This window comes from Hibiscus syriacus, unplaced genomic scaffold, assembly GCF_006381635.1.
Source record: "Hibiscus syriacus cultivar Baekdansim isolate YM2019G1 unplaced genomic scaffold, ASM638163v2 tig00110596_pilon, whole genome shotgun sequence".
In the NCBI taxonomy this organism is placed as follows: Eukaryota; Viridiplantae; Streptophyta; class Magnoliopsida; order Malvales; family Malvaceae; genus Hibiscus; species Hibiscus syriacus.
The window spans coordinates 271,408-374,283 of NW_024062794.1; the positions used below are offsets into that span (position 1 = coordinate 271,408).

Below are 102,876 nucleotides of genomic sequence, written 5' to 3' on the forward strand. Positions count from 1 at the left end.
ATTATCACTGTTAACGGTGTCATCAAACACTGTCTATCTATCGTTGAATACTCATCCACTCATCGCTAGACCATGTTGTCAATCGTCCTTTGTTGTCGCCCCAAAAATATCTCATGTTGCTGTATAAAAATGGGGGCTGCACAGGGTGCTAGTGTGCAAAAATGGTTGCAGCAAGCCCATGTTCCTTTCCTTTTTTGATTAAAATACTCATATCGTTGCTTTAAAAGAATGGGTCGATAGTTAAGGGATGATCGATAATGGGTGGGTGGATGTTCAGGTGTGATGATAACAGTAACAATGGACTTTGAAATTAAGGATTTCTTTTAAAAAAATTAATTTTTTAAGGAAATTAATATTTTAAAAATAATATTTTAAAAATATTTTTCAATAAAAAAATAAAAAATGTATAAATACGTGACATGTCACTTTTTGAGTGATTGATAGAATTCTTTTAATGACCGTGACGGAATAGACCTTATAATGATAACTTTGAAAATGTTAGGTACCTTACTTTCGCTAAGAAAAAAAACTTTAGACACTTAAAGTGAACAAAAAGGATAGTTTAAGTATTTATTTTTTAGAATAAATCACGTATTTAGTCACCAATTATTTTCGCGGTTCTATTTTTATCACCAACTATTTTTTCTTCAAAATCATACCTAAAATTACATTTTCATTACGTTTTGCTCACTTAACTTAAAAAGTTAACGATGAATGTTGACGTGTCACCATAAGAAAATATCATGTCATTATTTAAAAATAAAAAATATCACATCAATAATTTTTTTTATTTTTTAACTACTGGTGAACAAAACATAACAAAATATAATTTTAAGTATAATTTTGAAAAAAAAACAGGTGATCAAAATGGAATTGTAGAAAGAGTTAGTAACTAAATATGTATTTTATCCTATTTTTAATTAGGCCGCTGTATTACGTGCAAGAAAGTTCCAGGCTTCTTAAACTAAAAGGGATAATTTAAGGGTGAAGTATAAAAATGATCCTCAAACCATAAAGTAAAATAGTCCTCAATTATAGGCACTGTTTTGTTGAGTCACCGGACTATTAAAAGTTAAAAAATGATCATTCAACTATTCATATGTTTCAAATTCATCTTTTTATGTTAAAAAATTTGCAATCGTTTGAATTGGACGTTATCATATTAATTAGGATATGATAAAATCTTATTTAAGAATATTAAACGACTATAAAATTCAAATGATTATGAGATTAAATTTTATCATATCTCAGTCATCATATTAATATTCAGTTCATACAACCATTTTTTTAAATGAAAAATGATGAATTTAAAACATCTGAGTGGTTGAGTAATCATTTTATAATTTTTAAAAATCAAGTTGACCATTTATAATTTTTAATAGTCTACACCACTCTATAATTGAGACCATTTATATAATTTACCCTAATTTATAGTTCCCAATTTTGGCATTTGGTAACCGGTTGACGGTAGAATTAGCTGGTGACTTGTAAATGGCAATAACGTAAGAACTCTTCCCTTTGTTGTTTCCCAGTCCCTGTAGTTAGGTCCTATTTTGATTCGCCGACCGCCCAACCCACAGCGGAAGTGAACCAGAGAGGAGACGATGAATGGAAACGGCAGGAGGCAAAGAATTTCAGTGGAAGAAGATGACAAGGGTTTTATTTGGAAACTTCCGCAGCTTAAACTCAAGGACGTCGGTAAGGTTGGTCCTGCTTTCGGACTCGGTGCTGGCTGCGGTCTCGGCTTTGGTGCCGGCCTCATTGGAGGTATTTCATTACTAATCATATTCATTTTTAACCATCTTCTCTTCTTGAATTTCTTTTCCCAACTTCAGAGATGAAATGACCATTTACATGATTAGCAATATAGACATGCTTTTTATTCATTGATTTCAATATATTTTCTTTATAATTGAAAAAAAAATTGTTGAATAAGCGAATAATTACATAGATGCTAGTCTCACTTTGTGCTTTGGAAGATTGAAGACCACTGGCCTACTGGCTACTGCTAAATTCTCTTTAATTTGTCAATGACCATGTTTTTTTTTTGTGCTTCTTATTTTGGGATTGCATGGACCTAAGGCTGCAGTTATTTATTAATTTTCTTCAATTTTAAAATAGTTCCATTCAGTTTACATATGCAGATCTACTCTTAGCTTTGCTAAGTGTTGAATGGTTTTTTTGTCACCAGGCGCTGGCTTTGGTCCTGGAATTCCTGGCTTGCAATTTGGCTTTGGTTTTGGTGCTGGTTGCGGGGTTGGTTTAGGATTTGGCTATGGTGTCGGTAGGGGTGTCGCTCATGATGAGAACCGTACATATTCCAATGTTAAAAGCTTATTTGGCTACCAGCATCCTCCTTTGCAGTGAGTATTTATATTTATATTTGTTTCTGCTTTATTCTGGTAAGTTCTTTATGTCTGTAGAAATAATAGAATTGACTTCAATGAAGCTTTTGCTTGTATTTTAAATGCATGTTTTGCTGATGGGAAATAGTTACCTTTGTTACCCTACTTTCTGGCATAGCAAGTTATTATTAATTTATAAATTTATCATCCCTTTTGGTGAAGAAAGTTTTTGGATTTCTAGGTGTATGTGGATTAAAGTTCTTAAAACAGGTTATTGGGGTCTGGATATAAAAAGATGAAGTAAACAAAACTTATCTTTGGGAGGATGGTGTGAAGATAAATTGTTTGGAAATTGGAACCCTATTAATGAGATGAGTGGTTATTTATAAGAGAGGGAGAGATAGAGATGAGTCACAAAATTGGAATTCTCCTCAGAAAAAGGATTGCACAGTTTGTCTCAAGAAGGTGATCATTCCCCCCCCCCCCAATTTTATTAAGTTCATGAAACCGGATGATTTGTAAATAATTCTCTCCTTTTGAAGAAATGGGGACAACCACATAGCTATCTGGAAACTCAAGATAGTAAAGTCCATTGTTTTCCTTAGAACTTCTCATTCTTCTTCCTCATAAAAAAATTAGCTGACCCTTATTCCCATATGTAATGGGGTAAGGGGGAGGTAGGATAGTAGGCTGCCCCCAACGCCAGGTTGAGAGCAGCTTCCGTGAGAGACCTCCAATTTATGAAATGTCCTCCGTGGGACTCGATCCCACGACCTCAAGGTTAAGAACCTTGCGCTCTACCAACTGAGCTGGATGGTCATTTCATTGTTCAGGATATAAGGTTGATAGACTATTTCAGGACATGCAACACATTGTTCAGGATTTAAGGATTGTCTGATGTGAATGTCTTCCTGCTCGGGTACTGTTATTTAGGAAACACCTGTTACAGTAATATTTTTAATTTCTAGGACGTGGGTTGTAAGTTGAAATAGTATGAGATTAGTAAGTCATGTGGTTGGTTGCTCCGGAGTGTATGATCCAAGAGCTGAGTGAGGACCCATGCCCTAAGAGCACATGGAGAAGGAAACTTGAGAGTGCTAATTAACATGCACTTATAATTTTGATTTTTTATTTTCTTCTTTTTGAGTTATGGAGGAATTTCAGCCGATTAATATTCTCTCTACTACATGGAGTAATCTGATTAGTAAGACTACTGATGGTATTGGCTTGAGTAGAGTGTGTTTGTCCTTTTTGTTGCCCCTTTGGATTAAGAGTTCTATGGTTCACATGAAGATTCCAGCAACATTTTGTTGTGTGACCTGACATCTTGTAGCGGTCACGCTTTAAATTCCTTTATATTCATCTTCTTGAATTATGTTTAATGCTGTCCACACTTCAATAGATTTTCTTGAAACTGGTTCATTTGTATCAATTGTGAGCAACACCTGATTGTTTCAACTGGTTGGTGTTCAACATCGAACTCAACTCCTCCCCTGTTTTGTAATGCTTCATAAGGCATCAAGATCAACATTTTCCTCATTACACTTTGAGCATCTCAATGATTGTAGAACTGGGTTGCAATGTTAAAATGTATAGTAATCAGTGCTGCTTGCATTTTGCTTTTACTTGGACAGTGTCAAGTAATCAGTAACAAATCTCTACTTGTTTTGTCTGTATGTTGTAATGAGAAGGGATGAAATTAGTGGCCTAATCGATGAGCTTGTGATTAATACCAAGAAGGTAGCTATAGCAGCTACTAGGGAAATCGAGAAGTGGAGAAGATGATTGAACTTGTAGGATGGATGGCTCATTTGTGAATGTTGTTGAATAGGAAAGGACTCTTATTTTGTTGTATAGTGTTGCATGAAAACCTCTACGGAGATGTATACTGATTATTATATGTTTAAGTTGTGTTCATGTTGCACGAACCAAATGACGTTAAGGAATTGTTGTTATTCCTTGAGGTGCCGAGTTTGTGCATCATGTATTTAAATAGATACTACTTTGTATTCATCCCAAACTAATAATATATATATGTGTGTGTGTGTGTGTTTATACCAAGTTTTCCCGGGACAAAAATATGATGTCATGTGGTGGTGTCGCGCCAAGTAGGATTCAGCAAAAGTCAATTCAATGGTCTCAATCTATGTTTAAGGCGATTTTGTAGGCTGTTAAAATTTGATTATGCTGAATTTTGAAATGTCCAGGTATGTTGGATATCGATATTATGCTCTCTAAATGTCCAAAATATGTAGTTTTAAGAGCTTCAGGAGCCTTAAAATTCATACGATTCATCCTTGGTACAACCTTCATAAACATAGTTTAAACCTGAAATATGGCTTGCAATTCCATTCAAAACTTCAAAGTCATACATGGTCAAAGATTTAACATATCCTGTTCTAAAGAGACCTTTTACTATGGTCCATGCACACTTAGCATTTATATGCATTTTTGCACTATGATCGCTTGAAACATGTTAATATGCTAAGCTATACATGTCATATTATCAAGTCAAACAAAATTAGTATATCACCTTTGTGACCCGGTGTACGAATACCAATACCTTTTCGTTAATACAGTTATGTTTACTGATTTATGAGGTGGTAATTAGGGGTGCACAAAAAATCCGAATATCCGATTTTACGAAAAAAATATTCGAAACCGGATTTGGGAAAAACCGGTTTTTTTTTAACCGGTTTTTTTTTAACCGGTTTGGAGAAAAAAACCTAGACCGGTTTTTTTACCGAATAAAAAACAGGTTTGAAAAAAACCGGTTAAAAAACCGGTTTTTATCCGAAAAAAAACCGGTCTGGGTTTAAAAAACTAGCTGCTAATATAGCCGTTGGGGGGGATTTTGTGACCGTTTTTGACCGTTTTTTTCTTTAAAAAATTACCATTTTACCACCCTAAACATGTATAAATAGGTTGGGGATGTATTTGGTTGATTACAAATTTCTCAAATCTTATTACACAACACTTAAACATCTCTCAAATCTTATTTTTGTAATTTTTTGTTCATCATGAGTAACACGGCTGAATCTTCCGTCGGGGGAAACCTTGAAGTCGTGAGAGTGATCGAACACACTCGAAACAAAGACATTTGGGATCACTACGATTTATGTGAGATGTCAAATGGCTCGAGGAGGGCGCGTTGTAAACTTTGTCTAAAGTTTCTTGCATTGGAAGGAAACACAACGTTGAAGAACCATTTGACAAAATCATGCAAGGCACTTCGCTCAAGATCGGATCCTAGTCAATCGAATCTTACACCGCAAGGTGGTGTTTTTGTTTACGACAACGAAAAATTACGAGAAGCGTTTACAAAGTTCGTGATTACAAAAGCATTGTCGTTCGACCACTTTGATGATGAAGATTTCACGACAACAATTCAACAACTAATGCAACCACGTTATACTCAAGTAAGTCGTACTACCCTTAGAAGAGATGCTATAAAAATGTGGCGTACGGCGAGGGAAAAAATGATTTTAGGATTCCAAGAACACCGTTATGGTGTGTCGCTTACATGTGACGTTTGGAGTTCCCCTCATAATACCGGAAATTCTTTTTTAGCCGTTACGTCACATTGGTTAGATCAAGATAATTGGCAAATTATGAAAAGAACAATCGCGTTTGAATTATTCGGTGAGCCGCATACCGGTGCTAATTTATTTACACTTTTAAAAAGGGTAATTTGTCTTTATAAATTAGAAAATAAAGTTTTTTCTATATCCTTTGATAATGCATCGAATAATACAAACGCGGTTCCAAGATTGAAAATATTACTTTCACCGATTTTAGACGGTGCGTTTTTTTCATACCCGTTGCGTTGCACACATAATTAATTTATCCGTGCAAGCCGGTTTGGAGGTTATTGAGTCGATTAGATTAGAATTTAAAACAATGATAAAATCGGTTCTTTGTAACAACAACAAAAGACTAAATGATTATAAACGATTTTGTAAGTCCGTTAATAAAAAAGCTTTGGGTCCTAATTTGGATTGTCCAACTCGTTGGAACTCAACTTGGATGATGATGCATACTGCCTTAAGGCAAAGGGAAACATTGCAAACATTTCACGATCGGCTTTTCGAGAGGGGTCATGTCCCAAACATTTATCCGGATTCGAGTAGGGAAACTATAGCCAAAATAACCGATTTGCTTGAGGTTTTTAAAAATGCAACAACTTTTTTATCCGGTGTTTATTACCCTACTAGCTCGTTGGTTCTTAATCAAAATATTTTTGTTGGTTACCAGACTAAATGACTTTGAATTTGAAACCGAAGTTTTTCAAGAAATTGGCTTTGCAATGAAGGAAAAACTTTTAAAATATTTTAAGGAGATTCCCCCCATTTTTACTTGTGCCGCCGCTTTAAACCCAACGTTAAATGTTGGTGGGGTTGAAACACTAATTGAACAAATTGCGTTTGCTTTTAATCTAACCGGTGATGAACCCAACTTTGTCCAAAACCAAATAAATTATTTTAACAAATGTTTTCGAGACATGTTTGCAATTTATTTAACTAAATACGGATCAAGTAGTGTAATACACGATCAAATGAGAATGAATGCGGAATCATCTAGTAGACGTCCAAGTAACATAAATTTGAATCTTTTTAACACTCTTGTAAATTCCCAATCCAAGCGATCACGTACTACCACCCCAAGTAGCGAGTTGGAAAATTACATGTCATGCGATTTTCTATTAAAAATGACATTTGAAGAGTTTGAAAGTTTGGATATTTTGGCTTGGTGGAAAGAAAAGGAAGCACAATTTCCGATTCTAGCCGCCATGGCCCGTGATTTACTAACCGTCCAAGCTTATACGGTAGCTTCGGAATCCGCTTTTTCTGTTAGTGGCAGGGTTATATCGCAACGGAGATCAAGACTAAGTCCCGAGTCGGTGGAAGTATGCATTTGTTTAAAGGATTATTTAGATGGAGCGGCTCGTAAGCAACATATCACCACCCTAGAAGATGCAATTGATGCCGATTTGGAAGCAAACTTACACATTGAAGAAGTCGAACTTGGAATATCCCCTCCAAACGAAGAAGGCGAAGATGATGAAGAAGAGATGTCAATGTAGTTTATTTTATAACTTTATTTCAATTATCGTAAACTTTGTTTCAATTATCGAACTTGAAGTTTTTAAGTATTTGAATTTATCGAACTTGGAAGTTTTTAAGTATTTGAATTTATCAAACTTGGAAGTATTTAAGTATTTCAATTATGTTGAGTTAATTAAGTATTTCAATTAAGTATTTGAATTTATCGAACTTGAGGTTTGATGCTTTCTCTTTGATTCTCTCTTGATTCTAGTTGCTTGATGTTTCTTGTCTTTGATCAATGGCTTCTAAGCTTGCTTAAATACACCTTGAATCACTTCTGAACGTTAGTGATAATTAATGAAGATAATATAGCCGTTTAAGTGTGAAAACATTTAATAAAAATGCTAGGAGCTTGGGGGAATCGGTACCCTCTCATAGGGAATCGGTTTCCTCTCATAGGGAATCGGTTCCCTAAGTGTAAAATTCAAATATTTCGACCGTTGAATAGGGGGGAATCGGTACCCCCTATGGGGGAATCGGTTCCCTCCGAGCATTCTGGAAATCTCGGAGCCAAACCATTCAGTGAGGAATCGGTACCCCCTTGGGGGGGAATCGGTTCCCTATGAGCAATCTGGAATATTAAAATCGGTTTTTTTATAATCGGTTTTTTAAAAAAACCGGTTTTTTTAAAACCGAAACCGGTTACACCGGTTAGGATATCCGGCCCTCCAAACCGGTTAGAAACCGAACCGGTTATTTTATAAACCGGTTTTTTTTTCTATGGGAAAAAACCGGATCGGATTGAAATCCGACAAATGTGCACATCTAGTGGTAAGTGAAATCCAGCTGCCATAGTAAATAAAGATAAATATTCAGCTTCTATTGTCGTCGTGATCTAATCCCCTAATTTTACTAGCGCAATGTTTACTCAAGACCCTCTTGAAAGTTTACCCTCACCCTTAACTTCTATTATCATCGTGATTTGGTGAAAAACAAACTGGTCTACATATGACCACGGGCCATCAGTCCATGTCTGTCTTCTTGGAGTATCGAGCGTACCACCTTTGGGGGTGTTTGGAAGATTCTACCAGTGAAGTCATCTCTTTGTGCTAGCTTTGCCATGTTGTCTGCTAACTTGTTCACTTCCCGACGAACGAACGAGAATGTTACCGACCAATTCTCCCCCATTAGTTCCCATATGTGTTGCATTATCGCCGGTGATGCTAATCCTTGTTGCCTCGGGGATAACATCTTGAATGCCTCGTTACTATCAAGCTCGACTGCTACCTTCCTTGCTCCTATTCTTCTGGCATGCAGAAGTCCTTTGAACAACCCCCATAACTTGGCTTCTACTACTGAGCATATTCTGATGACTTTCGAGAAACAAATTATCCAGTCGCCATTGCTATCCCTAAGGAGGTCTTTCGCCCCGTCCGTATTAACTTTAACGCAATCCTCTGGTGGAGCTTCCCATCGTTTTATCCTTTGTGTGATCCCAGTGTTCCTTATTTTGGCTCTAATGCCTTCCTGTTTCATTCTTCTTCCCTGCTTGAGGATTGGTTCCTTTGCTTCCAAATGATCCAAAGTAACGAAGCAAATAGCAGATCCCAGTTCTTGTCGAAGTAATTTGGTTTTTCTAGGTTAGTTACTATCCATTCGTTTGTGTTGGACCCCCAATTTTACTAGCACAGTGCTTATCTTATCTAGTTTTGTTTTCTTCACCGCAACACTGTCACTACCACTACCCTTAGTCATCGTATAAAAGTCGGATAGAAAATGAAATCAGTGAAAGCTTACCTTATAAGGGGGTCAAAGCTGGGCAATCGAAATCGAAGGAGGAGACTACAACATTTGAAAATATAGGACCAAATCAATTTTTTTTTCGTTAAACACCTTTTCCATAATGCCCTACTCGAAAACTAGTACAACTAACCCTTGGGGCCTAATATACGCGGTCATCAATCACGTTACTATATAACGTGACATATACTAGAGGGACAATTGTTGTATTTCTTCTAGTGGCTTGGTAGATCTATAAATATTTTTTAAGATGAACACAAGATACATATATATTAAAAAGAAATTTTTTTGTGAGGTGAACATAAATAAAATTTTGAAGTGAAAACTATCGTATAAATTAAAATAATTCATCTCAATAAAAGTTTCTCCGGTTAAATCATAAATTATCAATAAAACCTCTTATTTTCTATCGTCTAAATCATCATAGACTGTGCATATATGTTATTCGTCAACCTGTATTAGTATATTGGAGTAGATATTTGTCGGGTGGTGCTAAATTAATAACGAATATAAATTTTTAATCAATCGCTCGACAATAGAAACAAAAACTACATATAATTTACGTTGACTCACCGAAACTTTTGTTTGCATTCGTAAAGTTGAAAATTAAATAACCGATTTGATTTATTGACCAAAAAAGTAATCGATTTTAATTAATTAAATAAATTTCCACAACTATTTAAGCATCAAATCAATGAGAATATCAGGCGGCAGGCCGGCAGTTTTATTTTATTTGATTAAGCAGTTATTATTATTTTTTAAAATAATTCTCGAGTTTTAAATTAAAAACTATATTACTAATATATCAAATAATAATTTATTAATTTAAAGATAGTTTTCATTTAAAATTTGATTTACAAAAAATATATAAATAAATTTGAGGTAAATTTCGTATTTTGTCACCCGATTATTTCTTTTCAAAATCTTACTTAAAGTTAAATTTTAGTTTTGTTTTGGTCACACATTAAAAATTAAACAGAACTGTTGACATAATATTATTTTTTCAATGATAATGTGATATTAACTTATGGCGACACATCAACATCACTGTTAATTTTTTAATTGTGGGTGACCAAAACATAATTTTAAGTATGATTTTATAAAAAAATAGTTTGATAACCAAAACGGAACGGTGTGAATATTTAAATGATTAAACATGGTGTTTACTCATAAATTTATACACAAAAATAAGGGTAAAGTACATAAATGGTTCCTCGATTATAAGACACTACTTTGTTGAGTCTCATGCTATTAAAATTTACAAAATAGTTCCCAACTGCAGACATTGTTTGTTGAGTTCATTGACTATTAAAAGATACAAAATGGTCAACTAAGTATTTATATGTTTCGAATTCATCGTTTTTTTGTTAAAAAGTTAATGGTCGTATGAGCTAGACCTAAACTTGTTAACTGGTATATGATAAAATATGATCTCAAAATCGTTTGAGTTATATTTTGTGGATCGATTCTTAATTTACATTATGCCGCTGAGCCAATACTTAAAAGCAACAATGGTGTCACTAGACATCATTAAAATATGATTTTATCACATCCTAGTCAACATGTTAACTTTCAGCTTAGATGAACATTAATCTTTTAACAAAAAGGGTGAGTTTGAAATATATGAATAATTGAATAATCATTTTGTAACTTTTAATACTAAAAACTTAACAAAATACCATGATATATAGTTGGATGACCATTTTATAATTTTTAATACTTGATATACTCAACAAAATAATACCCGATGGACATTTGTATACTTTCCCGGGAAAAATAATATAGCAAAATACTAACCCATAAATTAGTTGCATTTTTATGTCTCCGCAGCCGTACGTAACCCATTATGTTTGTAAAAACAAGTATATATATAATGCTCAACCAACATTACTAACTATAGTGAATTGAACCCAGCTTAATATTTACTAATAATTTCCAGACTGCAAATACATGTCGAAGAATGCAAGTTCCACAATCCAAGCCGTGCCTTGGACACAGCGGTTCTATCGGTCCATGCTCGGCTTCGGCGTCAGCTTCTCTCGCCGCTCCGATGGCACCATCAACCGCGCTGCATCCTGAACCTATTCGACCTCAAAGCTCCTCTCTCCAAAAAGCCCCGCGACGGCGTCAAAACGACCGACACCGTCGTCGACGCCGCTCGAAACCTCTACTTCCGCCTCTTTGTTCCTTCTGTGGATCGAGACGCCAACATGCCGGTCATCATCTACTTCCACGGTGGAGGCTTCGCGTATATGCAAGTGAATTCCATAGCCTGCGACGACCTATGTCGAAGACTTTGTAAGAAAACCGGGGCAGTCATTATTTCCGTCAACTACCGGTTAACCCCGGAGCATAAATATCCATGTCAATACGACGATGGATTCGACATCGTGAAGTTCATCGACGACAATGCGAATACCGACTTGGGGAATCTAAATCTTCCCTCGTACGCAAACTTAAAGCAGTGTTTCATCGCCGGGGACAGTGCAGTCGGCAACTTGGCACACCACGTGGCGGTGAAAGCGTGCGAGTACGAGTTAAGAAACGTGGAGTTGAAAGGGCTAATGACAATACAACCGTTCTTTGGTGGGGAAGAAAGAACGGATTCCTAGACCAGATTTGCCGACGGGCCGGTGCTAACGGTGAAAGGTTCGGACCGGTTGTGGAAGATGTTTTTGCCGGAAGAGTCGGACCTGGACCATCCGGCTTGCAATGTGTTCGGGCCGAAATCGGGTGATAATATATCGAGGTTGGAGTTTCCGGCAACGATGGTGGTGGTCGGAGGGGTTGATCCGTTGCATGATTGGCAAATAAGGTACTACGAGGGATTGAAGAAGTGTGGGAAAGAAGCGTATTTGATTGAGTATCCCAATGCTTTTCACTCTTTCTATGGTCTCCCAGAATTAGAAGACACAGCTTTGGTAATGGAGGAATTAAAAAATTTCGTTAGGAAATCAATTAAGGAGTTATGAGCTTTTTTTCTAAGAAAATGTCAATTAGATGATAAAATGTAATGATAAATTATATATTTAAATTTCTAAATTATTACTTTTATTTTAATTTGATATTTAAATTTTATTTATTTACAAAATCATATTTAACATCTAGTTTAGATTTTATTTTATAATGATTTTGTTTTTTTTTTTCAATTAAAAGTAATGTCCCATATTTAATAAAATATGTATTTTACTTAAAGCTCCAAACTTCAATATAAATGCAAGGACTCTAACGACTGAGGCGGGTAACTGGTAATAGAGCACAGCAAGAGAGAACAAGATTTCCTAGAAATAAAAGATGAAAGCAATGATATGTATTGATTTTCTTTCTCCAGTAATATTTACAGCATTTACCGTACATGTTCCCTTGGCTCAAGCCTGTTGTCCAACACAATTCTCAGATAGCTACAAAAAATTTACACCGTAGCATCTATTCACATTTTACCATATTATCCGATCAGTTTTGAGTTAAGCATTACCTGTAGCAGATACTAGCTCTTTTTCATTTTTGAGTTATCCGATCAGGCACAAAGATCCAGCATGTATTCTTCTCCACAGGCACATTTAATCGGAAGAGAAATTCCCTGTAAAACGTGGACGCGCACCTATTCATTATCTTGCAAGGCCAAGGAAGGAAAAAAAATGGTCTTTGAGACTTTTAAGATGGATATATTTTGACTTAAAAAGGCCGAGTTGGAATCATCAATTTTCTTAAGGCCACTTCGTGAAACCGAAAGCATGATTTGAAAGACATAATGCCAAAAAAATGCAATTAATGTTTGAATAAATAGTTAATTTATCTCCTATTCCTTTTGTTGAACATTTTGGCCTCCAATGTTTCATTTTTGAACAGAGAGACTCCATTGTGAATAAAAACTGTTAGTCAATAAACCATTGACGCTCCAAAATAAGAACATTTTCCCTTAAAATAAAATGTTTAGGGCCAAAATGCTCCAAGAAAAAAAGTAAGGGCTAAAGTGACTATTTTGTCAAACGCTAAGGGCCTTTTACCCTAAAATGAAATATTGGGAAAAAATGCTCTAAAAAATAGGGGCCAAAGTGAATATTTAATCAAACGTTAGCATTTTTTTTCATTATGCCAATTTGAAACATATAGCTACCTTTATTTGTTCAACCTGGTTTCGCAGTGAGGAAAGATACTCGGTTTCTCCGTCTTTATCTGATAGAAGCGCTTTGTATTCTTCTTCAAGTGTCAGTATACTTATTTCCCACAGCTCCGGCTATAGTTACAAACAAACTTTATAAGGATACAAAGAAAACTGTCCCAGATGTCTAAGATAATATTTTACTCAAACGGTTTAAATATGGACTTTCATTCACCCTTTAAAATATTTGAATACAGAAAAGTATCAACTACATAAAATAAATACTATACATAAAAGCATCAAGCATGCACCCATTTCATATCATATTTATTTTGTATCATATAAGTGAAAGTCTGAAAATGGTTACCATCAAGTGGTTGATATCAAACTTGTTTCAGAGGGTGAATCCATGCTACTCAATCAACCATTTTCCAGTATAACTTTCATGCTTGTAAACAAGCATACAGTTGCATGCACGAATTTCAGTAAGCAATTCACCTTAAAATGGTTTGCTCCACGCTTTGTTTGCTCAATAGACTCCTTAATCTGAAAACGGAAAACCTTAAAAGTGTTACCTTCTTTGGTATTTCTTTCTATTTGCATTTTTCTTTTTATTTAAACCTCCTTTCAACAGGGTGAGGAAGAGGCTAACATGATGCTAAACAGGCCAAACAGTAGGAAAACTACATAAAATAGAACAATCAGAAATTCAGAATTGTAAACAACGCACCTAAGGCTAAAACTAAACTTCCTTTGTAATTACATAAAGCAAACTACGATGTATTTTAGACAGATGAAAAAAACTGCTTTCCTCCGTGATGAAATATCTTAAATATAACTCATTCAGTTTAGTAAAAAGGAACTGATTCCTGTATTCCTGCAGTGTTCTTGTATTTTCCTCTCCCAATCATGGTTAAGGTGTTATATATTTATATAAATTTCGTGCTAATATTTATGTTATCTAGATTTTTGACACATTCCTGCATTTTTTTCATGTTACGTTAATTTTTCATGTCACATCATATTTTTTCCATCATGTATTCAAGTGATGTAATCGTATCCAAGGCTCCATGGAATTAGCATGTACATAATCAATGGGAAAAGGAAAAAGAGAAGTGAGAAGGTGATTCTGATTTGAATCCTAATTAAATAAAAATGCAAATAAATTGAAATCCAGCCATAAAAGATATTTTTTCCTTCCCCCCCCCCCTTAATATTAGGAAACAAAAGAATCAATTGATGAAGATTAAGACCATCCAGTGGAACAGCCGTTAAGTTTCTTTACTAACCTTGCAATTATCTCTCACAAGTTTTGCTTTCATTTGTACAATCCCATCTAGCTTGGCTTTTGCTAAGTCCAACTTGACAATCAGGTCATTCCCTGCTTCATTGTCCTGATTCAGAGGAATAGTTAGAACAAACCAACCCGTTAAATCTCAGTTGTTGGTGTAAAGGTATTTACCTTATTGTTGGTGAGCATACAGTATCCAACATTAAGATTATCTGCAAGGTAAACCCAAAACGGTATGAAATAATTGACATTTGACACGGTATAAAGATCAATTTTACAAATCACCAAAATTTCTTGTAGAATATAGCAGTTTGGTTAAAGTAAATACTTAGCATCCTATTTAAGACATTATTAAGTCAGACATTCATGAATTTTCATATAGGTTTTATATAATGCGAAATTGAAGTGAAATTTTGTATCATTGACAAACTCTTTAAGTTTTGATTACCGCTTTCGTCCTTTCTATAAATCTCGTATAAATTCATCATAGAGGAATAATGAACTGTCCTGAAGCCATGTGGTCTTGATAAAGAAAAGAAATCCTTAAAAAATAAGGTAATGTTCTAGAGCATCCAAAAGTAATGAGAAATCTAAACGGTACTTCCTGAATATCGTCATTTGACAACAGCTCTTTCTGGTGTGACTATGCTAATCAGAGCAAGATCTTCTGCCAACCATGTGGCACCTAGTTGCCTAGATTGAGTCTAATGATATATAGAACAAACTATGCATTGTGGATAATATGCCACCAATTGAATTCTAGAAGGGTGCAAGCCATCAAAGATAGCAGGAAAGAAACCACTCATAATAGGAGATCAAAGAGAAAGGTGCAAATAAGAAAAACAAAAAAGTATTTTTAAAAGAAAACTTGAAAGCATAACCTACATAAGAGTGGAAAAGACAAAAAGATATTCTCAAAAAATATATGGATACAAGTTTTGAAGCCAAACCTTCAGATTCAGTCATTTTCTCATCAAGTTTGTTGTTGACCTGAAGATGCTAATTATTAGAATTTAATAATGATAAAAATTGATTTAAAAAAATTAAAAGTGACTCAAAACTCGGGTAAGCATAAATATGTCAAGAATTAGAAAGATAAAGCCTTAGCAACCTGTCTGGAGCAGATCTTTAAGATGTTCCTTTCAGATGGAAAAATCAGGCAAAAAGACAAAATGATAAATGAGCAGCTTAGGGGATCAATAAAGGTTCATTTATAATTAGAAAGATAAAGCCTTAGCAACCTGTCTGGAGCAGATCTTTAAGATGTTCCTTTCAGATGGAAAAATCAGGCAAAAAGACAAAATGATAAATGAGCAGCTTAGGGTATCAATAAAGGTTGATTTATAATTAGGGTAATTCTTGAATATTGCACATGCATAAGGCTCTCTTTTCCATTCTCAAAAGCAAAAATAGGAATTTATTAACCAAAACGGCTAAAAAAATTAAACTAATTTCATGTGGGTCACCTAGCACAAACGAACTGAACTTTTACATGTTTTTTCATATTAAATATGTGCATTCAAACATTGTATATAATATACATGCTTAGGGAGTGCCCAAGACCAGAAGTGATACAAACTATACAAAACCTGAGAAAACCAATCTATGTTGTCAAGATTTACAGCAAATGATATCATGTTATCTTACTTATTCAGACGTGTTGGACTCAACAATATTAGTCAAAAGCTCAAAAAGTTTGTACACGATTAAAAAGAGCAGAGTAGACCAGCTCTGTTATTCAAGAATTATGTCTTTTTCCTATACTGCCTGTCCCTTTTCTGCTTCCTTTCTTAATTGATTCTTATTACTAAACAAAGGAAAGCATAGAAGATTAGAGAGTACCAAATCATGCTCTTCCATTTGTCTTCCTTTCTGAGATTTGACCCACTCCTACGCGCAAATGAAGAGGATATCATCAACTGCGTGTTGAAAAGCTGAGCGCGAAACTCAGAAACCTAGAAGTGGAGTATGGAACTCAAACCTGTTGTTGCTGCAATTTGGAGGAAAAATCCGCGACCACCTTGGAGTAGTAAGCACTGTTATCATAATAAAGAAGATTGGGATTCATCAAAGTTGTGCAATGAACCAGTCAAGTCCAATCACTCAAAGTATGAAGAATAAACAAATCAAGCACATAAAAGAATGTGAATATATGCAATCAATATGATTCAGCCTAAAACCTATATCCGAAGGCACATATGATATAGAGACTACCCTTCCATATGACATCAGAAGACTATAACATCCTAAATCAAGAACTGCAGCTATCCATTAAAAAAATACATGGTCCATTGACATTAATATCAGTCAAACAGCTTTGTCCAATCCATAGCACAAACAAAACTAAGTACTGTGAGTTCCATCATTGTGATGCCCTCATATGTTGATCAACATGTTGATACATGTGACCTTTTTTCCAGAATAAAGGACAAACAACCCACAATTTAAACATAAAAGATAGCATGCTGATCAACAAGCTATGCATCATAGTAAGAGTTTTAAGACATTTTTTAATTTTCATAGTCATTATAAAACACGGTGTTTATTAAATTGCCATAAGGTCACTTTGTATTACCTCTTTTCTATTAGTTTGGAAGATAAGCTAATTTTTTCCTGTTGAATAAGCTCCAGTGTCTGTATGTAAGTCAGAGACAAAAACGATAAGCAAAATGCTGACCAAAAACATAATGGCAATAGGATACCTAATCACAGTAGCAAAAACAAATGTTAACATCTCAAATATGTAGCCAACATACAGATTTGGGTACAAAGTTAAAGTTCGACATGCATATTGTTCTGGTAAGATCAGAGTTGTATTGGCGGTTCGAAGTTTGAGCCTGCTCTCATTGGGCCAGCATCTTACAACATGGGTGCTCTCGAATTAATCACTTAAAAGATTGTTTCCTTCTTTATTTAAAAGTAAAAACAGATATACAGATTGTCAATCAGAACATAATCCATAACAAAGTAGAGCAATGAGTTTGTTATGGAGGTAGCTAGAACATCAAGACGGATATCTATTTCTCTATTAATATCTAAATTTGAATATGCTCCATTGTTATAGAATCCAAATCGCTTATCATCCACATTAAATACAGGTCGGAGATCTATTAATATTCAAACCCACATTATCCATTACCATCCCATATAGACTGAATATTTTGGTTTATTGTCTGTAGCTTCTATTCTAGCTATGAATTTTGCTTTCTTGTTCATAGCAAAGTTCAAAATTGATGACCACATGAGACATCACTCATATAATGAAAGAGAGATTGGGAAATAACCTGGGTAAGTGTGGATGAATCAGAATCTAAAGAGGCTATTTTTCTCTGTTTCTCAATTATCAGCGAACACAGTTGACCCTTTGCTGTCAACATCTTCTCAATGTCTTCCGTAAGTTGTTTTTTTGTGGATTTTGCTGCAAATTAGAGACAGATGAGAAAATATATCAAAATTTGAGATTAAAATCAATGTAACAACAAATTCAAAACTGAACATTGGACTATTTGAATTCAAAAGTAGACAAAATATATTCAAAAGCATGTTATCTATCATTTCACTTGTATTTTCTTATCTTTCTTTTATGCATATGATAATATATTCGTAGCAGTATAAAATGAAATTAGGATTAATATTTTAATCAAGTAATTAGATCTAGCAATATAATCCACAATGAACAGAATAAGGCGGTTGTCAATATATAGCTAACTCTTATTTTTTTATTATTAAAAATAATTAAATATTTTAACTTACTTAAAAATCAATTCAATGCGTATGATTACGAAGATCAAATCAAATAAATACAAATGTCTAAAAAATTACAAACTGTGTATAAAACTAATTTCATCTATATATATGAAATGGAACGAAAGCGGGTTCAAGGTATTCTATATTCCGGCGATTCGATTATCAGAAAATACAAAAATGAAATTACCAGAAAGGATATCGTTTTGCAAGGTTTGAATGGTAGTAAACTGGATCTGCTCTTCAGCTGAAATGTTGGCGGCTTGATCCTCCACATCTGCCATTTCATTTCCAAAGATTAGCATTATTTCGTAGAAATTAAGAAGCAAACTGGATAGCCAACTATCAAAGAAAAAGAACCGTTGATCTGAGAGCGGAGAGTTTTCATGTACTGCAAATACTCTTCCATTTTCGGTTGCGGCTTTGAGTGCCTTCTGAGTATATTTGGGGGGAAATAAAACTAACAGCTTCTGCAGAGTGCCTTCTGAGTCGACGCCAAGACCTCTTCACAATGCCAGAAATCTTTATACTTTAGCTTCGTCAGTTCAAATCCGAAAATTTGCGCCCAAACTGTTTCAATAAATACATTAAAAATATAAAAAATTCTATTAAAATGACATAACAATTTGAAATATAAAAAATTTCCTCAGTAAACCAAATTATATTGTTTTACTAAATTATTTTTTATTTTGATAGTTAGTTGTTAAATAACATAAACAACTGAAAATATAATTTTTCTTATTAATATATCATTATTTTTTTAACGATGAATGATTAAAATAAAAATACATATAATAATAATGATAATTTTATTAAAAAAATATTTAATGACTAAAATAAAAATAATAATAATTTAAGAATTAATGATATAATTTATCCTAAATTTAAAATGTTAAATTCTGTTATTAATATTTGTATAGTACGAAGATGAGAGATTTAATCCATGTATTTGACATATTTAATTTTTATGCTCTTAAAAGTTTGAAACTACAGTCCAAATTTAAGTTTAAAATTATTAAATTAATTTCTATTATTAGTCATATATTATAAATCAGATATAAACTTAATTTATATTATTTAATTTAATTATTTTTCATTTTATTATTTAGTTATATTATTTTATGTAGCATTTGAGTCCCAATAAAGGAAAAAATCATATGGGTCATATTATTCATATAACTTTTGGCGCTGCTTTTCAGGTGCAGGTGGCTATGCGGGAGTGGTCGTCATTGGTCGGGTCGAATTGGGTGCTGTCCAGTGCTCCTATTTTACCGTAACTGGTGTTTTCACTGGCTTGCTGGAAAGGGCTGTAGCTCGCTTTGCAGTTTGGTTTAAAGTCTATAATTGTCGAAAGCGATGGGCGGCCGGACTGTGATCATCGATAGGTTGTGGTCACAAAGCCCCGATGGTTTGGTTATGCCATCTTTTATTGAGGAATCTAGAATTTTTTTTATAGATTGAAGCAATATAAACATAATAAAAAATTTATCTAAATTAATTCATATATACTTTTAATTTCAAAATATAATAGCAATTATATATACATTAATTAAATCTAGAAAAAATATATTAATTGGACCAATATAATTTTCTTAACATAATTCATTCATATCTTTTATCTAGGATAAACTAACTATTTGGTCACCCACTTATTACTTAATTTATATTTTGATCACTCAACTATTATTTTTGAAAATCATATATAACCTTACATTTTGGTTCTATTTTGATCATGTATTGTTAAAAAATTAAAAATGATGTTAACATGACATTTTTTAAACTATTTTTCAATCCTAACGTGACATTATCTTATGAAGATATGTCAACATCATCGTTATTTTTTTTAAAGATAAGTGACCAAAACGTAACATTGAGTGTGATTTAAAATTTAAAATAGTTAGACAACCAAAAAAAAACTAAATAATAATTATGTGACTAAATAAGTAATTTACCCTTTTTGATTGGGGTGGGTCATGGCATAGGTAGGCTAGGCCTAAATACAACCATGTTTGTAAGTTATCAATATCATTAATAAAAATAAGTAGAGTGATTAAAATATGAGTAATTTAAAAGTTAAGTGATTAAGTTAAAAAAAATTATTGACCAAAATGGAAGTGGGAAGATACTTGAGTGAAGAATGATATAATTTACTTATAAAATATCATGAACAACAATTCTGTTAAATTTTAACATCGGATACTAAAATAAAACATAAACTAAAAGTTAGATATAATTTTTAAAAAATAATTATCAAAATGGGAAGAAGAAATAATTTAGTCACTAAACGCCTAGAACAAAGTAATTAATGATTATCTTTTCTTTCGTTTGACCTAAAAGGAATATGCAGCCTTCACATCCATGAGTATCGTGAATGCAAGAAAACAAAACAAAACAAAAGGTAGTGATTCTAAGACTGCAAATTCCACGCCAACAGGAAATAAGAAGCCAAATTATTGGTCAATTTTTGCAGTGGCTTCTCAAATCTCAACCCTTAATGTCCGTGTCAATGTCTTCCACTTTCACCAACATTCCATTATAATTATGGATGAATGCTATTTTTTTAATTTTTATTATAAAAGGCCCGAAACTTTATCGTTTTATTTACGATCATTAATTTTTTTAATTATTTTTATTTGTATTAAGGTTTTTAATAAGGTGTCTGTGTCAGATACATTATCAATGTTATAAATTTATATGTTGATATTATAAAAATAAATAAACCCTTAATTTGTAGAGAATATAAAAGAGAAAAAGGTAATGATGAGAAACAAAATATGGTCAATAAACACTGCACATAATTTGCTTGAATGGGCTAAATAATCAACAAATTATGCAGACGATGTGATTTGTGAGCACTGCTATAGATAAACTCATATATGGCTTTAGGCTTAGTGCAGCACAATATTATTAATGCCCAATCACATCACATTTTCCAGAAATTATATTTCCTACCGTTCATGAATTCTGAAACCAGCTGCATGGCTACATAAAACAACGTGCGCTTCATTAATATTTTTAATTATACTATCCATTTTACCGTCTAAAAGTGATTTTAAAATAAATTTTTCTAAAAGTTAAAAGAATTATTATTGTATTTAGAGGTCACGAGTTCAAACACTAACGGTTTTAAGGGTGATTGAGTGTTCATTGTCAAATAGTTGAGAATAATTAGAACATATACTACTTTGTAATCACATTTAGCTTAATAAAAATAAATAAAATAAAATAAAATTTTCTCAATAGTAATGACTTCAATACTCAAACTGCAGTTGGCTGATTAATAAACACAATTAGAAAGTATACAAAGTATCTTGGAAGATTTGTATCCACTGTTCAGCTCGTGATTCTTAAACAAAATGTTTAGCAAATAAAAGGATATGCTTGAACTACGGATCTTAGAATTCCAAGTCAAACATATAAAACACTAGATCAGAATAACGCGTTAGCATTATTGATAAAGTGGTGTTCACACTGCAAGTCAATCCCATGCAATGTGAAATGTGCAACTTGCAACCTCAGCTATGGCGATCCCTCTATATAAAGGATCTTCTCTAGGGCATGTTCTGTATCTCTCAATTTTCTTTCCAAAACAATCCATCTAAGATATTTGAGGGAGGGAAAATGTGTTGGATTCAAATGATTACCACTATTTTTCTGCTATCTGCAATGATGCTTGGGGGATCCAATGCTCAACTTAGTGCCACTTTCTATGCCAAAACCTGCCCAAATGTGTCCACTATTGTTCGCACTGTGCTGCAGCAAGCCCAACAAAATGACATTTGGATATTCCCCAAGATCGTTCGCCTTCACTTTCATGATTGTTTCGTTAACGTACCAACAACTTTTGTCCCATTATATATAACTCATTGATATACATATATAGTCTTTAAAATAAGTGTACGTATGCATGCAGGGTTGCGATGCCTCACTATTGCTGAATGGTACAAACAGTGAAAAAACTGCCACCCCAAACCTTTCCACCGATGGATACGCTGTTGTCGACGATATCAAAACAGCGTTAGAGAAAGCTTGCCCTCGTGTTGTCTCGTGTGCCGATATTTTGGCCCTTGCTGCTCAAATTTCTGTTTCCTTGGTATATATATTTCTATTATTATCAATTCAAATCGTTTGTATTCCATGTTAGAACTATAACAATGTTAAAGAGTATATATGTTTTGGTTGCAGGGTGGAGGTCCATCATGGAAAGTCCCACTCGGAAGACGGGATAGTCCGTCGGCACACCTCGAAGGAATCGGAGGCATCCCATCTGCACACGATAGTCTTGTCAACATTGCAGCCAGATTCAAGAGCGTGGGACTTGATTCTACTGATCTTGTCGCTTTGTCCGGTAATTAACCAATAAGTCTTATTTTCAAACACCTACTTAGCTAGTATGCTTCCACCAATGAAATCACATGAGAATCCAATCTTTCACAGGTGTCCACACATTTGGAAGGGCTCGATGTGCTGCTTTCATGGACCGCCTCTACAATTTCAATAACGTATCCGGGAAAATCGACCCGACCCTCAACGTTACATACGCAAAGGCACTTCAGCAACGATGTCCTAAAGGCGGAGATGTCACCAGTTTGATCGATCTTGACGAACAAACTTCCCTTACCTTTGACAACAAGTACTTTTTGAACCTCCAAAACCGTCGGGGACTCCTTCAATCCGATCAAGAGCTGTTCTCAACTAACGGGGCTGAGACTGTGACCATTGTCAACAGATTCGCAAGCAGTCAAAAACAGTTCTTCGATAGCTTTGCTAAGGCCATGATAAAGATGGGGAACATAAGCCCGTTGACAGGTAGCAATGGACAGATCAGGCTTGATTGCAGAAAGATCAACTAGGACGAACATATGGTTCTCCATATGTAATAAATGGAGTTAAATTAAGTTTTAAACTTTGCTTGTGTGTTTTTACTTTATTATAGTGATGGATGTTTGTTTCCTCGTTCTGATCTATGTTTTGCCTTTGCCTGGTAATTGTAGTAGAATGTATCCAAGGAACACAGTCCTATCAAGTTTTGGAATAATAATGGCAAAAGTTTAGTTCATTATTAATCCCCTTAGTATATATTTTAACTTTTAATAAATTCACTCATCATTAATCGACAATGAAAAGCATCTCTATCTTTCCGCTTCAAGTTGAACTTGTTTAGAGCGACGACAGCCATCTGAATTTTTGATCGGACTGGAAAAGGTGTCATCGTTTTTACTCTCCATAAAAGTTCAGATGACAGCAACCTGCTCGATATCGCCATTACCTGCTCCATATGAAGTATCATTAAGTTCAGATGACATCAACCTGCTCGTGAATTTTTAGAATTATCAGTTGTGCATGTTTCCGTTTGGGTACTTCCGATCGAGCGGGCAAAAGAAGAACCACTCCGGATTTCGAGTCTTTATAGCATACAAGTTGGACAAATCCAAAACCTCGTATTTATAGATATTTATTCGTGCAGAGAAAAAAAAAGCGTGGTATAATAGGGAAGTTTAAGGAGCGACAGTCTAATCTAATGTTGAAAGCGGAAACTTTGGACGCAACTGAAAATGTGATAAAAATCATAATATTTTGGGTCAGGCATAACTTAAAATGTTATATTTTTACTGACATTTTCGTTTGACAACAAAAAATATTACATTATTCGTAACATTTTAAGTTCAATAAAAAAATGTTAGTAAAAATAAAACATTTTAGGTTGCGCTCAACCTAAAGTATTATGATTTTATCATATTTTCAGCGTCCTAAAATCACTGTTTTTTTTACCTTAAATTAAGCTACCGAAAAGTAGAACTATCCTGGTATAATTGGAAGGAAGTCCTAGATAAAAGGGTCATTGACGCAATATAGAAGTTTGAGTAAAGGGAATAAATAATCAAGGCATGCAGGGACGAATCTAACATTTCATGTTAGAGGATGAACATATAAAATTTTAGGAACGTAAAAATATATTTTTAATAATACAAAAAATATCTAAAATATATAAAAATTTAAAAATTTTAAGAATAACGACCGCCTCCTCTAGGTCCATCCCGAAGGCATGCACGATAATGAGGAACGGTGGTCCATTATTTTTGGGTGCATTCGCTTGTGTTTATCTCATACATATTGCATTACAGCTTAAGTTGGTTGGTAGTTGACTTTGGAATAAAACCTTCAACATGGGACAAAAGATTACTCCCTTTCCTCACCTCCTTCAATTTTCTGAACCCTTTTAATGTAATTAAAAATTGGTATAGTTCAACACTTTTTTAATACAATTTGATTATTTTAATATTGAAATTGTCATTTATTTTCATAACATATTATTGATTATGCCAAATTCTCGTCCGTCTTTGATATATGTTAGACTAATAATGGAATATAAAAATGCAATTCAGTTTTAAATAAAATATCATTCAATTTATTTAAAATTGGAAACGGTTAGACCCAAAAAATAAACTTGATCAAATAAAGAATTATTCGTTGTAATGGTTAGAATTTTCAAGTTAACGTATGAGAGTCGACATGAAATAATTTTAAATCGACTTAGAAACGTAATTGAACTCTTGAAACAAGATAGAAATCTTTGGGAGAAAATTTAGCCCATTTAGACCTAGAAAAGAAAAGGGAAATTGAAAAGAGATTAAAGGTTGGGGATCAACTGGATAAATAGCCAATTTAAGAAAATCAAGTTGATTTTCTTTCTTGATTTGGTGAGGTTAGCCGTGGGTTAGAGGGAAGGGAAAATAAAGCTTTTCACCCACCCTTTTCTCTTTATCTTTTTTTCGTCTTCTTATTCTTTTCCCATGAAATTAAAGGATTCATTTGACACTTGTTAGAGCAATTCCATCTTAAAGAAAGTGTAAAATATTTTTATAAAACTATGGGCGTCAAAATGAGAACAATATCACTCATTTTTTAAGAATGAGCTTGGGAGGGTACACAAACTAGAAAGGGCTTAGGCTTTAAGGTCGATTTAAGAATGTTTAGAACATATTTTTGTTTTTAAATTCGTCCTTAATGTTATCTCATTATTATAAATGATTAAAATCTCTCATACTTGTGATTTGATTAGTGAAAAAAAAAACTTCTAATGCTAGAGAAATTGAATTAGGAGCATTCATTTAATGTTTTGAGCTAAGGTAGTGTACTATTAATTTTATTGTGTGTTATGACGCTCATAAATAGGATGTTTTGGGTATTGTATATATATTGCATGTTGAAGAGACTTAACTGATATACATGCTTGATGGCTAAATTGATGATTATATTGATAAATATAGATGTAATAATATTATATAAGCCCATAGCACCCCCAAACTTTAAAATAATCATAACAGTCAAAAACAATTTAATAAAACTCAAACCCTAAAACCTCATACAGCATTAAACCACTAATCTAAATTTAAAATCAAAATAATATATTTCAAACATGATTAAAAGAATATATCTTATCTCATGTGACTCAAATAAATAATATTTTAATATATAATCTTTAAAATGTGGCATATTTATAAATAATTAAAAAAAATGATATTTTGGTTCATAAAACTTATTTTAAAATGTGACACGAACCAATTTAACTTAGTGGTTAAAGAAATATTTTCTTAGAAGTTATATGTTCGAGCACCAGTGACGACAAAAGTGATTGAACGTTCATTGTCAAATGATTAAAAGTATTTAGAACAAATATTATTTTGTGATCACCTTAGCTTAGAAAAAAAAATACTTTAACCTAATAAAAGAGCAATTAAAAGTAATTTTGATAGCGGGTATAAACTCACTGTGAGCAAGAGGCCGAGCAGATTACCATCACTCCATCCACCAACACCAAGATGTTGAACCAATGGCGTTCTTTGCTCTCCCGGTTCTTGTTTTTGTTTTTGAAAAGCTTACATTCGAAAACCTTATTTAGTTTGTTTTACTTGAAGATTTACGGTACTATATATATGTTAGCTTATTAAGTTGACAAATAATTTATGCTACAGCAATGCTGGTCAAGTAAGCAAGAAGTTATATATTAAAGCACTTGATGGTGGTAACAGCTACATGGTTTCTTTGAGTAAGTACTCCCTCTCTAATTAGTTTCTTTGTTTTCAACACTATTGTTGCTCTCTCTCAAGCAACATTGTAGCTTTTTTGTGGCTTTTTATTTATTTATTTTCTTCTAAAAGCTGGACATTACTTCCAAACTATTTGCAAGAAACAGTGCCATTACTGTAAAGAACAGATTTTGTAGCCGGTAATTTAGGAGTCTTTCATCATCATTGGTATTGCACATAGTGAAAAGTTGGTATTTTGATGAGATTAGATTGAACTTGGAGAGATCTCAGTCCCTAGATCACCAACCTTGGATTATATGGTCAGAAACTTGGGATGCCTCCAAGGGGCAAAATGAGATTTATGTAAAACCTACTGTTAAGTGACTAAGTCCAGTGATTGTAGTGAACCAGTTGATTGATTTCTATTGCAGGTCAAGTATAGATATTCATAATTTCTTGATTTATTTTTGTTTTGCCATGTCATATTGTTTCTTGACACATTCATTGTATAGAGATTGTGCTGGTTTTGCAATGTTGCACAGTTTGCGTTGCCCCACATCATCGGATGGGATTGGTTGATGAATCAGTCGCATAAATTCATCGAGGGGAGTCCTCCGAAGGTGAACCCGAAGCAGCATCTTGATTTGGAGTGGGATAGATGAAGTGCAAGTATAAGCTATATAAAAGGTATTTGGCACTGCTTCCACATAGCATGCGAACAAGGACATGCTGGACTAGATTTTGTCTTCCTCTGTTGGAACCTGTGTAATATTTGATTTTACTTGTGATGGGGCAGTGATATCTGTTATGTTTATACATGAACTAGATTTGACATATATATGCATCTTGTTACAACAAACATGGACCGACTTGTGTAGTTTCGATTTTATTATTATTGTTCCTTAAAGAGAGGTTGAGCAACAACTAGTCCATTACTTTTATAACAAATGATTTAAGAGAACACACATAAACCAGAGATGGACCAAAGGGGATGGAGGGTTGATAGAGACAGTAGCCTCCCTAAAAATTTCAAATTATCAGAGTCGGCTCTTAGGGGGATATTTTATTTCAAATTATTATCAGGTCCGGCTCTTAGGAGGAATATTTTATTTCAAATTATTATCAGGGCCACCTCGTAAGGGAACACCTTGAGCAGTTGCTCAGGGCCTCCAATTTTTATATTTATAATCGGGTCTCTAATATTTCTCAATATCATAAAATTTTTAATTTTTGACTTTATTCTCTAGTATTTCTTATTAATCCATTCAAGTTTGAATTAAATCATTTTTTCCTTTTTCAAATATCATTCTTCAATTTATCAAATATTCTTTAACTTTAAGTTCTTTTCAATCTCAATCTAATGATAAAATAATACATCATTTTTAACTTTTTATTCAAAATCAAGCTCTTTATTATATCCACATTCAATTTTTATTTATTTATTCTCTCTTAGTTGTATTTAAGCAATTTTTTTTATCAGAATAATGAAAATTACGTGTTTGACAATATTTAATCATTTTTATAATTTATTAATATAACATTAAATTAATTATTCAAAGTAATGGAATATACATTAATACTATAGGGGTTTATTTTTGAGTTTTTGCTTGGAGTTCATTCTCCTAATATAAAATGTTGCGTCCTCCTTACAGAAACAATGTGCCTAAGTTTCATTGTGCTTCCAACAATCTTTTATCTGAAAAAGGCAGCTGACAAAACAATCTTTTATCTTTGAATGAATTAAGCTTACAATAATTAGGTATACATTATGGTAATGGTGAATGACGGTCCATATTCTTTACCATAGAATTAAATTGCAAAATATCAAAACATCCATCCCTCCGGTGCTTCTAATCATGAATGGTGGTCTTTTTGCTCAGGAGCGCTGCTGAACTTGGGGACAAGGAACTTGAAGATCGGCAAAAACATAAGGTAGAGTGTCCCCAAAATAATGGGTGCAGCAACAAACCATCCTAATAACTGCACCCACCAATCATTTCAATTCATTTGTTTAATAAAATTACACAATGCCCATCTTTCATCACCATTAAACAAATCATATTGCCATAATAAACAAACTAAAATTATACAAATGTGGACTTAATTAAACTACTATAAATTAATTAGGCACACAAAACATGATTTGTAATAAGAGTTTCATTTTCTTTTCTACTCTAGTATACTGTATATGGCCCAAATTAAAGTATTTATCGTCGGCAACAACAACTGACCAATCTATTATCACAGGTGTTCTTCTGAGGAGATTGAACCTCTGGTTATATGATAAATAATTACTACGATATAAAAGAAAATTTATTCAGAAAAAAAGTAAAACATTTATATATAAAGTAAAAAAAAAAGAGGAGAGAAGAGAGACTTACAGCACGAGCAATACTAAAGAGGAGTTCAGAGGAAGCTTGGCCTGTAATTACTTTGTTTAAAGCATCTGATGTTAATTCAAAAGGCTCTCCCCCCGTCAGTGCTTCACCAAACCTCAGGAACGGCACCATTAGGCTACGCAATAATTACAAAAATATCATCATAATTCCGTATTATTTATTTATTTAATCAATTAAATAAATTGCATATTTTTTTTAAAAAAATAAAGAGTACCTCAATTCCATAGGAGTAGCAAGGAAGTTAGCAAGCATGACTGCTGGAGCATTGGCCAATGATCCCAACACCGCTATCGCCATCCCACACAGCAACACCGTTACCCCTGCAATTGCCATTTCATTCATTTTCTTCACTTAGATATATATATATGGAATAAAAGAAGAAGAAAAAATATTACCACATATTGGAAATACCCCCAAAGTAAATCCCAAAGCTATAGAGAAGGCCAATTGCTTGGGTTCTGCTCCCCTGCAATTGCATTTCATATGTATAAACCTGTTTTTCTTATACCTATAATAAATTAATAAATAAATAAATAATGGAAGAAGAAAAAAGAAATTACTTTTTGAGGATTTGGACCATAGGATCCACGATCTTTTGATTCAACCAACCCTTCACTTTCCCTGACATTCTTATTTCAATTCAATTCAAACAATTTGTCTGCAGATTTTGATTTGCAACTCTTTTCTCTTATATTTATATTTAAATAATGTGGAATAAAACTATAAATAGATTCATCCGGCTACTTCGGATCTATTTTTTTTAATTATTAAAATGATTAAATAAACTTTGGAACTTGAGGATGTAATTTAAGCATTTGAGACTAATTAACGTATTATAATCGAAGCAGAAAACAGTGGTTAAAAGCTTATATTTTATTTAAGGTTGAGCAAATAATGCAAAATAAATAGCTTGATCCAACAGCTTTGTGTATATTATTATATATGTCAAATGCTTGAAGCAAAACAGAAAACTGCAAGCAGGCATATAAGGTCCTTATAGAGAGAGCATAAAAATACATATAATTTTCACGAACTTTTCTAATAATATCTCATTTGATAATGATATTCCTCGGCATATCTTTTTTTCTTCTCTTTCGGAGCAGGTTTGGAAGGGAAGAAACAAATTTGGTTTTGCTGGTAATGGAAGATACATATCGATATCACCTTATATATATATAATCATTAATTTTATTAAAAAGATAAATATTTAAAATTATAATGAAGGTTTATCATTGTAGTCATAAATTAAACATATAATTAAGACATTTTCTTATAACAATTAACACAATATACTGATCACTTGAGATCATACAATAATCATATAAGGAAAATGTTAAAAACCTAGCTAAAAACTTCCACAAAAGATATATATGAAAAAAAAATCACAGAAGGGATTAAACTATTTAAAGATCACCGATAAATCGCAAATCAAAATCGAGTAATGTGAGAAAACTATTTACGAAAGCAAATCGCGTATCGAAATCCAATATGATGGTCCAAAGTAAGAAAACCAATAAGATAACAAATAAACGTCATCTTATCAACCGAGATGATGTTAAATCTATCATTAAAAAAAATAAACAAAAATAACGATCAAACGACCGATAACGTGTCAAAAGGAATTTAATTATAGATTACATGAACTTTGTACACTTCACATAATTATTCTTTTCAACCACATTGTGATAAAATTTAATTTGTTTAACTCTATATATTTTTTTTTGAAAACGACTATATTTATAGAATATGCTTGATACAATAATTTTGGAATTATATGAAATAAAATTATATTAGGGTTCAGAATGAAAATATAATTATTTTCATTCCTTGGTCTCAAATTGTAAATGCTCTTGTAGCTTACTTTTGGCCTGTAAAAGCAATTGGATGTTTGACCGTTGTCTTCCCGCGTGCTTATGATTTGTAACCTCCGTTTTCTCTCCGTTCCCATAAATTCCCTCCGTTCCGTTTCTACCACTACTGACATTCCAGCTCATACCTGCAAATATGTATGGTAATTCTCGTGGTTATGTTTAAAGCATGAGCCTAATTTAGTCATTTCTTTCCTTCCCTCAAAATAATACAAGTGCAGCTAGGCGGACATAATAATTCAGTATTTATTTTTCCCCATCTTCAGCAGTGGCGCGTCGAAGACACTTAGCTATGTCAATGAAGATTTTTGTGGTTTCAAGTATTTAAATCTCTCATTTGAAATGAATTTTTTTTTGTTAGTTCGATTCAAGTTTCAATTTTTGATTTTGATTCAAATTTTAAAATTTTAAATTCACGAGCTTTTGAATTGAATTAAATTTTAATTTTTTATTTTTAATTCAAGCTAAACTTTATAATTATAAGCTCACAAATTTTCAAATTAAATTGAGCTAAGTAATACTTAAATTAGACTCGTCTAGTTTCGTATCATTACTTAATTAACTCAAATTAAACAATTAAAATAAATACTTGATTCAAAATTTCTTTTAATTGCATCATGGAATGTGAAAAAGAGGCGCGTGAGAGGAGGAAATAGACTAAAGAAGCAGTGGAGTCAGGTGTGTTGTATAATTCGTGTCCGTATCATGAGACAGATAGAGTGTGTGTTCCCTCTTCTTCTTTTTATTTTCGCCTTTAACTTTTGCTTTCTCTTCCTTCCCTCCATTTCTCTTTCATTTCATTTTTTCCACCTTAAAAGACACACCACCAAACTCACATTCCCATTCATTCCAAATCTAGAAATTATCCATCACGTCCCTTAGATCTATATTCTCTTCTTCTTTCGGGTTCTGAAACTAAAGATCATAAGTTGCTCTTGGTTTCATAATTTTCAGAGACAAACAAAAAATGACTGGGCAATTCGGTGATACCACTTTCACTAAGGTGTTCGTTGGAGGGCTGGCTTGGGAAACCCAGAAAGATACAATGAAGAAGTACTTTGAGCAATTCGGCGATATCTTGGAGGCCGTCGTCATCACCGATAAAGCCACTGGCAGATCTAAAGGCTATGGATTTGTACGCTTAATCTCTTAATTCTTCATAGTGTTATTTCTTTTATCAGTAGATCCTTCGAGTAAAATGGAAGATCTTGTGAGTGATTTGTGATGGGTTTTATGTTAAATAGAAATTTGACCATTTTTGTTTGGTTTTACATATTTATTAACATAGGTGACGTTTCGTGAACCGGAAGCAGCCATGAGAGCTTGCGTTGATGCTGCCCCGGTGATCGATGGGAGAAGGGCTAACTGCAATCTGGGTTGCTTGGGTGTTCAAAGATCCAAACCTTCTACTCCAAAGCATGGTGAGTACTTGCTTTCCCTACCTTTTTTTCTTTGAGATTCGTCTGTGGTTTAGTATTAATGAATTTAGGGTTTGGAGTAAGGATTAATGATAAATATATGAGTTTATATTTAGTATTATCTGTAAAAACTTGATCTTCAGTACCCTAGAAAATATTCTGTTTCCAGTAAATAGAACAAAAAATAAAAATAAAAAGTCGGTAAGAGATACATAAAAGCGATAAATTATAGTATGAAAATGTGATTGTGGTGTTTGTTGCCAATGCGATTATAGTTTTACAATAGTAGACATTACATATCACATAACAGTTATTTGACAATTTTGCCAAAAAAATACCTAAAATATTATTAAATACCAAAATAATATTCTTTTGTCAATATTTACTGATCTAACACTCGTTAGTACTACGTGTATATAAGATGCTTTCAACATAACGGACTTTGCATAGGTAATATACCAAAAGAATATTCTTAAAAAAAATGCTAAAATAGAGATTGGTGCAGGAGGAAGGAATTCGAGGGGAATGAAATGTCTGCCGACAGCAACAACGTTTTCTTCGGCAGCAACCTTCCCATCTCATTATTATGCCGTCCAACCAGGATTTCCTTTTAATGTCTATGGGTATGCCTTTTCTTTTATTGTTGAAAAATTAAAAATAAATACAGACAAATTATTATTATTTTTAATCACATTATTATTATTTCTTCAACTATGACTTTCCTAACTGTTTTTCCCTTTTACACTCTTACAGCTACTCTCCATGCTCGCCTGATTATTCCAATTACCCCACGGTTTGTACACCATGATTTACTTGTTTATACACATTCCTAGTTTACATCACTAGAGACCACATGTATAGAGAAATATGCATCATAGTGCTATTTGTCATGGTTCAGAACTACTATAATGTGTACGGAGGGGCCGCTGGCCAATATCCAGTGTATGGTGGTGGCTTGATGAGCGGTACCGGAGCAGCTTTCTACCCTTATCTTTTCGGAGAAGGAATGGCCGGCACTGTTTGCCCTTCCGGCCAAGGATACAATATCCATTTTCCACATCACCTGTTTCACTACTCAACCGGGAGCTATCCACAGCATTTTGGTGCACCGGTGGCTCTTGCACCTACTCCACCCTTGCAATAAGGTTCGTATTGTGCTACTAAAACCCCACACTTCCTGAAATAAACAGTATCTGCTATACTATCTTAAAGTTTAAGAATTAGGGTTGTGTTTTTATCATGTATATTTGCTCTGCAACAGGTGTGACAATGGCTCTTCATCCCAGAAGATTCATTCCAATCTGCTCTAAAGTTTCAACCTTGGGCCTAACCATGGTTTTCCTTTTCTCCGTCTATTTCTATCTAACTCTAATCACCTCCAAAAAATGGAGAATCATGCATGTTTTTTTCAATTGCATCTTTTTATCAACAATGGTTTGTTGAAGACAAGCAAAGCATTTTTTTTATCTAAATGCCAACTTCTGCTAATTGGATCAGCAAAGTTGAGAAAACTTTTTGCACCATTAGCCCATGGAAAGGCTAATTAAAACAGATTACTTTTTCTTCTAACCTTTAGCCTAGGCAAGGCTAATAAACAGAAAAATGGTGTGCAAAATTTGTAAATTCAGCAACAAAAAGCAAGCCACTCATTTTCAATTTTTTTAAATGGCTAATCACCTCTTGAAAATGAGGCAGTTTTAGCAACAAGGTTTTTTGTGTGTGCATTGACATCTAGTTTTTAGGGTTTAAAAACTAGGACCATGTGGTCATATATTTTTTAAAATGCTTTTGTTCTTAATGTAATAATATATCTAAAACAATCACCATCTTCCCTAAGGCAAAGGGAAGATCATGTTTACGTAAAAAAAAAACTAACCCTGGCTTGTTTATTTTGTAAATTCATCAACGTAGCTTGTTTTTTCTCTAATATTTTCATCATGATAAGAACTCCATGAATGGATGTGGAGGTCAAAGCATTTGCATGTAACCCTATAGGAGATATTTTGGTTTCTTGGGGTTCTTCTCTTCTAACGTACCAATCGACAACCATGGTTAGTAACTTGGGTGATCCTCAACACAGGCTCCCTCTAGAACTGTCACTAGGAACTTGTTGCTGTATATTTATCTATGGTATGGAACTGATTCCTTCTCCATCCAAGGTGGATGATTGAGAATGGATGATGCTACTTATTATTGTATTTGCTTTAATTTTCAGACTTTTATGTCCACTGCTACTAATGTTGTACTTTGATCATTGAACTATAATGTACTGAAGTTGATTTTTTTTTAAATTATGGTATTTAGTATTTAAGCTAAAACTGCAACTAGTTTGGTATGCAAAACAAATTTTCTTTTGAATCCTCTCTTTTTTTTCTAGAAGATAAATTTAATAAGCATCTATGTTTTGGACCCCCAACACAAATAGCTCAATTGGTATCATCTCTCTCAATTAAGAGCTTGTAATAATTTAAGGTTATGGGGTCTAGTGCTTGTTATTCTCGATATGACCTATGTGAGTACTTTTGAAGCACTGATATGCCAGGTGAGATATGTCTTGTGAAATCGTGGCTCTCGACTTAAATAAAAAAAAGGTGATCCACCAAGATTTCTCATGGTTTGTTGCCGTCATCTGTACAAGCAGAGATTCCCCCATAGTTGGGTCAGTGCTAAAGAGATCGTAGAGATGCCTAAGAATGATATGTGTCCACTCGCTTATCGGAGCTGACCAAAGTAGGATGCTTCATTATGATAAGATGCAAGACATAGTTCTACGTCCAAACAAAAAGGGTGAACCATAACACAGAAAGAAATGAATAAAAAATTACACGAAAATAAACGAAACAAAAAGCTAAAATACCAGAACAAATAAAAAGATAACACGTCAAATTATAATAATCTCTAGAGGATAAGTGTTATATCATTTTGCTTATCGTTAGAAAGCTCAAAGAGCACGGGTTAAATCGGGGGTCTCACTAACATAATAAAGAACAAAACTAAACACAACCTAAGAATTGATCTTAAGACAGTTGCAAGTTTCAAGAAGATGATATAAATAATAATAATAAAAAAGACAGATACAATACAAAATACTGACCAAAAAAATATAGACTCCCCTCCTTTTTCCCTAATTTATGATTTTCCGTTCATAAAAAAAAAAGTGAACCACAAACTAATAGGGGTGTATAAAAAGATATGATCTGATATGAAAATTTGGATATCCGATCCGATTTTTAATTTTTGAATCATTCAGACCGAATATCCAAGAAAAATCAGATATTCAAATTAGATACGGGTCAGTGAAATTTTAATTTCAGATTATTCGAAAATTCAAAAAAAAAATAGGCCTTTAAAAGATTTTAACCAAGCTCAAACCCAGTTATCCGAAAATACACACCCTTACAAGCCATAACCACCTTATTAATAACCTTACACTATACCTTCATCTATTGTGCAACAACAATTTTTTGATACAATGCAATAGTATTAGTATTACTAAATTATACATAATTTATCAGAGAAACAATAATAATTTTTTTAACATAAATTGCAAAACAAACATAAAAATATCAAAAACAAGGACAAAAAATCCCGTACATCTTGGGGTGATATGATACTGCCAAACGAAATTGGTGGGGATATAGCGAGATTAATTGAGGAAGCTGTTGATGATGACAATCACAGTACAAATGGTATTGGTGATCATATATAGCTTGAAATACCTATTATGTGCTGCGGCTAAATATTACTCAACAAACAGTAGATTGATAGCTACTGATTTAAAATTCTCATGTTTAAGACTTTGGTTCACAATGTTGAAATCATTGTATAGTTTTTAATGTTGGATATTCTATTTAGCTAGACTTTGCCTGGTATTTACAGCACAATAATCAGCTTGTCGCCAAGAAAACATTTAAACCGTTTCTCTTCTTCGTTCCTTCCACCTGGCATCAGTTCACCGTGCAACGTTGGATCAGATAACATCTTCCAGCAAAGGAAACAAGATGCCACAAATGTATGCTCTCTTTTTAGATATTCTAAGGAATCTCACTGTGTTGTCGGCTATGAACCGAAATAAGTTTACGAGGGTTGAACCTAGGATTTGCCTGTGATAACAGTTAGACAAACTTGGACTTGGAGAAAGCCTCTCACAAGGAAGCAACCAGCAAACAACCTTAAAGCCAGCTTTCCACAAGGAAGCAGCTATCAAACCATTTAACGAATGATTGTCCAAAAATCCTCCGTTATGTTTCCGCTGTGAATGTTGTGACTTCTATTAGTTCAGGCTTTCTCAAGACGTGCTTTACGTACAGCCTGCTGGATTTGTTTCTCGTGCTCTTTAAGTATATCGTCAATATTTCCCCCAGGAGGCATCAGTGGTCCAGAGCAGTGGAACCTGTTTTTCCTTGTTAAAAAACTCTGCAATAACACAGCCAAGGAATAGATGAGAAAATTTTGAATATATACTAGAGGAAATGTGTTAGTAAACAACGAACTAGACTCAGTAATTTTGGACATGATATAAAATACGATACGAATAAAACACTTTTAATAAACACGACATCAATTCAATGAACACAACATGTTAATACACGCATCTTATTCGGGTTCAGGATTTTGACATATTTAAGAATTTGTTTACACAGCTGAAAACATAAGAATCAGACACCATACAAGTATACAGAATACCAGTTAGGAGGGATGAATGCAGAGAAAAAGAAGAAACAAATATACGGATGATCATATCAGATAGGAGGAACACGGTAGATAATAATAATCTGATAATCTGCAATCTCACAATCAAAGGTATTGGCCAAAATACAATTTATTGATATTTACAGATTAAAGTTTGCAAATTTCTTGTACAAATGATGCTTATCCATTTGTTGCAAAGACGTGATAGTCTCTATGTACACTAGGACCAGTTCTGATCAAAAACCATAAAACTCTGCATGTGTGCGTTAGAGATTTCTATCTGAAAATCAAAATTTGACATACCTAGTTCACATAAAACCATCTAAACATGTTAGATACTTGTAAACAAGTTTAAAAAGAATTTCATTTAGTGAGCTTAGAACTTGTCAAATTACGGCACTCATTGTTGGTGGAAATTTCATAATTAGTAAGATGTAACATCTAATATTTTCCATTAAGCTAATTATAGCCAGTGAATTCATGTATTGAGTTCCGGATCTAGTTCAATGTTTGTAACGACGATTATGATGATCTGACCAAAATATGATGGTGATGACGATGATGGAAAAAATAGTTAAGAATAAGGAAATGCAGGCAGAAAGAGTCGGTTACTTACTGAAACAGGATGATTGTTAGTTGTATCCTCTTTATTATCAGAAGCTTCAGTTTCCTGAGGCATTAGTGATTCTTTTAATGTAGGACCTGCCTTATTCCATGTTGCTGCAGCACTAGGGTGGATCATTGAAGTGGATTGAGATAAACCATTCTGCAAAGCAACCTTGCGTGAATCAATCTGGAAGCCAGAGGCACCACTCTCAATATGAGCGATCCTTGTTTTTGACTGTCCTTGTGCAATGAATTCTGGTGTTCGAACGCCCTTAAAATCCATTGACCCGCTTTTAATAGATTCAGCTCCTCGCCTCTTTACAGCCTCTGCTCTTTTTCTAATGTTACATGGGAGAACACAAAATCAAAAGGGGAAAAAAGGTTTCCCTAGATGAAAAAGACAGTTGTGGAAGGTCTATCTTGTGATTCGCATTTTTCCATTATTAACAATCCATCAGCATGGGACATATGCATCATAAGACTATACAGAGTTATGACAATGGTATTAAAATTTGCAGTATACGAAACACATAAACAGGAAACAAGTAAAATGTAATGAACATAGAAAAGCAATTTATAAAAAAAAATAGAATATATAATGTAATGGTAAGTATAGGTTAGCATGTAAAACATATTTTCCTTTATTCAGGCTGCTTCCTTATATGACTAACCATTTCAATTTCCAACCTACCAAAATTTAATCTCACAAACAGTCTCAGTAACACTTGAGGGAAAAGTAATTGAAATGATTTGTCTTTGATTTTTTTTTCTAGAAATTTCGTTCAAAATCTTCATTTTCTGTCACAGACTCACGGTTACTCATCATTTTGTATGTCATGCATTTGAGTGTGCATGGGTTTCATAAATGGAGAAAGTTTTCAAAGAGAAACAAGTGGGACACAAAAAGCATACCTTCTTGCTTCCTCGCAACGAAGTTTGACATCTAGTTCTTTGCATGGAGGATATTTTGGTACATATGACGGATCACAGGGTAACGGCTCTGATGTGAAGAACTAAAGAGGAGAGAAAAATAATAAAAGTTGTATTTCGAAAAAAAATACCAAACAGCCATAAAAAGGCATATAGATGGTTGTCTAAATACCTCACTGCTAAGTGCTGAATCAGCAGATCCTCGATCTTCCGGATCCATTGAAAGGAGTTTATCAACGAGAGACAAGGCAGACTCAGGGAAGTTTCTGAACGTCTCATCAAGACAACGCTGGTAAGGTTGTTGGGGTTTAAAGCTAGTTGCATGGGAAAGTTTTGTTTTCTGCCAATACTCCTCTGAGGGTGAACCGCAGAGCTTAAAGATCTTATGCATTTGCTCCACCTGGAAATAATCACAAAATCTATCGCCGAAGAAATATAGAACATTATGGATACATATATTAATCTCTTAGGGAGTTAATTCAGCTAAAGAAACTACTAATAACTTCGATAAACACACTTTAATTACTCAGCCTTAATCTCAAACTAGCTAATATTTTCTCTTCATTCAGCGCAATATTTCATGAGAGAACTAAAAACTCCTTCAACCCTACCATTAACTTTACATTTTTTCTTATCATAACGTCATTAGATCTTGTTTATTGGAGCCTTTCTAGGTTAAGTGAGTTGTTGATGGACATAACTTCTTCGAGCAGATAACCAACACAAATGTCAAAATGCAGGAGCAAGACCTAATGAAGCGAATGCTCCCAAAATGAGCATGGATTGTAGTGATGAAAAGTTTGCATTATGCAATAATCCAGACAGATTAAGAATAAAACGGGAACCACAGACAGAAAAAAATGTCTTCGATAACTTATTGGCTGTCGGGATTTTCCCATTTTCTTGTCGGAAAACATTTTCAAAATTCAAATATTGAACAAGCATATTGCAGAACTATTAAATTCTTTCAATCAATAAAGTACTTAACTACTTAAGAATAAGCTTTTCATCAAAATGTTGTAGACATTATCACTTTCCGTCTTATCTAGGCTTTTGAAATTCAACCTAAAATATTCATATCAAGAATTTAAGAAGCAAGCTGATGTATACACATTGCTTTTCATAATAGACGAGAACTAAAATGAAAGTGCATTTGGAAATGATATGTAAAATCAAATTCGCAGTCATATCCCAAAACATAAAAGAGAGGCTACCTCTGTTCTTCCCGGCATAATAGGCTTCCCAAAAAATAATTCAGCAAGGATACAGCCAGCACTCCACAAATCTATAGCAACTCCATATTCAGTTTCCCCAAGCAAAAGCTCAGGTGCCCTGTACCAAAGAGTTACGACTCGACTTGTTAGAGGCTGCTTTTGATCAACCTGAAAAGTTGCACCCAGACCAAAATCTGCAATCTTAAGAATTCCATTGTCGTTAATCAGAAGGTTTGAGCCCTTGAGGTCTCTATGCAGGACACCACGGCTATGGCAATGTTCAATGCCACGAAACAACTGTTGCATGTAACATTTAATCTACAGCAAAATCACATATGTCTCTTATAAGACCAACAACATATATAACACGAGTAAGATATTGTATTAGCATTATAAGAAAAATGACAGAAGAAAAAAGTTGTAATGAGAATCAGAAGATTACTTTATCTCTATATATGAAGTGTATGGATGTAGCACTTGCATATTGAACTGTCCATCAAATTAACATCGATTTGGCATTGCTTGAAATGTAGAAAATTAAAGGGGGGAAAAGGAAATAGAAAGCATGAATATTTACGTTTCATAAACCATATTACCGGAACACTTCAAGTTAAAGATAAACCCAGTTAAACAAGATATTATCCAAAACAAATAATAAATGGAGAGGGGAGTACCTGCGGTTCAGTTAAAGTGATACCAGGAGTTGCTGCAAGCCCAGCAAGGTCATGCTCCATGTACTCAAAAACAAGATACAAGCTGCTAGACATCCTTGAAGTGACTATACACTCAAGCTTCATAACATTTGGGTGGTCAAGCTTCCGTAAGATGATGATTTCCCTAGCCATAAAACGAACACTAAGTGGTTCCATATTAACAAACCGAACCTTCTTCATGGCGACAATTTTGTCTGTTTCTAGGTCACGGGCCTTGTATACACTGCTATAAGTTCCTTGTCCAATCTGCATATGGAACTTACTATGTCAGAATGGGCAAAAACATCATGCTAGGCCCCAGCTAGTTTAACATTTTTGGCGAACTAATTTCTTTGACAGCCATACGTGACACAATCTAAAAAATATTTGCAGAAATAAAGAGGGTCTAATACATATAACGACAACAACTTAAAATTCCGATGTCATTAAACCACATCAAATGCCATGCCCTACCCACATTTACTGCAATTCATATTCACCAGCTAATAAGCAAGAATGAAGCTCTTGCAATATGTCAATTATTGCTTTTAAACTGGAAACATCAACACAAAGACAAATTAAATTTGAATGACCATTTCAGTATGCATCCACCTGCACGCATGTATATAGAAACTCCTCAGGATATTTAACCCACATGAATGCATGAATGATTAATGATGCTCATCTGTAGATTCTGTAGTGATCAGTACCAAAAATTAGCTGTTAATCTAACTTTTAACATTGCACCAGAGATTTTTCCCACACCTTAAACATATTTAGCACTTTTAAAGAGAATTGGTATTCCAATTAACCATGCCTGATCCATATGAAAACTTTATCTGTATTATCATCTTTTATGTATTGCGCAGCTCATATTCACAAATTCGAATATGCAGAACAGGCAAGTCAAAGGACGCATGAACTAAATGTTCTCACAAATAAGTATGATGTTTACATCACAGCCTCATTGTGCACCAAATTTCATGATGAAAAGATGGTGAGATTTTGATTATCGTTAAATCATTTAACTAGCTATATACATAGGTTCTCTAGATAGTTGAATTGATCCAATGGTACCATATAAGAACCGAATGGAAGTCAAGGAAAAGCAAAAATGGAAATGATAATAAAGAGACATGTGAAAGAAAAAACTTTGAGGAGGACAAGTTACTTTTTCTAACTTCTCGAAAGAGTCCGACTTCCGTGGTAGCCATCCATCAACGGCTTCCCCTGCAACTGAAGCCAACCATGACGGCCATCCCCCCGAAACTCCCTCCTTGTCACCTTCTGTATTTGAACCATCCCCCTTCTCACCATTGTCGTCATCGTTCTTTTTCTCCCCGGCTTTCTCATTGTCGTTATCGTGAACATTCTCACCTTGGGGTTCTTGTGAGAACATGCAGCCCATAATCTGTCCTCAATAGTCCCTTGTTGTCTTGAATAGCTCTAGACCTCGTCAATTATGATGTTCTTCTCATGCATTAAAACAAAGGGGGTCGCCATGATGCAATCATGGGATTCCCAGGTCAATATTCTTTTCAAATTCTTCTCAACCATTTGCAATTTCCCCACCAATAATCTAAAACCGTTTATTGAGAATAAAATCTCCTTTGTTTTGTTTTTCCAACTTTTTTCCCCATATGAAACACCAAATTTATGAAAGGCGTGACAACAATAAACCAGTCTAAATCTAAAGAGAATGATCAGAAGGAACACACAAATAAGAAAAGAAGTTAACAGTATTTTCTTACAAATACCTTATGGATTATAGAGAAAAAGTTAAAATTCAAATGAAAGAAAACCCAGACAAGGAAAATTCATTATAAAAAGAATAGACAAATGAAATAAGGAAATGTGAAGAGAAGAGAATGAGAAACTAAATGCAACGGTTTTGTGAGATAGGGATCCTAAAATTGCGAGAAACCAAAGATGTCTTTGGATGTAACAGAAGTATGGTTTTCTGCTTCAGCTTTCACTTTAAAACAATGTAGGCATGTTACTTGGAGGGAAACTCAACTGTTTGAGCATGGTCCAGTCCAGAGTACAAACGTGCTTAGCCCAGAAACTAGATGATGGACAATATGGATTCATGCATAGTAGATATTAGATTTATCAGTTTAGATCCAAATAATATTCTTATGATTATTATAATACCTTAAACCGTAATATATATGATGAATCTAAGATGTTATATGGGGCCAATGAAATAGTCGTAAAGATTAAACTTTTAAAATTTCTAACCGGATGTATCTAAGACTTCTACAAAGTCCATACTAAATAAAAATCGAATCATATATAATCAATACAAATATTTATACAAAAACTGAAACTTCAAATAAGACATAATATAAATAAAAATAAATTAAAACAATAGTAAAGTTTACAAACTGAAGTACTCGTAAGATTTTATGAATACATATACTACCGACACAAATTAAAAATTATACTCTATAAATCTCTAATGTTGGCACTCTTTTGATAAGAACATAATCCACTAACATGTAAATGAAAACTTCTGAATACAAGCTCAGTGACACAATTCTACTCTATTGTACTCTATACAATTTATAAATATAAACAAATATCGTAAATGTAAGCAGAGAGATATGAGTATAAACATATATCATCATTACACATGTTATTAATTATAACAACATTTAATCTTGTATCGATACGTGTGTATTCTTAATCATACATCTAGTTTCTAACGATATGACTTATTCATACAATTATAGAAACAACAGTAAAATATCTGGAAACACTAAAAATTAGATATTACAGATAACAATGGTACGTAGACTTATATAAACATCATATAATATATATAGAAATATCACATAATTTTAAGAGATAAGTTTGACCGCATGTTAAGTTATAAATGGTAGAAAGGAGAGAATTATCCTTAAAAAACTATTGATAGACTTAACATTTATTTTGATAGGTATGAAAGAATGGTGCGTAGACTCGTATCAACTTTTACTAGTCGTAGTTGATAGTTTTCTTCCAAACACCAACTTTTCTCCCAAAATTCTCTTTTTTTTCCCATCATAACTTCTCCAATTTTTCTTCAATCTTTTCAAGGTTTCTGCAGCAAAGTTAGTCCATTTTCTTTGGTATTTAGGTTGTTCTTTAAAAAGCAAGAAAATTCGTCATTTGCATTGCTTCTAATTCAATGGAAGTGTTGTGCGAAAATAGAGATTTATTTTTAATTTTTCGTAAGAAAAAATCCTCTTTAATTTTCATGAAAGATTAATTTCTTTTGATCATGAAAAATTGGACTGTTGTTTGGTGGTGATTTTGAAAGAATTTTCAGTAGATACCTAGTGGTATCTGTGCTTTTTTGTTCTCTTTAAAGCTCCCAATTCATTAGATAGTTCAAGAAAGAAAACGAAGAAAAAATCGATTGTTTGTTAAATCGGCTATATTATAGTGCAACGATGAGTATGTGATGCAATTGTAGGTCATAGTGATCTGTAGAATTACCTCGTCTCCTAAATATGAGAAAGCACAAAATTAAATATAAACTAATAGTGAAGGGTGACGAGAAATCTATTTCGTCTCCTAAAACTCTGGTCATCTCAGTTCTTTCTCCTTTCGGAAGAGTTACAGATTCCACTCTCCTTTTCCTCAAAAGTTGACCCAATCTGCAAACCCATCCATCTTTCCTATCATCAACGTTATGAACTATCACTGTTGACCCTGTTTTAATCACATCGCCATCCAACTGTTTAAACATTAGTTTCAAGTAATCATCGTCGAACCTGCAATCAATCACCACAAAATCTACCTTGTTCAACTGCAGCTGCGTTATTTGCCTCGTAATCTCGCAAGGGGTGCTGCCGGCATGCATCCACTTTATGAATCGTTGAAGATCAGCCGTATGGAGTTTAGTTTTCGTTACCGAGTTCGAATGTTGTTGTTGTTGTCCATGATCGATGTGGTGCGATGATTGTGGGGACGGAAGAATGCAAATAAGTTGACCGCCGGTGTGCTTTGCGGCCACCGCGAGTGCGATCGTTAATGGCGTGATGCCTTGTGTTGTGATTTCGAGTATTCGTTTAGCTCCTTTGCCGGCTGCATGGCTGATATCAACTCCATGCATTTGGGTTCTATCACTCTTGCCTTGTCATCTTCGTTACAGTCATCCTTGCTGTGAGAGACAGTTGATATATGTTTTATATTTGCATGTTTAAGAAATAAAATAAAGATAAATTATGTATTTAGTCTGCCAACTGTTATTTTGATTCTATTTGTCATTCAATTACTTTTCTAAATCATAGTTAATATTATATTTTGATTTTAAAATAACTTCAGTATCAAAAATCTCAGATAATATACGATTTTGATCAACTTTTTTTAGATTTGCGAAAATAACCAACAAAATCGCAATGCGATCTCTAATTCGCATTGCGATCTCCACTATCGCAAATTCGCGTTGCATTTCGCGTTGCGATAGTCTACAGTTGTCGTTGCGATTTTCCAAATTCGTTGTGATAGTTAAAAAAAAAGATTTTGTTTCTTAAGAATTTTCTCTAAAAAGATAGTATCTGCGCGGACGTGCCAAAGACACGTATGACCACGACCACGACCACGACCACGACCCGAGACGGACGGCGGCGGCGGCGCGCGAGAGTCCCCCTTGTTCTCTATCACTCAACAAGGAAGTGGGAAAGCCAAGCCTTAAATACCATTCCCAATAGTGTTTCCAATACTATGTGAGATTTGAGTATTACCAACACTTGTTCCCAATACTATGTGGGATTGAGCCTTAAATAGTGATATTATTTTTGAATGTTTTGCTTAAAATTGCAATAATCGCGATTGATTGTAGATTGACTTTTAATTATGACATATTTAATCGTATAATACTAATACAATTGGTTGATGATTCAGTTGTTTTAAGGTGCATGATTGTTAATTGTTTCCTGAATAATCACATTGTATTGGAAACAAGTGTTGGTAATGCTCAATCCCACATTGTATTGGAAACACTATTGGGAATGGTATTTAAGGCTTGGCTTTCCCACTTCCTTGTTGAGTGATAGAGAACAAGGGGGACTCTTGCGCGCCGCCGCCGCCGCCGTCGTCCGTCTCGGGTTGTGGTCGTGGTAATACGTGTCTTCGACACGTCCGCGCGGATACTATCTTTTTAGAGAAAATTCTTAAGAAACAAAATCTTTTTTTTTACTATCACAATGAATTTTCGCAACGAATTTGGAAAATCGCAACAACAACTGTAGACTATCGCAACGCGATTTTCAACTATCGCAACGCGAAATGCAACGCGAATTTGAGATAGTGGAGATCGCGTTGCGATTTTCAACTATCGCAACGCGAAATGCAACGCGAATTTGCGATAGTGGAGATCGCGTTGCGATTTTCAACTATCGCAACGCGAAATGGAAAATCGCAATGCGATTTTCAACTATTGCAACGCGAAATGCAACGCGAATTTGCGATAATGGAGATCGCAATGCGAATTAGAGATCGCATTGCGATTTTGTTGGTCATTTTCGCAAATCAAAAAAAAAATTGGTCAAAATCGTATATTATCTAAGATTTTTGGTCACTGAGGTTATTTTCTCTTCATTTTATCATTTGTCGTTAAAAACATAATAGAATTACTTACGTGATTTTTTTTTAATAATAATATGATAAATTTATTTGACATATTACTGTTAATTTTTTAATAGTGGATAATTAAAATATAACATTATTGATGATTTAAAAATGATTTAAGAAATTAGATGACCAAAACAAACCAAAGTGATAATTAAAAGACAAAATACATAATTTAACCATAAAACAAATTATATGGATATTGGTGAAAGACTGAAAGTGAACTGAAAATTTCGTTTGGTACTTCACAAAATCATTCTTAATTCGGTACAATTCTAATTTTAGTCCCTATAATAATTTGAAATAAAAAATTAACTACTCTACTTTAATTTAGTATAAGTTTAGCTCAATCTGATATCTACTTTCTATTACTACATTCAGACTAATAAAGTATTAGAAGATTAATCCCACGATCTGAATTAAGTTGAGTTACACATATTTATTTAAAATTAATAAATATAAATATGTTTTTTAAGTAGGAAATAGAAAGAAAAAACAACTTACAAGATGAAGAGTGTCCAAATAAGCTTTCATGGCATCTTGAGGAGACCACTCCATATTTGCAAGTTATGGAAATTTATCGAATGGGAAGAGAAGAAGTAAGTTTGGAAAATGATGCAAACTTAGGGTTTATATATACACGAGTAAACCTAGGTCCAATTTCACAAATAAATAGGTTGTTGGGAATTATGGGTGCAACCAATTGGATAAGAGGGTTGAAACATGGCCATGGAATGAGATGACAAGTGTGCTTCAGATTTTTGAGAAAAGTGAACCTAAATTGCATGCAGGTAGGAGAGGTGGCAGAATACAACAGTCTCATGTGAAAGATTTGTTAATAAATTAAGAAGTCAATAATAAAGATAATGAGTTTGGTCTGACTATGTCACATGGCACTTAGCATTAAGAAACGTGGCTTCAATAGGCCAAGACATGTTGCCATGTACTGAAAATGACACATTTACACCTAAGCTACGTGCATTGCATCAGACCCTCTTAATCATTGAGCTCCCATTGCTTGCCCATTATGTTTGTAATCTGCAATCAGAGCAATGTAAAAAGACTTTTAGCAGTTAAAAGAGTATATATATATATATATATATATATATATATATATATATATATATATATATATATTTAAATTCTCCGTTTGAGCAATTGTATTATTATATATGTGTTATTAATAGTTAAGAAAGAACAATAATAAAATTAATCTCCCAATTGTATAGTAGTATAGGAGTAAGATTGTAAAATTACAACTATCCAATACGACTACTCCCTAAATTTGAATAATTCGATCTCTAAAAATAGTCTTCCACTGTTTGCATTACGAATTATCCCCTAATAATACAAATAAATAGATAATTTTGAATACGAAAAAATATCAACAATGAAGTTAATTATTTAAGTATTAACGAACGTATCTGAAACTAATACATAATAGAATGAACAATTCTTCTCTTAACAAATGAATAAATCTATAATTTACTAAAATATGAGTAAAGCTCATAACATACGACTAATATCTTCACCAAATGGGTTCTACGATATATCAACAAATTTAACTAAGTATACCTCAAGATGTTAGTAAGTGATATGGGAAGACTGCCTAAAATCTTTCGTAGAACGTGACTAATCCTTCACATTTACGTATGTGATTTCATTAAGTTTACCTCAATATTACTAATTTTTAAGGCCTTTATTTCTTCCTCAATCACACTACTTTCTTTCCTGGTGGTAACTTGACAAGAATCCAAGTGTTGCTGATTTTAAGGCCTTTACTTCTTCATCAATCACCTTTTTTTCACCAAGGGTCCTTTATTCATGTATTGATTGTGAAATTTGAATACTATGAATTTTAGCAATTAAATTTTTTAATAAGGCATTAATTTCTCATATACAGCGTATCTTTGTATACGATGGCTTATACATTTTTCTATCCCTTTACTCTCAGAAATAGGTATATTAAAATTATACACAAAAGAAATCGAATTATGAGTGAACTTCATACTTTCATCAACAACTATATTCAATTCCAATTCTTAATATTTCCCAAATTGTGTAATTTCTCCTGGGACTGATTTTTCTCTCCTTGTAAATTTGAAGGAGTTTGAGTTCTTTGTGGAGTTTTGGATGGAGGAGTTTGAGTTTTTTTTTTTTTGGATGTGTAGGGTAATTGGTAGGCAAAGGAGCAGACATAATTTACTGAAGACTGTCAAAAAAATTGGAATTCATCTTAAATCTTCATTGAATTTCAGATTTAGAAAAATATGATATCCATGAAGATATATATTTTTCTTGTAGTAGGTTAGTAACATTTTGGGATTAATTTTGATATTATGTTGTGTTTTTATGGATAATCAATGACAAAATATTAGTTAAATTAGACCTTCTTTCTCTTTAAATTTTGAATTTATATATTTAATAAATCTAGATTTTAAGAAGTTTGATAATTTAATCCCTTTCAACGTTAGCTTGTAGTTGGATTTTTTTTTTTGATGAAATGGAGGGGAAATGGTAGTTTATGCACAAAATAGACAAGAAAAAATAAATGAGCAGCAAAATGAGAAAACTGATAAAATATAAGGGTCAAATAGTGAATTTAGGCAATTCAAAACCCAAACCCCTGATGTGGAATGTGGAAGAAAATTGGGGAAAAAAAAGGTTGAAGGAGAAGAGCTTAAAGGGAAAGGGAAAACAAAAGTCGTGAATGGAGTTAACAAACAGCAAACCATCTTCGAAACGCCTGCTATTCGACCGCCGTTATGGCTGGGTGTAAGACCTTCAAATCTTCTTCTTCTTCTTCTTCTTCTTCTCTCTCTGTATATGTAATTTCGCTGTTTTAGTTTTGAAATTTCCAAGAATTTTATTTATATGTTTCATATTGAGTGCAGCTTTGATGAATGGAAAGACCCATCGGAAGAAGCCCTTTCTGGTGGCCGAGGAATGTAAGTTTTCCCTCTTTCTTCCCCTATCGAATCAAATAATGGGAATTGCTTTGTTTAATCATCTTTTTCTGTCGTTTTTGGTTCTTTTCGTTTCATTTTCAAAAGGTTTTGCATAGTGCCTCTAGCAAAAGCTTTCTTCAAAACGGCTTCAAGTTCGGTATGGATGCTATCAACTTTTTCTTAAGAAAAATTATATTTCATTAAGTAGTAGAATTGTTTGTTCTTGGCTTACCAATTTTACTGATTTTGATTTGTACAAAACTTGTGCATGTTATGTTTGTTGTATTGGATCATCTCCATTGGTGAAATGCTATGATTGTATCTACTACGAAAGGGATTTTATGTTTGAGGTAATAGCTTCATGTCGGATTAGGTTGTTTATATATAGGAAGAATTAAAAACCAACTATAAAAAATTAAGTTGTGAATTTAGCTTTTCATTGAAGCTGCTCCGGTACTGTGCCTAGTGTCTCCTCACTGACTGCCTATGTCGTCGATCGTCATAGCAGAATTATCGTCATAAATTTAAATGTTAACTTGGGTTCATACCTTTGGTATTTTCATTTGACACATTTGCTGGTAACTAATTCGTTAGACGCAAGGAATGGTAGGTGTAAAGGTGCACAACTAAGGATTATCTCTCGAATAAGCAAGATGCTGAGGAAGTCGAATTAGATGATTATTGTACTACTTCCTTGCTTTTTCCAACTGCATATTTATAGGAGAAAAGTTTTGGATATGTGGTTCTTACACGGAGAACAATTGCCTAGCAATATGATTATGATGCCTAGAAAAAAATATTGCCCGGCTTTTAAGAAGCGGAGAACAAGGAAAGGTAGAAATAAGATTGACTCAAATACGTAGAAATAAGATTGACTCAAATACGTGAACCCTTAAACATTTTTTTCTTCATGTTCAACCCGGGAACTATAAATGGTTTATTGATGATACCTTATATCATTGCATTAGCTAAACCAACTTGAAAGTTACTATTTGCTAAGAGGGTGACGATCTGCTTCTGTAAGAGCACAACGAGGCCTGCCCTTTGAATGCCTTAACTATGGTTTGTTTGGAAATTGCAAGTCTTTTTTTCTGAAAATAGGTATTTTTCCCCGTGGACTGCTTCCACTTGTAGAGCACATACTTAACTGTTATGTATCTGCCAAAACTTAAACACATTTTTGTCTTGTTTTTCGAAATTATGCTTGGCATCTTGATGCACCAATCGAGAATTGCCTGTATAATATTATTTATGAATTGGTTGACACTTTGCTGCATAATATCTTTGATGGAGAATGAAATGTTAGATATTTATTTTTTTGAGCATCACAAATAATTGTTCTAAATCACTCATCCAATATTATCACATGTCATATAGCCTTTTCTTTGTGGTTACCACCATTTTCTACTCTGTCTCTTGCAGATCAATTTTGCAGCAAGATCTACTGTAAAAGTCTTAGAAAAGCCAGAAGTACTCCACCCCAAGGAGCTACAGTCTAGCCTTAAAGATCAGCTGAGAGTCGTCACAAATTTTATGCAAAAACCACAACTCAAATGAATCATCCCAATGGAAAATCCCTGTCATGTTAGTGCTTAGCATTTAGACATTGAAAACTATGAATCACAAAGTGTCTAATTGATTAATTTTTGCATAAATATTTGTCTCAAGTATCATTACATCAAATCAAATGTTTTTCATGCCCATGGACTTTCATGTGCCTACAGAAGGGTGATTTTAATGGTTAAATATCGAGTGGTATCTTGATGTGAAGAGTGCCAACAGAAGGGGTCTAGTTGTGTGTCGTTCACTCATGTGAAATACAGCTAGTGTTAACTGTAGGGTTTACTTTTTCTGTTATTCAGACTTGTTGTAAGTGTTTGTTATGTAAACAAAATTTGGCTTGATAAAAGCTTGCAATAAAGTGGGATGGAAAAGAAAAATATTCCAGAAAAGGGACAATTTTCAAAATTAGATAGTATGAAATAAAAGTGTATTGTATATACAGCAAGAAGATTGAACTAATGTAATTGTAATAATACATAAAACTTGAGTTTTATATATTTAAAAGAATCAGCATTTTTTAAATTTGGAAAATATAATTGTTTATTTGTGGGCAATAAATAACATTGTCAGCAATGATGTTAATTGAAGTATTATGTAAAGTTCAATAAAATTATTATTATATTGGTCCATACAGCATGTGGTTTAACAAAGCTCAAATTACAAATGAATATACGGCATTATAAAAAGGACAAGGATAACAAGTTAATACAGCTCCAACTAGAGCCGTAAACAAGTGCTGTAAACAAGCTTCGAGTATTGATTAAACTTTGACCAAATTAAACTCAATTAACTCACGATATGTCTTGTATGTTTCTCATCTCACGAGAAGTGAGACCAAGAGTATATTGCTTTGTTAAAGTATTCATCATCTTCCACATTAAGTCATTTCACAAAATAACCACCTTTAAGCTTTCAAATAACACCCAATTTACTAAAGATCCAAAGAGCAATCGAAATCCCAAATCCGACACTCCCATACTTTTGAGCCTCGATAGATCTTACCCTCAACCCCATTCAACTCATTACATAATAAATTTTTTACGTCGATCCAAAATTATTGTAATAAATACGTTGGTGGAACCCTGATCTAATCTCTTTAACTGAATTGTATTTCCATTCCACAATCCAAAAGACCTGCTGCTTCGTTCTTTATAAACATGGTGGGTGGCATCATAGCTGGCACTATTTTATCACTAATTCAGTCCAAAACCCCTGAATTAAAAAGAGCTTCAACTTTTCAAGAAATTCTGTGTAAGTTGGAGTTTAAACACTAAATCAACATACGCGGCAGTAAAACTGAAGACAAAAGAGTGCCCTAAATCGGAGCATTCAACATCCCTACGATGGGGCACCGAGGTATGAGGCAAGCCGCAAAATGTCACTGAATACTCCACCAGCTGTAACTTGGGCACCAGCGCCTGGACCACGGACTATCAATGGTTGCTCCTTGTACCTTGTAGTTGTGAAAGCTATGATGTTGTCGGATCCCGAGAGCTGTGCAAATGGGTGGCTTTTGCTGTATCTTCGCAGCTCCACAACTCCCTTTTGATTAATGGCATCCACCACTCCAACATATCTCAGTACCTGCCAAAGAATGATTCGAATCAAAAAGGATTTTGGAATTACCTTCAGAGAAATTTCGACATTATATATAGCACGCACACAACAACAACAGAAAGAGAAGACTGTTGAATAATGAAAAGCCTTGCGAATCCTAACCCACAAAACTCTGGTAATTTTCATGATCAACTTTTTCAGCAGTTGGAGGGCAAAGGTATATTTCCTACTAGAATGAATGACTTTCGAAAGGTTCTCTAATGCATTCATTCATCTCCTTAGCATCAATCCTAAAATTAGTAAATAAACATGAACAACATAACAGTTGTATCAACCTTGAAAAATTCGAAACAATTTTTAAGAAAATTAATGATCACTGCAACATTAAATTATCTGTCCGTGGGAATTCAGCTAAGAAATAGACAAACAATTCCTTTGTATACCTCACACTACTTTCACTTTTGCCCCCGTTTTTGAGCGACTTGAAATAGAAAGAAATTTTTTCATAAACTGACACCTTTCTTTTAGGCATAATGTCAAAAAAGCACCCCTAATGTTTGATTAAATAGTCATTTTGGCCCCTATTCTTTTTTTTTGGAAGCATTTCGGCCCCCGAATGTTAAATTTTGGGGCAAAAACCCCATTTATGGATGAAAACCGTTAGTTAGCAAGCTGTTAACGCTCCAAAATAGAGCCCTTTTTACCCTAAAATGAAATGTTGAGGGTCAAAATGCTCCATAAAAAAAGAATAAGGGCCAAAGTGACCATTCGATCAAACGTTAGGGGCCTTTTTGCCCCTAAAAGGAAATGTAGGGGGGCAAAATGCTCCAAAAAAAAAGAATAAGGTCCAAAATAACCATTTTAGTAAATATTGGGGGCTAATTTTAATATTATGTCTTTCTTTTAAAACACAGGTTCCTAGTCACCTTGCATTAAGGCACATCTCAAAGCATGCCTTGCTATTGCTTTTTTAATAATTTTTTATCCGCATTTACAGGCACGGTGAAAGTTTGTCAGAGTGTTATAATACAAGTACAAAATAGGGAAAACAAAGAAACCAAAACTGAATACTTACTTCCCCTGATTCCTCAGCATCCTGTCTCTCCTTGGTTATATCTGTGTCAAACTGAGGTAATTGCTTCATAAAATCATCAGCAGATGCGGTAGCCTGCAAAGGCAAATGAAAGTATCATGTCTTTTAGGCATCGAAATCATTTCTTTTCAGTAACACGGAAAAGTTAACCCTTACTCTCAGTGGTTCTGGAACCAGGGTTTGAACAGCTATATCAGAAAGTTCCAACTTCAAGCCAGATTCTCTGGCAAGAATTATCACCTACAAAATGGAAATCAACATATGAATCCAATCTCATCAAAATGCAGTGAGCATAGACCAGGTGCAGTTAAACTATGCAAGAAATGACAGTTCCAAACCATCATGGTTATTCCTAGACTAAATTTTAGGAATGAATTTTAATCTTGATTTTTAGGACTGATTTAGAAGAATTTTCTAGATAGTTTCATTGTTTTCCCTGGTGGTATATAAATACCTAGGGCTTGTAGCCTTGTACTATAGTTATATACAAGTTATTCAACAAAATAACCTTCTTTTTACACTAACAAAATGTATCATTCCAATTAATGTCTGTTGATTTATACAATGCTAAACTGATGATGAAATATCAATTACTTAGAATGAATTAAAGCATACATTTCAAACAAGCTAAGTTCTCTATGTTTGAGGAAGCCTACTTATCTATACATCCTTCTGCACGTGTCAATTTTTTTATAAGAATTGGATGCCTCGTTAAAAACCCCTTTCATAACTGTCAGAGACAACATCAACTTAATTACATATATAACTAAAGGAGCAAAGAAAATTTGAACACTTACCTTTCTTGCAACATCAGTTCCAGAAAGATCATCCCTGGGATCAGGTTCAGTATAACCTGCTTCTTTTGCCTCTGTCACCACTTCACTGAAGGTTCTAGTACCGGTGAAGTTGTTGAAAATATAACTCAAAGTGCCACTGCAAGTAATAATAAAGCATGTCAAAGTCAAATAATGCACATTAGGAGATATAAAACTACATGAAAACATAACTCACCTGAAAATGCCCTCAATGCGCAATATTCTGTCCCCGGTTTCAAGGAGGCCCCGTAAAGTGCTAACAATTGGAAGACCTGCTCCTACAGTTGCTTCATAGAAGTAATGTGTGTAGGATTGCCGCTGAAGAGCTCTCAGCTTTAGGTACTGTGTTTCACACAAATAGCATATCAACAAAGCAGAGAGACAAATCCAGTAATATAAAATGTAATTAGAGAAAAAAGTGAAAGATGCAGTCAGATAGAAAGTTTAAGCTGAAACAAATTGCACCAAGCAAAATCATTAAGATAAACATTTTTAGTAACACACACACACACACACACACATATATATATATATATATATATACCGGTACATAAACATCATCCAAATAACCTTTCAGTGAGGATGAGCCACTAATGAATTAAAGGAAGATTGAACTTTTACAAGTTCTAATAGCCAAAATTACTAAAATTGATATTACCTTATCGAGTGGCCCCGAATTGGCCTTTTTGTTTGGAGTGATTACATGAATCCCTTTACACAGCCAGTCATGGTAACAGCTCGCGACATTAGAGTCTGCTGTACAATCTACCAGAGCAGTATTTGGAATAAAATGATTTCCATGCACATGTTGAGTAAATTTTTCTAAATCAGCAACTTGTCCTTTCTGCTTCAGAAGTTCTCTCCATCTTGACAAGTCAATGCCACTGCAGCAACAGAGGGACGAGTCAATCGTAGGAACATAATTCAGAATGGAAAAACATGAAATCAAAGGTAAAATACGACAAAACAAACACTTCATCAACAAGTACCAATTGTCAAATTGAAGGAGAAAACAGTGAGTTCGATGGTGGAGACAAAGTGGAAAACATGTAAATTACAATAACAATAACGGCAGATTTATGTTGTAAAACACGAGATTCAGAGAAAAGAAGATAAAGTATAAATGAGAAACTACAAAAACACTTTACAGAAGAAAAGTCTAGAAGACCAACACAAGGGCCATTGACTATGACATGGTAAATTCGTAATTTTGTATATATGTAAAAGGAGGTAAAATGTAGTTTGTGATACAAATGACAGGTTAAATGTATTAATTAAACTGATAAATCTGTAAGGCAATAGAAACTTTAAATAGTAGAGCACATATATGTCAAATTAAATGATTAATTTTAGGTTTTCTCTAAGCTTCCAAGAACTCTCTTCGTATTCGTAAGAAATATTTAAAGACGAACCAAATTAAATCCTTCACAAGTCAAACCAACTACTATAGGCCAAAGGAGGCATATAGTCTCATTGTAGTGCAAGTTAAGAAGAATAATGATACATTGGCTCTTTAGAGTTTAGCATTTTATTCAAAGAAATTATTTCTAGTTCAATACAATACCCAAATCACACTAAAGAATGTTTTTCAAAAAAAAAAATGAAAACCACTATTCTATAGAATTCATTATCAATAATTTGATATTCTTCAAATCAATGGGACAGAAACAATTGCAGAACATTTGATGGAATTAATTTACTGCAAACAGGCACTAAAGAACTTAAAGGCACATATATTATCCATAAACTTCATACAATGATAATAGCAGTTCTAAATATTTTTAAAATTTAATTTTGTAACGAGAGTGAACAAGATGGTTTCTTCCTAAATATCATTTTAAAAATATATCTGAAAGTAGGACTATTTCTATGAATGCTCAAGACTTACACTTCACTTAAAAGCATTGTCCTTGATCCAGTAATCCCCATAACACGCAAATCAATATTAAATTCTTCCTTGAGGACTGCTACCTGCCCAAAAAAAGTTCAACCATTCAGTCGGGTTCAATAAGTTCAGAAATGAGCAAAGTCTCATCCCTAGCCAATACTGCTGCCACCGGAGCAAACCCAAAGATGCCTAGGTCAAAACAATTAATTTGTTCTGTTTTTTGATAGAAATTAACTTGTTCTGTTCAAAGAATGCCGACTTTTAAATGGATGTATACAATGGTAGTTTAATTTCACTGGGGATCTAAACAAACCAAATTGAAATGGCCTAGGAAATACTTTAACTTGACTAAAGCTTGATTGCATTTCATTTCTCGTACCCAAGCTTGACTTTATATGCAAGCTACTCCAGTTACTCAATTCCGATAGAAGCCAACTCAAGTAAAAGCGACTGGCTAGTCAGCTGAGTAACTTGTGACTCAACTCAATTACATCCGCATTTCTCAAAATGACTGATCAATCACAAGAATATTCACAAAGGTTAACCCAAGGACCAACTACTACACAAAAAATGTGAAATAATATAGTTATCAAGTAGAATAAATGATTTTCATATGTTATTGCATCTTTAGATTTACTTCTGCAATGTATTTATTGAAGTAACAAAAAAAAATTATTGCATGCTCAAATACAAATATTTGTTAGCAACAGAAGAAAAATAAATAAATAGTACTTCTTATGATACTACACCTGATCTCTCAACTGATCGAGTAATGCCGCACCAATCAATCCAGGTCCAATTATCCCCATTGCTATGGTTGTTCTTGAAAGATAAAACCTTGAATGCACAGCTCTTAAAGCCCTTATACAATCTTCACGCTTGAGAACTACTGTGATATTGTACTCCGAACAACCTTGAGCTATAGCACGAATGTTGATATTAGCCTGTATTATGATATTAGATAGGGAAAAAAGGAAATAGTAAGTTCTAATGTGAATGTTATACACACATATGAAAACAAAGTATTTGTCAGAAAGGATATATATGAAACTTTATACCTTTGCCAGAGCATTGAAAAGAGTTGCACTGACTCCAGGAGTGCTAGCCATTTTCTGGCCAACAGCTGCTAATATGCTACAGTTAGGAATGACTGCAACCTGAGAAGGACCACTTATTTGAGAAAATAAAGTAGACAAATAGGACCATACTAATGCAGCGTAAAGGTAAGTGAATCCAAAATAAATAACACTGGACCCTTCTCCATATATATATATATATATATATATATATATATAAAGCAGCCAAGAAAAGATTTTGAGTTGAAACAGTAAGCAAAATTTAACCCATGAGGACAATGCAGATACACAGGTCAGCAATGTTTAATCAAGCCTGATGCTGCAACCAATACACTAGATAATGCCCAGAACAGCAAACATGAAGATATTTTATATTAGAAATATAAGCAAGATGTCAAATACACTGTTTGTTATGCATGTTCAGAATTCAACCAACAAAGTGAGTTCTGAACAAATACAATTTTTAGTTTCCATAACCCAAATTATAACGCCAAAGCCCCAGGACCTAGATAAATCCTAATGATTTCTCAGCAAATTCTTCACAGCTTTCCCTGGTAATTAGACCAATTGTTGTCCTAGGATAAATGCCAAAAGCCAAATTACATCAATAATCCAAAACCTATACAGCCTTTCAAAAATTTGAAAAACCTATATATGATGGTTTGCACAACAGTACTAGTTTTAGAAAATCTTTAAGCTGATTTTGGAATGTTAGTAAAAAGCTTGCGAAAGGGGCAGACACTCAAAAATAGGAAAGAAATTAACACAAGAGTTTATGTTTTCCATATTTGTGAGAACGAGACGTGTCCAATTTTTACTTGTTTCTTTCAGTAATTAAGTGTTTCAGTAAGAAGAGAATGCAGACTTTTATGATACAAATTTCAAGCTTAAAAGAATGTACCTATATGCATTGTTAGTCTCTTATCTATCTTGTCTCTATTGATACAAGAAATGGAGGGCCCAGAAAGGTAGGAACTCAGGGTTTTCTTGAAACATTGTGTGTAACAGCAGCCTTCTCACAAAATTATGGGAGCTCAATCAAACCAAAATAACAACGGTCTGTTATAGATGGAGAACGTAGATATGCTAGTTGAGAGATGAAATTTTCTACGACTTCATTTCAATTTTATATTTATGGGTTATTTGTAATTTTTATTATTGATATATATATATATATATATATTGTACTAACTTTTATTGATATTTTAGAACATGGTTATTTAATATATTTTTTAATTTGCATCTTTTTATCAGGGTTCTGAATTTAGTTATAAACAGCTAAGTTATTTTAGTTTCAATTAGGTTTTGGATGATTAATATTTGAGATATTATGATATTGAATATTGAATTTCACTCAATTGACTTGCTAGTTTTTTCCCCTAGTTCTCTTTCAATAAAAATCTCCTCCGCTTCTCCCTTAATGCTTCCATCTTCTGATTTCCCCTCAAGATCTTATATTCATTGCATTTACCCTACTTCTGCTACATCATCTATGCTCGTCTGATAACCAAGTCCACATGTATGTTTAAACTGAAAAGCACCTGTGAAAGACGCCCAGCATCCAAAGCTTGTCGGAATCTAGATTGCAAAGCCTCAGCAACTGCTCTTACCTCCTTCTCAGGCACAGCAAAACAGACAGAATGCTCACTACTAGCCTGCATCAATACTGAGAAATAAGCATCCCATGCATAACAAGAATAGCAATAACTGGAATAAGAGAATGTAGGCACCTGGGATATCATAATGACATTAGCCCCCACATCTTTCACAGCACTAAAAATGGCACTGGCTGTACCAGGAACACCGGCCATACCAGTTCTACCAATAGAAATCAAAGGTTCAGAATAAATATGACAAATATGAAATAATATAACAGAACATGACCAAACACGTGCAGAAAATCACATGGGAAAACATACCCCTCAACATTTACAAGTGCCAAATTATCAATAGTTGCAAACCCCTTGACTAGAGAATCTAGGATTTGACCATCTACATCTTCACTTGCAGAATGGCAGATTTTTGTTCCAGGGGAAGAGAGATTGAAGATATTCCTTATCACAATTGGAATATCATATCGCATCACAGGTATAATGGTACGAGGATGCAAAACATTAGCCCCAAAATATGACTGCGTGGTTACATTAATTTATCTTAGAAAAATATCAAGAAAGTTCTGAAACTTTATCAGTTATAAAAAAGAGCGGTAAGGCCTACCATTTCCCATGCCTCTTGATAAGATAATTTTCTTAATATCACAGCTTCACTTACTGCAAGAGAAAAATTGTTCTTTAACATCACAGTCAAACCTCAATTTATATTGTATTTAAAGGGAAAATAATTGTAAGGAACTCATGACAACATAAATTTGAGGATCACATCTAGCCTAATTCATAAATCAGTATTTTATTAGATTTTAAATGAAAGAAATACATATGCTATCATCTTCCATCAATTTTAAATAAATATTTTATGAAAAATTATACAAAAAAGAGATCAAAACAAAACTAATATCCTTTTCTTTTGACGAGTAATTCAAAAAATATAAATCTCTCCCTCTAAAGAATTCGTCTGATGCATGTTAAAAGTTAGTGGCTCAAATGCTAAGCTGGAACTGATGCAGTGATGCTGGTTTGGAGGTTAGGTGCTGCTGGTTACATAAAGACTGAATAGGATTTGCTTTTAGTAGTTAGATAAGTCATTAGAGTTAGTTAAAGCTGTTAATGATAGTTAAACATTTTGTTAAACAAAGAGCAGAAGAAATTATAGTTGATTGCTGATTTTCATCTTTACTCCTCTATATATGCATGTACCAAAGAAGAAATACAGCAATAAACAAGTCTTTTTCTTCTTCACATTGTGTTGTTAAGAACATACTAACAGGATCATGTCATGGGGCAATAGACAGGGAAGTCGATGTCAATTGTCTTCCCTTTACCTCAATCCCTGTAACGACCTATTGTCATTGACGATTCAACTCATCAAAGGGAGATTGAAACCTTGGGACTCCTTGCAGAGAGTCCCAGATTTCTTTACTTAGGGTTTATTATTCCATACATAAGGACCAATCTTATAACATAAATAAGAAACCAATTCTAAAAGAGAAATAAATTAACAGAAACAAAATCACAATCAAGAAACCTAAGACTTAATTAGAGAATACATAACATTACCCCCTCCAGCAGAAAGCGCTTGTACTCACAGTCAAAGTCAGGATAACTTGACGACATAAACAAACCACTTTAAAATTAATGAGATATAAACTATCCTCTATAAACAATGCCAAAGGATTGGAGGTAATGAGATCGAATGCACACAAAAGCCCAAGAGCCTACCTTTTCGAGGGTCTGCACTATAGACACCATCAACATCTGTCCAAATTGTAACTTGGCGAGCCCTAAACAGAGCACCCATTATTGCAGCAGAGAAGTCGCTTCCATCCCTCTTTAAAGTTGTAGGAATATTCTGAGGTGTACTGGCAATGAAACCAGTAGCAATAATTATCTTAGATGGATTCTGCGAAAACCATTTTTCCAGTTTTCTTTCGGATTCCATGAAATCAGGATCGACCTGGTTAGAGCTAGTGGGATTCACAATAAGTACCTCCCTTGTATCCATCCATTTGCAATCTATCCCATTCTGTACCAAAGTTCATTTCACAATTCATCAGATAACATCCCCAAAAGTTATAGCTAAAAAAAATAGAAACACATACCTTTCTAACAACATAAGATAACATTTGAGCAGACCATAACTCCCCATGTCCAACAACAAAATCTGAGAAAGATTCTGTGACATGACCAGCTGAAAAGGAGGAAAAGATAAGCATGTAAGTTTACATGACAAGAAATAATCCTTTAGAAGAAGTATTAGTCATACTATAAAAGAAGAAAAGGAATAAAAAATACCACAAGACTGTCAAGATCAAACTATGGTAATAGAAAACTTCAATAAAAGTGACATGAATTAGAATCTAGAACTCAAGACCTGAAAATGAACGTAACACAATTCTTTGAATAACCAAGCTCAGGAATTTAGCTAGTGCAAAGGAAAACAACTTAATAAGTGCATCACAACAACGAGAGGAAATGTATGTTTCCTTTCATCTTCCTCTCCTGGAAACAGTGACCGCTAATAAGATTTCTTTGAGCTGAGCAGTCAACATAAAGCCAAATCTTAGCATCTATACAAAATACAAAGTTGAAACAATAAATGCAAAAGGAAAAGCCAAAACTGAAACTCTTTGTGGTAAAAGTAACCGGCCCATTTAAAATAAAATTAACCATGTCAAAAAAATTCTTCTTTTTGCTAATCATATACCTGAAGTGAATTATATATAATTATTTCCAGGATCATGTTACAACTAAATAAATAAAAGCAAAACACTAACAGAGAGAGAAAAGAAAAATCTAGCATTAAGGTTCAAGTAATCAAAGTTGTTTCAACACAATTACAATGTCAACACATAATCCGCATAAATTTTGAAGACGTTTTTAATCTTTTTACTTCTTCTTGTTGGACCAGGCTGAAAATTCTATCATTACTAAACCAACTAGAACCCAATTCTAATGCCCACTTGCATGTCATGCCCTACAACAAATCTAAGAAGAAAATGAAGTAGATTATCAAGAAATTACTCAAATCATTGGATCGCACGTATTACGGAAAGAAACAGATATGCGACATAAAAACACGGTTAACCTAAAGAACATAACCTTTTCCATAACGAACTTCAAAAGAATGATGTAGAAGGTCAAGATCTAGATCAATTACATAAATACCTGTTCAAGGGATATGGTAGTTCTATGGTTTTAAAATGTTCTAAACAATTAGTACACATCATTTCCAATCATTACCAAACTAACCGATGGTTTAATTACTTGTTGGAAAACCCATGAAAGAAATGGAAAAACCAATAACAATGAAAACAAGTTCTATATATGACATTTTGAATGCAATTGATTGACTCGTAAAGAGCATGTTAACATTTAGATTGGATGCTGGAAAATCTTTATGTCCTTGGTTAAGAGGGACAGAAGGCGGTGGGAAGGAAAAGAAAATCACAATGATTACCATTGCAAATGAACTTGATAAAATTACAAAATTGAAACTGCTGCTGGTTCGAAAATAGATTGAGCAGCCATCAGTACCACTAGTGGCTTTTTTTTAACTCCTATGAACAAAGACAAACAAGTAAAAATTGATTTAACCAAGTCTTTTGAAGATTTATTAGATTCTTTCTGAGAAAAATATTTTTAGTATAGCATATCAAAAACACATTTATCAGCACATTAACAACACTGTACTCACTTAAACAAATAAGCAAGCAAACATACAAAACTGCACTAATCACCCAACTCGTTTTGGTCTATAAGTGATGTGAACAGAGGTCAGAGAGAGTGTTCTACCTATATATATTGCGCGAAGCATTGCTTTGAGGTTACTAACATCATGATGCAGTTGAGATAAGAAAGTAGCAAGATCATCTCCATCAAGCAAATCAAGTGCTGTAGAATTATGTTTTTCTAAGACAGCATCCAATGCAGAGATGTAGGAATCATCTCTTGATTGTGCCTTGTTGATAAGGTCATACATCATATCTGTCACCTTAGACATGGCCGATACCACTACCAACTTTCTTTCTGAATCATCACTAATAATTATATCCGCGACATTCTTGATCCTCTGGGAGGTCCCAACACAAGTGCCCCCAAACTTATGGACAGACCACATGTCTCCCTTGGGAAGATTTACTTCATCCATCGATTTCTCTACGGAGATATCTGTAAATGAGGAAAAATAAAAATGTAACTTTTAAATGTCAATAACCAGTACTAAATAACCTACACATCATTTGATTAAGCAAATATGTGATGTATGTAATCATGTAAATCAGGCCAACATTAGTTACAATGTTTATCCCAGCAGATATTTTCTATTGGTTGAAAGACGAACTAGTCATTGCACTAGATCAAAGGACATATAAAAGTCAACCTATATAGTTTAATTTCGGAAATTTAGTCTCGATGTTTATTGGAGTTGATTCGAACAAATTGCATACAGTGCCAAATTTAAACCATAGGTTCAGCTTATGTATTTATTATTAAGGTAGTGATGAGACAAAAACTGAGCTAATATAGCAACAATATTACAAAAGTTAAATTAAAAACTAAAAAACCATCACCATTTCCTTCTTTTTCTGTTATCTTATTTTTACTCTTTACGTTTTGAAGACAAAAGTAGTTCCAGGCCTCTCTCTTAAGGAAATTATACACGGAAAATCTAAATGCAGTACAAAGGTAGATCAAGGTAAAAAAACAGAAGTCCAAAGTCAAAGCTGTAAAAAATTGCCTCTGGTGCTGATTATCATTTAGATGATTAACAGAAAGATTCAATACCCATTGACACATACTTGCAGATAAATTACATAAGTTACGAAACAAATAAATTCCATAGAAGTTCATCTAATATAATGACTATATCAGATAGCAGTTGCAGAAACATCAATGATAGGTACCAGAGAGAAAAATGGAACAGACTGCAAGAGTAAAGATGTGAAATGAATCCAAAACTTGTTATTAAAAACATGAAAGAGAACTACAACATGTAAAATAAACCTGATACTGAAGTCTGGGCACAGATAGTTAATGACTTCCCTCTTTCCAACCGAGAACCAATATTTAATCTGGAATACATAGATAATAAGAGAAACTCATTATTGTCTTAGTAAAATATAATAACAGAAAAGCCAAGTGGGATATAAGAGGACAGGTTATTTGATGACAAGTCCAAAAAAAAACCCAGATCCTCCATATGAGCTACTTAAATGTTTAAACAAGCTATTGTTGTTTGAATTTGCTGACTCTCAATTGTGGATACATATTTGAGCATTCATCACAGCAATAGCCTAGGCCTATATTACTAGGTCTTCAACCGCAGTTTTCCATAGCAAAAGACAGGCTCTAGGCATTAAGGTCCTTACAACACCATAGGCACAAAGCATCAAAAACAAAAGCACTCACCATAGTGTAGTAAGTCGGTAGGTTTTCAAGATTTGCTCAGAAACATAACCGTGATCATAAATACAGGAATTAAAGTAGCAAAAAGTTCAACCATAAAAAATAAATTAAAAGACAATCGATCCATATTGAACTAAAAAGTTCATTTGTTATTCATAAAGTTTAAACAATATAAAAATATTATTCACACTTGTTCCTCTCTCTTTTTCTTTTCTTTCTTTATTGTCTTTTTTATAAGCAACAAAGCAAATCAACTCAACATTTGGGAGCAAGAGCAATCTATGTCCAATTTTTTATCTCCTTGAATCTAAGCTACATACATAGAATCATAATCGAAAGAACACAAGACTGATTTTACCTCCATGAAATTAAAAACATTACAAAGGAAAAACACTTCAAATATGATTAAAGAGCAGAAAAAACAAGAAATAAATAGATAAACAACGCGTTATAGATATCATTTGGCTAGCAGTAAGCATCATTTCCTGAGGACCAAACAGAGAAGATATAGAGTTAGTAGAAATAAAGCGGATAAACAGAAAACCTGGAAAGAGGAAAAGGCTTGGGAAGAGGAAAGGAGCGGCATTGAGGAGAAGGAGAAGAAGCAGAGATCTTCCGCTTAGGCAATGAGGTAGATGAGAGAAAGCGTGAGGAGCCGGAGATCGTGGCTGAGAAGGCCGCCATTAGCATCACTTCCAACAGTTACAACCACCACCAATCTAAGCAAAACTGGAGTAGAGTTCTTTCTCTCTCTTTTTAATGGCTGCTGCTTTGTCGTTTGTGTTTGCGATTAGGGGTGATAAAACTGCATTCAGCTCCAGGGGTATATTATTGTTAACCTGTGGGTTTTGAATGGTATGATATTTTTTATTTTTTATTAAACTGAAAATGGTGGGTAAAATACCTTTCCATTTGCATATTGTTTTCTCATTCATATATATATATATATATATATATACACACACGAAACGAATATTATATAGAAAACTAAATTAAATAAAAATTATTTAGTAAACTAAGGTTTGATTAATAATTCAAAATAAAATTATTTGATAAAAATATTAAAAAATGTAGATAATGATTTATTTATCAATCAATTTAGAATATATTTTAAAAAAGTATTTTGAGATTATATTATTCATTATTGAAATTTTCAAATAATTTAATTATATTTTAAGTTTATTTTTAAACAATATATCAGAAAATCAAAAGCTTAAATTAAATATTTAGTTTTTTATTTTATCATTTAATACGTTAATCAAAAATAATAATAATAGGCTGAGAATGTGGTGTGAGTTACTCTCTTTCTTTCTTTCATTTTTCCTCTTAAATGGTTGTCAAATAAGGATGGAAAACCATCATTTATAGTTTGTATTGCCAATTAGGGATGACTAACCATGCTTATTGGAATGGGATGGGTTTTCATTCATGTATTAAATTGAAGGGAAAGGTATACAAATCGTTTCACGACTATAAGGTTGGTGCTTCGATTATAAAACGATATTTTGTTGAGTCATCTGATAATTAATTCTTTAATTTATAAGACGTTATTTTGTTGAGTCCTCAGATTAATAAAAGCTACAAAATAGCTGCTCAACTATTTATATGTTCCAAACTCATCATTTTTCGTTAAAAATTGACGGTAGTATGAGCTAGACGTTAACATGCTCACTATAATATGATAAAATCTTATCCTAGAACTATTTGAGTTGTATTTTGTGGATTAAGTTTTTATTTACATTATGTCATCGAGTCAGCATTTGAAATATTATACCGTCAAGTTGATGCTTGAAAGCAACGACGGTGCCATTAGACATCAATAAAATATAATTTTATCATATCACAATCAACATGTTAACATCATGCTTAGACAATCATCAATTTTTTAATGAAAAATGATGAGTTTAGAACATATGAATAGTTGAATGATCATTTTGTAACTTCTAATTGTCAAATGACTCATTGAAACAACACCCTATAGTTACGAGGTTATTTTGTATCTTTTAATAATCATATGACTCAATAAATAAAACTCTATAGTTAAGAGATCATTTATGTATTTTATCCTAAATCAAAACGGGCGTAATATCCTGTTCAGTTTAATTAGTTTATAAGTATTGTATGGGTTTATGGATCATATAAGAGAGGTGTCAAAGAAAAATCTTCGCAGCTTATTCACGTAATTCTTTTTAGGTGAAACTAAATAATACTTTTTATAAGAGTAGAACTATAAATCTATAATTGTCTTAGTTTATACTATTATAAGTTTTAAAGGATGAAATTATAATTTTATTATTTTAAAGCTTGAAATAATTTGATCATATATTAAATTATAATTTCTAAAGGGCTAAAGAAAAAAATTTGACCCCTTTAAAGAGACCAAGACTAATGCTAGCCCTTAGTTTTACCACTGCACATATAATTACCTAATATACATTTTTTTAAATTATTAGATTAGATTGATTATAAAATAATATTTATTTATAATTTTTTTAATCAATTGATAATACACACATCTGGTAAATATAATTATTTAAATTAAAAAGATGCAGAGAAAAGCAATATTACAAGTAATACAAATCAAAGTGAGCAGGAAAATTTTCAAAACACCACTGTAAAGATAATGAAAATAAATAGGCAAAAATGTACGTAGTTCCCTGTACTTTTTCAAAAATAAACCAATGTGATATTCGGATTATTTTTGTATTTAATATGATCTTTAAACTTAAAAATAAATTAATTGTGGCTCTTTGACCAACGATTTTCATTGTTGAGCGTTATGGTATTAACTTGGTGCTGACATGACAGTTTATAATGCTAACGTGATGGTCCACGGTGATTGGTGATGCGAAAGATGGGTTAAATTGATTTTTTTAAGTCTCATGGTTCATTTGATTTAACAAAACATATTTAAAATTTAAATTTAAACTATACAAAAATACTAAAAATAAAAATCAATTACTAAAAAATTTAAAAATATATATATTAAGATTGAAAATGTTATTATTAAATAATACATTGAATTTAAAGACAAATTTTAATGTGGATTTTATTTTATTTAGTAGTATAATTATATTGTTATGTTCGTATACTATATTGTTATGTTCGTATATGTCCATTCTAATGTAAAATTCATTTTATTTTTATTTTATAAAGACGAATTTGATATTCCTTGAAAACGTTTAAAAAATAAATATTAAGGGTTATTAAAAATACCTCAAACACGTTAATTCCATATCCACTTTGACTTTATAGAGTTGTATCCAACAGAAATTAGTAGGTACGACAATTTTCTAATTAGTTATTTTTAAAAATCAAGTTTAAGCGAAGTTTACCTCCCTCTATCATATTATATTCACTATCAATAACTAGTTGGTCAAGTGGGATGAGACACTAGATCCTTTAAAGCAAATGTAAATGGTTTGAATTATGGCATTTGTGAATGAAACAAATTAGGTTAGGAGGGTTGCTCTCGCCTCTACATTATCTGATGTAAATTAGTCGATTAATAAATTAGAAATAAGTGGTTATACCAAAAAATATATTATATCCACTAAAATACTATTCTTAATTGTATAACTATTTTTTATATTTTTTAATTATATAATTTCATTATATTTTATACATAAATTTTAATTTTATAACCTTTTAGAATTTATTTTTATAAGATTTTATAATATTTATTTAATTCAAATTTATAAAAATGAGGGAAATCAAATTAGAAAGACTTTTAGAGTTTAAGATAGTTAGAGGTAAATATATAAAATAAAATTTGTAGAAAATGAACGAGTTTATATTTATATAAATAAAATTCAAGTTAGATTCAAGGTAAAAATAATAATTTTTTTTTTATTTTTAGTAATTTAATTTTTATTTTTAGTATTACTATATTTAATTCTTTGAACATTTTTATATTTTAAATTTATAATATTTTTTATTTTAAAAATTTGAATAAGCTCTTAAACTAAAAATAAATAAATTTGGTCTTTGAACTTGATCAAAAAATCAATTTAGCTTACTCACCACGTAACTGGCCATGTCACCAATCACCGTAGATCATCACGTTAATATTGTAACGATCAACGATGACAAACATTGATCAAATGATCACATTAAATTTATTTTTTAAGTTTTAAAAAGTATTAAATGCAAAAATAATTTCAGGGACACATTATTTAAAAAAAATACAAGTACCTCATGTAATCATTTACCAAATAAATAATACAAAAGTCCCTCTCGTAAATTCATAAGGACGAAATGGATAATATATAGTTAATGAATAAGACAAGTTCATTCTATGAACAGGAATCACACTTCAAATCACAAACTTCTGGCTTTATTTCACGGATCAACTCGATTGTGGGTTATTTTATAATATTAAATTAAAATAATTAATAGAAAAAAAATGTAAGTTGATATGGTGTGTATGAAAGTAGTGTATCGTCGTAGTTAGTGTTAACGTCGAGTCATTCCGAGTTTAAAAAGTTTGAGTTATTAAAGTTAATGAGTTTTATTTTAAAATTGAAATTTTATTTAAATTTTTTAAATTGAGAGTCGATTGACTCGATTCAAATTTTATTTGAGTTTTATTTTATAATTCGAATTGAGATTAATTTTTTTCTCGAATTGAATCGAGTTTATAAAATTATAAATTATTTAAATCAATTTTTTTTGAGTCAAATTGAATAAAAAATCAATTTTTTGAATTGGCTCGAATTATAATCCTCCAATTACAATGGCGGTTTTGAAAAAAATAAGTTGAAAGAATAAATCGATGAGGAAAATATGTATCAAATAGGTTTTTTTTATTAAGCTAAAGGTGATTATAAGTATGTTTTGTGTACTTTCAATCATTTGATAAAGAACGTTTAATTATCATTGTAATTGTTGATGTTTGAACTTATAATATCTAAAAATATCAACGATTTTTTTTAATCATTTAGATAAGTTAATTCGTATACTATAGAACATGTTAAAAAGTGTACATTACTACATTTAAAACGTGGCTTGAATCGGCAAAAGTGCCCAAATAATGATGTGGGAATTTTTAATTCCCAAAGTAATGTAGTCACCCGATTAATTCTTGATATAGGCTGTTTTCTACATGGTGTTGGGATCTCTCGGCGTCTTCAGGGGTGGATCAGATTTCTCGGCGTCTTTGGGTGAATTCAATTGTGGAAATCCCGGCGTCTTTAGCATTTAAAAAAAAGTTGGTATTTTTACACAAATATCACCTTAACAGAAATTAATTACTTGTTAGGCACTGTTTAAGAATATTTTACGGATCTAGCATATTTTAAATACTTTCTATAAAATTATTCATGCATTAAATTACACAATACAATTATGTCTACCAATTACTACTTGACATTTTCTGACGCGTTTTTGACCTTTTCAAAATCCTATACGTATAGTATATTATAGGATTTTGAAAAATAATTTTGCAGAAAGGCGCGACACATTCACCGCATAGAATTTTGAAAAATAAATATTAGTTATAAAATTTTTATAAATATTTTTCGAAATCCTATGCGGTACATGAATCGCGTCTTTCTGTAAAATTATTTTCAAAATAATGATGATCTGTAATATTTTATAAAATTATTTATATTTTAAATTACTTCCTAGAATATAATATACGTATAGGATTTTGAAATGGTCAAAAACGCATCAGAAAGTGTCAAGTGATAATTGGTAGATATAATTATATTATATAATTTAATGCATGAATAATTTTATAGAAAGTATTTAAAAATATGTTAGATTCGTAAAATATTTTTAAACAATACCTAACAAGCAATTAATTTTTGTTAATGTGATATTTGTGTAAAATAGCCAATTTTTTTCCTTAGAATCCTATTAAAGACGCCTAGAAATTCATCTAACAATGAACACCCCCAAAAAATCTCAAAACTCTGTAAAAAAATACCCTATATCAAAAATTAATCAAATGAGTACATTACTTTGGAAATTAAAAATTTACTCATTATTATTTTGGTTCTTTTGTCGGCTTGAATCAACCAATATCTATTTTAAAAGTGTGTGGTTTTTAAAAGCGGTGGCCCCACCATCCACCGCAGGCAACGTCCCTTCCGACTTGGAAGGGATCGTCTCAAAGTCAGTCCAAAATTTCCCCCATTTCGCCGAGCATCTTTTAAACTATTTTATGTAGTTATGGCCATAGTTTTCAAAATCGGATCGGTTAGCGAATCGATTCGTGAATCAATTATACTATCGGTTCATTGGTTTAATCGATTGATTTGGTCTGATTGGTCAAGAGAATAGGACGACGTCATAATTATTTAAAAAATTAAATAAAAATACTAAAAATATTTAATAAAATAATTTTTTATATCACAAGTCAGATTCAAAACAAGTCATAACATATATAAGTTAAAACCCATAAAATCAAGTGAAACAAAAAGATTCAAATTAACTACAACATAATATTTAAGGTAAAACATATTAAATAATAAATATAATTATATAACTATAATTAAAAAATAAATTTGGGGCTAAAAAAATCATAACAAAATGATATTGTTTGGTTTAATTTTTTTTAAAAAACAATCTCACATGGCTAATAAACATAAAAGAGCATCCCAAAAGTCTAAAGAGTAAAAATATGAAAACAAAACAATCCCACATGGCTAAGAAACATAGGAGAGCATCTCAACTCATTTCTATAAATAATAGAGGTAATTTGGCATTCTTAATCATGGAGCATTTTGGTGAGCATTGAGTGAACTATTCTTTCACTTCAATCAAGCTCAAATTTTAAGCTTTAATCGAGCTTCTAATTTTTTTTTTGAGTTCAAGCCTTTTCTAGTTCAAGTTTCAATATTATATTTCGAGTTCGAGTTGAACTTGATAATTTTTAGCTCGTGAGTTTGAGTCGAGTTGAGCTTACTTTTAAAGTTTTCAAGTTCGAGTCGAGCTTAGCAATACTCAAGTTCGACTTGGCTCGTTTAACAAACGACGTCGTTTGGTTTAATTTAAAAAAAAAACAAAATTGGCGGTTTTTTTCGGTTTCAGCCGGTCCGGTTCTAACGGTTCAACGATTTCGGCCGATTCACTAGTAGCGGTTCAACCGATGTATATTGAACCGACCTAGACAACGGTTCCCTATTAAACCGGTTAAACCGGTCGGTCCGGTTCGATTTTCAAAACACTGGTTATGGCATACTCAATCAATAATTAAAAAACATTATTAAAAAATCAACCATTGGAAATTACAAATATACATTTATAAAATAACTTTAATGAATGAATTTTCTGAATCAAAAATTAAAATAAATTTAAAAATTATAATAAGTTTAAAACTAATTACTCAAGATATCAACACTCTGAAAATTATACTAACCTTTAAGTATATGCGAAATACATGAATTTTGTCATTTGTGAATAAAATAAATTAAATTGGGAGGATCGTTTTGTCTCTGTAATGTTTAATTTGAATTAATCGATTAATAAAGTGGATACCAATAGTTATACAAAAAAATTTACTTATGATGGATGAGTCTAGGAGAACGTCGCATACTGAAACATACTATTAATAAGACACACCAAAACATATCACTAACTAAATTATATTTATTAATTAAATATTTAAAAACTCAAAGATCACTCATGATTAATCCCCTAATTTTGTAGGATAAATTTTTTAAATAATCACTAAACTATGTTAAAATAATCTTTTTAGATATGATATCTTTAACTGTTATTAAAGGGGTAAAATGACATATTAAACTAATAAAATAATCTCATTTGTCTTCTCAATTATAAATAAAATATTATTCAATATTTCTGATTAATAATTAAAAAATATTTTTTTAAATATACAGAAATTCACAATTTTTTTAAATTATAAAGTATTTTTTTAAATTATAACTTTATGAATATTAATTCGGCAAATTATTTTATAAAGATTTTTTTATTTAGTATGATTAAATTTATATAATTTATAATATATAATTTTTTAAATTCAACAATTTTAATTATTAGGAACCGAAGTAATTTTTTTAAGAGAAGTGATTCAATTATTTAACATTTATTTAATAAATATAAATTGAAATAAATTGTGAAATTCAATATATATTTTAAAAATATAATTTTTCTTTCTTTTAAATTCTTACTTAAAAATATTGAAAAAAATATCAAAAGAAAACTTTAGTCACAATTGAGGGACCAAAGATATTTTTTTATTAATTTAAAACATAACACCATCCTTTAATGGTAGTTAATGATTGGTGTTTATATTTTAAACAAAATCTAAAGTTTAATGATTGCTTGCATCTTTCTCTATATATACATATATATGCACACACGTGTTAACATTAGAGAGTTTTAGGGGAGAAAAAAAAAGCTATAGTAGAAAGCTTCCTAATTGAGCATCGAGATTTTGGTATTAAACGAGGTGGATGGGTTTATCGAACCACGGTGTGCCGCCGGGGTTCAGATTCCATCCGACGAAGGAAGAGCTCCTCCACTACTACTTGACCAAAAAGGTGTCGTTTCAGAAGTTGGACATGGGGTCATTAGAGAAGTGGACTTGAACAAGATGGAACCTTGGGAGTTTCAAGGTAAAATGTTTTTTCCCCTTTGCTTCAGTTGCTTGACTCAATTATCTCTAAGTAGTTGTGGACATGGGGATCGTTATTTTATAACCCATGATCTATATGGAAAACAATATTCCTTTTTCCAACGTACTAAGATCGCTAGATGGATTCAAATGATAGTTACGTTAAAGCGCTTAAATCTTAATATTTGTAATTCTTTTATAATTATTTAAAATTATAATACAGAGAGGTGTAGGATTGGATCAATGCGCAGAACGAGTGGTACTTTTTCAGTCACAAGGACCGTAAATATCCAACATGGTCGAGGACGAATAGGGCAACCAATACCGATTGGATCATGCATGAATACCGTCTCGAAGATGGCGACGATCCCCAAGGAAATCCCATGGTTAGTAATCTCTCTCTAATGCCATTAACTTGACAGGTCCACGGGCCAGGTGGCCTGTCTGGCCTGGATATGAACAAATATATATAAAGATTTTGCATGCATGTGCAGGAAGATGGGTGGGTGGTTTGTAGGGTGTTCAAGAAGAAAAACCTCTTCAAACTAGGCAACAACAGAGGGTCAAGCATCAACGCATCGGATCAACAGCTGAACGTGAACACCACCACCACTTCAAGCGGCAGCCAAACTCAACCACTTTCTTTCATGCGTAGGTCAACCGACCAATACAACCTCAACAGCACCATTCATCAAAGCTCGGAACTAAACAAGGTCGAGCTAGCCCTTCACTGTCCATATCATCATCACATGCCCGCACCTACGTCTCAATATTCTCGAAGATGGCGACGATCCCCAAGGAAATCCCATGGTTAGTAATCTCTCTCTAATAGCTAACGCCATTAACTTGACAGGTCCACAGGCCAGGTGGCCTGTCTGGCCTGGATATGAACAAATATATATAAAGATTTTGCATGCATATGCAGGAAGATGGGTGGGTGGTTTGTAGGGTGTTCAAGAAGAAAAACCTCTTCACAGGTCAACCGACCAATACAACCTCAACAGCACCATTCATCAGAGCTCGGAACTAAACAAGGTCGAGCTAGCCCTTCATTATCCTCATCATCATCACATGCCCGCACCTACGTCTCAATATTCTCTTTTCCAAATCCAAACCATGGTGCCGACCCACAAAGCGGCTATCGGCTATACCGAGTACCCGTCCTCGATGGGTCTCGCGTCGGAGTCTCATCATCAGCCAATAATGATCAAACAACTGATGGGGTACCCTAGGGATTGTGAGAGTGGGAGTGAGAATGTGAGGTACCAAGCTTGTGAGACGGGCATAGAGAGTGTTGATGGTGGAAGAGACGATGAGAACCAGGGGATGAACGAATGGGGCATGCTGGACTGGCTGGTGACATCTCAGCAATAGGTCAAGATTCTAACAAAGAGAGGTTTGAGGACGGTGCTGCTACGAATATATGGGACCTCGGTGCACCCAATCAACCAGTTTTCACTTAGAGGGGAATTGGGGTTTTGGGCTAAGAGAAATTATTTTAATTTGATTTCCACAAGAGTACATATATTCATAGTATATAAATATATTTTAAACTTATTGTTTATGGAGTATATGTTGTTAATGGTTAAAAAATAATTAAATAGATATTATATTCGTTCGAAACTATTAAAAAAATTATATACCTTTTTTTCATGGAAGCTTCAATATTGCTATTATTTTAAAGAAAAATGTATGAAATGATTATTTCATGTTGGTATATAGCGTATTCATTTAAATTATATCATGAAATTATTATTATTTAAATTAACTATTTATTATATTATAATCACGTATGGATCTAGAGGGGCAGGTGGGTGGTCGTCTCTTAAAAATTTCAAATTTCAAATTTCTATATATTTTAGATATTTTCTTTGTAATTTTAATTGAAAATATATTTTCGCCTCCTAAAATTTTATAAGTTATCATCTACTTAAAATTTTATAAATTCGTCACTCTTAACATAAAATCCTACGTTCTTCCTTGACGGTAATCACTTAAAATTATTTTAAATATATATATATATATATATTTTGGGATCTTCGCTAATTTTATTATTTAAAAAAATAAAAAGAAAATTCTACACTGAACGTCAAATACCAAAAAATATCACTAGGGCAACGCATCGAAATGAATCATTAATTTGTTTTAATATATTTTAAAAGAATGGGGACCTAAAACAGTATTTCCCCTTTTTGAATATAAATTTAGTTTGAAAACATGTTTCTCTCCCGTCAATGGCTCGCTCTCTTTCTTCCTTTAAGATCCTCGGTGCTTCTCTTTCGATGGTCTTTGTCTCCATATCCAGGCAACAGAGTATTTTTTATATTATATTTTATGGTAACTGTTAATGATTTCGTTTTTTGTTTTAAAGGAGTGATTACTCGGCTGAGCCGTTACCGGAGGCAGTGACAACGAGCTTTAGCAAGCCAAGAATGGTGGGGAAAGTGGAAGGAAGAGATGCGATGAAAAGGTTGGTGTAGGAGAAGAAGTTACCTTATGATTGGGCTGAAGAGGACAGCCAGGACGACGACGACGATGAAGTGATGATGAAACCGCCGAAAATGCCACCGTATTTGACCCTTTCTTTCATCGCAAACAATGCGTCGACGGCAGCGGTGGAAGTCTTTGGTTTGCCTTCTCTTTGAGATTCAACTCGTCTTAGAGTGCAATCCTTGAACCCGGTCGAGATTTACTCGAAGAAATAGCCCGAGAAGCTCCGACTTCCGTAGTCGACGGACTTGGATCTCGAACGACGATTCAGCCGAGAGAGTAGCGACATTAGTGGGACTATCATCATCCTCTATCAACACAATGCCTGCTTTTCTTGATGAACCAAAGCTTATCTCCTTTGGCGACTTCACCAAAGAACTAGAAATGAGAAGACGAATCTACTGCAGCTAAATTCATGTTGAAACTAAATTCATATTCGCAAGAGGGAAAAGGTCCCTATACTTTTAAAATATATTAAACTAGATTAATGGTATATTTTAATGTGTTGAATTAGTGGGGCGTGCGTCATTCGTTGTGTACTCTTACTTAAAAAAAATGTATGACATGATTACTTCATATCGGTATATAATGCATTCATTTTTATATCACAAAATTACTATTTTTTAACTCAACTATTAATTACAAGAGTCATTAATGATTAATTGAAATTAATTAATTTATAATAAATAGTTGATTATTCTAAAAAATCATGTGACATAATTTGAATTAAAACGATGTTTCTTAAAATTTATTCATTCATTTTTTAATCATTTAAAATTTTGTTCCCAAGCATAGCGGAAACCCGATCCTCAGCTTGTACAGCAAGGTAAACTTCAGCAGGCGGTGTGTAGCAACATTATATATATCTTTAACGTACACTTGTTTTAAGTGGTGTTTGCTCGTTTGAAATAATTCAAGATTGGTATATTAATTGCTACATAATTTATATTTCACTCAATTTAACATGTTTTACTCCATAGGGGTCGTTTGGTTCACGACATACAACATTATCGGAGGAATGAAATCCTCATTTCTCCGTTTGGTTGGCCGGTAATTTTATTTCTGATAATTTTTTATTACCAATAGTGGATTTTTTAGAGTATATTACCGGGAATGTTATTACTTCCCTTCCCTTTAGTATTGTTGGATTACCGGCGTTTTAGACTAAAATGCCCTTAATTTTTCCCCCCAAAATTATCCTTATTCCGTCGTTGAATAATAAAAATTCTACGAAAGTTAAATTACAAATTTATCCTTAAACTATTTTAGATTTAAAAAAAAAGTTCATAATTATAATTTTATATGAAGTTCAGGGGTTAAAATAAAATTTTACATTTTTATTAAACCTATTTATTTTTTTCAATTTTGTAAAAAAAATTATATACATTTTATGAATTTAAATTTTTTAAATAAAATATATAAATTAATTATAGTAATATTATAGTAGAATTTAACTTTTTAAAAAATAAATATATAATAAGGACAATTTGGTAAAATATATATTATAATAATCTTTTATTTCTTTAACCAAATTCGATAATCTTACATTCCTACTAAACCAACCAAACACAAAATACAACATTCTCATTAATCCTATTCCCTGATAATCTTTTATTCCCACTGATAATCTTACATTCCGTGAACCAGACACACCCTTAGGATAAGTTTTCTTATTGGTTTAATGTAAGGTAAAATAATTAAGCAATTACTTTCAAGTGGTCTTTGGGCCTTCTAAAAATATGAAGTGACATTTTCCTAAAGCAAAAGGTTTTAAAAATTTACATAAATTTCAGTAACTAAGTCGTGAATCATATTTATGACTCGTGTTCGTCTCTCAGACTAGGTAGAGAGTTATAAATTTTCTCCAAGACATTAAGATATTTCTGCTAATTGCAATATCGGAATGCCTCCACCCAAAGCATCATTCAATGTAAGTCATTAGCCAAATCATTGAGATGCTTGTGTTGATCACATCATAGAGATGGCCTCTTCTTATAGCATTCTAGTTATTCTCAACATTGAGATCCCTCCAATATTATTAACACAACATTGAGGTGCCTCCACAAAAATTATTTCCAAAACACCCAGATCCTCTGTTAATATGACGTTGATTATTCATTTATCAAACGTTTAGCCACTCGAGCTAAAATAATACAAGCATGCACGACATTGCCTCAAAAAAGATCATTTTATAATCTTACCTCAGCTGTGAAAGGGGTAACCGTACAAAACTAATTTGGGTCAAGTTTTGCGCTGTATATAGTAAGTCCCCTATAAGATACATAGTTGATTTTCAGATGCATCGAGATATCTTTTGTATGGTACTAGGTTAGTAGAATAATTTCTTCTAACCTCTTAAAGACACATAATCAATTATGTTGACCTTTTCGAAGCATATAACTAACTATTTACAAAGCCTAAAAAGCTAAAGTTCCTAGAAAACTTTCAAAAGTTCATAGGAAAGGCTTAATACTAAAATGAAATAAGAGCTAAATTATACGATTTTCTATCAAATTAATCTAGGTAAAATGTCTACACCATTGTAACTTCATACATGCATCGATATTTTATCGACATAAAAGACGTCTCAAAAAGTAGATTAGTGTTGTACCTCAAATTATAAATAATATTAGTCAGATCCATCGTGAGTCTCATACATTACATCTCTAACACTTTGGGGACCTCCATTTGACTTGGGAAAAAGCCCTTGGAAATGGCAAGACAAGGGATTTTTTTCCAGATTCTTCTTAAAATCCTTTCATTTTCTCCCCCATGGCCACGGAGCTTAATATTACCTCTATCATGTGGGATTCTTTGTCAAGATCAATTAGATTAACTGTCACGAGCCATCGGCTCCTATGTTGTCCATCAACAATCATACTATCAAAACCTGATTTAATTAATAATTAGATAAAACTAAATAGTAAACAACAAAACTTTATAGAATCAAATTCAAAATCAATACTATTAGTTCAACTTTAGTTGTTTTTTTAGGTTTTTGGTTTAGTACTATGTCAATTTTTAATTTATCTCTTTCAATTGATTTTTAATTTAAAAATAAATTGAATTTAAAAAACCTCTCGTTTCGAAAAATTTTGGATTTCCTTTACGATCGAAAAATACGGTTCGAAGAGTCGCCACCAACCTTTGATTAGGGTGTGATTGGGCACCCAAAAACGTTTTGTCATTTTAAATAAAAATTAATTTTAATTAAAACAACAAATTGATGTCTGCGTTACCAAAAAAATAAGTTCGGGAGTCGGTTACGTGTGGGGAAGGATTAGCACCCCCACAACGCCCTAAATCGGTACCTAGTCGATTAATTAATATCTTTGTATTGAACTTGACAAATTCGAACTTGATTTGATTTATAATCCCGAAAAAATGCGAATTTTACAATGAAATGTAGTAATATTAAATTATTTCATATCGAGAAGGAATAATTTATCAATAATTGAGAAAATTAATTCCTACTCAAATCAAAATAATATAATATTAAAATTTCATTATAATATTCAAATGCACCCAAATAAATTTAATTAAAATTACCAAGTCGTTTTAGAAAGATAAAGAATGTTCAATTATTTACAAATATCGAGACCAGATCTTAAAAGTTATAACAACATTTTCTCGATAAATTTAAAAAACGAACATTTCTTTTTCTTTCGTTCCCAAATTTTAGGTGTCGAATCGATTTTTTAGTTTCACTTTTGGGATACACTTTTAATTTAAAATCGTCAAAACGACCCTCTAATCAGTTAAGACAGGCCACTCAACACAATTTTAAATTAAAAAGGTATTACCCTTAGTCCGATTATGTAATAGGTCGAGTTATGCACATGAGGGTATCATACAAATTATGCAGAAAAAGATGTCATGCCAAAATTCATTAAACAAAATTAAAAATAGCATACAATGTGACATACAAAAAAAATACATACATATATTTTAATTAAAAATCATAAACCGTGCATATTAACATATAATGTGCAAATGTGACTTAGATATGAAAATAAATAACATAACATACCAAATTATAAATTTTAAAAAATATATATATACATAAATGTAATGATTAAATTTAAATAAATATAAAATTTAATATACAAATCAAAAATTAAACCATGGACTTAAATAAAACATGCATAATTTTAAGGGATCTACACCTAAATATTTCGACAAAATTATAACTAATATTAAAATTGGAAAATGATGAAATCTGTACAAACAAAAAAGGGTCAAATTCGAAAATTAATCCCTCGGGTGACTAATTTACAAAAGACGCTTAAGCTTTGGGGACTAGGAATTAATTCACCCTAAACATTTAATATGAAACCTAAATGTAAACTAACCTACATGGACACTAACTCACGCAAAACCCAAACTATTTAATATAAATCCTAAACAAATTAAACCTAAACTAAATTAAATATAAACAAATTTAACCTAATGCGTGGAACATGCACAGTGCTCCCATCTTCCTCTCCATTCTTCTCTTTCTCGGCCACACACAGCGCCACTTAACCCTAGACCAGATGCCATGGCCATCTTCTCTAAAACTCAACAAACAGAACCCTAAGCACTTAACAACCAACCTAAACGACCTAGAACCTCGACCCCAAAACCCACATGCAAACACTCAGTTGGCCTAAGAACGCGACCCCCGACGCTTGGCCAAGGTAAGTTCTTTCTCTCTCGCCTTTTACTATTCTGGGTTATCTTTCAAATGGTTCTTGTTTTAATCTTCTCTCAAAATTTTAATCGATTGATTTTTGGGCATTCTCACTTTCATGGCAACGAAACTTTGATGATTCTTTCTCTAGGCTTCGAATCACTCCTAAACACTGCCCCGTTGTGCTACATACGCTAAACTCCGAGACCCTTTCAGATTTTAATTTTAAAAACAATCACACATGCATAAAACAAGAGAAACGAACTGGAAAATTAAGAAAATTGGAGAAGAACTCATAGGAAACTTGTACCTTTATTGCTTTATCTACTTTTGAATTGTATGATTACACTGTGATTTCCTTTCGTATTCTCTCAACACTGCGAAATTGTTGATAGTTAATCCAATTTTCCGCTTCTCGTCCTCTCGTGATGGTTGATATCTCCCTTGGCTAATACCTCTATTGGCTCGTATCTCTTTTTTTTTTGTTTTTTTTTTTTCTGTCCTTGTTCTCTCTGTCTCTCCAATGTTTTCTCATATCCCCCCTTCTATATGTATGGTGGTTAATACATAAAACCCGACCCTCACTTCCACTTTGCTTTGGTTAACTCCCAATAACCGCCTTTTTAGTTTTTTAGGATTTCACGTGGACTGGGCTTGATCATTGGATTGGGCCTCTAACTGCTCTGCTTCGAGTCTGCTCCGACTTAGTCCCGGACAAATCGAGTATCTACACACTCCACAACTGAAAAAGATAAGGTAACATACTTTATAATATGCTAAATAGTTTTATATCATGTATTCTAGGTACTCATTAAACGAATATATTGTATGTGTTTGTGCGAGTGCATGCATAGAAACAACTAAGACGGTGCATGCAAGTGTTGATTGAATCTAAAATATCCACTAAACATGATATTCAACCGTATAGAAACATATACCGTCATATGTGAAGGATCAAAATGGATAAATAAAATCAATGGTGTGGTTCAATTGGTAAGTAGTTTAATATCTTTGAAATAAATTGAGTTCGAGTCATTGTGTATGCAAAAAAATTTTGCTGGAAGACTCATATATTAAAATTAGGTATGTGATACAGATCGATCCGAATTTATCAAAACAAAATCACGTGAAACCGAGATATCAACAAATAAAATGGATAAATAAAGGTAAGATCAAACTAATTAAAAAAAATTAGCGTGCAATTCAATCAAGATTTCGTTAAACCCTCTCCTCAAGTCGTACCAGCATGTGCAATCTTGTGCTGTGCCTACTGCGTCCAACTGTTGTTATTTGGACCAAACTACATACATTAATACTTCGTCATATATATATATATATATGAAACTCTGGCATTCACACGCATATACATAGTTATGATTCACTTACATAATATAAAACATATTTAATTTTATATAGATATAGAATCGTTAATGAATAAAAATAAAAAAGTTGAAATTAATTCATTTTTTAAAATTATTATCTTTTTATTTCTTATTGTTAATCTCAATTGTCTATTTAATTTTTTATTTTTTTTAAATTATTATCTTCCTATTTCTTATTGTTAATCTCAGTTGTCTATTTAATTTTATTCTTCCAACAATATTTTATTTTTCACTGTAAATCTTAATCGTCTATTTTTATTAATCTAACAATCTTAAATACATACAAAACTAAAAAAAAAATATTAGATTTTGTATTTTATATATATATATATAAGACCGTCCAAATCTTATACGGTGCGAAGATCCCAAGAAGTTTTAGCGGTTGTTTTTCCAATACTTGCTTTCGGAATGAAACTCTTTTTGTTTTCTCGGGATTGTTTGTTATTTTCCTTTTCAATAAATTAGCTCCTTAGAACGTAGCCCCTTTCTCCAAGTTTATGTGCAGCGCGTGCAAAGTTTAAATATTCATTAAACATGACAAGTTGTATTAAACCTAATCTTTCCGGTTTCCATGCATGCTAATTATTATTTTTTATATTAAACATATGTGTTATCTCTTTTGTAAAGGTTATCTTCTGTAAATTATGTATTGGTGTATGGTATCTTTTCCAATATATTTTTGCTACTAATTATATTATACTTTAATGTTTAAATGAAGTTCATATTAGTGAATGTGTCAATTTTAAACTTTTTTATAAAATATAAATAATTTATAGAGCAAGTGGTTAAAAGCTTTCAGTTCATATCTCATCTCTTTCTTAAATTATGTGTTCAATGCCCATTAGGAGTAAAATTCTCCTTGAACACATGTTTTATCTTTCATAAAAATCTAGTAACTATCAATCATCTCTTTTCTCTATTCGAACATAGACAAAATATTGATATAAACATGAAGATTGAGAGAATCAATTTAATAGATTGTTCCGCGAACGATTCTGAATGCATTGACAAACTTTCGTAAAAAGGATATAACTATATAAGACCGTTGACCTTTTCTAATCAGAAGATGTATCGTGATGAAAGCAACACAAAACGTTAAACTATCATAATGATAGACAAAATTATGCCATGAAAAAAAATAACACTTCAATGATATGAGAAAAAAAGATAAGTTAAAACGAGAGAATACTTATTTAGATCTAAATCAAAAGAAAATCAAGTTAATTGACTTAGAAAAATACTCAATGAAATCATATTATAAATTACCCAATGCGAGGAATAGAGTTAAAGTTAAGCCACGCCCACGCTCCCTTAGGGCATGTGGAGCAAAGAAGGGCCCTCAGGTTAAAGCATTCATTAAAATAATACAAATCATAGTCTCATTCCTTAGACTTGCTTTTTACGCAAGCTTTAACCGTCTCCGGCGGCGTAGTGACCGGCCGTCAACTGCCACTCACAATTCCCCTAGCACCCCCACCCGTTGAAACTCTTCTTTCCATATTTATTCTCCTCTTCAAAATGATTGCTTCCATCTTTCTCCATATATGTATATATATATGTACGCACACGTTAACATTACGGAGAGTTTTAGAGGAGAAAAAAAAACCTAAGTGGAAAGCTTCCTAGTTGATCATCGAGATTTTGGTACTAAACGATGGGTTCATCGAACGGCGGTGTGCCTCCGGGGTTCAGGTTCCATCCAACGGAGGAAGAGCTCCTTCACTACTACTTGACCAAAAAGGTGTCGTTTCAGAAGTTCGACATGGAGGTCATTAGAGAAGTGGACTTGAACAAGATGGAACCTTGGGAGTTGCAAGGTGAAGTGTTTTTTCCCCACTTTGCTTGAGATTTTATAGTTTTGTTCGTTATGTCATTTATATTCATCCAAAATTCGATCTCAATAGTTAAATAATATTTTTATTTCTTGAGGTTACGAATTCGAACACGACATCTATAGTGGTATTTGAATATTTATTGTAAAAAAATTTGAATTATAATCGAAAAGTTTTCTACAAAATTTGTTTTCCCTACTCTATACTGATCTCAGTTTTAATGTTTCATGCCCTATTATTTTTCTAGAAATTTTTTCATAGTTTCTCTGATAGAAGGTTTGGAGAAAAATGTTTATAAGGAGAAGTTTGAATAATTACCATCATTCTTATTTATATTTATTACCTAAAAAACCAAACAATTATTTGTGTTGCGAAATACTGCTTTTTATAATCTCATGCTATGAAGATCTGCCAAAAGTTGCACTATGATATTTGAATCCAATAATATTTAATACATAAGAGTATACAAATTAAACAAAAAAAGGGTAATCAGCTTCAGTTTTGAAAACATTACTCACACTTGTATTTTGATTTAGAAAGAAGAGGTTCTATTTTATTATTTAGGGTAAATAGATGAAAAATGAGAATATACAAATGATCACATTATTGTTCCGTTTAGTGCACGGTGTTGAAACTGAGACACCGAACATTTTCTACAATTAATGCAAAGAGTCCTGATAAATTTGTAGACTTGCAGAGTAATTAAAGCCGTTACATGAAAACTAAGTTAAAGCACTTAAATCTTAGTATTTGTATTTCTTTTTCGATTATTTCAACCTATGAATTATTGTGTATGTATATACAGAGAGGTGTAGGATAGGATCAAGTCTGCAGAACGAGTGGTACTTTTTCAGTCACAAGGACCGTAAATACCCAACAGGATCCAGGACGAATAGGGCAACCAATGCTGGGTTTTGGAAGGCGACGGGGAGGGACAAGTGCATTCGTAACAGCTACAAGAAGATAGGTATGAGGAAAACCCTTGTTTTCTACCGAGGAAGAGCTCCCCATGGCCAAAAGACCGATTGGATCATGCATGAATACCGGCTCGAAGATGGCGACGATCTCCAAGGAAATCACGTGGTTAGTATAATCTCTCTCATGCACCTATACAAGTTAAGTTATGGTTTTAATTTCTCTATTGTGCTTAAATTGAGATTTTTGCATGCATGTGTAGGAAGATGGGTGGGTGGTTTGCAGGGTGTTCAAGAAGAAAAACCTCTTCAAAGTTGGCAACAACATCAACTCATTGGATCAACAGCTGAACGTTAACAGCACCACCACTTCAAGCGGCAGCCAAACTCAACCACTTCCTTTCATGCATGGATCAAGCGACCAATACAACCTCAGCAGCACCATTCAACAGAGCTTGGAACTAAAAAAGGCCGAGCTAGCCCTTCACTATCCTCCTCCTCATCATCACATGCCGACACCTACACCTCAGTGTCATCTTTTCCATACTCAAACCATAGTGCCGACGGGAAAAGTGGCTATCGGCTATACGGAGTATGCATCGCCGGTGGGTCTCCCGTCGGAGTCACATCATCAGCCGATAATGATCAAACAACTGATGGGGAACCATAGGGAATGTGAGAGTGGGAGTGAGAATGTGAGGTACCAAGCTTGTGAGACGGGCATAGAAGGTGTTGGTGGTGGAAGAGACGATGAGAACCAGGGGATGAACGAATGGGGCATGCTGGACGGCCTGGTGACATCTCATATAGGATTAGGTCAAGATTCTAACAAAGTGGTGAGGTTTGAAGACGGTGCCGCTACGAATGGGACCTCAGTGCACCCAATCAACCAACTTTCACTTAGAGGAGAAATGGATTTTTGGGGCTATGGGAAATAGTTTAATTTGATTGTCACTGAACTACTTCATATATTCATGGTAAACTATATATGTTTTTTTCCTGGGAGTTCCACTATTGTTACTATTTGCAAGAAACAGTGCTGGAATATATTGTGTTCATTTAAATTATGTTTCTAATTATATTTTAAAAAATCAACTATTTATTACAAGTATCATTCATGATTGATTGCACTTAGTTTATTATTTAGTTATGACGTGTGTGAGTTGTAATAAATAGTTTATTATTCCGTACAATCGTATTTTTTTAATAAAAAACGATTAATTGTAATTGATGGGTTTTATAATGAATGTAATCTTCTATATTTATCTTTTACGTACACTTGTTTGAAGTTTTGATTGCTTGTAAATTATGAAAACCTTAAAAGTGTTTTTTAGTACTAGTTTTCTCTCCAATTTTGTGTCGCTCGTACTCTTTTTTTATTTTGGTTGATAGAGACATTAGTTTGTGTTGTTTGCCGAGCGGTTTTTTTTCCTTTATTTTTCTATACATTATATATATATATTTAGTTTTAATAACTTTGTTCTTACTATACGAATTTTTCTTTCTTTATAGTACATTTTTCTTTGTCTTTTATATATATTTTAATTTTTTTTATCAGTTGTTTGATTGTTTTCTTCATTTAATTTTTTAAGGATTGAATTTGACATGTCTCAACTGATTAAGATGTTTTTTATCATCTTGTTGATCTTCTATGCTTTTGGATCTTAGAATTAAATTTAAATATGTGATTTGCATTCGGAGATAGTTTTAAAGTGTAGTGAATGAATCCGAAAGTTCAAAGTTTCAATTCTCCAGCCTAGACATACTATTGTACCATATGACTTACATTTTAATCGTGGCTGCTGCACCTTCCCGACTGTTTGTCGCTTCACCCATCTCTTCTACCTTAATCGAGAACTTGATCCCCAAAATCAATTCGCGTTCAATTTTTTAGGAAGAATGTTTTTTTTTTGCTCAGCAATAAAGATTATTTCATTATAAAGGAAACAAATCCTCAACTTCAAGCCTCATTAAAAAAAACCCTAATCCTAAATGGGGGAAAAGAGTGCTACAAAGTTGAGGAAAAAAGCCAGAATACAGACATGAAAAAACACAAAGTGATGGAAAACCACGCCAAAAACCAAAGGAACCCCACTCTAACAAGAATAAAATGCAGCATCACGAAACTAAAGCCTTCACAGAACCGCCTAAAAATAAAGCCACCCAAGTAGCCAGGAAACCAAACAAAACAACCGAACCAGGTATACAATAAACACAACAAAAATAATCCATTGTAATTGAATCACCAACTTGCCTTGAACATAACTTTTCTCATCGATCCCATCTTTGCCAAATAATCTGCCAAATTATTAGTAGTCCTCGGCGAAAACACAAACTTGATTTCACTTAACTTCAATACATATGCATCCATTTGCTGAAAAGTTGCTCCCCATCTCCATGGACGAGCAGAAGCGTTTTGAACCCAATTCAGCACTACTTTAGAATCAGACTCAACCACCAGAGCAGCTTTACCTCGCCAGCAGGAATCGGCGAACACTTCTAAAGCAATTTTGATTACTACGAGCTCCGCGAAATCTGAATTTACCTCTAATACTGGCCCAAAGAACATTGCTATTATATGTCTATTAGTTGTCCTCAAAACTCCCCCACAACCTGCCGACTTGCTCGACGCAGAGCCATCCACAATAAACTTCAACTGACCCGATACAGGCGGGAGCCAAACATTCAAGGAACTTTGCAATGCGCTAGCACCAGCTGATTTCCCTGGCCAGTCACACCATCAATTCTCATCTAAAACACTGAATTCCTTCAATGCCTTACACCAAGCGAAAGCTCTCATTTTTACATATATCATCAGGTCTTTAAGTTTATTGCCTTTATTCCTAAAAACAAAATCATTCCTGGCCAGCCATATACTCCATAGCGCCACTGCAAAGCTAACAAACCAAGCCAAGGCAATCGATCCTGACCATCTGAACTGATAACAAAACTCAAAAGCTTCATCCACTGACTGTAAGTTAAAACCTGGGATATGCCACCACCTGCAAAAGGCGTTACAAAAACAGATCATAAAGAAACAAGACACAAACAAATGGTTCGCCTCCTCTTCAGCATCTCCACACCAAGGACAAAAACGCTGAGCATCGGGCAACTTAATCCCTCTTTTTATAAGGAATGCCTTAGTTGACACTCTGTTCAATTTAAGCATCCAAAGGAAATATTTCACCTTGGGGAGAACTTTTAAACTCCATATTTTGTCGAAGTTGAACGTGCCTACACCATCGAAATTCCCATCACTAAGTAATAGCTCAGTCAATTTCTTGACCTTGAACAGACCATCAACTTCATGCACCCATACAATCCGATCGGCCACAGACAAATTTAAACTCACTTTATCCATTTCTCGTTTTATATATCGTACGGTAATTAATTCCCTATCCAGCAAGTGTCTTTCGAACAGAGCAGTAGTATCTAGACTATGCCAAACACCTGCGGACACCATATCTCTCACCGTAATATATTTCCTCGACGCAAGCCTGTAAATTCGAGGATATCTTGATCTTAAAGCACTTTCTCCAAACCACACATCCTCCCAAAACAAAGCTGATTTCCCATCGCCCACTAACCATCGAAATGAGTCTCCACTCATCCATTTAGTTGTTCCTCCACTAGACAAATTATTAACGATCTCTCTCCATGTTATAGAAGCTTTTTTGATATCTTCATGACAAACCAACCAAGGCAGATCCCCTGAACCGTATTTATGACATATAACTGATCTCCATAAAGCCCCTCTTTCGATTACGAATCTCCACCCCCACTTAGCTAGTAACGCCTTATTTTTTGCTTTAAGGTTGATTATTCCAGCCTCTCTTTTCTTTTTCGGCAAACACAACCTGCCCCAATTCACCCTTGGCAATCTCCTCGTGTTACCGTCGAAACCCCACAAAAAACCTCTCCTAATTTTATCAATTCTAGATACTACTGTTTTGGGAACGGGGAATATCGACATATAGTACAACGGAAATATAGACAACACTGAATTGATAAGAACCACTCTCCCGACAAAAGATAACATCTTGTTTTTCCAGCCCACTAATTTAACTTTGAATTTTTCAATAACAAGTTCCCACATCGATGTTCTCCTTGGATCAGCTCCTAATGGAATTCCTAAATATTTAAACGGAAACGAGCTCACCATACATCCAACCAAAAGAGCAAACTGATTCAGATTATCTTCATCAACTTTCACCCATGCTAAACATGACTTCCTAAAATTAATGCTTAACCCCGAACCCATTTCAAAGCATATCAGAATTCTCTTAACATTGGAAAGGCCACTCTGATCTGGACGAATGAAAAGAATCGTGTAATCCGCGAATTGTAGGTGTGAAATGCTTGTATTCGATACCACATTATCAATACCATCAAAGAAACCTTTACGGACAACTCCTTCAAGCAATAAGTGAAGAACCTCTGTTATCATTATAAACAAAAGAGGGGACAACGGATCTCTATGTCTTAAACCTCTATGCATTTTGAATTCTTTTGTGGGGGACCCATTTAATAAAACCGAAACTCTAACTATCGAAATGCATTCCCAAATCCATCGTCTCCATTTGCTCCCAAAACCCATACAATGCTGCATAGAATCTAAAAACTCCCAATTAACACAATCTTATGCCTTTGCAAAGTCTAATTTTAGTATCAATCCACCTCTCCCACCCCTCTCTTTATTCAAAGAGTGAATAACTTCATTTGCAACTAAAATGACATCGAAGATCTGCCTTCCAGCTATAAAAGCGCATTGAGTCTCGCTAATCACTTTTCCAATCACCTCTCTTAATCTGCTTGCTAACACTTTAGCAATTATTTTATACAAATTGCTTACTAGCGAGATTGGTCTATATTCTGAAATTTCAGTTGGAATGTCCACCTTCAGAATCAATGCTAAAAAGGATGAATTGGCATTCTTCCCCAATTTCCCATTCATATAGAAGTTGTACATTGTCTTCATCAGGTCGGCTTTTACCCATTCCTATGATTTCTTAAAAAATAGTATATTGAAACCATCCGGGCCCGGTGCTTTGGCCTCCCCACAACTCCACACTGCATCTTTAACCTCTTCAATCACGAAAGGTGCTTCCAACCCTTTTACCTCAACCCTAGATAGTTATTTGAACGGAAGATTAATCTCTGTTTTCCACTCCGTCTTCTTTCATCTGAAATAATTGCTAAAGAAATTAAAAACTTTGGCTCTAAGTTTTTCCGGTTCGAAATCACTAGCCACTCCCAAATTAGCTCCAATAATCAAGCGTTTTTTACTACGAATCTTAACTGCTCTGTGAAAAAAAAGCTGAATTTTCATCACCCAGTTTCAGCCAGGTCAATCTGGATTTCTGTCGCCATATGTCCTCCTTCTCCTTCAAAAGATCCCATAGCCTCCTTGTGCAATTCAGAACCTCCTCCCTATCTCTTTCGTCTAAATCATTCGCTTCATCTTTCTTATCTAGCTCGAATATCATTTTTTCATCAAATTAGCTTCATTATCGACATTCCAGTAGCACTGCTTGTTCCATTTCTGAAGAGCTCATTTCAATCTTCTTAATTTCACACTTAAATCTTCATCACGATCACCTTCATGCTGCAAAGCATTCTTAATAATCTCAGTGCAACTCTCCTACTGTAACCGTCTGTTAATCAATTTAAACGGTCTAAGCCCCCAATCTATCATCTCCTTCCCTAATAATATAGAGATATGATCTGAAATAGTTCTCGGTAAACAAAATAGAGAGGCATCACTATTGTCATAAAACCATTCATCCTCAACAAAAATTCTATCTAGCCGACTTTTTCTATTTCTCGGCCCGAACCAAGTGAATTTTCTCCCAGATAAGGGCATATCAAAAAGATTACAATCTTCTATGAACGTATTAAACACTGTAATCTCCTTTTGTCTGTAGGAGCACCCGCTTCTCTCACTGTGATTTCGTATTGCATTAAAATCGCCTGCCATAAACCATCTATTGTTGTTTTTCCTCCTGACATTCACAATCGCATTCCATAATGTAACTTGTTCAGAAACTTCACAAGGTGCATAAACGTTCATAACAGAACATATCGAATCATCTGTCAAATACTTCCCTTCTATCAAAATAAATTTGTCTGTAATTAAGCTATCAAGAACCAGAAATCTACTCTTATCCCACACAGACAAAAGACCCCCAGATTTACCTATTGCATTCGAAAATATGAATTCAAAGTCATCATCACACCAGAAGCTACTTATCTCTGTATCCATAAAATTCTCCTTTTTAGTTTCTTGTAACAACGTAATTTCAACTCTATGAATCCGAATAACCCTCCTAAGTTCTGAAATTTTCACATTTGAGCCCATACCTCTTATGTTCCAAGACAAAATCCGCATCTGGACTCCTCCCCCTCTGATTACCGGCTAGAATTCGATGGATAAGGATTGGGACTCTCCTTCAAAATCATTTGTAGCTAAAATTTCTCTAACTAAATCCTCATCTGAACCTTTAAACTGTATACCTAGCTCTCTGCCAATCTGAAGAGTTTTCATAGCTTCCATCTTTTGTCTCTGCCATCGTTCTTGAAGATTCGAGTCAGACAGAGACCTGCCTTCGAGTTCAGTGGACTCTTCCTCTCTATGCACCTTATTCTGAATTTTCTTCACACGATAATTTCTAATTTTTCTCTGAGAACCACCGTAATTATCTTGTATACTTTGAAGGGATCTATATTTCTTATTTTTTTCCCACCTTCAGACTAGCGTGTTTCTTGGTTTTGGGCATAAAAGAATCTTCACTCAAATTTGTAATCATAAACGGCCCCTGCTTCCGATCTTCCTCCTCTCTCCCCAAGCTAGACTTACTTCCCTTTAGATCTCCCGAAAACCCAAACAATTGGTCTTCTATTCCATTGGATCCTACTTTAGGAATTATATTTTAAAGGCCCATATAGTTTGTATCCTCACCCGCCTTAGACCCTGAACACCCTTCCCATATAGACAAGTCCTTTAAATTTTCACTTAATCATTTATTAGTATCCACCGTCATAATTAATAATCTACTGACATCATCTGCCACTTCCCCCTCGTGTTCCACCTCCACCTCATAATATGCTTTTGTAAGTTCTCAGATCTAACATCATTCACCCTCTGACCCAATATAACTTCCTCCCCTATATTTCTCTCTTCTCCATCCAACCCCGACAATGAGCCGCCTTTTGATATGATCCCCATGCAACATAATTGGCTATCATCATCCTCATGCCAACCCTCCGGGTTCTTCTTCTCCGATGAATTTGTGCTCCTTCCTGCCGACGAGCTCGATTAAAAAGAGGCTATATTAACTTCTGCTTCTTGCTTACGACTTTTTATTTCGCTCATGTTAGTGGACTGTTCCATAATTCTAATTTTGAAAACATCTCTTCCTGCTTCCAAATCAAACACTTCATCTATCAAGTCTCTTTTGCTTGTTGCTATTAGAATTGTCATCTCCTCGCACCCCAATTCCTGAAGAGCATTTTCACCCATCGCTACAACTTCACCCCATTGCTCGGCAATCCTTTTGAATGTGATATGATTCCAACAATGTAATGGCACACCGATTAATTTAATCCAGGTTACTCTTTCGGATGCTCTGTAAGATTCTGTCCATGGATGAACTTTCAAAAATATTTCAAGTAAGAACGACCATTTATTCTCCTCCATGATCCTATACAGCTCATCATCAACAATTTCTATTAGGAAATCACTCTCTCCCAGAAACTTGGTCTTGACTTCTCCCAAACTTCCGGCACTTAATCTTTCTTCCACCTGAGTCGAAGAACAAACCGTCGCCATAGTGCCTACCAAACATTTCTGAAGTTTTTGAACTACATCATCATCGATAATCACCTGTATAACCCTTCTCCTCCTACTTGCATTTGCCTCAGAGTCTTCATCACCGATACTTTTATCTTTATGAATCCTTGCAGCTAAATTGGAGGTTGAAAGACTATTCTGATCCCCACTTAAATTCTTTGCTCTATATCGTGCTTCCTTCACTGAAAGACAATATCTGAATAACCAAAATCCATTTAGTCTTTGCATTGCTCTAATTGTATCCTCTTTGTTTGAAAATCTGACAAATCCAAATCGCTTCTCCATTCTGTCATTTTTCCTTGCTATGAAAGAGCTAACCACGTCTCCATGCCTTCCGAATAATTGTCTCAAACCACTCCAATGATATCTAGGAGGTATGTTTTGAATGAACAGAGTTTGATTCTCACCTTCCTTTCCTGAAACCTTCACCGTCGGTATCTTTTGATTCTCACCTAGCATGCTGAAATTGATGATGCTTTTTGGGAAGTTCTGGGTATATGTTATTTACGGTAAAGTATACCTCGGATGAAGACTGTTTTTGACAACCTTCTGGCCATATTTTCTCCACTTATAACCATCGTCTAGTACATCAACCTCGCTTCTCGTCTGGAAACAAAACCTCGGTTCTCTAAGCTTTGTCCTATCCTTCACTCTTGCCTTCTCCGAAGCCGAGCTCCTCCACCTGGAAACCCCCCCCAAATTTTCTCAACTTTTTTGTAGTGGAAATCAGTACGAAACCGAAATATGTCTTTTAGGAAGAATGTGATACCTTCAATACCGCATATTTGTTGTCTTGTCCCCATCGTCGTTTCCCTTTGACGAACCTCAACAGTCCATCTCTGGATCTTCTGCTCATCTGCAATCTTTCATTGGCACCACCATCATCGGTGCCACTCAGACGAAAAACATAGATTTTTGGTCGCATATTCCTTGCACCACCTGATTTCTTCTCCCTACCCTTGTTCCGCCCTTCATAATGCCCCCTTTCCGCTCGCCCTAGCGCCCAGCAAGACTCACGTGCGTGCCCAGCCATCCGTGAGCCTCTCCCGGTCTCTACCTGTGTCTTGTGCCCAGCCATCCGTGCACCCACTTGTACCCTCCTGTCGTAGCTTGTGACACCGATGGCTTAGAACCCTAAGCCACAACCCTTCAAAGCATGATGAACACTAAATCTCATAATTACTGAGCCTTACCTCCTATCTTCATGAGGTTGCACTTCGAAATAAAGAAACAATAATAATAATTTAATTATTACTATTTGCTTTGTTAATTACTATTACTAATCAAGTTAGGCCTTAAAATGGAGTACTAATATCGGTATCATATTATTTGCATACAGATAACCTCCTAAATCAGGCTCACCCTCAAACCTAAAATCTCTACCATTATACATGTATTCCCTATCTCGATTCAGTAAGATAAACACAACCAATATTCTGGAATCGGTCATTAATTCATATTTTGAAGCAAGCATGCTCCTATTTCTGTAAGTATTCTGACATGTATGATTTATGTTTTTGTATCTGAAAAATCTATAGTGTGGTCTATGACACTATTTTGAATTATGTTAATACATGCCACGTTTCTACATAACTTTGATTATGTTCTGATTTCTGACATCATGTGATATTTTAATATTGTTTTGTATTATTTATCGCATGTCTTTTGCTATTATTCTGAACTTGGCATCGTATGTCATTTTTGCTCTAATGTACTGGGTGGGCTTGTGCAGAAGGAAGTATATGTTGGTTCAACCTTGGTCTAGTCTATAGCATCCACTATGTTGGCTCGGTCATGATCTGATTGGTAACATTCACTTTGGTGATTGATCGCAACTATTAACATGGTGGGTAGGCTAAACTTGGGCTATGGGGAGATCGTATTGATACAATCTGTATAGAGTGGGTAGTTAGACTACTAGCCGCACTAGTATATCTGCATTTATATCTACAACGGCGGATCCATCCGGTGGGTATATGTCCATCTTAGAATCTAAATTTGCTTAGGTTAATTAATTCATTTTATTAATTATGTTAATTTTAAAATTTTATTTGTGTACACCGCATAAATTTTTTTTTATTGTATGTTTTACTAGTGAGTTATTGATTTTGATATGTATGTTTTTATCAAATGTTTCATGTTTACTCATTATTTTGGTGATCTTTAATATGCATGTAAAGTGTCAGATCCATTAGAGCCACTACAGATAAGACAAATGGGAAATTGAAGTTTTACTAGGCTTTTGCTAATTTTTTTTTTATTTTATGCATGATCCTGAGAAAAGCATGTGTGAAGTACTCATTATTAGCACATTTTGATCGATGCATCAATATGAATATGTGAGATGAGATATGATAATGATTTAAAAATGAAATCATAATTTAAAATGTGCATTAAAATAAATAAATAATGGGTTAAAATTAGATTATTGACTTAATATAAAAAACATAATTTATTTTGTTATTTTATGTTTGGTTGTTAAGAAAATTGAGGGGAGTAATCTATGTATATGTGAACTTTATGTGTTTTTTTGGTCCGAATTATAGTTCTTAAAATATTTTCTATTTATTCAGAAATTTGATAAATGATCTAGATAATGTTTTAGTAATAGTTTACGAGTAAAATTAGACATTAGTATTTTTTATGTGTCACTTTATTAGAGTGATATTTTATTATAAATTAATAATATTAAATTCTATAATGCAACCTTTCAAAATTCATTAATGAAAAAAAATCATCCAAACATTAATGATCCTTAATTGTAGTTTACTCAAAACAATTACCGAAAAACTTCGTTTGAATAGAGTAAATTATTAAAATATAAAAATTCAATAGGCCTTTATAATAATTTTAAATAAGATTATTTTTTTATTGTCCGCCTAATTCCCAAAGTTTAGTCCTGACTAATTTGGATCGACTCGGGTTGTACACTTATCTTGTAGATGAAAAAATCATTTTATGACAAAAATATTTTTTTATTATGAAATAAAGAAAATAAAAAAAAATAAGAATATAAAAATAAGAAATAAGAGAAAAATATTATATAATCTCAATGAAATTGTATAATATTTTTTCAATATTTTTTTCAAACTTCGAACTTATATACATAAGTAATAGATACTATATAAAATCTTTATTTTAACTAATTTGATAAATTATAAATTTGTAAATATTTTATATTATTTTATATATTTTAATGATTTTAAATTATCAGTTTAGTTTTTGTTATAGATTTTATATCTTACAAGTTAAAATATGTGTTGGACAAGTATTATAATTAAAATTGAAGATTTTGATAAATTAAAAGTTATTAGAGTTACTATTATAGTTATTTAAATTATATTTTATAACTCGATTTAAAATTATAATTTTGTCGAATTAATATTTTTCCTGGTTAATTCGAAAAAATTAATTGTTCGTATCGAGTTTTGTTCACCAGAGGCAGTAACGGCGACGGGCAAGAGAACGTGGATAATTATCAGAAACTACGCCGTTTCGGTTTTCTCTATTGTTTAATGTTTACTCTGGTCTCAACTACGACACTTTGCTTCGCTCTTTTATAGTCTCTATATATTCTCAATCCTTTCAATTTTAAATTTTTCAATTTCTTCTTCCCACAAATGAATTTTTTATTTTTTTCCCATTAAACAAATAGTATACTATTAGTTTTGATCTTATCGTCCCCTTCTTCGTGTATAAATTTCAGGTGATTTGATTTATATTTTTTATTAATTTATTTTTGTGCTCTATTATTTGCTTAATTATTCTTAGATTGGATCTACTCGCTGCAATCCTAGTTTCCAAGTCTCATGTAAAATTTTCTTGAATCGTTATTCGTTATGGTTTTCTGTTTATTGAAGGATTTATGATGCTTGGTTGTGGCTGAGAAAATCGCTGAATTGAAAATAAACAAGAATAGATAATGGTTTGATCTATCTATGGAAATTCAAATTCAAATCAAGTCGATATCCCTCAATTTGTCTTTTTTTTACAATAGTATATATAGTTTGGGATGTAAATATGATGGTCTAATGGAATAATTATTGATGATTCTATTTCTATGTAAGAGAACAATTGGGGTGAATTCCTTGGTTTGATTTTTCTTTTTCATGTAAAGATGGTGTTGCTGATGAGAAAAACTGGATGCCCATTTTTTGATTCGTATTTGTTGTTATCTGATTGGTGATTGGATTTTTTAAAGTTTGAAGCAATCATTTTCTTCCCCCTTATTTGGTTTATGTTGACTTCTTTAGTTTAAAGCTTTCTCTAAAAGTCTTTTGCTGAATCTACAAGTTGTACTGTATGATTGCCGATTGGTCCTCGTCCACACTTTTATATTGCAGTCTGCGGCATACTGGATAGATGTGCTATGCAGATATTACGTATAGCTCTTCTGCAAAGAAGAGCTTTGGATGGGGCTATTTCTGGAAGGAGCCGCTCCCACAAGGTTTCTCTGTCTTTGGTTTTTGTTTTGTGGGGACTTCTCTTTCTCTTCAGCTTGTGGCTTTGTCATGGTGATGTTCATAGAGGTAGTTTTTCATTTTCATCTTCTTCAACTTAACTGTCATGTTCTCCTAACCCGAACTGTTATTGTTCTGATTGTGTGTGTGTGTATGGTCAGTCTGTATTAGATCTCTTGTTTAGTTGGGTTGTGTGCTTTCACCTCTGTTTCTTAAATAACTATTGTGCATCCATTGAGCCGTTCTTTAATGTTTTGTGGCTCATGATTAGGCAGCTATTAATCTTAGATTACACTTTACTTGATTCGAAGGTGTAATCCATCCTTGCTACTTTCATACTATTTGAAGCTTGTAATTATTCTTTGGATCGGCAGGGTCATTTCTTATGCCACTTCCTCCCTTCTTTGCGGTTTAATAATTATGGTAAAAATCTGTCATGAGTAGTTGCGGTGCAAGTCATCTGAAGGCTAATGATTTCATTAAGTTTATTTACTAAAGTATCAGTTTGGTGAGAATGAAGGAGTATATGTGAAAAAGTTGTAAATAAGACTGGCTTTACATCTTTAGCTAATTGCAGTTAAACAGACAAATTCAAAATATGCAAGGAAGCTAATAATATTGTGATACTATTCCACTAATAATAGAGCAGTGTGTGAGATATCTAATCAATATTTATAAAGAGGATAAAGCTGAAACTAGTTTCATTCAGGATGTATGAAGCAACTGATCCTTAAAAGGGAGAAGAATAAGAAGTGTTGACATGGTTCCATTTCTATTGTTCAGTTGTCCCATGTTGCCTCTTCAGAGCATTTTAGCATCAAATCTATTCTTCCTTGTTTATGCTAAATATAGTCATCGTTGCTAGTTCTCTCCTCCTTTAGATTTCAATTTCTTTGTAAATTTAGTGGAACCTCGGACCATCAAGTTGATATATCTATGCTAGTTCTTCTGTTTTAATTTGATTGTCACTTTTATACATGTATACTAATCTGTCTGTAGTGAGTTGTTGACTCCTTTTAGAGTAGAGTAAAAAGTTATGGAAAATGTTGATGTTTTTATTTCAAGTGATTTCTCTAGAAGAGGAAAAATGTTTTAAGCTATTACCCTTCCATTGAGTTTTCTTAATCTATATCTCGAATCTGTTTTATACTTTTATTTAGGAATGGGAATACTTCATCCTTGTCATGGAACTTTGCTAATTTATCAATGTTTCATCTCTCTGATCCCATAAATATCTCATCATTTTGTTTGCATGGTTGAAATTTGGAAAAGATTGTAGCACCGACTTTTTTGGTATCTTTCATATCTCTAGTACTTATGTCCCCTGGATTGCATTTGTTACTGATGTCTTCTTCATAGTTGTACATGCCTTTACTGTTCAAGTTATTCATATAATTCTGTCTAAGATTGCGAATTATTCTTTCCATAAAATTAGAAATTTGGGTCTTATTTATGTACTGTTTGGATAATCTTTAATTGCTGGAAAGCATTTGCATGTCTTCTTACTATCAATTCTGCTATTTTATTAAATATAGGTGGGTCTGTAGTCCTTGGCTTATCAACAGGGGATGAAGCTAGGATGGGACACAATGAACATTCTGATTCTCCTGGTCAATGTTTGGCAGACGAATCTGGCTCTATCTCTTCTCATGATGGTTTTTGTACAAATGGTGCTGAGACCACAGATTTTCATACCAATTCACCTGCAAGTGATGAAACTAGCAAAAATCCTTTCTCTGCTCATGAGAAACTTGATGCTGGTAACTCTGATGCAGATATAAAATCTGAAAATAGCTTTCCGAAGTCTGATAGACTGTCCCATGCTGTGCCTCTTGGTCTTGATGAATTCAAAAGCCGAGCATTCATTTCTAAAAGTAAATCCGGTACTGGTCAGGCAGGAGTAATACATAGGTTGGAGCCTGGGGGTAAAGAATACAATTATGCCTCATCTTCAAAAGGGGCAAAGGTCCTTGCATATAATAAGGAAGCAAAGGGTGCCTCTAATATCTTAGGCAGAGATGAGGACAATACTACGGAATCCCTGGTCTGCAGAAGAGAAATTTGTGGTTATAGAACTTTCAGAAGAAACTTTAGTAGACACCATTCAAATAGAAAATTTTGAACATTACTCCTCTAATTTGAAACAATTTGAGTTGCTTGGGAGTTTAGTTTTTCCAACAGATGTTTGGACTAATCTGGGGAACTTTACTGCTGCCAATGTGAAGCTTGCCCAGAGATTTGTTCTTCAGGAACCAAAATGGGTTAGGTATCTGAAGTTAAATTTTCTAAGCCATTATGGTTATGAATTTTATTGTACATTGAGTGTTATTGAAGTGTATGGAGTGGATGCAGTGGAGAGAATGCTGGAGGATTTGGTCTCTGTTCAGGATAATCTCTTTGCACCTGAGGAAGGAGTCCGTGATCAGAAACAAACAGCATCACAAGCAGAGTCCACGCATCGCGATGATATTCATCAAAGTTCACACAAGGAAATGGGATCGGAGCCTTCAGTGGAGAACTCAAATGTGCAGTTTGTTGCTACAAGTAATGTTGTTCCTAATCCAGTTGAAGAAATTCGTCCTCAACAAGTTGGCAGAGTACCTGGAGACAGTGTTCTAAAAATTTTGATGCAGAAAGTTCGAGCCCTAGACTTAAGTTTATCTGTTTTGGAGCGGTATTTAGAAGAGTTGAATTCCAAGTATAGTAATATCTTTAAAGAATTTGACCAAGTTATAGGAGAAAAAGATAAACTGGTAGAGAGAATTAAAGCAAATATAAAAGCTCTCCTTGACAACCAGAATATCATTGTATGTGAAAAGTTGATACAATATAATTTTTTTCTTTCTTTTTCTTCTTTTTTTGAATCAGGTGTATTTTCACTGTAATCATTTGTTTTATATTTTTCTTTTATCAGGCTAAAGATGTTGCCGATGTCGCTTCCTGGAAATCTCTGGTTTCTGTACAGCTGAATGCTTTAGTCAGAGATAACGCTGATCTCAGGTCAGTTCGATCCCTTAAAGATTAATTTGCTTAAATTTCATTTTTTTAAAATTTTTTGTAATAAGCATGTCGTATGAATTTACTATTTAAAATTATTCCAAAATGACATGTGTATTGGTTATAACATGTAGTTCTTCACCAATAAGTTGCACATGGTTTACTTCGGTACTAGTTTTAGGATAACATGCGAACATATTTCTTTTTTTCCTCTAATAACAAACCGTTAAGCTGAATTAAAATGACTGAAACCAACAAAGACTTTAATTACTTATGTTTTATCTCTTTTTGTAACTTTTGAAATTCTCCATTCTAAATTTGCAAACTTCTATAAAATATATTCGAAATAGTAAAACAAATTTTCAATATATGGAAACATTTTTGTTTTATACTTTTAAATAGTTAAGATATAGAAACCAAAATCAAACCAAGCATGATGGATGGTTGGTTTGCTTGTTTCTTTGTTCTTTTGGGTGTGAAACATTTACACTATGTTTGCTAAAAAGGAGGGGAAATGGAATGAAGGGAAAAAAACGAGGAAAAAATGGTGAAGGGAGGAATGGAAGTTATTTCTCCTTCACTGTATTTGGCAAGAATATAGAGGGGAAGAAAGAGATTTTGGATAAAGTTGTAATTAAAATTGTTAAGAAATGAGTGTTTTCCTCTTACATTTGGATGGATTGAATTTGGAGGGAACGGGAAGGTACAAATCCACTCATTTTCCTTCTATTTTCCTCTTAGTAAATGACAGAACCGTTGGAAAGAAAGTATTAGGCTTTGCCCGGTAAGAAGGAATGATAAGGATGAGAATATTTAATAAAAACCAATTCATTCTTGAAGGTGATGAAAGCTGATAAGGATGCATCTTCTTGTATTTACGCAATGTGCATATGCATCTTGTATTTATGATTGCATAGCATTGTATCCAATAATTGTATGCATATCATGTGTAAGGAGAAGCCACCATGGTTAGAATGTAAAACTATGAGTCGAGTCAACATCCATGCAAACCATTCCATTGGGCTAACTGAATGAAATCTGTAATGGCTTTTATTGCTGATTAAAGTACGTACATTTTGAAAAATTGCTGGTCCGTAAAATCTTGTTTGTGGGATTTATCTACGTCTGGCTGGTGATAATTGGCATTATAATTTTCAGGTGGAAAATTGAAAAAGTTTTGGAGAGCCAGACATCAATGGAGAATAAGTTCATGGCGGTATTTGTTGTAACTTTAGTTTTCGGATTGTTTGCTATTGTGAGGCTATTGGTAGATATGTTGTTGAGCATTTACAAGTCATTTATTAGTGTTCAAAGAACGGAGAAGCCATGGAAATTTTGGTCTTGTAGCTCTTCCTGGCTCTTCTTGCTATGCAGTTGTAGCATAATCATTTTTATATTATCTATTTAAGTATATATGTTTTATGGTTGCATTTACATTTGGGAATTTGGATTGGATTGGATTTTCTTGTTTAATCCTAATGCATTCATGTGCTTTGCAACAAGGGATTCATAGGTTTAGTTGAGAATTCTATATGTTAGTGTTGAACTGATTCTAATTTATGATGTTTTATTTTGGGAAATTATTCCCAGCCAATCAGCCCTAACAAGTATCAAGTCCACCTGGCCCTCGCTGCATACGGCGTCAAACGGGTGGATGAGAGGGATTTAGAATAACAAAATAAATTTAAGGGTAAACTACACAGGTGGTCCCTTATGTTTTTTTTTCTATTTGATTTTGGTCACTGGGTCAAAAAAATTGGTTTTGGTCTCTTATTTTATCAATTTATTATATTTTGGTCCACCGGCGATTAACTCTCACTATCCCAGTAACGGAAGTGGGAACTGGAGTGTCACTTGACAATTAAAAAAAATTATGTAAGTGACCCAGTTGTAATACACGTGGGCTTGGGAGAATTTTATTCGTCATTAAGTTTTTTAAACGTCATTTATCTGCCAAATTAAGTTAATTAAGTGACTTTAATTAACTTGGAAAAAGAGGAACAGTTAAGGGGCATTTATTTCTATTTGAATCATCTAATCAAAATCGAAAGTAAGCAGCAACCATTTTCTCTCTTGTGAAATACGAAGGGGTTCTTTCTTTTTCTCTCTTTGGGTTTTTTGGGGTGAAATTTGGTGGACTTAAGATCAACTTCAACCTTCTTTTATACTTCCTATTCTCTTCCCCTTTTCTTTTTTCCTATTTTATCATCATTTTGTGGGTAAGAAAAGACTCAATGTGCTCATCCAGAGTGAAAGTATTTAGGTTCTTTGTTTCAACAGTTATTGTCTTCTTTAATCATCAAGACTTTGGTAGATTACAAATAATCTTTCTCACATGTTTCTCATTTGAATTGATTCTTCATGATCTATTGGAGTATTCATTATAATGGTGAATCTATTAGATATTATCTTGACATCTTCATTCGACTTTATCTCGAAGTTTTTATAATTAAGTATACAAAGATCAATTTTTATTTCTATTACCTCGATATTTCTCTTACGAGTAACTTAAAGTTATCACAAATCAAATACACAAAATAAAATGTACATGCTGAAACTTATTCTCATTTTTTTTATACTCTCTCTTTTGTCATAGCAAAATGATTCTTCAATATGATTGTCCCAAACTTCCAAAATCGTTCGCTTGAATGAAGAATTTCATCATATTCTTTCAATAAATATAGTCGGTTCCGTTAAAGTATGAAAACTTAAGTAATCGAAGATGCTGAAAGTATATGTAAAGGCCATAAATGTACTTATTGATGATTGACTCTTCTAGGATCTTATCAAGAGGTTATTGTGTCTTTTAATGAGTGAAGTTCTAATATCAGTTATTGAGCCAATCGATCAAAGAATGTGGTCAAGAGGGGTGAATTGGCTCTTAAAAGATCGGTGGAAGTTTTTGTAAAGTATTAAAAATTCAGACAAGTAAATTAGAGTGGTTCGACTTTTAAACCAAATTTACATCCACTACTTTAGCCTACTCACACTAAGAATTTCACAAATTCACTAATTTATTACATCCATTAAGGATAAAATGTAACCTTATAATATTAATCAAGATTTTATACCTCAAAATCTTGAATATACTCTTTTCCAAAGAGTATACAAACATAAAACAATAGAAAACCCTCACAAGACAAATAATGTGAATAATTTTAACCTACACACATCTGATGACACCGGAACAAAGACTTATAATAAGGAACAAAATTAAAATTAGCCGACCCTTTTTCCCATATGTAATGGGATAATGGGGTAAGGGGAGGTATGATAGTAGGCTGCCCAACACCAGGTTGAGAGTAACTTCCGTGGTGGAACTCCGAATTATGAATTGCCCTCCATGGGACTCGATCCCACGACTACAAGGTTAAGAGCCTTGTGCTCTACCAACTGAGCTGGACGGGCATCTCTTATAATAAGGAACAAGCTAGTGCTAAAAAAGAAAGATAGAAAACTGACCACAAATGGAGATTTTAGCTCTAGGATGTTTAAAATTGATTTCTTGATGTTTATTGGCTGTTGCAAGACCCATTTTATAAGCTATAATTGTTTTTTAGCCGTTTAGATGAGTTGGAAGGATTTTGTAGCCGCTGAGAACATTAAATTCTGGTATTTAATGACCACCTGCTAGGAGGTTTCAAAGCTTCTCAAGGAGTATAAAAATTCCTCGAGCGAATTATAAAAAGCACGACCATCGGAGCTCAAAGTATTGAAAGTTATATGGAAATTTTGAAACTTTATAGAGACATAAAAATTATTTTCTTTCAATATTTCTACTCCCTCTTATCCTTTCATTTGTTTTCATTGATCCATGAAAAGCCTAAGGGATCAATTGAAAAAAAAGACAAACATCGAAGACTTTTTTATTTTAAGTTTGTAATTAGCTTAGTAACAATATATTTGTATTATTTGATATATTAGCGACACTCTTTTAATAAGTCG

The 102,876-nt window shown here is 33.3% G+C and overlaps 9 protein-coding genes and 3 pseudogenes across 10 annotated transcripts; 8 read left to right on the plus strand and 4 right to left on the minus strand.

Annotated features, from left to right (window-relative positions):
- Window positions 1-1,436: 1,436 nt before the first annotated feature.
- On the plus strand, window positions 1,437-4,202 carry LOC120133783 (keratin, type I cytoskeletal 14-like). Its single transcript, XM_039150300.1, has 3 exons — window positions 1,437-1,767; window positions 2,192-2,363; window positions 4,037-4,202. The coding sequence occupies exons 1-3, from the start codon at window positions 1,605-1,607 to the stop codon at window positions 4,128-4,130; spliced, it is 429 nt and encodes a 142-aa protein (XP_039006231.1). The 5' UTR covers window positions 1,437-1,604; the 3' UTR covers window positions 4,131-4,202.
- A 6,935-nt stretch (window positions 4,203-11,137) lies between these two features.
- LOC120133756 lies at window positions 11,138-12,162 on the plus strand (annotated as a pseudogene).
- Window positions 12,163-12,522: 360 nt separating this feature from the next.
- On the minus strand, window positions 12,523-18,811 carry LOC120133792. 2 transcript variants are annotated; one of them, XM_039150308.1, is made up of 12 exons: window positions 18,688-18,811; window positions 18,518-18,604; window positions 17,868-18,001; window positions 17,159-17,217; window positions 16,565-16,619; window positions 16,426-16,473; window positions 15,534-15,573; window positions 14,755-14,795; window positions 14,582-14,686; window positions 13,791-13,838; window positions 13,308-13,427; window positions 12,523-12,770 (listed from the first exon to the last, which is right to left on the minus strand). In XM_039150308.1, the coding sequence occupies exons 1-12, from the start codon at window positions 18,734-18,736 to the stop codon at window positions 12,708-12,710; spliced, it is 849 nt and encodes a 282-aa protein (XP_039006239.1). In that variant the 5' UTR covers window positions 18,737-18,811; the 3' UTR covers window positions 12,523-12,707. The 2 variants fall into 2 exon arrangements, 1 of the variants encoding a protein (XP_039006239.1); XR_005517125.1 differs by lacking the exon at window positions 12,523-12,770 and having other exon boundaries at window positions 13,307-13,427; window positions 13,660-13,838.
- Window positions 18,812-21,916: 3,105 nt separating this feature from the next.
- On the plus strand, window positions 21,917-23,256 carry LOC120133791 (peroxidase A2-like). Its single transcript, XM_039150307.1, has 4 exons — window positions 21,917-22,158; window positions 22,241-22,420; window positions 22,513-22,675; window positions 22,765-23,256. Exons 1-4 carry the CDS (start codon window positions 21,949-21,951, stop codon window positions 23,178-23,180), a joined length of 969 nt encoding a protein of 322 aa, XP_039006238.1. The 5' UTR covers window positions 21,917-21,948; the 3' UTR covers window positions 23,181-23,256.
- Window positions 23,257-28,143: 4,887 nt separating this feature from the next.
- On the minus strand, window positions 28,144-29,448 carry LOC120133794. Its single transcript, XM_039150310.1, has 5 exons — window positions 29,317-29,448; window positions 29,152-29,222; window positions 28,971-29,076; window positions 28,739-28,871; window positions 28,144-28,337 (listed from the first exon to the last, which is right to left on the minus strand). The coding sequence occupies exons 1-5, from the start codon at window positions 29,382-29,384 to the stop codon at window positions 28,212-28,214; spliced, it is 504 nt and encodes a 167-aa protein (XP_039006241.1). The 5' UTR covers window positions 29,385-29,448; the 3' UTR covers window positions 28,144-28,211.
- A 2,083-nt stretch (window positions 29,449-31,531) lies between these two features.
- Window positions 31,532-46,900, plus strand: LOC120133793 (probable RNA-binding protein ARP1). Its single transcript, XM_039150309.1, has 8 exons — window positions 31,532-31,759; window positions 31,913-32,045; window positions 32,548-32,665; window positions 32,796-32,835; window positions 32,941-33,187; window positions 33,304-34,157; window positions 44,048-44,054; window positions 46,878-46,900. Exons 1-5 carry the CDS (start codon window positions 31,592-31,594, stop codon window positions 33,184-33,186), a joined length of 705 nt encoding a protein of 234 aa, XP_039006240.1. The 5' UTR covers window positions 31,532-31,591; the 3' UTR covers window position 33,187; window positions 33,304-34,157; window positions 44,048-44,054; window positions 46,878-46,900.
- Window positions 36,239-41,787, minus strand: LOC120133790 (probable serine/threonine-protein kinase At1g09600). The gene is made up of 7 exons (XM_039150306.1): window positions 41,348-41,787; window positions 40,159-40,443; window positions 39,485-39,802; window positions 38,443-38,670; window positions 38,253-38,353; window positions 37,351-37,678; window positions 36,239-36,458 (listed from the first exon to the last, which is right to left on the minus strand). The coding sequence occupies exons 1-7, from the start codon at window positions 41,582-41,584 to the stop codon at window positions 36,321-36,323; spliced, it is 1,635 nt and encodes a 544-aa protein (XP_039006237.1). The 5' UTR covers window positions 41,585-41,787; the 3' UTR covers window positions 36,239-36,320.
- A 1,530-nt stretch (window positions 46,901-48,430) lies between the features above and the next one.
- LOC120133752 lies at window positions 48,431-50,615 on the plus strand. Its single transcript, XM_039150271.1, has 4 exons — window positions 48,431-48,570; window positions 48,690-48,743; window positions 48,849-48,900; window positions 50,166-50,615. Exons 1-4 carry the CDS (start codon window positions 48,506-48,508, stop codon window positions 50,298-50,300), a joined length of 306 nt encoding a protein of 101 aa, XP_039006202.1. The 5' UTR covers window positions 48,431-48,505; the 3' UTR covers window positions 50,301-50,615.
- Window positions 50,616-51,503: 888 nt separating this feature from the next.
- On the minus strand, window positions 51,504-64,540 carry LOC120133797 (bifunctional aspartokinase/homoserine dehydrogenase 2, chloroplastic-like). Its single transcript, XM_039150312.1, has 18 exons — window positions 64,299-64,540; window positions 63,353-63,420; window positions 62,144-62,518; window positions 60,451-60,539; window positions 60,071-60,374; window positions 58,953-59,005; window positions 58,655-58,866; window positions 58,466-58,553; window positions 58,277-58,390; window positions 56,718-56,816; window positions 56,409-56,603; window positions 55,660-55,742; window positions 54,430-54,655; window positions 53,968-54,113; window positions 53,754-53,889; window positions 53,113-53,196; window positions 52,939-53,031; window positions 51,504-51,890 (listed from the first exon to the last, which is right to left on the minus strand). The coding sequence occupies exons 1-18, from the start codon at window positions 64,442-64,444 to the stop codon at window positions 51,645-51,647; spliced, it is 2,757 nt and encodes a 918-aa protein (XP_039006243.1). The 5' UTR covers window positions 64,445-64,540; the 3' UTR covers window positions 51,504-51,644.
- LOC120133757 lies at window positions 61,737-73,709 on the plus strand (annotated as a pseudogene).
- An 8,809-nt stretch (window positions 73,710-82,518) lies between these two features.
- On the plus strand, window positions 82,519-84,618 carry LOC120133789 (protein BEARSKIN2-like). The gene is made up of 3 exons (XM_039150305.1): window positions 82,519-82,696; window positions 83,517-83,794; window positions 83,889-84,618. The coding sequence occupies exons 1-3, from the start codon at window positions 82,534-82,536 to the stop codon at window positions 84,561-84,563; spliced, it is 1,116 nt and encodes a 371-aa protein (XP_039006236.1). The 5' UTR covers window positions 82,519-82,533; the 3' UTR covers window positions 84,564-84,618.
- Window positions 84,619-95,072: 10,454 nt separating this feature from the next.
- On the plus strand, window positions 95,073-100,347 carry LOC120133803 (annotated as a pseudogene).
- Window positions 100,348-102,876: the final 2,529 nt, after the last annotated feature.

Bases quoted from the DNA above. Each gene is read 5' to 3' on its own strand.
- LOC120133783 (XM_039150300.1), top strand. From the start codon at position 1,605: ATGAATGGAAACGGCAGGAGGCAAAGAATTTCAGTGGAAGAAGATGAC. The intron at 1,768-2,191 runs GTATTTCATTAC...TTTTGTCACCAG, and splicing joins TGGTGCCGGCCTCATTGGAG to GCGCTGGCTTTGGTCCTGGA. The intron at 2,364-4,036 runs GTGAGTATTTAT...TGTAATGAGAAG, and splicing joins TACCAGCATCCTCCTTTGCA to GGATGAAATTAGTGGCCTAA.
- LOC120133752 (XM_039150271.1), top strand. From the start codon at position 48,506: ATGGAGTTAACAAACAGCAAACCATCTTCGAAACGCCTGCTATTCGAC. The intron at 48,571-48,689 runs GTAAGACCTTCA...TATTGAGTGCAG, and splicing joins GACCGCCGTTATGGCTGGGT to CTTTGATGAATGGAAAGACC. The intron at 48,744-48,848 runs GTAAGTTTTCCC...CATTTTCAAAAG, and splicing joins CTTTCTGGTGGCCGAGGAAT to GTTTTGCATAGTGCCTCTAG.
- LOC120133792 (XM_039150308.1), bottom strand. From the start codon at position 18,736: ATGGAAGAGTATTTGCAGTACATGAAAACTCTCCGCTCTCAGATCAAC. The intron at 16,620-17,158 runs GTAATACAAAGT...TTATGATAACAG, and splicing joins TCCAAACTAATAGAAAAGAG to TGCTTACTACTCCAAGGTGG. The intron at 14,796-15,533 runs GTTTGGCTTCAA...TTTACCTTGCAG, and splicing joins GAAAATGACTGAATCTGAAG to ATAATCTTAATGTTGGATAC.
- LOC120133793 (XM_039150309.1), top strand. From the start codon at position 31,592: ATGACTGGGCAATTCGGTGATACCACTTTCACTAAGGTGTTCGTTGGA. The intron at 32,046-32,547 runs GTGAGTACTTGC...AGATTGGTGCAG, and splicing joins ACCTTCTACTCCAAAGCATG to GAGGAAGGAATTCGAGGGGA. The intron at 32,666-32,795 runs GTATGCCTTTTC...ACACTCTTACAG, and splicing joins TTTCCTTTTAATGTCTATGG to CTACTCTCCATGCTCGCCTG.
- LOC120133789 (XM_039150305.1), top strand. From the start codon at position 82,534: ATGGGTTCATCGAACGGCGGTGTGCCTCCGGGGTTCAGGTTCCATCCA. The intron at 82,697-83,516 runs GTGAAGTGTTTT...ATGTATATACAG, and splicing joins GGAACCTTGGGAGTTGCAAG to AGAGGTGTAGGATAGGATCA. The intron at 83,795-83,888 runs GTTAGTATAATC...ATGCATGTGTAG, and splicing joins ATCTCCAAGGAAATCACGTG to GAAGATGGGTGGGTGGTTTG.
- LOC120133791 (XM_039150307.1), top strand. From the start codon at position 21,949: ATGTGTTGGATTCAAATGATTACCACTATTTTTCTGCTATCTGCAATG. The intron at 22,421-22,512 runs GTATATATATTT...TTTTGGTTGCAG, and splicing joins CTCAAATTTCTGTTTCCTTG to GGTGGAGGTCCATCATGGAA. The intron at 22,676-22,764 runs GTAATTAACCAA...AATCTTTCACAG, and splicing joins TGATCTTGTCGCTTTGTCCG to GTGTCCACACATTTGGAAGG.
- LOC120133794 (XM_039150310.1), bottom strand. From the start codon at position 29,384: ATGTCAGGGAAAGTGAAGGGTTGGTTGAATCAAAAGATCGTGGATCCT. The intron at 29,223-29,316 runs GTAATTTCTTTT...ATGCAATTGCAG, and splicing joins ATGGTCCAAATCCTCAAAAA to GGGAGCAGAACCCAAGCAAT. The intron at 29,077-29,151 runs GTAATATTTTTT...TGGCAATTGCAG, and splicing joins GGGGGTATTTCCAATATGTG to GGGTAACGGTGTTGCTGTGT.
- LOC120133797 (XM_039150312.1), bottom strand. From the start codon at position 64,444: ATGCTAATGGCGGCCTTCTCAGCCACGATCTCCGGCTCCTCACGCTTT. The intron at 63,421-64,298 runs GTTTTCTGTTTA...TATGTATTCCAG, and splicing joins AAGCCTTTTCCTCTTTCCAG to ATTAAATATTGGTTCTCGGT. The intron at 54,656-55,659 runs GTAAGTCTTGAG...CTGTTGCTGCAG, and splicing joins ACAATGCTTTTAAGTGAAGT to TGGCATTGACTTGTCAAGAT.
- LOC120133790 (XM_039150306.1), bottom strand. From the start codon at position 41,584: ATGGGCTGCATGTTCTCACAAGAACCCCAAGGTGAGAATGTTCACGAT. The intron at 40,444-41,347 runs GTAACTTGTCCT...TTCCATATGCAG, and splicing joins CTTTCGAGAAGTTAGAAAAA to ATTGGACAAGGAACTTATAG. The intron at 36,459-37,350 runs GTAAGTAACCGA...GTGTTATTGCAG, and splicing joins CTAACAATCATCCTGTTTCA to AGTTTTTTAACAAGGAAAAA.